Raw genomic sequence first — 132408 nt, forward strand, 5'->3', positions numbered from 1 at the left:
GGTTAAAAATAAAATGTCAGAGTCTTACACATTGCTAAACTTCACTGTCATATACTTATATGATTCACAGAAGTGCATTTGATAAACTGTAGACTTTATGGTACATTCCTCCTGGTCCAATCAGGACAGTGTCTGGTTGACAGAGGGGCAGGACTCACTGGCCCTTACACCTGATTGGCCACAAGCCTCGTTTCCTGTGAAAAAAATATTTCTCTCATATTATTTCTGTACATCATAATATTTCTGTATGACGTCTCACCTCAAACAACCAAATAAATGAAGCGATGGGCGAGCACTTCACGACCCACCATGCTCACACTATTTGAGAACTCTTTGGCCAGGTTTGTCTAGCGAGGTTTGTGTTATGTTGTTTCTGGAAGGAACTTAATGCTGCTGTAAGCTACACGTTGTAGAAAATGCTGCTTTTTGAAGTGTAGAGAATGAGGGGCCAGCAGGGCTCTGAGGCAGTCAGCCAGAGAGGAAGCTTCTCCTCTCAGCAGGACCGAGGACAGTCGCTTAAACAACACGCCTGACGCTTCCTATCTTTAAGCAGTCCAAGCTATGGCCATTTTTCTGATTCGATTAAACCACTTTCTCCAGTCCCTGCATGGAAGTCATTTATGAGTCAAAGTAAATCATAATGGAACATAAACACTTTATTGCCACAATCTTCATTCTGCGGTTTATTTAAAACAGACAGGGCAAATTGGTAAACATGAAAAACCGTTTGAACTGACGCCTGATTGACAGTGTTAGGCCTCCACCTCCACAGAACCATCAGGGTTGGACACCCCGTGGGGAGGTGCAGGGGCAGAGGGACCACGGCCCCCCAAGGTGAGAGGGTAACTGGGAGTCTAACGCTATGACCCTGACAGGAGATGACGGAAATGTCGGGAGAAGAGGATGACTTAAGAGGCTCTCTGTTGCCATCACATGCCACAGCTTTTTGTCAAATAAAGCTATCTCTAGTCTAAAGTACTTCAGAACAAAAATGTACTAATGTCCAAGTAGCTGTGGTTCAGGAAAACAGAATTCATATGATTTGACCTGAAAGATAAAGGTATCTCTACAAATAGTCTGGGCCTGTCGTATCAGTGGACTACATGAAAAAAGCTGTGTTACGTAATATTAGATTTTTAAAAAGATCATTTGTAAAATGTCGCATGGCTTAGGGGTTAGCCACAGGGCTTTTGCTTTGAAAGTTTCTGAGGGTTTTTTCCTATTTCTTCTTTTATTTAATCAAAATGAACTGAAGCCTTACGCTACCCTGAAGTCGCTCTGAGTGTCGAGGTCCAAACTATTGACGCTGAACCACAAGCCCAGTAAATGGGATCATAATGAATTATTTAACACAACAGGACTCCGTCACATTCATCCCGCTTATTAAAGCAGCAATGTCTACACGAAGAATTAACTCCAATGTCCGATGACCACGGGTAGATATCTTAACAATAATTTAATATAAATGAGTATAAAAGAGACTCCAACGTGTCGTGCTCGTTTGCCGCAGTAACAGGACGCAGTTAACGAGCTGCTTTATTAACCTTTAACTTAACTTTATAGCCACGAACGTACATGAGTTTTGACCGTCGTCTTACTGAGCTCATTGACTCTATGCATGTGGTGGTTTTCGTTTGGGTTGAGCTGTTCCACATCGGGTCTGCGTGTTTTATCTGTTTTTTATTCGTATGTCTTAGAAAGAAAACAAAATGAAACAGAACATTCGCAAATATTATTCACGAAACGCTAAACAAAATCCCTCAGTAGGGAGTAGCCTACACCGTTAATAAGACAACGTTCACTGTACAGCCCATCTCAGGGCTTTAACGTTTTTAACGAAACTTAATCCAAATTCGCTAATGGCAACAGCGCCATCAAGTGGACAAGAACACAAAATACACAAAAAAGATAGTTACTTTGCAGCACAAAATCAAAGGAGGAAAAAAAGAAAGAAGATAGATAGATGCATAATTAAATATAATTTAAAAAATTAAATATAAGTTTAAAAATCTCACGACGGCATGTGGTATTAACACTAGTAACCGATACGAAGCAACCAGCAGAGGACGCTAATTCACCAGTACTGGTAAAAATACGTTGGCAGTGTCCCAATACTCGTATGTCCCCGCTGTATTACACACATGAATGAAATAGAAAGTATGGAGATGCAATTTTAAAATGTTTTTTCGGTTCTGCACCTCAGGGAGGCCCATAGGTAGCATTTCTGTCCTACATGGGGTGGGGGCAGAAAACTTCACAAAGGGCCCCGTTATTTCATTACTGCTCCATTAGTCACCGTGTCTTACACTGTAGGTTCATACACCTGTCTATGGTTCTTCCAGTGGGGTGTGGGGGTCGGGTGAGCTTGAGAGAGATTAACACGCCCACCCTGTGCTAAACCAGCAGTCTGCTGACAGTCACTCAGGCACTGGGACTCTGTCTGCACATGGTGGTGGAGGGAGAGAGAGAGAGAAAGAGAGAGAAAGAGAGAGAGAGAGAGAGAGAGAGAGAGAGAGAGAGAGAGAGAGAGAGAGAGAGAGGGCGGGAGAGGGAGACAGAGAGAGAGAGAGAGAGCGAGAGAGAGGGTGGTTGCTTTACAATGAACCTCTTCTGCTTCAGGAAGGTCCTTTGTGGTTTAAGCTGTGTGTCTTGGTTCCTATGTCTTCAGTAGGAGGTCCAGGTGAAGAAGACACCTCCTCAGACAGCAGAAGTGAGCTCAGGTGACAGGTGATGTCTGGGCTAGAAAGTGGCCCAGGCTGGTTGACTTTAAGTGGGGTTTGGCTTTTTCTTTTTTTCACCATCTCCTAACTGACCTGCAGTCTGATTCCTGAACTTGCTCAGCTGTCAGAGCTGAGCTGTACTGTAGGAGGTGCCGTGCTATAAGAGCTGTGTGGGAGATCCAGGCCTGCTGGGTGATGCTAGTGCAAGAAGTGTCCTGTACATGAAGCAGGAAGTATACAGTCACTGCGCACCTGCTCAGTGGTGTCCAGACCGTTGATTATATCACAGCTGATATCACAAGACAGAAGCGTCATAGGGATCTGTGGTGTGGAGACCCCTGCATCAGTTGTGTCAGGCGTTGAAGGTGCATTGTGAGGAGTGTGATGGATGTTCTCTGCTGGGACGTCATGTTCAAAACAGCTCTGGATGTTCAAACCATCTCCTAGGTGCTTGCATGGAATCGTCTAGGTAGAAGCATGCAAAAAAGATGTAAAATACATTTTGAGTATGTGAACATCAATTTAAACAAGCACGTGCCAGTGATTAGCATGTGGCAGGGAGGGGTTCTGTGCCACATTCATCAGGAAAAACTACTGGATCCTGACATTCATTGAGCAATTTAGTGTTACACTGAGCAGTAAGTGTTACATTTAAAGGCAGAACAAGATCAGGAAAAAACACTTGTGTCCCATCCTTCAGGAGACAACCAGACTCCCACAAAGACAAAGAAAGTGATCTACTGCGTCCACCAGACTGTTACAGCCGCGTCACGCCAAGTCGAGTGAACTCACTGACCTGAGATCAGAGGGATGTCAAGTTCAGATAACCTGTGGAGCTAATTCTTTAGGTAGACACTTTCATTCAGGTACAAAGTAACAACATCTGCCTGAGAGTATGTGTGTGTGTGTGTGTGTGTGTGTGTGTGTGGGAGTGTGGTGCAACCACAGTGTAAGCTCGGGAAGCTGTGGTATGTGCAGCTCTTCTGCAGGTGCAGGTATGTGCTGTGGGCCCAGATTAAGCTCTTTAAGAAATTATACTTTAATCATTATTGCATGTAATCCAGTGACTCAAGAGCAAACTCTTCAGTGCATTAACTCCCAACCATGTACTAAAGCCCACATTACAAGTCACTATTAGCTCTAGTTTTACTGGCAAAAAAATAAATAAATAAAATGAGCAGTTTTATCAACACTCATCTGCTGTAGTCCAGATATTCTATTTTGTACTTTGTGATTTACAGGCTAGATGCACATTTACATTTTTTTTTTTTTTTTTTAACAATTTACAATAAACAAGGCAATTTACACAAGACAGCTTTGAGTTGTTTAAAACCTTGTTTTAATTCTCTGTGTTTTTTTTTCTTTTACCCTCATTGTAATGTCTTCAAGGTTTCAATTGGTTCAGCACAAACTCTCATGACTCGTGACATTGATGGTTGTTTCATTTCTAACGATCCACTGCTCTATTTCTCATGCACTGCTGATCTCACTGGTTCTCAACACAGCGGATATTAGATCCTCATCATTCACCCGCATTTATGAGCAAGCAAGTCAGAGCAAAAGATCAGAGTTATATTACTTGTGACAAGGATCGGGACAAAATCATCTGACTGATCCATATCAAGCAGACTGTCAGAAAGATGTGTGCTGAATTATAACCTGCAGAGACAGTGTGGAGTAACAGGTCAACATAAGACGAAACTGCATTTTGGGATAAATCTATTCATTTCGTATTACAATTAGAAGGTTTTGCAAATTGCAAGAGCTGCTATTTGAATTATACATTATTATTGTCTTTCTCAACATTGTTATTTCATTAACCCATCTATACCATTTTTTAATACATAATGACAAATGCAAATGTTGGTCTTAAACAACATGTTTGCTACTTATGTATCATAAAATATTGGTCAGGATAATACAGGAAATATATTCCTAATTCTTTTGTTTGATGTAATTTGATGTAACAGAGTGCACACAGCAATTTCTGCATCTGAACGTTGTAAGCTGAGTCTAATCTTGTGATTTTATAGTGATTATAACTAGTGTTCTCTTCCACATGTAACATAAGATATGAAATGTATATTTGACACATATGCTAAAGTAATCTTACATTAATCAAGCTACATTTTAATTGCCTGGTATGTTCCATTGTCTAACATGGAAAAGTTAGACAAGTAGTTCCTTTATTCAGTTACTGGCTTTTAAATCAAGCAGCAGTCTCATCACTACACACCACTGCCCTGTTGTAGACAGGACAGCATTCTGCAGTGTTTACTGGACACCAAATAAAGGTAAACAGTGTGTCAGGGTATTGGTGTGTGTGTGTGTGTGTGTGTGTGTGTGTGTGTGTGTGTGTGTGTGTGTGTGTGTGTGTGTGTGTGTGTGTGTGTGATGATGATGATGATCTAGAAATTTAAGTGCCTTACGGTCTTATTAGGTCAATGGATGGATCTATGGCAAACCTGTAATATCTTCATTTGGCAGTATTGTCCAAAAAATGTAGTGACTAGGAGGAGGAGGAGGAAGAGGATGAGGAAGAGGAGGATGGCTGTACACACCTGGTGTTGGGTTAAATTAACCAAAGGAACACGTCTGTCTTACATTCACCAGAGGAACACGTCTGTCTTACATTCACCAGAGGAACACGTCTGTCTTACATTCACCAGAGGAACTACATTCACCAGAGGAACACGTCTGTCTTACATTCACCAGAAGAACACGTCTGTCTTACATTCACCACAGGAACAAGTCTGTCTTACATTCACCAGAAGAACACGTCTGTCTTACATTCACCAAAGGAACACGTCTGTCTTACATTAACCAGAGGAACACGTCTGTCTTACATTCACCAGAAGAACACGTCTGTCTTACATTCACCAGAAGAACACGTCTGTCTTACATTCACCAGAGGAACACGTCTGTCTTACATTCACCAGAGGAACACGTCTGTCTTACATTAACCAGAAGAACACGTCTATCTTACATTCACCAGAGGTCTTACATTCACCAGAAGAACACATCTGTCTTACATTCACCAAAGGAACACGTCTGTCTTACATTCACCAGAGGAACACGTCTGTCTTACATTCACCAATGGAACACGTCTGTCTTACATTCACCAAAGGAACACATCTGTCTTACATTCACCAAAGGAACACGTCTGTCTTACATTCACCAGAGGAACACGTCTGTCTTACATTCACCAGAAGAACACGTCTGTCTTACATTCACCAGAAGAACACGTCTGTCTTACATTCACCAGAGGAACACGTCTGTCTTACATTAACCAGAAGAACACGTCTATCTTACATTCACCAGAGGTCTTACATTCACCAGAAGAACACATCTGTCTTACATTCACCAAAGGAACACGTCTGTCTTACATTCACCAGAGGAACACGTCTGTCTTACATTCACCAATGGAACACGTCTGTCTTACATTCACCAAAGGAACACATCTGTCTTACATTCACCAAAGGAACACGTCTGTCTTACATTCACCAGAGGAACACGTCTGTCTTACATTCACCAGAGGAACACGTCTGTCTTACATTCACCAAAGGAACACGTCTGTCTTACATTCACCAGAAGAACACGTCTGTCTTACATTCACCAGAAGAACACGTCTGTCTTACATTCACCAGAAGAACACGTCTGTCTTACATTCACCAGAAGAACACGTCTGTCTTACATTCACCAAAGGAACACGTCTGTCTTACATTCACCAAAGGAACACGTCTGTCTTACATTCACCAAAGGAACACGTCTGTCTTACATTCACCAGAGGAACACGTCTGTCTTACATTCACCAATGGAACACGTGTGTCTTACATTAACCAGAGGAACACGTGTGTCTTACATTAACCAAAGGAACACGTCTGTCTTACATTAACCAGAGGAACACGTCTGTCTTACATTCACCAGAGTATGCGTCTCTTGTCTGTGTTGGTCTCACTCTTCTCTTACTCATTTACACACTCTTGCATCACTGCACCAAATTCTACTCTTTTTCTCTGCTGTGAGTGGTAACGCTGTGTCAGACATTAGACAAATGAGAGGGCCCATCAGAGAGTGTGTCACTGCATGCTATAATCTTTTCGCGATTAAAATCTCCATCTGCTTAATGTGGTCCATTCTGGTGAGTGTAATTCCTCTGTGTTAGCCATCCTTCAGTGTCAGAAAAGTCACCTCTATTCTAAAAAGACACCCCCGCAACCAACCATATGCTTTTCATTAACTTATGTTTATTAATTTGCAGTTGCTACTAAATTCACTAGGGTCTTTTACTCCAAACACCTTGAACCTTTTGCTCCACAGTATTAGAGAATGCTCAGAAATCTAGCAGCAAGACCTGGTCAGCCCTCTCAAAGGGCCTGGACGGGTTCACGCCACTGGACTGACTGGATTATTCAGTTCACATCATGTTGCCTTCTGCTGGCACTCGTGGGCCATGTGTTCTTCTGGTGAACCGGTAACAAACTCCAAATGGGTCCCCGGCATCTGCTCTCGTGCTTCTTGAAAACCACGTACGCTCAGCAGCTCGACGGGGAATGACTACTTAGCACAAATGATCACTGTTAGCAGCTTAAGCACAGATGGCTCCGAGTGGTCTGGGCCTGTCCCGCACACGTCGGGAAGGTTGTTCTGCTAAGGAACAGAGGCCCAGCCACTGCCTACTCTGCTATGCCCGCTCACGTCTGCACCAGACGGACGTCCTCACGGCCGTGAAGGGGCAGTCGGCCCCCGTGTTTCTTCCTCTGGCACATTTCCACAAAGGCGCGATTCTAGTGCTTGAGGCAGGTTTTGCAGTTGGTCCCTGGGTGCTCAGCCCTCTAGCCGGAGCAGAGATGTTTAATTCGGGTTTCCCTGGTCTTCCACTTTGGCTCATCTAATTTCATTCTATAGCTCTTGATAACGTGGCAGATGTGTGTTTGGAGCTGGACCAGAAGAAAAATAGTGAACTGGCCGGAGGTCTACAAGGACTGAACTAGAAACCTTAACCCTGGGGGGGGGGGGGGGGGGGGGGGGGGGGGGGGGGGGGGGGGGGGAACCTTGACCTCTGTGGAGCTCCACAGTACCGGCCTGTTCCCGAATCACAAGAGGGGCTGGACAGAGCAGAGAGAGCAGACAAGAGAGAGCAGCAGGCGAGGACAAGGCATGAAACAGAGGACACAGAGGACGCATGAAGAAGAGTCCATAACAGAGTTTCTGCAGTCTATCTCCAGCCACTGGGACACCACGGATGGCCTGCCGGCGTGGGCAGGTCCTGGCAGCATGTGCCACAGGGTTGGCGCGAGATGGCCGGTGTGAGACCGACTTCACCCTCCCTCGTAGCTCTGACCGCTACGAGGAGCAGCTCACCTGGCCACACTAGTGCACCTTGTGCTGAAAGAAACGGGATTAGCATGACCTCATTTAAATCATGCTAACAGGGGTAAACAGGAGGGTTGCCACATGTCCCGGTTTTCCCAGGACTGTCCCGGTTTTCCCAGGACTGTCCCGGTTTTCCTTCTTTTTAATATTTGTTCCTGGCAAAAAAAATTCATTTCATGTCCCAGTTTTCACTAGGTTAGTTCAAACGACTATTTAGACTGTTTCTGCACACTTCTCACTGTGTCCATTTTACACCCCCCGGTAACATTTTACGTTTGCCAACCCCCCAGTCAACAATTTACGTTCGCCACCCCCCCCCTTCAGCAATTTACACTCCCCCCCCCACCCTGTGTCAGTATGACAGTGTTCTTGTTTTTTGTCAGACCTAGGTGGCAACCCTAGTAAACAGTTATATCAGAAATAATGATCTCATTTGAATTATACTAACTGGGGCCAGCAGTTAGACCAGTTACAATGATCTCACTTGCAGTTAGACCAGTTAACCTGGTGTCCTTTAAGGTTATGCTAATTACACCAACTAGTTGTCCTCTGATTGGTTTTAGATGCAACTGTCAGCTAAATGGTTTAATTTCCTAAAACCTCTAAGTAAATATGACAAAGATAACTAGAAGATATCACTTTCAATTTGTGTACCACAGGGGAGACTCACTGTAGCTTGAATACTAAATTATATTAATTCATGTAGGTAACATAGATGATGTAATTTATGAATATAAATATGAAAGAAAGAGGCCTAGCAGTTACAATGACGTAATAAAACAGACACACACATGCTTGGTCAATCGTTGTCCTGTGCATTTGTGCAAAACTACTTCCTGAATGTTACTTCAACAGACCAGACCAGTTACAGAACAATGATGGACACACTCACAGTCATAACGGAAATGTGGCTCTTGGCCTGAAGCTGAGCTACTTGACTAGGTGTGAGTGGCACTATTCACATCCTGTGAGCAGATGAGGAAGTAAATACTCGGCCCTGGGTGTGTGCGTGTGTGTGTGTATGGGTGTGTGTGTGTGTGGCTGCTTGTATTCTGTGAGATGCTTCAGAACTGGATGTGGTACGATCGTTCATGCACTAGAAAGTTTTTCTCTAATGAAAAGCGAGAACCATGCTTCAGAGGAGAGCTTCAAATGTTTCGGACAAACCCAAGACCAAACCAAAGGTAAAAAACATAAGAACATATTGTGTGTTTGCGTAATTACTGTTATTACAGTATCTGCAATCTCTAGTCAGCCTTCACTGCAACGCTGGACAGAAAGACTACAGAACCCTTTGAGTTTCTGTGGCAATAATGTTCCACATAGCAAAGACTGCATGAGAGCTAAATAAACATAATCAAGAGTGATTTCTGTTCTCCAGCGTTCCACCAGCTTTGGGAGGTTTGATGCTTCCAAACCCCAGTCACCACAAGCCAACGCAGAAGTGCACCAAGGCTCTCCGGTAAATGGTTCAGGGTTAGATGTAGCAGTCTGGGTCAGCTCAACGGTTTGTTCTAGCAACAACACTGATGGCTCTGTGTGTGCAGGGAACCAAGGGGGAACCACCTGAGGGCCAACAGCACAAGGGAGGAATAGGGAAAAAGATGAAAGCCATGTCCATGACGATGCGTAAGAAGATGGGGAGAAAATACGTTAAAGCTTTATCAGAGGAAATGGTGAGTGGCTGATGGTGAACGCGATGCTCCCCCCCCCCCCCCCCCCCCCCCCCCCTTTCCTGCAGCGTCTGCTGTTTTTGTGCCGTTTCGTGTTAACCTATCACTGAAAAACATCTCAACATCTCAACTTTCCAACCACCGACACAAACTGTTTTACAATACAAACATACAGTGTGTGGTCGCTGTTGAGAATAACAATTTATTATTTACACAAAACTTAAAACGAATGCAGAACTTTGTAGTGCCAAAAGCTATATTTGTTTTTCATTCAAGACTGATCCTTTTTAAAGTAAAATATATATATCAGTGGCGCATATGTTCTAAAGGCACTGCTGGAGTCCTACATTTAGCCAGGTGTTCAGGACTCCAATCTATGGCAGTGTGTTTTACATGAGGACCCATCACTCGTTACTACAAACAGTTCTTCAGACACACACAGATGGGTTACACACTCCTGCTATGCTAGTTAAATCTGACAAGACAGTACTTGCAGATTAAAGACTTTGCTTGGAAGAGTCGAGTGACGTGAACCATCATACTGAGCTGCTTTGGTGCGTCACGGTGAAGCTGAGTTCAGTGCTACAGGTCCTCGTCTTCCTGACAGTGAAGTAATCTTCACTAGTGGAACTGTATGAGCAGAACTCTGGCAATCCTGTTCACGCAGGGAGAGGACGTGGGGAGAGACCACGGAGAGGAAGGAGAGGCTCACCTGAGTGATGCTGTTGCCAGCAGCCACCCAAAGACCAGCAACTCCATGGAAAGTATTCACAGCGAGCAGAGGTGCTCTGGTAAGCCCCCCGAGTCCTGAGGAGCCCCTGAAGGCTGCAGCCAGCCAGTCCTCAAACTGGGCTGCAATATTTACATTTGATACTGTGAGATTTCCCTCCTTCCTTCACTATCGATGATGTCAGGAATGAAACAGCTGTATGTTAAACCACACTGAGAATATAGGCAGTGGGCTTTAGTACTCAGGATGTTGAAGAGAAACAGCCTGTTTTGTAAAGGATCGAGACTGAATGGTCTAGGTGACCCTGACTGTTCCTAACCAGTAGGTGGCGTCACCAGCGGCTCTGTGCCCTCTGGTTCTGGACAGAGGCTGGAGGAAGATCACGGTTTTACAGGCCAGTTCTGTGGCAGGGCAAAAGTCCACACCAACTTCCTGCCTAGTCCATACGACACTGGGTCCCTCAAACTCAAGGTAGCCATCGCACAAGAACCAACCAAGTAAGTAGTTAGTAGCCAATTCAGAAACTCATCCTGCTGAATGTTCTGTCATCAGGCGGGAGACATCATCGACATCATCAGTAAGACGCCCATGGGAATATGGACTGGAATGCTGAATGGTAAAGTGGGCAACTTTAAGTTCATCTACGTGGACGTCCTGTCAGAAGAACCTGTGCTGGTTCACAGGTCACATGACCACAGGAGGAGCAAGAGGCCTCGGCCCAAAACCCTCCACGAGCTACTGGAGAAACTCAACCTTGAGGTGCAGTTTAATAGGGAAATGTCACTGTTTGTCAAACATGGCCTTCAGGTAGGGAAAGAAAGCAAAATAAAATAAAAATTCAAAGAGAGAGAATATTTACTTAATAGTTTTGAAATGAATCTCATAGTATAGGGTGTGTTCTATGGCATATAGTATATAAATTGTATAGGATAGGTTCTTTGTACTAGATGCGTCTTGACATGTCTGATGAATTACAAGCAAGTAGGTATTTTGTCCTAGTAAACACTACACAGTATAAGTGACACCAGATTAAGAAAAAATGTCTGTTATTGAAATTTGAAGGGAAACTGCGGACGTCCTATTTTAACTAATTAATGTGATAGCAGCACTTGATGCTGTAAACTGTCTGTGAAATCCTTCCTTGCCCTCATTACTGTGGATAACCCAACACTGTTAGGTAACATCACGTGTGGATAACCCAACACTGTTAGGTAACATCACGTGTGGATAACCCAACACTGTTAGGTAACATCACGTGTGGATAACCCAACACTGTTAGGTAACATCACGTGTGGATAACCCAACACTGTCAGGTAACATCACGTGTGGATAACCCATCACGTGTCTCCCTTCAGGAGCTGGAGTGCTCTCTGCTGTTAAACGGGTATCAGACAGTGGAAGACCTGAAATACCTGAAGGAACAACACCTGATAGAGCTGAATGTGACTGACCCGCAGCATAGACTCACACTGCTGGCCTTCACGCAGTCTCTGCAGGACTCAGAACGTGAGTGAAGGGACACACACACACACACACACACTCACCAAACACACATTCACAAACAACAACCACCAAACACACACACACACACCAAACACCACACACACGCTCACAAACACCACACACATGCATACACCAACCACCACACACACCACACACTCACCAAACACACACTCACAAACAACCACCACACACACACTAAACACCACACAAACCCACCACCACACACACACATGCACATGTGTGCAAAAAACAAACAAAAATAAAGTTTGAAAAAATGTCCCTTAAAAAGTTCCCAAACTTCCAGACTTAAATTTTGTTATAATTATTGTATAATTTAGTATTATGTTCATATTCAGCATAGCACTGAGTTAGTAACATAATATCCAAGAGGAAAAGACAGAAGAGTATAGCAGTGTAATTAAATTCACAGTGGCGTGACCTAACCACAGCACGTGGTACAGACTGAAGAGTATCTGGTCACATCCGGCCCTGTGGGCCCACACCAGTGCACTAGTATGCAAAAACAAACAGTGGTTTCAGATAGCCAAACCACTGCAGACTACTCTAACAAAGTCGTAATGAAAGGACAAAACAATGGCAAAATTAAAAAGAGTAAACACTCACACAAATAAATGCCCTACTTAATGTGAACACATATTCCCAAACTGAATTTCAGTCATAGTGATTTCAAGTTTTTCAATTTTATGTCCAGTCCTGAGTTTTAGGCTAATAAGTTAAACCTTGGGTTCAGTTCAGTTCAGTTCACTTGGGTTCAAACTTAGGAGTTCTCTCAGGAATCCTCCTTCATAATACATAATATAATATAACTCCTTCATAATACATCAACCCTGGGACTCAAACTCTGATTCTAGAGAAATGCAGTTTAGAGTTAATGGGGACACACAGGCCATGATGAAAACCTGTTTCTGACAGGAAATGAACTTACTGGTGAGTTTGCTGTGGTTTACATACAGATCTGTCACCTTCTTTCACCAAGATTGTAAAGAGAACTTCAAACCTGCTGCCAAAAACAGTGGCTGTGCTAGTAGCCTTCTGTAGTTCTCCTTTAAACACTTTAATACCTGCCAGCTGGCCACTGAAATATTGTTTTTATTGTTTCAGACAATAACCAGAAAGAGGACGATGAGGCGCGAGGTTGTCCCAGCGAGGTAGCGGAGGTGGCTCAGAGCGACTGCCCCAGAGACTCGGGCTGCTACGCGGCCTCGGACAGCTCCGACAACAGCAGAGAGGACACAGAGAGCCACGTGGCTGCGTGTGCTCACTCTTCTCCCCCAGACACCTAATCCTGCCCCACTGAGGATGGGTGGGTGTGGCCAGGACTCTGGGAACTGATGAGGCAGTTTTACCTTTCGCCATTTCAGCCTGTGGACATTCTGCTCCTCTTCAAACTGTCAGTGAACTCCTGAACTGAGATTCCATCGGCAAATTAATTTCAGTGTATATGTATAGTAGTGTGCTGTGGTACACATGAACAGTAATACTTGAAAATTTGAAAATCACCAAATACCATGTAAATATCATGTAAATAATGTGAATGTACTCAATAATCTTAGTTTATTTTCTGCAATAAAACAATTATTATTATTATGTATCTCATGCTTCTTTGAGGGGGTGGGGAACTACACACTATTTTGTCTTTTTGAGGTGAAGCTTACAAAATCATTTTCATGAAGAGCACATGTTTTATATCTAAAGAAAGAATAAACAGACCGATAAATTTAAGGACATACAGTACGTCTAATGTCCGACACTTCCGACAATGCTGACATCTGCTGGCCAAGAAATGCAAAATTGACTCAAAGTTCACTGTGGCGAAGACATGAAACTAGTCTGGGTGAATACAGTAGGCTATAGCAACAGCATGAAGAGGACCACACACCGTAGGACCAAAGTTACAAAAGGAAATTATAATCTGGTTATTTAAATTACACAATTATATATATATATATATATTTATAATTATGTATTAAACCATGCAGTAAATGGTGGTACAATGAAGTAACACTTTGAGCTAATGGATTAAGCATACACATATATACATATATACACTGCTCAAAAAAATAAAGGGAATACTTAAACAACACAATGTAACTCCAAGTCAACCACACTTAAACCAACCTGTTCAGTTAGGAAGCAACACTGATTGTGAATCAATTTCACCTGCTGTTGTATGGAACAGACAACAGAAATGAGAGGCAATTATCAAGACACCCCCTATAAAGTAGAGGTTCTGCAGGTGGTGACCAGAGACCTTTTCTCTGTTCTCATCCTTTCTGGCTGATGTTTTGGTCACCAAAGAGGGAGCATGATGTGGTGTCTAAAACCCACAGAAGTTGCTCAGGTAGTGCAGCTCATCCAGGATAACTGGAGCACCCTAGGCCACTAACATCCATGTTTCTGCTCAAACTGTCAGAAACAGACTCCATGAGGGTGGTGTGAGGGCCCAACGTCCACAAGTGGGGCTTGTGCTTACAGCTCAACACCGTGCAGGGTGACTGGCATTTGCCAGAGAACAACAAGATTGCCAGATTCACCATTGGTGCCTTGTGCTCTTCACAGATGAGAGCAGGTTCATACTGAGCACGTGAGTCTGGGGTCTGGAGACACTGTGGAGAACATTCTGCTGCCTACAACATCCTCCAGCATGACCGGTTTGGCAGTGGGTCAGTAATGGTGTGGGGAGACATTTCTTTGGAGGGCCACACACACCTCCATGTGCTAGTCAGAGGTATCATGACTGCCATTAGATCCATTGTGAGACACTGATGCTATGGACTGGCCTGCCCGTTCCCCAGACCTGAAAACAATCGAACACACCTGGGACATCATGTCTCACTACATCCACCAACACCACATTGCACCACAGACTGTCCAGGAGTTGACTGACCCTTTAATCCAGGTCTGGGAGGAGATTCCTCATTTTAACTTGTCTTGAGGAATTTCCACTGAAGTTGGATCAGCCCTTGATTTGATTTTCAGTATGATAAATCCAGACCTCCATGGGATAATAATTTTGATTTACATTAATAATTTTTTTAATTCTCCACCATGTAATAAAGATTTTCAACTGGAAATCTAGGATATGTTATTATTGAGAGATCTAGGATATGTTATTATTATTATTATATGTTATTTTAGTGTTCCCTTTATTTTTTGAGCAGTGTACAAACCTGTCTAAAAACCTATTGGCAATTTGTCGCCCTCTAGTGTTGAAATCCACAAACTGGTTTTTAAAGACCCAGGAAACCTACATCTATTTTCTTGGATCTTGCTTTTATGGGAACACAGTATGCTAGGAACAAAGTGTCCTGCGAATCCAACTTCAAATTAAATTACTAATTTATTTTGGCAGCTTTTCTTCCCCTTCACTGTAAAATGGGCTGTCCTTATGTTGTGTAAAGCTCATGTAAATTTTACACTCCAGTTGTAAAGCTGTAGTTTCTCTCACATACTCTTTGCTGCTTTTTCAACTTCCTTTGAATGTGAGCAAATGTACAGATTGCTGTTCAACATCCATAAAAGAGGCTTAACTGACAACCTGACCAATCAGACTGCTGGACAACCTGACAAATCAGACTGCACATGGCACACAAGTTAATTAAAAACGTGGTTTTAAATAGCTCATTTACATTATCCAGCCACCTGCAATAACAGCAGTGATACAGACACTGATTAACATCATGAAGCACTTTTAATTATTAGCTACTAATCTTAATCTTAAGGAATGTACTTTATTAACAACTGTGAATTATTCAATAGCATTGAGGCCTATACAAGTTTAATAGCAGTCTGGGCTTAGGTCCTTAGAGTGTAAAAGATTAAAAAACTACTGGTGACATTTCATGTAATTCAGTGTCAAATAAATGATCATCCCTTAAAGAGGGAAATCATCAGTCTATATGGTTTTGCCTTCAGATCGTACCTCATGGGGTGGAGTCATGACCTTCTGGTGATCACGTCTGTTGTCTTCAAATGCTGTGGAGCAGGAAGCAGCTTCACATGGACAAACATGGCGTGTAATGGCCTATGCATCTACATGGAAGGGTCCCTATGCAGCTTACGCGTTAGTATAATGCTGTTCACATTCCAGATTTTCGGATGTGGGGGATCTGTTACAAGCCCCCATGCTGGAGCAGGTGTTTCGACGCAAATCCGACACATTTGCACAGTGAAACTGGAGACCACAGTGCAATTTTATATTTATTTCCCTTTTGTCCTGTAACGCAGTAAATCATCTCTTTTGTAAAATTACCCCATTAATTCCCATAAAGAAGAAGAAGAAAAACAACAGTACAGTACATTCATGTCACAGAGAAACTTCCTTCCACATGGATTACAAATCAGAACGAGTTACATAACATGTGCACTACCTGGTAACTAGGGTTAGGTAACTAGGTGTTTCACTACCTGGTAACTAGGTGTTTCACTGTCAACTCCTGTAACTTTCAGCACAACTCATCAGTACATTAGCACAATGTAGTAAAAAAATATCTACCCACAGTACAAATATATTCCTAAGTACAAATAATCCTCAGACATCCTTTATTTTAGATTGGACTTAAAACCCCTATGAGCCTGAATCCACAGATATACTGTAGGTGAATAATAATTCACTAATATTTAAATACTAATATTTCTCCCCAAAAGGAAATTATTTCTTCTCAAGCTATACACACTACCGCTGTAGCAATACTTCATGTCATATACAGTTTAATACATAACAAAATATAAGGCAGTGTATTGAGGGCCCATTACATAAATAGTCAATACAAATGTAGTAAGCAAACTCACTGCAGGAGGTGAGACAGTGAGACACTGGAAGAGTTCAGTGCTATGCGCTATTCTCAGAACACACACACACACACACACACACACACACACACACACACACACACACACACACAGCACCGATGTGGCTGCAACTATCTCGGAAGTCTTTAAAAAGACGAACTTGCCATGTGCCTGTCAAACAACCATAAGTTCACTTGCGCACCATGACCAGTAAAGTCCTTCATTGGTCTTTAGGAAAACCAGCAAACCTGATGTGCAGAGTGGCAGCTGCAAGACCCTCAGCACAGAAGACTGAACAGAAACCAAACAAAGAACATCTGGTCTTCACCAGAGCAGCAGATGGAGATGGGAGACAGGCTGGTCAACAGGAAATGACATCGTGACTGCATCCTCCTTAGCTGTGGTCGACATACATGGACAGCTCTTCTGTGCTACCGTGGCCGTTGTTTATTTCTAAACGTTGGAGGGAGTGAAACAATAGATTTAGCATTAGCACAGCAAGAGGGCAACGTCAGCTCGGAGCTGTTAATGAGTCGTCTCAGCTGTGGAGAGAACGAGAAACAGATTGAGTGAGGAAGGGAATGAGACAGGAAGAGAGTGAGAGTGAGGAAGAGAGTGAGACAGGAACAGAGTGAGGAAGAGAGTGAGATGGAGATTGAGTCTGCTGCAGTTTGCCACCTGGCTCGCTGTGCAACACGTTTTGATGACTGCACAAATTTCAGCATTTTTACTGCAGTAATTAGATTCAGCTGCGGCAGCACCATAGCAGTGAGGCTGGTGGGTTAATGTGGCCCCAGTGTCACCTGAGAAAAGCAGTTTCTCCCTCATGATGCTGACATGGCGGCCGGGTCTGTGCGCCACAGCGCTCAGCACGATCTGCTCCGGGTTGTAGCTCCTCATCCCACTCATCCTCCACCTGTAGAGCACCACCAGACACATACAAGCCCCCGTAAAGGCCACTCCCACTGCTGCCAGGCTCCTCCCCCAGGCAAATAAGCCCCGTAAAGGCCACTCCCACTACTGCAAGGCTCCTTCCCCCCAGGCAAACAAGCCCACATTAAGGCCACTCCCACCACAGACACTGCACGCGGTACCACCCACCGTAGTACCGTATAGTCTAAACATAGGCTATAAGAAAAGATGAAGACAATATGATTTTGAGGGAGCATTGTTAAATATGTAAGAAATGTCGGGTAGAGGAAGAAAGGGGAAAAACACAAACACAGAGGAATTGGGTGGCAGGGTTGGGAATGGCCCTCTGGTGTTACTCTGGTTACCTGATCATGTGACAGCTGAGACATTGCAGCAAGCAGCGGAGACAGAAGACATGCAGAGAGAACAGAAGATAGACAGAAAGAGAGTTAGGGAGTGAGAGATGGAGAGCGAGAGAGAGAGAAAAGGAGAAAGAGTGAGGGAGAGAGAGGGAGGGATGGAGAGAGTGAGAGAGAGAGGGAGTGAGAGAGAGAGATAGCGAGAGTAGGACAGTGGAAAGAAGGAAAACAGATCATTGCAGTCAGTTCAGAAGCCGTTTAGAAGCAGCTATTGCTGTAGCTGAGAAAAAGCAAAGCAGACACAAACCTCTGAACACACCTGTGCCTATGTTAACAGGTTAGAAAACATTACGCTTCAGTTATGTAGTTATAACCCAGACAAAGATACTTACTTTTGCAATATGAATATTCCTATAACAATTGCTGCGGATATAAGATCGGACGTGATCCATATCAAGCAGTATTCATCCGGACTCTGAAACACAAGGTCTACTGTTATCACATTGTGTCACCACTAGATGGCGGTACAAAGCCCGTTCCCGACCCTGAGGTGCGACACGTGGGGGGCGTGGTCAGCAGTCTCTCACCATAAGCCAGATGGGTTGAGACACTTGGCGGAGGACTTGGGGGGCGTCAGATGTGACGTATTCCACACCGCTGCACCACAACACTGAGTAGAGCCAGGGCTCATTCACTGGGTACACGTTCAGACTGATGTTGCTGCCTCTGAAACGGCTGCTCACACACACACACACACACACACACACACACACACACACACACACACACACACACACACACACACACACACACACACACACACACACACACACACACACACACACACACACACACACACACGATGTCTGTCTCACATCACTTCAAGTTCGCTATGGTGTACATGAGGTATTGTGTGCTAATAATGCCATAAGCCCTTCTTCAAAATTATGAGAGGGGAGAGGGTCCAGATCCCTTCAAAACACCACCAGATACCACCAGATACCACCAGATACCACCATATACCACCATATACCACCATATACCACCAGATGGGGCAGCAAGTCACATGCACAGACATGATCCCTGCAGCCAGACTAACAAGGAGTTTTGATTAGAATCATTCTCAGAAACATGACCAAGAACATAAAGAACCTGATATGAATTTGTTAATGTTAATTTTACTTTATTCAGAATTTATCATTTCCCCACCTTCACTTTCTGGTTAAAAGGACCTGATACCTTAAAAGGGGCATGCTGAGTGTGTGTGTGTGTGTGTGTGTGTGTGTGTGTGTGTGTGTGTGTGGGTGACTGAACTGAAGGAATGCAGACATAGTCATTTTAGAAGGAACTTACTGTGTGTGTGTGTGTGTGTGCGTGTGTGTGTGTGTGTGTGTGTGTGTGTGTGTGTGTGTGTGTAAATGTGAGTGAAGACCTGATCACAGATCCACATGTTCTTGTGGAGGCAGACATGATTAATAATGCAGTTTCACACAACCTGAACATTGGTAGTCACAGGCATGATATACTGGAATCAGTTACATCACCGCCAACACTTCAGCGGCCTACGACTGCAGGACACTTGCCTGCTTGTCATGTGCAAACAATGTGGTATTGCATCTTAAAAAATGCAGTGATCGATGAATAAACAATTGTGTTTGTGATTAACTGATTACGTGTCCCTCTAAATCCCTTCACAACATGGAGCGTGTTGTTGACTGCATAGCAATCAGGAAAAATTCAGAGCATGTTATGAAGGAACACCCTGCTGTGAAAGGGACGCGAGAGCCCTGAAGATCTCACTGCAGAGCTGCTCATATATGTAATGCTGCAGCCCGGAGCCCCGGTGGGCGTGGGTAAAGGGCGGAGCATGTGTCAATCATTTTCGAATGCAGCCAATCAGATACTAGACTTTTGTTGTCAATCATTTTTTATTAAGCCAATTATCAGCCAGAGTTAGCTGTCAATCATTTTTTACTGCAGCCAATCATCTTAACAGATCTGCCAAAAGAAGGCGGAAACTGCACGGAGAAGCTCTTTAAACAGAAGTATATGCCATTCTTGTGTGTGTGTGCGCATGTGCGCATGAATGTGCGTGTGTGTGTGTGTGTGTACCTGATCTCAGCCTCCGTGGCCTGGCTGTAGTGCAGACTGAGAGTGTGAACTGTCCTCTCTTTCAGTGAATCCACAGGGGTCGTCTCCTCCTGCTGTGAAGGCAAAGGTACAGCAGCTCGGACATTGTACCTGTACGAGTCTGGCATCCACATCACCTGCGCACACACACACACACACACACACACACACACACACACACACACACACACACACACACACACACACACACACACACACACACACACACACACACACACACACACACACACACACACACACACGGAGAATGCTTAGCAATGACACCTAATAGAGAATGACACCGAACTCCTGGTAACTTCATTATCTGCATCCCAAGTTACTAGTCAGAGGTGTGTGTGTGTGTGTATCAGAGGTGTGTGTGTGTGTGCATGCGAGGTGTGTGTGCGCGCATCAGAGGTGTGTGTGTTCATCAACAACCCCCATTTACTTGACACAACGGAGATGTTGATATGGAAAACAGCCTCAGACTCAAGTCTGCTGTCCCATCCAGCAGGTGCAATAGTGGCACAACAAACAGGACAACAACTATTTACCCAAGATCTTCAGCATCTAAATACCATCACTGCTATCACTACCACTACTGCTACAACTAGTACTATTACTACTACTACAACTACCACTACTACTACTTCTACTACTATTACCACTACTACTACTACTTCTTCTAGAATTAGTACTACTACTACTTCTATTAGTACTTCTACTACTATTACTTCTACAATTACTACTACTACTATTACTACTACTACCACTACGACTACTACTTCTACAATTAGTAATACTACTACTGCTACTACTTCTATTAGTTCTTCTACTATTACTACTACTACCACCACTACTAACACTACTATTACTACAACTACTATTACCACTACTTCTACTACTACTACTACTACTATAACTACTTCTACAATTAGTACTACCACCACCACTACTACTACTACTACTACTATTACTACTACTAAAACTAATATTACTACTCTTACTACTACAACAACTAATATTACTACTATTACTACTACTAGTATAACTATTACTATTACTACTAGTACTACTATTACTACCACTACTACAATTACTACTACTACGATTATCACAATTACTACTGCTACTACTACTACTACTTCTACTATTACTACTACTACTACTACTACTATGTCTACTACTACAACTACTATAATTACAACTATTACTACTACTATTACTACTACATCATACTACATCTCACCTGTTCTGACCGAATTCCTGAGCTCTCAGCAGCCTTTAGCACGTCACTGATCCAGAGCTTGTGGCGGGGGTGTCCAGGGGGGGGTCTGCGCAGGCTGAATATAACGGAGCAGTTCCACGTGGCAGCCAGGTGAAGCAGCTCCATCAAGCTGCACACCGTCTGGTTAGCCGCACGGCTGTAGTCTTTTGTGGAAATTAACTTGACAGTCCAGTAAGGATCATCCTGGGACACAATATATATAAAATAAAATAAAGTTCTCTGGGCCAGCTACAAGTAGGTTTGCAGTCTCATTATCCATTAGATTCCCATTACCAATATCTGCTACCTTCTCTACGTGGGAAGCTAGAACCACACAAGATCATAACCCAGAAGGTGGTGGGGTAAAACACTGCCAAAAACACCACCATCAACACCGCCATAAAACACCACCATCAACACTGCCATAAAACACACACCATAAAACACCACCATCAACACTGCCATAAAACACACACCATAAAACACCACCATCAACACTGCCATCAAACACACACCATCAAACACCGCCATAAAACAACACCATAGAACAACACCATAGAACACCACCATAGAACACCACCATAGAACACCACCATCAACACTGCCATAAAACACCATAAAACAACACCATAAAACACCACCATCAACACTGCCATAAAATACTGCCATAAAACACACACCATAAAACACCACCATCAACACTGCCATAAAACACCTCCATAAAACACCACCACCATCACTCACATAAAATACCACCATCAACACTGCCATAAACAACACCATAAAACACCACCAACACTGCCGTAAAATACTGACATACAACACACACCATAAAACACCACCATCCACACTGCCATAACACTGCCATAAAACAACACCATAAAACACTGACATCAACACTGCAATAAAACAGTTCCACAAATACAGCCATAAAACACCTCCGTAAAACACCACCATATTACACTACAGCTGGATGCTAAGCTAAGGAGTGTGGGATACATGGCCCTACAGGGTGCATGCTCTTACCCTCAGGAACCACACACCGGCATTTAGAGAACGGATCTCAGTCCAATTGAAGAGTGAGGCATCGTCATGCTGGCGGCTGGGAAAGTGTCTTGCCACATCGGTGGTGCGGCGGAGGGTGTGGTCCCGCATCAGGAAGGGCACTCCGTCAGTGCTGCAAAGGGAGGAGGAGCAGTCAGTCCCCTTAGGGAGGAGAGGATCACTAGGATGAAGGGCCTTGGGTTTCCACACGCAGCTGCCACAAATCAACTGTAATCGACCTCACAAGGCAAACGGGCCGTGTGGAGAGGTTTTACTCCCCTTTGTTCAGACGCCCAACCTTGCACACGTCAAGCATGTCAAGTGGCCAAGAATTTCAGGAAGCGTTTGACACGCAGCATCTGAAGCAAACAGCAGGAGGAGAGAGACACAGATACAGCTGTAGGATGCCAGAGGGCACAGGGGTCACAGGGGTCACAGGCGGCAGGCAGGTTGATTGCAAGGCCTCTTAATACAGCGAGTAGCTGAAAGCTCAGTGGCTGAGTCAGACCCCACCCCTCTTACCACCGCCTCTCTTCATTGGTCGAGTCAACAGCGGGTCACCTGAAATGCCCTCGACCTCACAGCCCGCAGTGACAGATAAAGACGTTAGCCGAAAAAGAATGCAGGGCGCTGAAACAATGCCGGAACGGTTCCGTGAGCGGTGCAGTCAAACGCAAACAGACTTGTTTTGCTTTTTGTATTTGCAAAAAGAAGAAGCAAGATCATGATGTTTCTTTCATCTCAGATATGAAGGGAAATGGCGAGAGAAGACTTACCTGATGGTGACATCAGCCTCAAACGCAATCACTTTCTGCTGCAAGGCTTTGTGGAAAGACATCAGAGTGTTCTCCGGAGCGAGCTAACGGACAGAGAAACAGAGTCCAGCGTTAATATGACTGGCCGGGTAGAAAGAGGATTCTACTAGAGCAGAACAGGAATGTAACAGTAGTAACACTAACGGAACAGAAGTCACTGATGTCCACCTGCACTACTCAGAAGGACCTCATCAGAGACCCTGACCTCAGATGGGTCACCTGGGTGAGAGCATCTGATGCTGAAAGACCTGCGACCACATGTGTCATCATGGATGATGATCTCTCTTGCAAAACATCAGAAGTTCTTTCATCACAGAGAAGGACAGAACAATACATTGATCTTTCCACTGTTTCTATTGGCTCCATTTGGTACACAGCCAATCCTATGACCCCTTGGGAGGGCAGGTAGTCCAGAAACAGCACTGATTTGGAGAGGGTGTGTCCAAGCAGGTTCAGGGATCCAAAACCCCAAAATGCCCCACACGGAAGAACTGCCCCTTTGGGTTCCAAGTAAAACTGTATTTTCAACTAATGCAAACTTCAAAGAACAGGCAGTTACATACCGTAACTGTAGTTAACGGTTAAATTGACAAGTGTTAAGGATTATTTTTTTTATTCTGTTGTCATGTTTTTTTCCCCAGCAGATACAACGTACTGTGGTTGTAGCAATGCGTGGGCCACAGACCACCACAACATTCCCATTACCGTATGAGACAGGTCTTGTTTTTTATCTCTATGCTATTAATAAAGCTTGTTCACTTTCTTGGAACAGAGGAGTGTCTTGGTTTTTCCTTTTATTTAAGATAAAACAACAATTTTTTTTACGACCACTCCAAATATACCAGCTATCCTATCAAATATACGCCCTATCCAGCTAACACCAACACAGCACATGCATCAATCACAGCATTAGTCCACACCCACTTACCTCAGGGATGGTACAACTGAAATTACCTGCTTCTGTTTATTTAGCCTATTCCTTTTTAACTGTGTTGTGCAAAATACATGTTTTGTGTTTTGCACTCATGTTTTGCTCCTGCCTCCAAAAATGTCTCGAAACACTTGAAACTTCTTCAGGATACCTGTGTCTACATACATTCTGACTGAGACAGAGGTACTTAGTACAGAAAAGTAGTGTCTGCTCTCTGTAACTGATGACATACAGATGTCACACACAAACAGCTGTGTGTTAAGAGAACACGCTGAGTCACCATGGGAGCGCCTCTGTGCCCGATGATGGCGGGCCGGGTCTTCAGTCTGGACCGAGGCATGATGCAGGGAGAGGAGATGGTGAGGGGAACCACGTAGAGGCCCAGAAGGACACACACGTACACCAGGAGCAGCACTACCTGCTGACCTACACACACACACACACACACACACACACACACACACAAACACACACACAAACGCACGCACGTGCGCACACACACACAAGTAAACATGATACAAATACATACCTTTGCATTTTAATAAAGTCCCACACTGAAATTATGAATATTTAAATTAAAATGCAAACATACTTTATTCTACATCTAATTATTATTATTAATTATTAATTGATCTACATGTAATTATTGGTTGTTTTTTATTGTTATTCTATTACACCTCCTCATGGTGCTATTTCACAGTGTAATAAACCCACAGCGCAGGAGTTTAATGGCACCCGCTGTGGATATGAATATGTGGAGGTGTTGAGTTCTTTGTGTCCGTGCGTCTGTAAGATCATAAGCCGCCCTGCCTGTAGGCACCACGGTAATCGCTCATATTGTCTGTCACACTGAAAGATGTTGGCCACACAATCAAACTCACTCTTTCTGTCTCTACGCATGACCTGCCCGGCGACCAGCCATCCCAACATCGTCACTACAGAAACGGCTCCTATGTGCAGAAACGGACCCGTCGACTAGACACGGGAAAAAATGTTTTAGTTCCACCCACATCTTTCCACCAGCCATAATATGGTCTGCAATTTTGCTTTAATGCAGTGTGAAGCAATCTTTAATGAGCCTGAATGATTGGGATGAGGGAATGTGTTGCAACCTGCAAGGAGATGAGAACAACAGACCATTCGTCTCTCCATAAGTCATGGATGGACACCACACCTGCGATTGTGGTGCTGAGAGCTGCCAAAACTCCAATCTGAGCAGAAGGAAACACAGACCAGTGTCTAACTGTTTAATGTAGCTATGTATATATTTAAATTCATGACTATAATCATTTTTATTATGTGGCAATGTGAATGAATATTTATTTAGTACTAATGGCCATTATGGGGTTACCTTATGAATCCAGTATAGGTTAAGCTGCTGTCCCAATGCAATATGGCACAGGCCCAGGACCTTAAAGAGATCAGGCAGAAAGGAACAGATGAACTGGCAGTTATGCTACTGTTTCCCTGTGGAGAATGAGTAATTACTGTAAATCTGACTCAAAGCCAAGGCTAGTGTCTGACTGTAGCCAAAATAAATATAAAATAAAGACGGTATATGGTGTGTGTGTGTGTGTGTGTGTGTGTGCGCCCATGCGTGCATGTGTGTAACACTTACCAATAAAAACGTGATGTAGGAGAGTCCCACAAGGCTGGTTGCTATTATGGGGACTGTGCTGTCACTCCACTCCCCTGAGCGGTTATAAAGAAGCCTGGGGAAGAGACTGAACTCAGCACGGTGGCCTCACGGAGGCAACAGCCCAGCAGAAACACTGCACCCTCACTGCAAGTCTACTCCTATGGAGACAACTACGGTGGCCGAGAAAATCCAGCGCACTGCAAAAGAAAAACACGCTGCATATACACTAAGCACATTCATCAAAATGACAACACATATGCTACATTTAGGAAACACTGTGCATTCAGAAACACTGCAAATTCAGAAACATTGCACATTCACTCAACACAACGGAAGTGTTTCTGGACTAATTATTTTACGCAGAGCTTCTGTAGGTAAACAAACATAACATAATCTGGTAAGACAAAGGGAATAACACCATAGGTTTTTAACTAGAAAAAAAAGAGTTGTCTTATACAGTATCTTATTACATAGAACAGGGCTGAATTAGTAAAGCTCTTAAAATGTAACTAGCTACATAAAAGTGTTTTAAGCCTTAGTTTTCGTCTAAATACATAGCTAGCTAGCAACAGATTTACTCATTCAGACCTGTTCAACCTAATGAGATACTCTTGTTTCTGGCTAAAAACCTACAGATTGTTATTCACAAGAGTTGATATACAGTGTAAAGGTTTTGATATCGTCTCTACATATAGATCACAGCCAGCATGCTTCATAAACAGTATTATAAATTCTAGCCTGTTCAGCCCGCTGTGTGTTAAGTAGCTGGCGCCAGGAGAACAGATTCACCAACACACGGGTGTCAGGGAAGAGTTTAAAAGTTTAAGAATAAGAGAGAGAAAGAAAAGTTGTAACTCAGGGGCAGACACACAGATTAGATAATGAATAAAATGTCAGAGTTGATTCACAGACAGTGAATCAAAAATGTCATTACGGTGAACGGGACTGAATTAGTAAAGGTAGCTAGATAGCTAGCTAAATATTTAGACGAAATCTAAGGCTTAAAAACTTTTCAAGGTAGCTAGGTATTTAGACAAAAACTAAAAACGTTTTAAGGCTTAAATACCTAGCTAACTACCTATAAAAAGCTTTACTAATTCACTCCCATTCAATGTAATAAGATACTGTATGACTCAACTCTTTTTTCTGGCTAAGTCCCTGCTTAAAATAATTAGTTTAGAAACACTTCCATTGTGTTGTGACTAGATTTGCAGCATTTCTGAATTTGCAGCTTGTTTCTGAAATGTAGTGTACACATTGTCATATTGATGAATTAGCTTTGTGTATTTGCAGCGAGATGGGTTTTCTCGGCCACTGTAGACAACAGCCCTGTAGACAAACACTGCACCCTCACCAGTTCAGCTCATTGTAGTCGTTCTGGGCCTCCCACCAAAAGTAGGACCAGATGAGGAGGAGGAGGAAGGAGGAGCACAGGAGGAAGAACCACACGCACTCCCACTGTGAAGAAGACCAGGGACACGGTGAGCTTGAGACCTGCCCTGCACTCAGCATGTTATGTACATGTGTAGGGAAATGTACAACAAAACTAGCTAAATGAAATGTACAACAAAACAAGCTAGTTCTTGAGCTAATCTGAAGGCCACATGAAGTTTGGATGTCTGTAGTGATTGACTCTGCAAAAAGTTGGCGACCTCTTCACACTATGCTCTTCAGCATCCTCGAACCCCACTGACTCCTGTCAGTTTACATGGCCTACCACTGCATGGCTGAGTTGCTGTCGTTCCCAAACACTTCCATTTTATTATAATACAGATGACAGTTGACTGTGGAATATTTAGGAGTGAGGAAATTTAACGACTGGATTTGTTGCACACGTGGCATCCTATCACAGTTCCACACTGGAATTCACTGGAGCTCCTGAGAGTGACCCATTCTTTCACTAATGTTTGTAAAAACAGTCTGCATGCCTAGGTGCTTAATTTTATACACATGTTTGCCATTTTGCCATGGAAGTGATTGGAACACTTGATTCTGAGTAAATACTTTTGGCAATATTATATATAAACATGTGGATTTTGAATGGATTTGAACCCTAACCCTGTTGTACTGAAACATGTCATGAAGTGGGATCCTAAACATATTAACATATTTTTGGAGGACCCGAGTGTAAATGGTGAACCTTTAAAGATGGAAGTCTCAAGTTTAATGAAATTCCTTTTCCATAGAAACCTCAGCACCCAATGCTACACAGCACATTAATTGTGAAATACTGCACAGAATGCCCTAACCTTAGAGTTGTGAGGACAGTGGTCCTTTTGTCTGAGACAAATAAATAAATAAATCGATAAATCACCAGGTGTGTCATCAGGTCACCATAGAAACTGGAAGGGAGGTGCGTGACCATGAACCATAACCATGGCTTTTATATCACGCTTTTATAAAAAAAAAAGACTTCAGGAAGTTCAGAATGAAAAAGATCACACACCAAATCATCCAAATGTCTCTCATGTTCACGCGGCCAGTGAGCTTTTCTTCAATTTGTCATATTGAGATTCTAATCTGTGTAGTACAAAATGTACTTTTGGACAACATACTATGGAGGGGAGGGTTGAGAAATGCATTATAAAGCTGGTTCGTAAGGCAGCTCACAGACCTTCATTATAAATCAGCAGTTTATAAATAGAGGGATAAAAAAGGATCAAGGTTAATTCACTTAAGTATCACTGTAAAGACTCTGAACACACAGCACAACTGCAGCTGGGCTCTCTGCTCTCAATATACGCTCCACACACGTCCTAAACTACAGGGAACATCTTACGTAGCAAGAACTAATGAAAACCGTAAAAGGGTCTCTCCAGAAACAGCTTCCTGCAGTTCTGGAAACACCAGAATGCTTGATACAGTCTCTACCTCAAACATTAAGAGGTGTTGCACTACAAGACAACCCAAACCTCACTGAGCTATTCAGACTCGGAGCGCGGCTGATTGGTGCTGAACTGGTAATCTAATCTGATTCTCCCGTCACACATAAGCACCCTGGCCGGCACTGACCGCCTCCGTCATTCCAGTAATAACAACCTGCAGGACTAACACTCTCCCAAAAGCCAACCAGTGCATGTGAGATGGTTATATGGTGTTATACGGTGGTTATGAGACATTATACAGTGATGTTATGAGGCGTTATATGGTGATTTTATAGGTTACGTTGAGCAGCAGTTTTTTGTATAGTGGTGCTACAGGCACAATGGAGAGATCTGACTAGTTGTATCAGAGTAAGACAGACAGAGTGCGAGACAGAAAGAGACAGACAGAGATTTAGAGAGTGATTGCAGGGTGTCTGAGCACCAGAAAAAGTTGTTACACAAAAGCAACCACACTGAACATGCAAAAGAAACTAGGTAAAATGCCAGAAATTGGCACATCTGAACAGAAACACAACCATCTATACATACATACATACATACATACACATGTATGTACTATAAAGTTGGAGTTAAAATACTGCTTTATATAAACAGCTTTTCTTCTGCACATAGTCGTGTATTCGCTGTCCTCTCCTCTCCTCCCCTCCTCTCCTCCCCTCCTCTCTCCTCCTCTCCTTCCCTCTCACCCACCCACCTGTGATCAGAATTTTATTAACGTACACTGAACACATTCCAAAAGTCATTTAATTTGAGCCCTGCGGACCAGTATAGTATGAGCAGGGGAGGAACACAGGAACACGGAGGAACACGGAGGAACACGGGGGTGGGGGGGCAGACGTCACACTAACTACTGCTTCCTCCCCCAACCTAAGCGCTCAAAGAAAGACATCCACTTAAGCAGGACTCGTAATCCAAGATGCAATTGACATGTAAACACCAGTGTTTATATCCTGCATGTTTAATAGTAAAGGTAAATGACCTCTAATAGAAGGCTGGTAAACATGCTCATTAGAGTTGGTGTACATTTGCATTTTGTGGCTTTCATTTGAGGTCAAATTTGCATTTGTTTTGTTACAGTAATTTATCACTTCCGTTAAATGACACTGTTTGTTTGCCTATTGTATTAAATTAATTCATCCTGTGATTTTTAGATGCATTCACCTATTAAAAAATGTGCCATTAAGACAACAAGAATTCCTTTGATCCTGCCTTTTAATCCTACAAAAAAACAAAACAGTGGCTAATATTATACTTAAACACTTTAAAATCTTCCAGGATGACGCAAAGGATCATTTTAAAGGATCCTCCACTAATGTCCCACAGACAAGACAAAAACACCAAATAAATCCTCTAGATGTGCTACATGTGCATTCATCCAATAGCAAGAAAAGGACCAATCATCTCCAGCCATTCCTCCTCATGCATTACTGCAGCTACTGTATAACCTGCATGTGATGTAACCAGATAAGACCAGAAAAACCAAACATGTGCTGAAGGTCTATCAGTTTACAATGTCTTGTTTCCAGTGGCAAGACATTTGAATACGTAGATGGCATACATGTTTACATTGCCAGTTCTTAGGAAACACACACACAAAAAAATACAACTGATTTACACTGTTGAAACTTGAAAACCCTATGGAATGAATGTTATAATTTAAACATCTAATTTTTACAGTATAAACTGGATCAAATCTCATGATGCACCTGTCTGAAATGCCCTGTTCCTCTGTACCTTAGTGTACTTACGTATATGCATGTATTATCTCGTCATGTATATGTATGTATTATCTCGTTATGTCTATATTGTATGAAAGAAGAGTGCAGGTGAGTAACTGTGGTTTATCTACATTGTGAAAACAGAATTAGCTGTGTAAGCAGTGTGTGTGTGTTGTGTCTGTGTGTGTATTATATATATATATATATATATATATATATATACATACACATATATTTATATATATATATATTGCTTGCACAGCTTATCCTATTTCTTTGGAAACTTTGTATATATATATATAGCTTCATCCATTTAAGTCAACATGCATGATCACCCAATTCACAAGGGTGCATATCCTGTTAAGCCACCAGTTTAACATTACTGGCTGACTAAATGAGCTAGACAATATTGGCACGTGTGTCTCTGTCCCCAGACCAGAACAGAAAGGACAGGTCAGCTGAGAGCAGTCCTCTGTGTGCTGTGTTCAGATGGGATTGACCTGAAACATCCCTTTCAGGATAACCTGAAACCTCGGCTCAAGTTTCTCTCAACCCAACACGTACAGATTGATGCCCTGTTAGAAAGGAGAACTTTAATGCAGACAAACACACACACACACACACACACACACACACCCACACACAGCTAGATGAAAACATACGCCGTAAAAAGGCTTCACTTTTTAATCAGCATCATCAAAGAAGCGTCCGAGTGCTTCCTCCAGGTGTGTTTGAGTGGACAATGATGCCACGTAGCTGAACCATCTGGGTTATTGTCCCAACATCACACGGCCTCATCCGCAACACCACATGGCTAAACAACAAAACCACAGCACACGGCAACGCAGCTTCCTACCTTGGAGCTGTTGTCGTGGGAACGCTGGTAGCGTTTCCAGCGGCACCCGTAGATTCCGGTCAGGCAGGACAAGCACAGCTGTCTCTCGTAGACCTGCAAGGGCTGATGCTTCATGCTCCTGCAGCACTTACATCCCACTCCACACCACCAAGCCTGGGAGAACAAGAACATGAAGATGGAACGCTTCGCTGGGCCTCAGGGCCACCATCCACACCCCGGGAGCAGATTTAGCGCTTCAGAGTCTAATGAATGTAAATGAACCAACACTAACCCTAATCCCAGAGGCTTCCTGGATTGTGTTGATTCCACTCATTTTACCTGGATTGCACTAATTAGAAAATCTAGCAAGCTTGAGCAAAATCCTGGTGAGGACTTTGACTTTCTGAACCTGGATTATACAGTGGGGAAAATAAGTATTTAGTCAGTCACCAATTGTGCAAGTTCTCCCACTTAAAAAGATGAGAGAGGCCGGTAATTGACATCATAGGTAGACCTCAACTATGAGAGACAAAATGTGAAAAAAAATTGAGAAAATCATTTTGTCTGACTTTTTTAAAGAATTTATTTGCAAATAATGGTGGAAAATAAGTATTTGGTCAATAACAAAAGTTCATCTCAATACTTTGTTGTATATCCTCTGTTGGCAATGACAGAGGTCAAACGTTTTCTGTAAGTCTTCACAAGGTTGGCACACACTGTTGCTGGTATGTTGGCCCATTCCTCCATGCAGATCTCCTCAAGTTTCATCTTCATTGCCCTTGCTGATGGAAGGAGGTTTGCACCCAAAATCTCACAATACATGGCCCCATTCATTCTTTCATGTACAGGGACCAGTCGTCCTGGTCCCTTTGCAGAGAAACAGCCCCAAAGCATGATGTTGCCACCCCCATGCTTGACAGTTGGTATGGTGTTCTTTGGATGCAACTCAGCATTCACTGTACTCCAAACACGACAAGTTGTGTTTTTACCAAATAGTTCTACTTTGGTTTCATCTGACCATATGACATTCTCCCAATACTCTTCTGGAACATCCAAATGCTCTCTAGCAAACTTCAGACGTGCCTGGATATGGACTGGCTTAAGCAGGGGGACACGTCTGGCACTGCAAGATCTGAGTCCCTGGCGTCGTAGTGTGTTGCTGATGGTAGCCTTTGTAACGTTGGTCCCAGCTTTCTGCAGGTCATTCACTAGATCCCCCCTTGTGGTTCTGGGATTTTTCCTCACCGTTCTTGTGATCATTTTGACCCCACGGGCTGAGATCTTGCGTGGAGCCCCAGATCGAGGGAGATTAGTAGTGGTCTTGTAGGTCTTCCATTTTCTGATTATTGCTCCCACAGTAGATTTCCTCACACCAAGCTGCTTGCCTATTGCAGATTCAGTCTTCCCAGCCTACAATTCGGTTTCTGGTGTCCTCCGACAGCTCTTTCGTCTTCACCATAGTGGAGTTTGGAGTGTGACTGTTTGAGGTTGTGGGCAGGTGTCTTTTATACTGTTAACGACTTCAAATAGGTGCCATTAATACAGGTAATGAGTGGGGGAAAGAGGAGCCTCTTAAAAAAGAAGTTACAGGTCTGTGACAGCCAGAAATCTTGCTTGTTTGTAGGTGACCAAATACTTATTTTCCACCATTATTTGCAAATAAATTCTTTAAAAGTCAGACAAAATGATTCTCAATTTTTTTTTCACATTTTGTCTCTTATAGTTGAGGTCTACCTATGATGTCAATTACCGGCCTCTCTCATCTTTTTAAGTGGGAGAACTTGCACAATTGGTGACTGACTAAATACTTATTTTCCCCACTGTACACCTCTGCTTAATCCTAACTCTAACCCTGGGGGGAACACTCAATCACACTAACACTAACCCTAATGCTAATCCCAGATCAGTGGTAGATCCAAATCTGAGATGAATACAATCTAATGTAAATCAAGCATAAATACAAGATAATACAGGTCAAACACTTCAAAAACACAATCATGCATTATAGATTATACGTTAAATCACATGTCACAAAATAATCATAAATTACAAGAACAGGAATCCATGAACTGCTAAATGTGGAAAAATAATTACTATCAATGAGTAACTGGGGGCAACTTAATTTAAGTGACGTCAAAGACAGAAGAGAAAAACAAAAGCACATTCCTCTAGTGGCTGTAATGCCTCTGATGGTGAACATTGTGAGGCAGTGTGAGTGAAATGCAAGCACAGACATGGACTTCATCTGTTTAACGGAATGTGCCTGTCAGTCTTGTTTCCCTCATGGTCATGTCACGCAAACACAAGGGCTCTGGACTACACCAGTCCTCCCAGTTCACAGCGTCAAGGGCTCCGGACTACACCAGTCCTCCCAGTTCACAGCGTCCTCACTCAAGGCCGCCGGACTAAACCAGTACTCCCAGTTCACTGTTCACCTTCCCCAAGCCCCAGAAGCAGAAGCATCTAGCAGCCCAACATTTTTGCCAGTCTGACACTGGGACACTGGGATGGTCAATTCTATTATCTGTAATATTCTGGTCTGGCACATAAAAGTGTATAGTCATGCCAAAAATTGTTCTTTGTAAAATGGAAATCTGTTAATATTCCAAACATTGTTGCCTGTTGCTTTAGTAGACAGTTCACTCCAAATAGGAATGTGGAGTCCATGAAAGTAGCTGCACTCAGCTGTACCACTGACATTTCAAAACTGACATCAGGTCCTACTCTGCATCGGCCATGTCCCTTACAGATGACCTCATCAGGCACCGGCATCCAGCTGTGGTGACAGGAGGTCAATGCAAGCATTCATTAGCATGATAAATACACACACACACACACACACACACACACACACACACACACACACACACACACACACACGTCTTGCTTAGTCATTTTCTGTCATTAGTCAGTTCCTGTCATTAGGGTTGATTAGGGGAGTGTGAAGAGGTCATAGGGGAGTGTGAAGAGGTCATTGGGATCCCAAAGTGTGCTGTTGAAGGAGTCTTCCACCAGCAATGAGTCCAGGAATCCTCCAACAGAAATGTGTCCTCTATTCCTGCACCACGAGCTCACAGCCTCTGGCCTCTTCACCCGCCACTGTCAAAATGAGCTGGTATCAGTAGTACCTCTTTCAGTTACTGGCAGAGATGACATGGGTCCTCATGGACAACCTCAGGTCCCAGTGATAGAATGTTTTTTTTTGATCTCACACATTTTGCAGATGCTTTTATGCAGAATGACTTCACGCAATAATTTACAGACGCATAATAATAAAGTTACAGACGCAGGCAAATGTGTCATCAGGAGCCCAAGGACTGTTTCAGGTATGGCATTATGGCATAGAGCCTAGAGTGGGTTCTGAACTCTGGTTCCCCAAGCATCAAACAGCATTATTACCCACTATCCAATTATAACCACATCTTACACAACATTCTTACATGACATCCTTCTACTTTGAGTCAGAGGTAAACAGTTCAGGAAATGAACAAAAGATGATATTTTGTCTACTGTAGCAGTGTGTTGTGAGATGCTCTGCTTCAAGGCAAGGTACACCTTGTTCTGCTGTATGTTATCAGACCTAACCAAAAGGCTGTGATGAGTTTGCCATGGAACGTGCGTCCCCAGCAACAGATCAGAGAGCAAAACTGTGGCTCAACGCCTTTTCAGCACAATGAATTATTCAGCTCACGACAGCTGAAATATCGGTTGTCTTGGGAACATAAATGATCTTGGCCAGAAGAAGATCCCCCACAGGTGGTTATGCTGATTGTGACACTCACCACTCCACTGTGACACTTCAAAAAATGTATAGTAACACATTTGGTTCTTCAAACAATGGCGACATACACGTTTTCCTCATTATTAATACAAGAGTACTCGTAGGCGCGGTGTAGGCCTTCATGTGGAGAACAGCGCATACGTAACGCTCAAAACGAGAGGAGCAGGATTGGCTGTGCTATGGCACGGAGTTATTAGCCTTGTTAATAATAGAATAATGAATTGGCCAGCCAGCGGGACGAGAATGTTAATGAATCATTAGCACGTTTGGGGCTCTGAGGAGCTGAGGATATCCTCATCGTTCAGCCTCTGAGGAGCCGATAACCTCATCGTTCAGCCTCTGAGGAGCCGATAACCTCATCGTTCAGCCTCTGAGGAGCCGATAACCTCATCGTTCAGCCTCTGAGGAGCCGATAACCTCATCGTTCAGCCTCTGAGGAGCCGATATCCTCATCGTTCAGCCTCTGAGGAGCCGATATCCTCATCGTTCAGCCTCTGAGGAGCCGATATCCTCATCGTTCAGCCTCTGAGGAGCCGATATCCTCATCGTTCAGCCTCTGAGGAGCCGATATCCTCATCGTTCAGCCTCTGAGGAGCCGATATCCTCATCGTTCAGCCTCTGAGGAGCCGATAACCTCATCGTTCAGCCTCTGAGGAGCAGATATCCTCATCGTTCAGCCTCTGAGGAGCCGATATCCTCATAGTTCAGCCTCTGAGGAGCCGATAACCTCATCGTTCAGCCTCTGAGGAGCTGATATCCTCATCGTTCAGCCTCTGAGGCTCTTCAGGTGTGACTATCGCTTGCATGACACAATCTCCATCACCGTCTGTTTATCACACGTTTCATGATTTATGTGTTACCAGATTGGCCATCCTGACCCAAACATGAGATTTTTAATAAATTTCTTTTAAGCCAGTCTAATAACCCACTGGGTTGTTCATACTGAACGGTGATGTATGCGTTCCACTAGAGTCTAACAAAGGAAGCCCAGATTTGTGCCTTTATCTGCCCAGAACATGCCTGCCTGTTTTGGCCTCACACCTTGTAGACAAATGCCCCTGTGTGGGGGAGATAACACTGGCCATCTGCCCCAGTGGAAGGCTGAACATGCACACGTTTAAAATAAACAAGCAATGACAAAAAACAAAACATCCTCTTTATAGCAAACACAGACCAAACTGCATTGGTAGTGAAATGACAGGGACGTATACATTGCATGAAAAGCACTAGACAGACATATTCAAATGAGCTGAAGTTAAAATTCACAAATTTCCTTAGAAACATCAACTGAGCAAGAGGAGCAAAGCAACTCACATCCAAAAGGTTGTGAACCTGCAACTTGAAAATGGTTTCAGCCTAAATTCAGACTACACATTTATGTAAGAATCTAGTGTTTAAGACACACATCTGTCTATCTGCAGATGACTCCTCAAGCAAATCGCCCAAAACACAATTTCTTAAAGCTCATGTTAATTTAAGAAAAACAAAACTCTCTATATAACATTTTAGCTTACCTGACAATTCCTTCAAACTGGAAGTTACGCAGGTCAGAACCTGTATGACAATTGTCAAACATCAGATGGAAATTCTGAAGCATCTACATACTGCGAAGGACGAAGTTAAAGGCTGCCGGACGTGTGAGTCACCCAGACACAATAAACAGAAACGGCTCCATGTTTTGCATACAGCACCTCAGGAACAACACAGCACCTTCCACTGTGCCAGACACTCACATTTGGTCAGTCCTGGTGTTCGAAGTGGGAGTGGAACAACACACGGGCGAGCAAATGAGTGAGTGTGTGTGTGACTGTGTACAAGTGAGTGTGTGTGCGTTCGGCAGCTGTGTGTTCCCTCGGCTGGGTTTGTGGACGGCTGTCCGATCCTGCTGGTTTCCATGACACTGGAGTCTGAAGGTTTTTTTTTTTTAAGTTTAGCAAAATGCGAGTGTGCTGCTCGTAGGTCCGTGTGTCAGACAGCGCTGGTTTCATTACACCATGACCCTTGACACTTGCCACAGACTGTACCCTTCAGCCTCTCTTTCAGGAACTTCTATTGCAGACATGTACCTTGCAAATCAAGGTAGGCATAGAGCACAGTGGAGATCATTTAATCCCTGAACACACGTCACATCAATGTGTGTGAGGGGATCACATCAGAATCAGTTTCAACCTCTCACGTGATGGCAGGTATGCGTTTCTAATCATCATTAACCTAAAGCTCCACTATTCACCAAACACACCCGACCTTCAAAAACAGAGTCGGCTTGCACAGCTCCGTAAGCCAATTCATTGTTTCACCCTGACGGCAACTCGTGAGGCTATCGGATAGATTTCAGTGAGATTTCAGGTTTGGAACTCTTCTGCTGTCCAGTGCAGCGGCACAGCCCGTGTCTGAGAGAGAGGGCGGTGTGAGCAGGTCTCCTGCGGACCAGAGGAGCTTTATAAGGACTCGGCCAACCTTCACTCCCTCTGATTTCACCCAGATGACAAGACCAAGAAAAATGAGGCACAGTCAAATGCACACAGGCATACGGAGGACACGGATCATTCATTTTGGCGGAAGAGTACCTGCTTGGAAACAGGACGCCGAAAACGGCTCCCACCAGCCAGTGAAATGTGACACTTGCTGTTCTGATAACGTGCAGGAAGGAGACAACGGACTCCAAGGTCGTTGAAGTTATCAAAGCACCTATGTGTAGGAGACCTCAGAACGTGTTTGACCAAACAAAAAAAAAAACAAAAAACAAAAACAAAGGCTCTTTCATCTTGACCATGAGATTATATATGAAGTAAGATTAGTACCCACTACACCACACTGGCACACACAGACTAGGACAATATTACCACAGTCTAGGAACATATCTTACAACACACACATGACTGTATGGGCTACCGCTCACAGATATATTATAACTTCAGAAGTGACTTCGGAAGCTTTTCATTGCCATCAAAGTTAAACCGGTTATGCTGGGAATTGGTGGTGTGAGCGGACAATGTTGTGATGGATAAATTGAGCTTCCTTCTGTTCCTGTGTGTTGTAGAACAAGGACAGACTGGACTACAGAACATGTACCTCATCTGTGCTAAACCTGCACATGACCACAACAGTGCTGCCAGACACCAAGAAACAGACAGACGAACACTCAGGAAGAAACTAAACGGGACGGTGAGAGAGACAGTCTGTCATGAATCCATCGATGGCAGCAGAGTAGTGACAAAGCCTTGTTCATTTATTTTATCTCAGTGCTGTGCAATAATACATCACACTTACTAACGGCAGAACATTTAAAAATTACGTTTTTAAAAATTGATATGTTTCTATTCATGCAGTCATTCATGATGCAAGCAGCCAAAAATAAGGGGCATGACTAATAATGCATTACATAAGTACCCTAAAACTCCTGACAGTGGTATATTATCAGAGACTTTCAGAGGGATCTTATCTCTGCCTTACAGCAATGTGTTTAATCTTTGATTCTTTCACACATCCTGTGAGGGGAAAGGAGACATTGAAACACCACAAAGAAAACAATTATTTAGAATTTCCTTTCAGGGTGATAAATAAATCTAAGACAACTGATTGGGGGAATCACAGACAGGAACTTATCAGGAGGACACAGGGTAACAGCATAAACGTGACTAAGGGGGAAGACTATGGGGAAGCCATTACGCAAACCCAGTGGAGCCAAAAATCCTCTTTCTTTTACTCTGACAAATGGGGTCTTTGTTTTAGGTATCACCTCTGTGGAGGTCTTTTCTCAATGTAGATGACAGGGTAAACATCATCTGTCTGTCTGCCTGATATTCTGTCTACTCTGGCTTTCGTCTGTGTGCCCTGCAGCTCGAGCACAGCCAGAATTCGCGACTAGCAAGACACTGATGGGTCTGAGTCTTGTGCAGGGGACACAGGTTTGCACTGCACGAGCCCACTGGGCCCAGTTTGACAGGATCATGGCTGGGTGCTGGAAACACACGTGCTTATAACGTGGTACCAGGATTATTTACTTATTTACTTTACATTTTTATTCTAAACCAAAATGCAAATCCTATGACCTCAGTAATGAAAATAACAGTTCACAAGAGCTTTATAGCAAAAGGATCACTGTGCCATTACTTAAACGTACTTATTTAAAACCTTTCACACAACTACGAATTACATTAATCGGTGCAAAAGCAAAATCAGTTATATGCACACTAACTGGGTGAGCGTCAGCTAGTATACCGGGGTACCGCAATCGCAGGATTGTTGGTATTAACAACAGAATCCCACCTACAGGAAACCGAGCCGCACAGTCGATCCCGGCGAAGTTCGTAGAGCGCGTTTTGAACCTTTGAAAACTGCGAGGTGAAAGTTAATCCGAACCCCCGTAAATTTACCTGTACGACTGTTAATCCACGTCCTCTCTCCCTCTCCCTCCCACACGGATAACGACTGGTAGTTTACGCTACTCCACCTCCAACATCTTCACTTACATTTGATTTGTTTGTCCGTCCGAAGTAAACAGAAGTTTTTTTCGGTGGTCGTTTAACAGTTTACTTGCTACTGCTGTGCGGTGTATCAGATCGGAGATATTGAAAAGCAACTTCAGAAAAATGAAAGTGGCATCAGTGGAAACTCCGATATCACTAATCACTAATATCACTAATGTCCGTGTGTGATGAGCCCGTTGAGTTTACAGGTTTCCCCCGCAGGTCTTGTGTATTTTCCAGGCGTGTTGAAGGTCTCTGATTCAGCGAAGGCATTCGGCTCAGAGCGGTCGTGTAATCCATTCGAACACACGTGGGCGGAGCCGACAGCACATGGGCGGTTCCGACCGCACATGGGCGGAGCCGACCGCACGTGGGCGGAGTCGCGGTTCCCTTTACAAACAGACCCAGGCGTTTGATGTAGTACATCACGCACAAACAAATTAACTGCGCTGCTACAAAAATACACACTTTGTAAATATACTGTACTTTGACTTTTTTGGGGACAAAATCAATCAGGATACAAAGGATATAATTGTTTTTGAGTAATGTAAACGCTGATTTCAGCACATAAGCCTGACAAGGGTGCCAGAAAGCATACATGGCCACCAAAAACCTGCTAAATCTAATATCAAAACTCAAAAGTTTTATGACAAACATATGCCTAACATATACAAGTTTCATGTTGATCTGAATAAAAATTTTCAATTGCAATTTACTATGGAATCAATAGGGAATTAATTCCTGTACTGCTTTAAGAAGAGTCTCAAAACCTTCCTGTTTAGATTTGCTTTTAGTTAGGAAACTCTAATGGTAAATCATTTTATTACTTTATCACATTATTTTACTTAATTACATTTTGTCCTACTTATTTTAGGTTTTTCATCATATTTACTTTATTACATTATTTTATTTTGTTACATATGTCTGTTCTAATTATTTTAATAGTTTTGCCATCTTATTTACTTTATTACATTATTTTGTATATATACTATACAAATAAAGATTATTATTATTAGTGTTATCTGTTATCACATTTTCTCATCTTCTCATCTTATACGTCCATTTAAGTAAGACAATACAAGCTCTGTGATTTTATGCCCACAATGTAGAACCAACCTATGCAGGCAATGTCATACTAGCATAACATGTATGTTAACATGTATGAGAGCTTCATGGAATGGGTTTCCATGGTCGAGCAGCTGCATCCAAGCTATACATCACCAAGTACAATGCAAAGCGTCAGATGCAGTGGTGTAAAGCACGCCACCACTGGACTCTAGAGCAGTGGAGGTGCGTTCTCTGGAGTGAGAAATCACACTTCTCTATCTGGCAATCTGATGAACAGTACTTGTCTGACGGTATTGTGCCAAGTGTAAAGTTTGATGGAGGGGGATTATGGTGTGGGGTTGTTTTTCAGGAGCTGGGCTTGGCCCCTTAGTTCCAGTGAAAGATACTCTGAATGCTTCAGCATACCAAGACTGTGTGGGAACAGTTTGGAGCTGGCTCCTTCCTCTTCCAACATGACTGTGCACCAGTGCACAAAGCAAGGTCCATAAAGACATGGATGGCAGTCTGGTGTGGATGAACTTGAGTGGCATACAGAATCCTGACCTCAACCCGATCTAACACCTTTGGGATGAATTAGAGCAGAGACTGAGAGCCAGGCCTTCTCAGTATATGACCTCACAAATGTGCTTCTGGAAGAATAGTCATAAATCCCCATAAACACTCTCCTAAACTCCAACAAACTTTACACTTGGCACAATGCACTCAGACAAGTACCATTCTCCTGGCAACCGCCAAACACAGACTCACCCATCAGATTGCCAGATGGAGAAGTTTGATTTGTCACTCCAGAGAATGCTCTAGAGTCCAGTGGTGGCGTGCTTTACACCACTGCATCTGACGCTCGATGTCTGTAGTCATTGACTCTGTATAAAGTTGCCGACCTCTTCGCACTATGCACTTCAGCATCTGTTGAGTCCGTTCCGGCAGTTTACGGCTGAGTTGTTGTCATTCCCAAACACTTTCATTTTCTTGTAATATAGCTGACACTTGACTGTGGAATATTTAGGAGTGAGGAAATTTAACGACTGGATTTGTTGCACAGGTGGCATCCTATCACAGTCCCACACTGGAATTCACTGAGCTCCTGAGAGTGACCCATTCTTTCACAAATGTTTGTAAAAACAGTCTGTATGCTTAGGTGCTTAATTTTATACATCTGTGGCCATGGCAGTGATTGGAACACCTGATTCCGATACTTTGGAAGGGTGAACGAATAATTTTGTTAATGTATCATGTGTATGAAAGTATGGTAGTGAACTGGTGACCAGAGGGTTTGATTCCCAGGCCTGAGGCCATGACTGAGGTGCTCTTAAGCAAGGCACCTAACCCCAACTGCTCCCTGGGTGCTGGGCTGAGCTAGGGCTGCACACCTTCACAACTGCTGCAACGTTTGGAATACATTAATTATCAATAAAACACTTGCCTTATTTCTTTGTTTTTATTTGATCAAACTACCAATCAAATGTAGTACAATGCTTAGTACACTTAGTACAAAACAGGTACGCTCAGTTTAATTAGAATTTTTTATTCGAATTAATCAAAGTCATTTAGGCGGGAGTAGAAATGGCTTAAGGTGAATTTTCCAGATGTCCACTAGAGGTCTCCATTGTTGCTCTCGGTCAAGGATGGTTTCTCCAGACCTGGGAGCAATGTAAACAGCTCCAAATTAAACTCAGTAGCTCATTTGCTCTGTGTGTGTGTGTGCGTGCGCAGGCATTATTGCTACAGAAAACAAAGGTAAACAGTAAATATTTGGAAAGTTTTCTCACAAAACATTTGGGACTGCTTTAAATATGTGTGAGAGGGAACTACACTGGTCGTATTCCAGTGTCTGAGCATTCATTCATTTGTTCAGTCAAGCTGCTTCCCATGTTATAATGAATAAATTCATTTTATTCCCTTTGCTTTCCTCTGTTTATGTTTCATTATGCTGGTGTTACATTAATTTAATACTATCTTTACAAATGTTCAAATTCTGCCCAAATTGTACGGTGACATTGTCTTTGCAGTCACAAAAAGAGCTTGTGTGAATGTGAAATTTTGCAGGGTTTCCTCTCCAGGAATTGCAAGACAAATGTAGTTTTACATCATGCAGAGACCATGCAGCGTTCCTCTGGAGGGGGTGGGAAGAGTTGTGTGTCTCCGTCTACACGCTGTCCTCTGGGGGTGAGGGTTTCACCGGAAGTCAGATGTGCACTTATTTAGACCCAACAGTGATACATATTTACAGATCTCTGATTGTGCCTTTGCAGTGTTTTTCACTACCGTCCTCTGACCCACTTGAGAGTCCACAGCTGCTCTGTCTGAGTTCCCAACACATTCGCTTAAAGCAAAAACATGGTCCTCAAGCGCTGGCCTGAGAAACATTTGCTTAGTTCAGTAACTATATTTTGTTTAGTAGCTGTATTGTTCGTGTCAGTTTGACATATGTGATTTTAGGCTAAGCCACAGTAAATATATTGGATGGCCTATAGCAATCTTTTTAAATTGAAAGTTTCCCCGACTTGCTGTGAAGTGCTGTCTGTTTGGTCAGGTTTTGAAGACAAAACAAAAGACAACATCTTTAGAATGTGCAAATCTGATTTTATCCTCCTCTCATTCAGCTGTGATGGGGCAAGTTACCACAAGTCTCATTCACAGGGTAACACATGCCTGACCAACATGGGGTCTTCAGCCAGAGCTCCAACCTGAAACACCAGAGGGTATGGCCTGGTGTTGAGTATGACATGGTGTTGGGTTTGGCCTGGTGTTGGGTGTGGCCTGGTGTTGGGTATGACGTGGTGTTGGATACTACATGGTGTTGGGTACGACATGGTGTTGGTATAGCCTGGTGTTGGGTATGACATGGTGTTGGGTACGACATGGTGTTGGTATAGCCTGGTGTTGGGTACAACATGGTGTTGGTATAGCCTGGTGTTGGGTATGACATGGTGTTGGGTACGACATGGTGTTGGTATAGCCTAGTGTTGGGTGTGACATGGTGTTGGGTTTGGCCTGGTTTAATTGAGGTTGTGGGAGTTTGACCAAGGAGCATGTTTTGTTTTTTAGGGTGAGCTGACAAACTGATGCTCTCCCTGTACGTTACATTGGGTGGAAGTTTAACTCGTGCTCTTCCATCACTGTTCTTTGAGCGGTCTGTGTTAATGAGTGTAAGTCAGAGTTGAGGGTTGTGAACTCTCACAGCTGGCTGGGGTCTCTCACCTAGGGTTAGGGTTAGGGTTAGGCCGGGGTCTCTCGCCTATTAAGGAACATGTCAAAACTTTATATTCAGCACTCAGAAGTTTCTCAGTCAGTACTGCAGTACAGACGCCAGCATTCTGTAAAGTTCAGTAAAGGCAGAGTGGGGCAGGGCAGTTAGGAACTGAATACACATCCCCCAGCGTGCATCCTGCACCCCCGCTCAGAGTCTGGCCTGTCTCTGACGTGGCAGTGGGCTGGGAGGAGCAGGGAGGGGGGGTCAGCCGTAAGGCCCAGAGGTCTCTTATATGGTCCTTTTTGTTCTCATAGCACATATAAAGTCAGACAGGAAATTATTTGTTCTATCTTTATAAAATGTGTTGCAGTGTATTCATTTTGATCTTAATATGAGGTCTAAAATATTAGTGTAGAATGGGTTTTAATGTGGAATGCATTCACTTTTCTTGTGATTGTAATTTGAGAAGAGTACTAAACCATTCAATAGAATGAATTGCACTAATTTTTTTAGCTATAAGAAAATATATCAGTATGTCCATGTTGACCTTTCAGTTGTGACTTAAAGTTTTATGGTATGTACGTAATGTAAGTCATAGGTTGGTTTCTCATGGTTCTAGGATCAGGAAGTCTGAACCCCCTTCCCACAGTAGCTCTGATGGCAGTAATCGGATCTGGGGGGAGGTGACTGTTCTCTCTGAGACTGCAATCAGAGCTCCTCATTTTAATAGTCCTTTCCCAACTTCCAGAAGATTCCTTTCAGCGGTATGAACTTTGCTAGACGGATTTGACTCCGTGGATGCCGACTGGTGTGGGAGAAAGAGAGGAAGGTGTTCTGTAAGGTAAGCAAACGTTATGAAACTACTGGATCACAGATGAGATCGTGTGGCAGGCAGCAAAACAACACGTCTCCATTTTAGTGGAGCAAGAAAAATATTTGCTGCACTAGTGAAGAAAACTTACATTGCCGACAAAGTCAAGAGGAACTTTCTGTAACCTTCAAAACCATCTATGAGGGTTAAAGTTCTGTTAACTTGTCTGTCTGTTTGTGAAGATTGTGCTAAATGTTTGTGATTGGTTGATATGAAGTATTGTAGTCACCAACCACTTTGCAGGACATTTCATTGTGTCTTATCACACCAATGGCCGAGCAGCTGTGTGTGTGCGCGCTGCCGGCTTGTACCCTCCTCCTTGTTTCTGACATATTTTAGCAGCTTACAGGTTCAGCTATGTAAGCTCAACAGCTGCATGAAATGTGGCTTAGCATGGTGTGGGATACACTTACTCGGACCTGTGTAGTATCAGGGCTTAGCCAAGCCAAGAGGAGACTTCATGCCACTGTGGCAGAGCTAACTGGGCGTGATTTGTCCTGCACAAAACCTCTATCTAGCCAATGATATGTCAGGACAAGCTATGTGCCACTGCAAATGGCTTATATGGGAAGAGGAGAGAGAGAGAGAGAGAGAGAGAGAGAGAGAGATTCACAGAGAGGGAAGAAGAAAGGAAATAAATCTAAAGGTTTTCGCTATATAAAAAAACAACAAAAAACTGATGGTTATTCGTGTCCCATGATGACATCAGCAGGTTTTCATGTGGAAGAAAATGCACCAACTAACATGGCATCTTGAATATCCTGTGTGTGAAAAAGCATGTATTAAAAGAAAGATAGTACATGTGCTTGCGTTTGGATGAACGTGGCATGACGTGGCAGCAGATCCCTGGATTAGTTTAGCAAGCCTGTCATTACAGGACTGTGGGCATTTTGAATAGAGCTAATCTCAACTCCGCCTCAGTGGTCAGTCTTTAAAGTCACAGACGCACTGAGAAACAACATGACGTAGTCTGCTCAAGTATGCTTCTCAGGATGGTGGGTGCTTGCAGTGGTGGACTAATCTGTGGTTGTGGTGTGTTTCTTCCAGGGAAGTGCACTCTGTTTATCTCTGAAACCATGTGGTTGAACAGCCTGGTAGCTCTGTGCCTGCTGCTCAGTGCTTCAGCAGACAAGAAGCTCAGTAACCATGCCACGATCCTGGCTGACAGCAGCACCAATCTAGCCTTCAACCTGTACCACAGCATGGCCAAGGACAAGGGTGTGGAGAACATCCTCATCTCCCCTGTGGTGGTGGCCTCCTCCGTGGGGCTGGTAGCTCTTGGGGGAAAGTCCTCCACTGCCTCCCAGGCGACTGCGGTGCTCAGTGCCAACAAAGTGAAGGACGAGAAACTCCACGCGGGTCTGGCTGAGCTCCTGACGGAAGTGAGCAACTCCACCGCCCGCAACGTCACTTGGAAGATCAGCAACAGGCTCTACGGCCCCAGCTCCGTCAGCTTCGCAGAGGGCTTTGTGAAGAACAGCAAGAAGCACTACAACTACGAGCACGCCAAGATCAACTTCCGGGACAAGCGGAGTGCCGTCAGCTCCATCAACGAGTGGGCCTCCAAGTCCACTGATGGCAAACTGCCAGAGGTCACCAAGGACGTGGAGAAGACCGATGGAGCTATGATAATCAACGCCATGTTCTACAAACGTAAGCTGTGTTCTTTCACATTCAATTAACCAAACGTGAAGAGAATACACAGTGATTTTGCAATTACATTTTCCCCTCATGTTTTCTTAAAAGCTCACTGGGATGAACAGTTTCATCACAAGATGGTTGACAACCGTGGGTTCTTGGTGCATCGCTCAAACACAGTATCATTACCCATGATGCACCGCACAGGTGAAACACACAGCTCCGGAGACACCACTAGGGTTGAACCACCCTGAAGCATTTTATGACGCTTCCAAATGTTTAATAATGGGAAATTTGCAAAATGCACATACAGTGCAGATGTTATTACTGAACAATATATATTGGAATATTGAAATTGAAAAGAAAAAACACATGGTCCTGATCATGTATTTTTCTTTTCAATTTCAATTTCCCCAGTATATATATTGGGTCCCACTAACGAGTCATTTATCTCAACCTTGTTTTTCTGAAGGCATCTATGGTTATCTTGATGACACCACCAACAAGCTGTTTGTGCTGGAGATGCCACTGGCTCATAAGATGTCGTCGCTGGTGTTCATCATGCCCCACCATGTCGAGTCCCTGGAGAGGGTGGAGAAGCTGCTCAGCCGTACGCAGCTGGACACCTGGCTGTCCAAGCTGGAGCAGCGGGCTGTGGCCGTCTCTCTGCCCAAGGTCAGCATGGAGGTCAGCCATGACCTGCAGGTAAGTCCATGCTCACAACCGGCTGACTGGCTCTTCCCATAAAAAACAGCCCTTTACAATGAGTCATATATCGTAAGCCAGGAAAACCACTTGATCCTGTCCACACTGGAAATAACTGATTTTGAATTAAAGGTGCAGTCAGTGAGTTTGACAGATGTTTGGCTTAAGCAAGACTTGTCAGCTTTGGGGAGCACATTGAAAGGAGGGCTGTAATTGTAGCTGCTAACATAATTAGGATTATTATTAAACATATCCTCTTGTCCTGATTGGGTCAATGTTGGTGGTCTTCACCCCAATCAGAGCCTGGGGCAACCACGATGGGTCAGAATTTGTTTTTCCTCCGTGGTGAGAATTTCACCAAACATTACATAAGATGTTCTCAGATCAAATCGTACCTTTAACATAACTCTTCATTAGAAACACCTCGGAGAGCTTGGCTTGACGGAAGCAGTGGACAAGACAAAGGCGGACCTGTCCAACATCTCGGGAAAGAAAGACCTCTATCTGTCCAGTGTCTTCCACGCCTCGGCCATGGAGTGGGACACAATGGGCAACCCCCCGGACACCAGCATCTTTGGCACGGACAAAGTGAAAGATCCTAAACTCTTTTACGCCGACCATCCCTTCATCTTCCTGGTGAAAGACAAGAAAACCAGCTCCATTCTATTCATTGGCAGGCTAGTCCGGCCAAAAGGCGACATAATGAGGGATGAATTATAAATTGTAGCTATGCTGTAATTCTAGAGCATTTGTACTAAGTCGGACGTGTGTATGTGTGTGAATGAGAGAGAGAGAGAGAGAGAAAGAAAGAGACAGCTAAACAAAGAAAAAGAGAAAGTTCATTTTTGATTGAATTACAAGAGGATTAAGTTACAGTAGTTCTGCCTGATACCTCAACAGGACATTCCAAGATCTGTGGACCCCCATGTAGATGCATCATCTTGTCTCAACACGTATACTGTGTCTAAGAAATGATGCACAGTGGTACGTCTATTCAGACAGAGCAGTACAACTCAGCCAAAAGTGTTCATTCAAGTGACTGTCACTCACTGACACAACACTTACCTGAATGACACAGACTATGAGATTATGAGAAGGATAACATGCTTATATTAAGTATGACCCCTGAGGTTTGTCCATACATTAACAGCATTCTTCTCAGGTAATTGTAAAATTATATTTTGAATTGCCTTGCTGAGTTAAACACTTTGTCAAATTCTTTGTATGTGAAAATTGTGTTTCTTTAATGTTTAAGGATTTTAGCACAAGTGTTTTGAATTGTGTACATAGTTTAAAAGTTCCCTATAAGCCACACAGAGAACATTCCTCTCCAACATGAAACACACACACTTGTCATGGCTCCAGCCCGCACTGAACACCTACACAGAAAAAGTCAAGGAACTGTACTCATACTTAATTTGTAGACTTCTGTTTGACATGCTTGTTCAATTCAGGCCTAAATGTTGATCAAATATGAAAACTGTGTCCTCTTTTTCACAATAAAACCAGCACCACTGAACCCTTGTGGAGTGAGAATCATGTTCATCTGCACATGTGTTTCCTATCAGATCTGCTGGTGTTGCTGCTGACATGTACGGGAAGTGTGTCAGAGTGAACAGCTGAATTCACACAATTCTGTTTCCAATGTCTGGATCCATCACCATAGCTTACCACATTTAAGCATTTACAAAATTTGAATTGAAGTTCTAATTATAGCATAGAAAACTGGGACATCATGCCATATAGGTCTACTGTAGATCACCCTGAAACACACACATCTGAGCAAAATTGACCCTGGTGTAATATAAGATAGGATCATTCGAATTAAATCGAGTTAATGCCACGGAGCTGCTGTAGAGGCACCAACAAAATTAATATGAACTCTAACCTGTATGCATGACATGATGTTACGTCTCCTAGATGGTATTTTGCATTTCTGATGTCAATCGGCAGGAGGCGCTGACAGGAATTCTAAAAAAGAAAATGATATAATTTCCTGTTATGCATCCTTATGTAAAAATACATTGTAAAACAATAGAGGGATGTGACAAAAGGGAGACGCAGCTACGGGCGTGTACGCCATATTGTGAGAAACTAATTTAAGACCTGGGTTAGAATCACAGTGTTAAATGAAATATAGCTGCAAATGGCTATAATGACACCGATACTGATTATTAGCCTAATCATCATTAACGTAGTATAATTTAGTATACATTTAGAACTTTGTCACGCCACTTAAAGTCTTGAACATTTTAGTTAACAACGAGAAATCTCGATTGAATGGAAACCTAGTCGTGGAGCGTGCTCTGATGCCACCTAGTGGACACCTTAACGAACAACACAAATGAAGCCAGAGGAGCCTTTTAATTCAGATTCGGTGACGTGACATGAATTACAGTTTCATTTGGGCATGTTAATTGAGGATGGCCAGGGATTCGTTTGGCATTATAAAACATATAGAGCCTATATAATTATAAGCTATATAATTTCTTTTTCAACAATTGACATACAATTTACAAGATACGTGGCTACCATGTACTTAAAAACCAGTAAGATATTGCTTTTCCTATTTTAGATAGGTCACGTATTATTTTTTCATTGATTTTTATTAATTTACATTAACATCCTGGTTTCACCGTATGTTACCAAATCCAACGTATTTTTTCAAAAAGTTGCAGCAGTGAAATGGGCGGCGCACTAACAGCGTTGCGTAAGTGAAAACTGCTGCTAGTCGGCAAATGGAGATTTTTGAAAATGGACCCGAATGTCCGGACAAGCTGCTGAAGATGCTCTAAACAACTTATTCAAAATGCCCTCGTGGTGACTGAAACGACGGGTAACTCCTGAAAGAGGTAAGTTCTCCACAAGACCCTTTAATTCATAGGCAGATGCCATATTTGAGTAACAGTTTACAGCTACGGCGAGAGCCTGCAGCCATCCTTGAAGTGATTACAAGCAAAATATTTCGATCTAATCAAATATAACAGTCGCTTACACGGACGAAATGTAAGAATTGCTGCGTTTTCTGTTACTGTGTTGCCACTGTGTTCTCCGGGTTAGATTGGGTCGATTTAGTTTTTGAGGCATTGTCCGAAATATCTGTGCAGTGACATGACAACAAACTTAGCAGGCTGTTGTGATGGTAAATAGGACGTGTTAATCATCAAAAGTTGTTTCTTGGCATGGATATCCTAAAATGAGGCACAGGAAACCCATCTGTGGAGTAAGTAGCGAATCACAGCGATAGCTGCTTGTGCAGTTTTAAATTTACACTGATAAGAGGCGGTGTCAGAGTGACGTGTTAAATTTAACACGTGGACCCATCTACTTCAGTCGAGTCTATTGTTCTCATGTATATTTAAATGCCATTAAATCCAGTCTCTTCTTTCAGGACAGAACAATGCCCAGCACCTTGGGAGTAGCAGTTGTTGCGCTGCTTATTGTCCACTCAACTGAGGTGCAGACCCAGACCTGGTGCCACCCAGGCTGCCGGTGTCAGGTTGAGACCTTTGGGCTGTTTAACAGCTTCAGCCTGACTACGGTGGACTGCAGTGGTGTGGGGCCTGGCATGGTCCCGGTGTCCATTCCCCTGGACACGTCTTCTCTGGATCTGTCCTCCAACAGCATCCGCTCCATGGACAGTTCAGTGTTCTCTGGGCCTGGCTATACCACACTCACCAGCCTTGACTTGAGCGATAACCTGATCTCCACGGTGAACGGGAGTACATTCTCCAAACTGCGCTACCTTGAGACACTAGATTTGAGCAGGAACTCGGTGGAAAACCTCCCAGAGGGCTGTTTCTCTGGCCTGCCCCTTACCGAAGTTGATCTGAGCAGCAACCGGATTTGTGTAATTAATCTGAATGTGTTTGCAGTCAGGGACCACGGAAGGCCTCTTAGCGTGGACCTGTCACATAACTTGATAACAGCTGTTACGAGAAATCCACGCTTGTGGCTTCCCACAATTCAGAGTCTCAATTTGGCAGGAAATCAGCTGAACTCGGTGCCAGCACTCCAGAACATCTCACTCAGGTCTCTGAATCTGGCTTGTAACCCCATCCCTGTTGTTGACCAGCAGAGTTTTGCTGGTCTGAGGGATCTAGTCCACCTCTCTCTAAGTGAGATGCCCAATTTACATACTATAGAACCTCAGAGTTTAAAAGATCTCCAAAACCTCCAAATACTTGACTTGTCATGTAACAACAAACTGAAGTCTTTGAATGAAGAGGTTTTCAGCGGCCTTGGACTACTACAAGAGCTCAATTTGTCCAAATCTGGGGTTGTGTCTCTGCCAACCAATATACTGCACCTCCTCCCGAGCATTACAAATATTGTTCTGAGGGACAGAGTTAACTGCTGGAGAGTGCACAAACAAGAACCTCTTCACAGAAGCTTTAGGCAGAGTGAACCCGAGGAAGCCCTTACTTGTGATGTGGCTGGACTCGTGTTATGACCTCACATGTTATGACCTGAAATCTAATTAAACATGATACATTTTCATGCAAATGGCCATTTTCTTGGAGCATGTGTGTTCACTGCGGAATGGCCTGTGTGGCTTGATCTTGCCTTGGCTCGAGCGTGGCTTGTTCAGCGTGCTTCATACGAACACACGGCAGCTGCAGTGTAGCACGAATGTTGGTAGTGGTCCAGCTGAACAACACGTTGAACATGTAGCACCACAACGCTGCTACGGTTGCATAACATGATTTAGGGTTAAGAATGTGATCAGTGGTGGTGGCCCCTAGCAGAGCCTGCAGAGTAAGCAGGATTGGCTAAAGCTTTTTAATCTCCACGCGTCTGGAGTGATCAATACACAGACCGAACCCTTCATGCGTTAGCCTGGTACCACATCACATTAGGTTTAAGACTGTATTACCAAGCTTTGTGCGCAAGTTTGTTTTCTTATTTCGAGTTCAACTATGCAACACCCCCATTTATTTCTTTTTGAGCATTATTTTAATATTGTTTTCAGATAAATATTTGATTTAAAAAAGAAAAGAAGAATAATCAGGCCAGGGCTCTTCTGCAGGCAGAAGTTTTTTAATGGTGTTCAGTACAGTGTGTAAAGTTTTTGCTAAACCACCTTATTGCTGTAACCCCTTTTAGAGAAGAAACATTCTTATGGTTAATCAACTATAGCTAATGGTACCTAGTATTAAATAATTTTGACTGTACATTTTGTTTGGATGTTGGTGCTAAAAATAGCATTATCCTGTACTGAAATAAAGTGTGATGTAAATAACACAGCCAGTGTTATTCTGTCTTTGTACATTTGTTTGCAAAATTCAGTTTCTCAAGATGTTCACTCCCTTGCTGCATCTGAACTTTGGCATATAGATTCATGAAACTTCTTTTAATGGAACAGCAATGATACGAAGTCATGTCATACATTTAGCAAGGTTTAGCTAATTTAATCATATGTCTGGGGATTAAAGGACCCTACGTTTATCATTCTCATTATAATATATATATATACGTTAAGAGCAGAACATATATACACACACACACACACACACATTATATATATATATATTTGTGTGTGTGTGTATATATGTTCTGCTCTTAACGTTTTCGCTGTTTTTTCCTTATCCCACAATGTGTTAAGCGGTGTCAGTGGATGGGAAACGGTCATCACTGATTGACTTAACCGGTTTGTTTTGTCTTTCTGACTTGCGTATAATATTTCTTTTAATAATAGGCTTAGATAAGGCAGTGCTACTGTCGTATAAAACGAACCTCGCCTTAATGACGAGTCCATAGAGCAGGTGCGACTGAACTGTAACCTCACCTGTACAAAGATCGCTGCTCTCTGATTGGTCGGAGCCCGAGCCCGTTATTACGGTACGGAACCCCTCCCTTTCGCACGCGCACCGCCCGCCCTCTTCCATCATGGCACCTTCGGTGAACCGGCAGGGTTATTGGGGAAGACCGACATCGACGTTGGACTGGTGTGAAGAAAATTATGTCGTCTCGTTTTACATGGCAGAGTTCTGTAAGTATGAGAGATGATCGGCTGCTCGTCAGACGCGTCCTGGATGTTTATTAGATGTATTGATACGGTTCGGCCGCGGGAGACCGTCCAGCACCACGAGATCGTAACGTGGATTTATAACGTTACCGTACGACCTGCGCCCTAAAACTACAACCTGATACCGTCTACAGAACACGAGTGATGTGCGTCCCCGTGGGTGGTGTCTGTGCGCCCCGGGTGCGGGGATTATAGTCGCGCAAGGTGCGCTATGTACATTTAAACAGCATCCATGTATATTGGACGTGTTCGGTTATTCTTACATTGACCGGCCGTAAACGTCCCAGTTACCGACCGTTCACGTACATTGGACAGGGAGGATCCGTTGGGCTGTGGTACTGTAAACTAACACACATACTCGGTATTACTAAACGGGGCGCAGAAGGGCACAAAATCGTGTTAAATGAATTCCGGTATTAATTGCAGAAAAGGATCGTATCGCCGTGGTAGCCTCGCAGTCTACACTGTATGCGTTAGACAAACCTTAAATATCCCAGTCCCAGCCTTGGGTCAACATGATAACACTACATCATTAACACAACACTGGCTTTATGTGTTTACTCAGCCAAGAGGCACAGTAGCCAGTTGAGCTTTGGTGGGCTTGTTAAGCCACACAATCCATTTCTTAAATGCAGTTCACCTCCAGTAAAGGTGGATCTATATTTCACAGTTTATTTGTAGCTAGCAAACTTTCACATAGTTGAAAGTAATGTATGTACATGTAAAATGCAGGTGCAGACACAGTGCAGGATGAATCAAAACCCTTTGGGTCACCATGAAAAGTCTTTTGTTCAGTATAGTGGATCTGCAGTTTGTGACTGAAATAGGCGTCATTGTCGGGTAGATACAATCCACTCACACCTCTGATAGTATTGTGCTCTGTACTCTGTAGGGAACACGGTCAGTAACCTGATCATGATCCTCCCTCCTATTTGTGGAGCTCTGCAGACATTTAAGGATGGTCTTGAAGTCCGCTATGTGTGGTCATTTTTAGGACTTGCAGGTAAGCACGTGTGTGGTCTTCTGAAGGATGTGTTGATGGAGGTGTGTGAGCAGTTGCCTGAACTCACGTGCATGTCTGAGTACTGAGTGGCATGACTGTTGTTATTATTATTATTATTATTATTATTATTGTTGTTGTTGTCGTTTTCCTGATTTAGCTGTTGGCACTGGTTCTTGGTGCTTCCACATGACACTACAATACGAAATGCAGGTGAGACCATCTCCCCCTTGTACCTCTGCATAATTAGCACCTAAATGCAGTTTTGCCGACTAAAGGCCTTTTGATGTTTTTCTAGCACATCTCCCGAGGGCTCACAGAATCACTTTTAACAACAGCTGTGTGACTTTTCCCTCACTTCCTGTTGTGTGTTTCCCCTCCCGTCGTATTTGTATAGTTGCTTGACGAGTTGCCAATGATCTACAGCTGCTGCATCTTCGTTTACTGTTTGTAAGTGAATCTCTTTATGAACTACAGAAGGTACATGTGCACCTGGACCGTATAGATGCCTTAAATCATCTACAGCAATATGAGAGTAAACCAGTGGTGAAAATGCGTTCTGGGAAAATCAGAGCCCTGTTCAGGTTGCTTACGTTCCCTGTGTGAACATCCCCGATCCAGCACAAGAGGAGCTTCATGGAGTGATTTAGAACTGTTGCTAAGGTCAAAGCTAAAGCTACTGACCTCCATGAGTTCAGTATGGCATGTGTATGCATACAGTGCCTTTTATGAACTGTTAATATAAACTACTAGAAGACCATTTATCAATCATTAGCACTGTCCATTGATATTTCCAAACATTCACTTATTTCCCACGTTTTTTTGCATATTTATCAGCCTTCTCATTCTTCATGTCATGGTACGCTAAGCCATTGTTACTATAAATTGAACCACTGCATTTTTACTGTTCCAGATATGAATGCTTCAAACAAGAAAATGTCATGAACTATTTCCCAATCACACTTCTTCTTTTCTTCAGTATTATCGTGACTGGGGTAAGACCGCCATTCTTTATCTGCGTCTCTGTGTTACACACCTTATCCTGCCCTACCTAACACTGTGTGTTCGTGTTCACCCTCCTTCCATTAGCCTCGCTCTTTCACCTTCATGCTAGTATTTCCTGTTTGTGAATGGACCTGCCCAGATAACCAGATTATGCACCTCATACATTTTTACTGTTATCTCATGTACAGGTGTACCTGCTGTGGAAAGAGCCAGTATTTCATCAGGTATGTCACACATCCATTAAAATGCAGCGAATGGCTCAGTGTCGTTCTCTCTGAGTCCATGTGGGCAGAGCTCCGCCCCCCACGTTCCCACTCACTGTGATGGGTTCATGAGGGCAGAGCCCTGCCCCCAATGCTCCCACTCACTGTGATTGGTTTATGAGGGCAGAGTCCCGCCCCCCATGCTCCCACTCATCGTGATAGGTTCATGAGGGCAGAGCTCCGCCCCCCACGTTCCCACTCACTGTGATGGGTTCATGAGGGCAGAGATCCACCCCCCATGCTCCCTCTCACTGTGAAGGGGAGATATCTGAGCCTGTGACACCACAATCGCTTTGTTGTTAGTTAATCGCTTTTGTTTTGGATTGACATAGAGACAGTTAAATCTACACAAACACTCCTAGGTGACGTGCATATTTCTTGTCCTCTATTCAGACAATACTGTGTTGAATACCTCAGGAGTTGATGTGTTGGTGTGTCTTATTTCCAGGTCATGTATGGGGTGCTGGTAGCTTGCTTAGTGATTCGTTCAGTATTCATAGTTACATGGTAAGTGAATGGACAGTTATTGTTTTTATTATTTTACCAAAAAAATTGTGTTACTGCAAAGGATCTACTGCTTGCTAAAATGTTGTTTCTGAGATGAATTAGGTTTAAAGTGGGCCGTGTCTGAACTGTGATCTCCATTTTGTAGGGTGTATCCGCGGATGAGGCCACTCTGCTATGCGTCATTAGGCATCTTCCTTTTAGGGTTTGTTTTATGGAACATCGATAATGTATTCTGTGACTCTTTAAGGTGAGATGTGGCCCTGTAGAGCAGTAAATCCTGAACCTTCTACAGTCTTGTAATCCTTTTTTTTATATGAAAGAAGTAAAAACAACCAAGACTAAAGATGTGTTGCTTTCTCAGAGCCGCACGACAGCGGCTGCCGCCCGTGGTCGGAGCGGTCACCCAACTCCACGCATGGTGGCACATCTTAACAGGCCTGGGTTCATACCTTCACATTCTTCTCAGGTGCGTACTGGGTTCATACCTTCACATTCTTCTCTGGTGGAACCAGAGGCCACTTGTTCATATTAACTGAATACTCTCATCACGTTTCTCTCCCCTCATAGCCTCCAGATTCGGTCAACATACCTCAGGTACAGACCTGAAGTTAAGGTGGGTGTTGCCTGTTTATTCCTTCATGTCACGCTAACGTGTTGGCCACGCAGAGCGGTTTCTAACGTCATTTCAATCGGCCACAGTTTGTATGTGGCATTTGGCCCATGCTGCGCGTTGAGTGTCAGAAGGCGAGCTGAGAGCGCCCGCGGTGGAACGACGGTGGTGGCCAATCGCAGATGTCCGAGCGCACCAATCACCTCCAGTGGACCCTGGAAGTGAAAAGCAGCTGGATGTTTGCACCTCCCACCCCAACTTTTCCCCTGTGTAAGGTCACTGAGCTTGGACAGTAGTGCGGCAGGCCTCTCGTTTGTTTATTCCTCAGTAGATCACAGCGTTATGAGGGTCGTGAGAGGAGGTCATTTGTTTTGCACACAGTAGGTCTACATTAACATCCATTGCCATAAGCATTTATAAGGAACTAAATGGTTCATGAATATGGTATAATGGAGAGGTGATTTTATTTTCTCTACTTAGAGATGTAAAATTGTGACATACTGATGCATTATTATATATTATCTAACCATATCTACCAATTATAAGCCTAGTCAAAAATGTTAGCTACGTTATTTATTAACGTGTATTTCAACTACATTACACTGTTATGTGCTGTCTGTTGTCATATTTTACAGTGCGTAAAATGTAAATTTTCACTAGGATTGTCTCAATAATTTAGCTTGTTTCCATATGGAACCATTTTGCTTTTAAAAGAACATAAAGGGTGATTTAGTGAAAGTCATAGGAAATGAAATTTGGGGGAGAACTGGGGAATGGAATCGTATCAGGTTAGATGTTTGGTAGGGAGCTGCTTTTATGGTGAAATGTTTAGGCAAATCTGGCCTAGTCTGTTTCTTCTGTGGACTCCTCATGTTGTGAGGAACTGACTGAATATTTCAGAAGAGCACTGAAGGAACGTTGACTCTGCTCCTGTGAGGAAGATATAAAGGCTTTTAGTTTATGAAGTTTTGCTGTGTTTCTAATATGTAATTATTGCTAATATGTAATTTTATTTATGATCAAAAGTGTATTTTTAAAGAAAAGTTAATTCTCATAAGGAAGTGTTCTCATGAAGGATCTTAAGTGCCAATGAATAATAGATTATCTGCATTATCGTATTCAGTGCTAGCATTGGCCAGTGGCGTTAAAGGGGTATCAAACTAAACTGTACTGAGAGACAGACCAGGGACGTATTTAGAAAAGCTGCCCTAGGTCTTCGATAAAGTCCCCATATCATCAGACTTTCCACTATATAAAGATGTTTCACATGTCCAGGTTTTGCCTGGTTCTGTGTTCACTTTTCGCATAACCACAGGACAGGATACAATATCACATGACGTTGTTGCTGTTTTCTTTCTGTTTGCCGTTTTCATGGTCTCAGACTCCCTGGCTGACTGAAGCAGAGTGCATGCAGAGTGCATGTGTGTTCTATCGTCGTAGGGAATCGTCATGGTTCACGTGTTTTCCCCGCACAACTTGCTCATGGTGAATAGCACATTTAGAAGCACTGCCCAGTGTTGTTTCTGATTCAAGACTGCTTCCGTTACCCTAGGGTTAACCCTAACCCTCTTTGTCGTGTGTGCAGGCTTTTGATTGGTCTGTTTGCTTGTGCAATGACTTATGAGTTACATTATGCATTGAATGTCTCTAGTATATTTGTCTGTACATGAAACTTTACATGTGAATCAAGGTTCTTAATGAGGCAAAGGGTTCTCAAACTAGCGGAAGTGAATTGTAGATCATATGCCAACTTAATTGCTGCTTTGATTACAGTGGGTTTTACTTCAATTGATATTGATGGTGCCTTAGTTTTATTTGTGGCGGTATATTCCATGTTGCCTTGATGTCTCTTTCATACATGTTTTCTTCATCATCTGAACATGAGGTGTTAGCTTCAGGTGAGGGAACACTGTATTGGTTGAAAAAGAACAAACAAGGAACTACTGCCAAAACCATCATTTGTGTGTGTGTGTGTGTGTGTGTGCGCGCACAGACGCGTGGATTCTTTTGTGAAATAGCAGGTTTCATTAAACATCAGGCAGAAACTGCTTGTGAAACACGGTCATCTCCTACTGCTACAGACTGATGAAACCACAAACTGTATTGAACTGTCATGTATTTTGTTTAACTACTGTATGTTCGGTCATCTAATTGTTTTGGGAAATTAAAGTTTGTGCGATTTGTAATTGTTTTTAAGTCTGTTGTTTTAATGTAAATTAGAACTGTTACTTTTATGACCTTTGTGATTTAAAAAGCAATATAATTAAATAATGCCATGTGATGATGGCAGCGACATTCAAATTCTAATAAATCTTGGTTCTGATATAATGAGTAAGCACTGGCATTTTTCTCTGTTTAAAAGTCTAACGTCTCACATTAGTGATGACTCTGTGTTGGGGACAAAGGTAGACAGAAATGTTTCTGCACAGCCCACGTGGGCTTGCATTATTTCTATTATATAACTTTATATAACATATATAAAGTTGAAAAGAACAAATAAATGAAGGTCATGTGAATGCAGGATGTGTGAAGTATTTGGACATTTCTACATAACCCACATATCACAGCTGCAGTATTTCTGGATGCAGTTGTGGGTCAGAACAGCAGAGGTTGCAATAATGTGGGAAGGCTGTAGTGTTCACAAGCGTTGCCAATACACCTATGACATAAATGAGTCACTTCCCTCCTGCCAGACAAGAGCTTTCCAATCACTCCCAGACAGCTTACAGCTCTGTGTCATCTATTAAGGTGTGGGGAATGTTTACTCACTCCATTATACTCCGAGATATTTTGAAATTATTCATACTACTTACATGAAAATACTTACAAAGAGACCTCCGGCCAACCTGTTTCATATATTTAATGATTAAAAGCTGAAACCATCTTCTCTTTGAATAGCTCCCCTGGTACAGCAGGCAGAGCCCAAAAATGACAAGGTCATGGTTCCCAGGAAGTATGTGGACACCATCATGGAGACAAATACATGCAAGTTGCTCTGGATAACAGTATCTACCAAAAGCTGAAAATGTATAATGAAATGAAAATGAACCAGTCGTTTAACGCCACAGTCCTGCTGTACAATCAGACACAATCACTGTTTCTTCACACTGTTTCTTCACACTTCTTCCCAGGCCACCATGCTGTCATTGCTGCCGTCACCCATATTAATCAATTATTTTGTTCAGATTTTACAGGCTGTAAGAATATTATGTGTGACTTTACATATACTGCATCAGATCCTGTTCTTTTCCAGTGAAGTGTTGTCTTGAGCAAATATATTTCATACGTATTGAATATGATGGTTTCATGTGGTTTTCATGTGGTTTCAGTTCCTTATTTCAGAGTCAGCACAGAAACGAGTGAGAAATGAATAGAGCTAATCTGGCTTGTTCTTCCCTCATAAAACCAACAGATCAACAAAAACTACAGAATCCTACATCACTGTGGATATGAGTGTCAGGACGACATTGTTTTGTTTTGGATGACAACTTCATTTTTATATGATATACAGCAGATTCATGTTCAGAAAGCAATAAAACCATTTACACGAGACTCAGTGGCATATTCACTGTAATATTTGTCTATAATGAAGTCTGACCCTGACTAAGTGAACTTTGAAATCATGCCATTCCTTGAGATACAAGGCCGCATGGAGGGGGTTACTTAAAAATTATACTCACACAACCATAGTTATCGGCTTAATTCATTTCAACATGTACATTCAAGCCTGCCAGACTGAATAATTGTGTGAATGTAAGTCTGTTCTCACTCCTGTGCTCCCCAGTGGCCAGTGATGCAATGTTTTGGCTCCATATCCTTTCATGCAAATTGCCTTATATGATTGAGTGCTACTGGGTGTCAGTAAAACACACATTTATACCGTATTTTTAAGATCCTTTGATAAGAATGGAAAAGAATGCATTGAGGAAAAAAATGAACACACAAAAAAACTGACATCAGTTTTGACTTCAAGGCACATGTAATTAGTGCAGAATTCCAGGTGGTCCTTGTTGTGCACTGGTAGCACTAGGTAACCGAGGGCTCGTCTAAAGGAGGAACATTCACGGCTGCTGCAGGGATGCCCTGGTCAAGTCTGCTCGTCCTGGCTCTAGCGGTCATGGTGTGGACCTTCCCGGTACCCAGACCCAGTGATGCTGACGTGAAGTTTGCAAAGGTATGTGACCTAATACACCCAGCATGTATATAAAATTATCACAGCAAGGCACTAGGGGTAGGGTTAGAGTTAGGGTTAGGGTTAGAGTTAGGGTTAGGGTTAGAGTTAGGGTTAGGGTTAGAGTTAGAGTTAGGGTTAGGTGCACCTAAACTGAATTCTCTTTTTTTTCCTTCCCTTTCGTATGTCCAGTTTAAAGTGCTTATACTGCCTGTTTTCTTATCAAAACTGGTCAAATTGGAGTTTGATGACAGCTGATATAGTGCATGCATGTTTATACGCAAGATTTTAGATGCTGGACTATAAGAATACATAACTGCATTAGTTCTATCTTTCACAAAGAGACTTTATAAAACATTATATCAATGCAGTAATTCTATTAAAGTTATTAAGGTTATCTGCATTTGTAAGTTTTAATTTCTTTGAGACCTTGGGTCAGATATGAGAAATATACAGTATCTCCAGAGAATGAATGTAACAAACTCTCAGTATGAACCTGGTTAAAGGTCATGTATAATAAAATTTCATTATTATTTTTGAGATTTAGTATTCTAAAAAGTAAACATTACAGTAATAGTACTAGCTTTTTTAACTTCATTTTGTTCAACTTGAAATTTTTCATATGGGAGGTTCCCTTTAAACAATATTGCTCAAAGGTTAACCCTAACCCTAACCCTAACTCTAATCCTAACCATAAAATAAATAAGCCATCCAAATAATCAAATCATTCCAGCATAAACCAAATCTATTTCACAAGATGTTTCTGTCACACTACAAAAACATCTGTAATTGACGACATCTATGTGCTGATGAATTTAGAGTAATCATGCTGTGTTGTGCAAACTGTTAGGAAACAATTTGTGGTTTGCATCATCACTTGGCCGTTCTAATGGTCCATGCAGTTATGTTTGTATATAGTGGCTTACAATTCATAGCACAAGTGGTTAGAAACTGATTTGAAACCACTGGAGTACTACATATATACAAGCTGATGCGTTGCAAAAAAATAACACTGGAAAATAATTCTTAATGATACTCACTGTAAAAGATTTTGCGAGTACAATAGCAGATGTGGTTCTTAGACAAATTAAGTCTGTCCAGTAGATTTATGTCTGTGTTTTTCCTTACCTGTCATAGCCACCCCCTCCAAAGTTGTAGCTTGGGGCTAGATTCTGGAATTTTAACAGGAAAAATATAATAAGCAGTCTTTGTCCTAAGGTAAATAATAAAAACGTATAGTAAAGCGGACAGCTGTCTCACGATGGTAGCAGGTCACGATGGTTTGGAATGAAGTTTAAATGTTTTCTGTTGCCCTAGGCTAGGGCAAAAAGATACACAGCTCTCCTGTTTTCTTTCCTAGAAGAAATTCTAAAAACACCTAAACCATTTGTTTTAAGTCATGTGAAATTCATTTGCATACTGATTAAAAGTTCATCCAAGCAGCTAAAGTTGAAATGGTGGATTTGTAAAACCTTAATAATTCATATGATCTCAGGGCTATCTGGAGAAATTTTATGGGTTTAGGCCGTTAGCGGGTCGGCCGAGGCGGCAGGTGGAGTTCGGTGCCAAAGGCTTCAGAGCCAAAGTGAAGGAGATGCAGAGATTCTTTGGACTGTCTGTGAGTGGCGAGCTGGACCAGCAGACCCTGGCTGCCATGAGCAGGAGTCGCTGTGGCCTCGCAGACACTGAGCAGTTCGGGGACACTACACGCTGGAGGACCCACAGACTCAGCTACAGGTGAGGCCTGCTATACTGGGGCCACGCTGGGGCCACGCTGGGGCCACGTTGGGGCCATTCTGGAGCCAGGCTGGGGCTATTCTGGGGCCATGCATGACCCAAGTGTTTCTGTGTTCCTCAGTATCTCCAGATATGGCACCAAGATGAAGCCCTCTCAAATCCGTAAAGTGTTCAGAGTAGCATGGAGAATGTGGGCTCGAGCAACACCCTTGAAATTCAAAAGGACAAGAACAGAGGCAGACATCATGATCTCCTTCAACACCAGAGGTGTGTGTGACAGACATCATGATCTCCTTCAACACCAGAGGTGTGTGTGACAGACATCATGATCTCCTTCAACACCACAGGTGTGTGTGACAGACATTATGATCTACTTCAACACCACAGGTGTGTGACAGATATCATGATCTCCTTCAACACCACAGGTGTGTGTGACAGATATCACGATCTCCTTCAACACTACAGATGTGTGTGACAGATATCATGATCTCCGTCTATTAATATCTACCATAATTCGCCCTATGTGATGCCATTTTTTGTTTCGTACTTTGTACTTTCGTACAAAACTATTTGCTTCTTGCTCTTTTTTCAAGTACACAATAACATGTTGTAAACAAAGCTTGATTTTGTTAATGCTAAATGCAGATCACGAGGATGGTTCTCCATTTGACGGTCCAGGAGGGACACTGGCCCACGCGTTTCTCCCTGGCCCTCATCTTGGAGGGGACGTGCACTTTGATGCTGAGGAGAACTGGACAAGTACCATCTCAGGTGGCAAAGAAGGGCTGAAATGCCTCTGTACATATCTTACATCCTATGATGAAGACAGGAGACTTTTGTAGCGCAGCACCGTGAGCATACATAGCTGATTCATTTTTAAAAGCTTTTAAACTTCATTTTTAAAAACAATATTTTCTGATCTGACATCTGATGAGACACTGTGACAACACTTGTCTCCAAGGCTATAATCTTGTTGCGGTTGCTGTTCATGAGTTTGGCCACGCCCTTGGACTCGCTCACTCACCTGACCCTGGGGCAGTTATGTTCCCAGCCTACCAGTTTGACCCCCATACTGATCTGCAGCTGTCCTTCCAGGACGTCCAAGACATCCAACAACTCTATGGTATGTAAGTCGGAGTATAACGCAACATGCTGCTTCATTAAAATCTGATACTGTAGTTGACTACTGCCACAAACCAGATGCTTCTTAAATAGGTAAGAGCCCAGTTGAACCTGACAAACCACCTCCGAAAACACCTGATAAATGTGACCCTGAACTTTCATTTGATGCAGTAACAGGATTTCAAGAAGAGCTCATCTTTTTTAAAGATAGGTAACCTGACCTAAAGACTGTAGCTGTTATGTTTTTTGTACATCAGTTAAGTATTTAAAGAGAAAAATAATGAAACCCTAAAATGACGATACCCATTGATACAGAATGAAATCGTGTCCATCACAGGTTCATGTGGAGATCCCATCCGACCTTTGAAGAAATAAGGATCACATTGATAACAAGCTTGTGGTCTGATATACCAACGTACATGGATGCTGCTTACGAGAACAATGGCACCATTGTCATTTTTAAAGGTGACAATGCCATGGTGCAAGCTGACAGTTTTAGAACATTTCTGCCTGCAAGTGTGAGTAAACTGTTGTGTCCATGCATGTGTGTTCTAGACTCTCAGTACTGGGAGGTGAGTGGTCTGGATGTGAAGGACGGCTTCCCAAGAGACATTTCTGATTTCGGTTTTCCAGACAAGATTAGGTCTGTTGACGCAGCCCTTCATTTTCGGGAAACGCAGGTTACTGTCTTCTTCACTGGAGAGGAGTGCTGGAGGCAGGTTGTCTAATCTTTCAATACCATAGACCTAGCATGGCTAAAAACCATGTTCTGTTGGTGAGGTTAGAATTTATACAGTTTACCAAGCACTGAGCAGCAAATTGTCTGGAGTAACTGTTCCTTCTGCGTTTAGATATGATGAAGAACAGAAGCGAATGACTGATGGTTATCCAAAAATGATGATGCGTGAGTGGGCCACGGTCCCCTGGCCAGTGGACACAGCAGTAGAGTATCAGGGTAAGTGCTGTACACAGATGTGAAATAAACTCTTCCATGCTTTAGAACACTCTCACTTTACTGACATATGAAAGATGGGAAAGGAACTGCATCTGGGAGTTAGAGTAACACATATCAGTTGATTTTGTTGTGTAGGTCTTGTTTATTTCTTCATTGGGAATCTGCAGCTGGAATTTGACCCTGAACTCCAACGCGTCACAAACACAAGACCTGCAAACACATGGCTGCGGTGTGCAGACACCCATCATCAACATGGCCATAGGAAACAGCTCCTGGAGTTACTTTGAAATCTCCTGAACTGTTGGGTTTTAACAGGGAATGAAACAGAACAGCAGTGATGCTACAGTTCAGCCGCCGAGATCCTGAATTATTTTTGTCACTGAAAACTCTTTGTGATTGGACATTTTGACACTAACTACCTCATTGCTGTTGTGCGGTCCAGCTTCTAGAAGTGACAGACAAGATGTGTCCACACAGGACGAGGATGAGGACACAGCATAATCTGAATGTTGAAGAAAGATTACACTTTCTTTAGTATCTTCAGGATAGTATCTTAGGAATATTGTACACCGTCAAAGTGTGTCCAGTATTGGTATCATTTGCTGTCGTCTTGGCACCATGATGTCTCACAGGTTGTAAATCATGTAAATGTGTATGAGTCAGTCCAAAACTGCATAGGTGAGCAGGTTTATTGAAGCACCATGACAACAGCACCAACCACACCTGCTTCCTTAATGAAATGAATCACAGATACAATGAAACGTAATGGACAATGTAATGTGTGCATCATTAAAACATCATTGGTCCAAAATATTATTAGAATTAATGCAGTAAAAGTCCCTCAGTACATTGTGTATGAATCTGATCAAGTGAATTCTCTCTAAACTCCTCATCCATCCATCGGTGCTACACACACTTCGCATTTGGTTCTTGTTCAGGCATTTTTTAAGTTTCTATCTCCCTCTACTATGATGCCCATACTGGAAAATCAGACATTACTGATATGGCATTTAGGATGTGACACAAAAGTCCTCCTGTGATTTTTACAAAGACGGTACCGTCTGTTTCTTTACCTGGTCTGCAGATTTTGCTATATGTTGTGTCCCCGCAGTCAGCCTCAGTCAGATATCCCGACCTTCACTTCATCTCTGGCAAGATGCCGCATTATTTTATTATGGAAACCCACGAAACCACCCACAGGTTCAACGTGTCTTCGATTTGGCAGTCATGGCCTGGTGGTTAGGGAACTGGTCTTGTGACCGGAGGGTTGTGGGTTTGATCCCCAGACCTGAGGCCATGACTGAGGTGCCCCTGAGCAAGGCCCTTAACCCTCAATTGCTCACTTGTATAAAAAATGAGATAAAAATGTAAGTTGCTCTGTATAAGGGCGTCTGCCAAATGCCATAAATGTAATGTAAATGTGTCTTTGATTTGTTATGTACTACCTCAGATTAAACATCGTATTCACGTTAAATGGCAATACCACTGCATTTTAAACCAAGTGGAATTCCTTTCTTCTGTTTTTTGCTTACTACTATCAATGGCGGGTGACTAATCAGACCCCCCCCCCCCCCTGTCTTCATTTGGGGGTGTGTATGCATGCATGAATACGACTTATGTTTGGGGTTAAAACAGGGTTGTTCTGATTTCCATATCTATAAATTATTCCTTTATGATACTGTTATGATTCTGAGGTACCACTCAGAATTTCGTTGTATCATGTACAATGACAATAGATCTCTACTCTCTACTCTCTGTTGATTTATTTTTTGATTAAGGCTTTGAGCAGGACTTGTTTACTGCCTTGACATTTTTTTTTTCATTTCACTTCTTCCATCAATTGTTCTGTCAAACTCCTCAATAAAAAGAAGGAAAAAAATACAAAAGCAACTAATTGGTCATAATACATGACAAATGCTTCCAGTAGGAACACCTGGTGTTGAGCAGAGGAGAACAGGTTCACTTTGTGAGTCTTGGTTCCTCTGAAGGCTCCTCTGGCCATACCACGGTTACCTTTGGCTTGCTCATTGGAGGTCTGGACTCATACTCTCTGAGTCAGGGGATGTACCATGGGACAGAAAGACAAAGGACAGAAGTAGACATTGTGACATTTCCTTCAGGACCAAAGGTGTGTGTAAGGCACGCTGCCAGGTAGATTGACCTCTGAGAGGCCTGACTGATATATTAGTCATTAGGGCCAGCACTAAGAGGGTGCTAGGGGGAGAATTGCCCCCCTAAATCAATCCCAAACCTTCCCCCCGGAAACACTCCCACCACCACCCTATTGCACCCCACATACACATTGGCTTTCAAAATATGACGTGTGTCCTTCCATCATTAACACAGTCAAAATATGATGTATCACCCCCCCGTCAATACAGTCTATAATGGGGCCTGTTAGTCATACAAAACTTGTTAAATACTTCTGGTGAAATAACGCAACGTCATTTATGAAATAGGACATGTAATGAGTCTGTACAGTGGAATGAACTATAACTCATTTACTAAACAAGTGATCATAAAGAAGTGATCCTTTCCCACCCAGTCAATCCCAGTACTGCTACTTCACTAAATGGAATATTTGTAGGTCGTGCAAATTATAACCTGATGCCTACACAATGTGCAGTATGTGGTTCTACTGTGTGTTTCAACACATTTTTTAAAACACTGCTTAATATGCTAAATAATCCAAATATGCTTGTCAGAATTATGTATATCATAATATAGAGAACAGGAAAGTGCAAAGTGTTATCAGGTAAAGTACATTTTAAATCTTTGAGTAACAGGTATTTAAGTCTTCAATGTCCACTTGTTTCTTATCACATACTGGTTAAGATGATTCTTAAAATGTACAATCTTGGTCCTAATTGTCCATCGTATCTGTTGTGTTAATACATCACATGCCATGTACTCAACCTCTAGGTCCCTAGTTTTAAACTGATCATTGTCATTTATTGTGGTCACTCCTAAATTATGGAACTCACTTCCAAAGTCTGTTTGGGTTGCTCACTGTCACTGTTTCACTTAAAACCCTGTTACTCATCTGTTCTCTCTGTTATCAGTGATCCACTGTTGTAATATAATTTGTCATGTATATGTTTTCCCTGTCTTCTGTGTTTGGTGTATTCTATCTCTATATAAAGAGATGATGATGTTAAATAATGTGTGGTAATGGTTAAATGAAATGTCCATGTCTTGCAGGTTATTTTCAGGGGAATTCACAGTACACAGTCATCCAAATGTTGTTCCTCATCTTTCATTGCTTTATGATTCATGGTGTTGCTCAATAATTCATCCTTTATGTTATAAAAACAAGCAGCTAAACCTACACAGCATACGTGTCTTGTCAGAGAAGAAACATGAAGGTTTACTACCAGCTTTGCATTTTAATTGGCCTGGTGATCAGTGTTCACACTGGTCCAGTACCAGCACCTATTGGCGAGGATGAGGAGATTTTGGCAAAGGTAAGGACGACATTCCACTCTGCATCTTAACATTGTTTTGTAGAGCCGATATTCAGTTCAGGTGTCTAACTGTAAATGATGCCCGTTTTACCAGACATATCTGGAGAAGCTGTATGACCTGAAAGAGGAGAAAAAGATGCCCTACAGGCGCAGTGTCAGTGAGATGAGTCAGAAGCTCAGCGAGATGCAGGAGTTTTTCAGGCTGAACGTGACAGGAGTTCTGGACAGGGAGACGTTGGAAGTGATGACACAGCCCCGCTGTGCAGTTCCAGACGTGGCTGCATACGTCTTGTCACCTGGGCAGTACAAATGGCCTTCGAACCAGCTGACTTACAAGTACGTGAACGGGTTTTACCTTCTGCTCTTACTTACTGCTTACAGACCGAGTCAAACATGTTCAGTAAGTTAAGCTTTAAACTTTGGGCCCTCTACCCACACCACAGGATTGAGAACTACACTCCTGACATGACTCAGGCTGAAGTGGATGATTCCATCCAGAGAGCGCTGCAGGTCTGGGCCCATGTTACTCCTCTGAAGTTCACCCGCATCTACAGTGGCACAGCCGACATTATGATCTCCTTCGGTGTGAGAGGTGAGGCTCCTGCTTCATATAGTCATCCTCATTTTAGTGTTGACTGTAGAAAGTGACATTAGTACTGCTTCCTGAGAGATGTTCTCTTTGGGGTACCACAAAACATCTCACATCTTCTTCATAGGGTAGATTTGAAAATGGAAAGCCTTAGTACAAAATATATCAAATATATCACGGCTTTTGTGGTCTTTTAAAATACTTCCATTGTTTCTTTTTACCAGATCATGGTGATGGTTACCCATTTGATGGACCCAATGGCTTCTTGGCTCATGCCTTTTTCCCCAGTCCTGGCATTGGTGGAGATACCCATTTTGATGATGATGAGACCTTTACTTTCTCATCCCCTCAAGGTTAGAATGGCAACATTTAGCTGAGCCTGAATCTTGTGCCTTGTGATATCACACATGATAAACAGCACACAATGTCACATTATATACGTCTGTTGCAGGATACAACTTGTTCCTGGTCGCTGCCCATGAATTTGGACATGCACTGGGCCTTAACCATTCTAAAGATCCTGGTGCTCTGATGCATCCAATATACAGCTACAGGAAGAATTTCATTCTGCCCCAAGATGATGTCAATGGAATTCAGGCTCTCTATGGTAGGCTGTATAAATCAGAAGCCAATTATTGTATTGCCTGCCATGTAACAATGTAAGTCCTGTCCAATATGCATTTAATGAGGGAAAATGTATTCAACAGGACCAAATCCTGACTCCGTTGACCCTGCTATCCACCCGGTCACCCCTGATGCCTGTGACCCTAAGCTGGTGCTGGATGCAGTTACTTTACTGCGAGGGGAGATGATGTTCTTCAAGAAAAAGTAAGCTCCCCCAAAAGAATCTTGAAAGAAGTCACCTTAAGGTCTCTAATTTCAGAAGTTCTCTAAGTCATCTCATACTGAACTGTGTTGTTCAGCTTGTTCTGGCGCCGTGGCCCACTGAGTCCTGAGACTGAGCAACATCTGATCACGAGCTTCTGGCCTGACGCCCCAAATAACATAGATGCAGCTTACGAGGATCCATCAGAAGATATAGTGTACCTCTTTAAAGGTACGTGCACCCACCAAACAGGAATCCACACTTTTACTGAACCAGAGTCAACTTCCAAATCATGTTGTAACTCATATGAAACCAAAATCTGTAGTTTTATTAAGAAATTAATACTTTTACTTTTTTACTTTTACTTTTACTGAATGATATATAGAGTGCACAGTCTCTATCTGCGAATGGCATTAAATATTTGTATGGATTTGTTACCACAAACCTCAGGTCAGAAGATATGGGCTGTAGATGGTTATAACATTGCACAGGGCTATCCCAAGAGCCTCAGAAGTGTAAGCCTGCCCCCTAATGTCAAGAAGATCACGGCTGCGCTTTATAACTCTGATACGGGCAAAACTTTGTTCTTTGTTGGCAAATTATATTACAGGTAGGTTATGAAATATATCAAGATAAACAAACACAAAAAATGGATGAAATATTCAGATGGTCATACTTTTTAAATCATGTTTCTAACAAAACATTTTCTCAAATTGTAGCTATGACCACAGAAATAAGAAGATGGACAAGGGTTACCCTAAACCGGTAGAAGACGGATTCCCAGGAATGACAGCAAAAATCACTGCAGCTTTACAATACCGTGGTTAGTATTTAATGAATACAATTTTAGATAATCTCAGATATATCACTGGATTAAAATTATCTAGTCACTTTCTCATTCTGACACTTCCCACTGTTTTCTGTTTCCAGGTTTCATCTACCTGTTCAGTGGACCACGCATGTTTGAATTCACCTCTGATGGTCAAAGACTAATGCGGGTGCTGAACAACAGCTATTTTTTGCCGTGTTAGTGACTCACATCTAATTGCCATGCAGGTAGTGGCATAACAGAACCATACATCTATTAACTTATCCTATTTGTTATCTTATATTATCTATACTACTTATATTATTATTATTTTTTTATCAGTACTCAGTGTTATCAGAATTATCATCTTATTATTATTCATGTTCATTTGTCTAATTTGCAGTCACTTGCAGTTATTGGTTTTTTTTTATAAATGTTTCCTAATGTTTCACAACCTAGACCTGCTGTTGTTCTATTAGACACATGTTCAAACATTTAGCAATATTAATAGAAAATAAAGGCAAAGAATACTGTTTTAATATTATGTGTTATATGTTGTTCTGTGTTGTTCGCTGAATCTGAATCTGTGTAATTTGCACGATTTCATAGTCAAATTGACGGACTTTCCCCTATCCCTTTAGGTTTAACCCTAAACCTAACCCTAACTCTTTAGGGTTAACCCTAACCCTAAACTATTCCATGATCAGGGGTGTAGTGGGGGGGGGGTGTTGCGTGGGGTGTTGTCCCCCCACTTATTTTAACCAGTGGTGTAGTGGTAGTGTGTAGCTTATTTTAACTGGATGTTGCTCTTGCTGAGACTGTTACGTCAAACGTTAGGTTAATACATGATGCGTTAGTAATTTGCCAACTCCTGGCGATCGATCGCCCCCCCCCCCCCCTCAACAATTTAGAATTGCTACACCGCCACACCAAAAACGACCCCCCACTTATTTTTTTAGGACTACACCACTGTCCATGATATTCCAGATAGTTTTCCAGAACCAATGGAAACCTGTTGAGTGGAGAGCAGTGGTTTACATTTCCGTGTCCACAGCATAGGCCTACCGAGTGTTTGTTTCTTTATCATTCCCCTTTCTTTGCATTTTGGTTTCTGGCTTCTTTATGCAAACAAATTCCTGTCAGTGTAAACTGAAAAAGTTAACGATAAGGAATACATTCAGTTGTCCAAATATTGACATCTTTATTTTAAAGGAGTAGGCCTATTATTGTTTAAGTAAATGTATGTATGCCTAATTTATAACTTTCATATTAGTAGTACAAATTCCTACAAGAATTCCAAACATCAGTTTATCAATTTATGTCCATTTATTGTCTAATGGATGTAACTTTGCCGCACGCATGTATAAAAGCCGCACGGATTTTAGATTTACCCTAGTAGGTTTTATGCGTCCATATGTGTCATTCACATCAAGGCTTGGACATGGCCCACCTCTTTCTGAAATGCCCGATATTTCAGAAATCAGCTATTACACCATTTTAATGTGTACTGTGAAAATAATAGTGTTTCACCAACAAGCTTTGGTTACTTCATTTATTAAATAATGATTTAAATCATAAGAACAGAATCAGAAAACGCTGTCACGCATGTAGGATTTGGTCACTATGCTGAGATAATAAATACGGTGTGACTTGCGTAGGAGGCAGGCATGACGAACAAAACAACGGTGCAGCATACAACTTTAATTGACAAATAATGTGAAGCTCTGTGCGGCAGCGCAAGAACTTACAACAGACACTTACTCAGGCACAAACTTTAGACAAAGACAAGCACGAGACATTGCGCGAACACACATTAAATAGGTGCTGAACACATTCCTCAGTGATCACGAGACAAGGCACAGGTGAGACTAACGAACACGCTCACAAACGACCCACACCCACGGAACTATAAACATGAACATACCTGCACGCAGACAACATAACAACATGCCAACAAGGAGGGGTCCGGAGCTGTCACCGTGACAGGGGAAAATACATTAAACACGGGCACAGTTACAAACACACACACAGGCACGTTCAACATAAAGGGCACAAGAGGGAAAGGGGGTTTGGGAGAAACATTGGGATGGACAAACAGACAGGCACAGGCAGCCATGGAATCATTCAGCGTTAGCGGTGGCGCGACCCCTCCTGGGCTCGCAGGCGAGACAGGCAGCGGAGGCCCTCCGGTCTTCGGGACTGAGCTCCCAGCGTGTGCTGCGCTGCTCGGTGCCCCTGAAGATCGTGCGCACCGTTGCTTCCCTCGGGGCACTTCAGTCGCCTTTCGAGGCGCTACCGGGGGGCTTGCTTTATGCCGCTCGCTGGCTACTGTCCGCGGCGCCTCCACGGGTACCCCTAACCCCCACGTCGGGCCACGGTTTGGGCCAACGCCCACTCGCGCTCCCTGGGACAGCGCTGGCTCGCCCCTCGAGGTCTCCATCTCTTCCTCCTCCTCGGAGCCACCCCGACCTAGAGACATTGGCTCCTCGGTCGTACAGTGTGAACAGTCCATACTGCTCCCCTCCGAGGGGGCACGAGGAATGTCCACTCCACTCGGGAACCCCTTCTCAGACTGGACTGTCACCTCAGAGTACCCAGAGGCGCTGTCCTCCTCCTCGCTCTCGCTGTTGTGCTCAGAGGGCGGTGTGCAAACGGACGGAGGGGGACTGACGTCATCCTCCTGCTCACCGTAATACTCGGTGGACTCCGACTATATGGATGGAGTAGGGCTGATTTCTTCTTCCCTGTAATACTCAGTAGGGATCGAGTAAACGGATGAAGGGGGGCTGACGTCTTCCTCCTCCTCACTGTAATACTCTGTAGGGGCAGAGTAAACAGAAGGAGGAGGGCTGATTTCCTCTTCCTCCGCACTGTGGTGCTCGGTGGGGGTCGAGTGGTCGAGCTGGCCTCCTCTTCGCCTTCCCTGTAATACACCGTTGGCACCGAGCACAATGACGATGGGGGGCTGACCTCCTCTTCCGATATCCGAGAAGCTGCAGACACGGGGGGAAGCCGCTAGCCTCGCCCTCACTCTCCTCTTCTGAGTACACGGAGGGGGGGGGACTCTCCTCCTCTCCGGACTCTCCGCTCTTGAACTCGTACTCGGGGGGGGTCAGGGCAAAGGCACCTGTACCCACCACTATGGGCGCGCTGGATTCCTCCTCATGGTACGCCAAGGGGATGTCCTCTCTCATAAATGCGTGGTAACCCTCTCTCCACGCCACCTCGAAGAACGGCTCTGCGTCCTTATCCCGCACGTTACACCGGGGCAGAGGAAGACGCGTGACGGCGCTTGGCCTTCTTCTTCCCCTTCTTCCCGCGGGACGTGTATCCTGGCATTTTGGTGGCTCGTCTTTCTGTGATGTGCGGAGGAGGCAGGCACGATGAACTAAACGGTGCAACATACAACTTTAATCAACGAATAATGTGAAGCTCTGTGCGGCAGCGCAAGCACTTACAACACACACTTACTCAGGCAGGAACTTTACACAAAGACAAGCACGAGACATTGCGCGAACGCACATTAAATAGGTGCTGAACACATTCCCCAGTGATCACGATATAAGGCACAGGTGAGACTAACGAACAGTGATGTCAGTAACGCGTTACTTAGTAACGCGTTACTCTAATCTTACCACTTTTTTCGATAACGAGTAATATAACGCGCTACTATTTCCAGTCCAGTAATCAGATTAAAGTTACTTTTCCAAATAACTGTGTGTTACTATTTATATTTTCCCTAGTAAAATATATATTTTTGCTTTCTTCTTGGCTCAGTTCTACTTTTGCGTCTGACTGTAGCGCTCGACTCCGCACGCTGCGCGCGACCCTGTGAGAGCGCGAGCACGTTTTACAAGTCATTCTTTGCTGTGTCCTCCCGTAACGATATGTAGTAGTATAAAGAAACACCCCTCAAAAACAGGGGAAGGAACATTTACCTGATGAATTTTAATGTTGCTTTGTGTTCCACGTTTGAAAAGTGCTGGAATTTTGACTAACGTGCTTGAAATTGTAATGGTATTTCGTTTCACAAGCTGTCTGACTGAACTGGGGTGGGTTTCCCGAAACGCTCGTAGCTTCATACGAGGTTACGAAGTACTTGGCGCTACGAACGTTTCGGGAAACCCACCCCAGTTCGCTTGTATTACGTTTACAAATAAATTTACAAATAATACCGCGCAGCTACACAAACGTAATGTCAGGAGATACTGTAGCGACTCCTACTCCTCACGGCGAGTCTTGCCCTTTAAGTGACACTGGGGGGCGGAGCCTGCGCGCGCCAGGGTTGCGTTATCAATAAAGTTTCCCTCCTCGGGATTTTTTGGATTAAGCAGTTTCTGCCTCGGTTACCGAACCTGCTTCAATACATTGTTACTGTTAAAAATGCACTTCCAATAAAGTGAGTATTGGAAAAATGTATTTTGCTGCTGAATGTAACTACTAAAGTAACTTGTAATCTAACGTAGTTACTTTTAAAATCAAGTAATATGTAATGTAACTAAGTTACTTTTAAAAGGAGTAATCAGTAATCAGTAATCGGATTACTTTCTCAAGGTAATTTAGCCATCACTGCTAACGAACACGCTCACAAACGACCCACACCCATGGAACTACAAACATGGACATAACTGCATGCAGACAACATAACAACACGCCCACAAGGAGGGGTCCGGAGCTGTCACCGTGACATATGGCATAATTTGTATGTATTTGTATGTAATATTTCCAAATCAAATGCTCGTAAACTCAAACGTCTTGTAAACATGTTTATAAAATTGTTCAATGATCTTGCTTGATTTCTTGAAGGGAACCGAATTTGAGGAGCAGCTCAGGACAAACAAAGCCACGACTACCCAAATAGTTTATACAGACTTCTGAATCTGTGGTGTTGATGTCAGCCAGAAAATGAGTTGAAATTGTCCCTTCCCGAAATGTTAACGCCCTTGTACATTACCATCAGACTAACATTTAATGGTCAATGATGGATTAGCTGCTGTTTTATAGCCTACATTTTAGTTCATTTGTGTAGTCGTTATCAAAGTTTGCTTTATGTCTGTATGCAGTGATTTAGGCATACCTTTAATGAAAATTTAATCATTCATTTTGAGTTCTGATATAAAAAAAATGAACATCAATTTAATTGAATGTGCTTTTATTGAAATTATATCCTTAATATGAAATCTTGTAATAATTTGTATTCCAGAGAATGTTTGGAGCCAACATGCTGTGAAAGTGATGAAGTAGGCTACATACATTTACTAAAATAACAATACTCAGGTATTTAAAAGTGAGATGTAAATACAATTGAATGTTGTATTTTTGTGTTGTTTTGTATTTACTAGTTGCAGTCCTTAAACAATGGTACAGTAGCATTTACATTAATTTGTTTCAATAAAACAGAATCTGCATTTTCTAAAAAGCAAAACAGCCAACATCAAAGGGGAACATGCGACAAGTGAACTAGGGTGTGGCACGAGGGCGAGGCACGAGGGCGTGACACAGAAACCAAAATACAAAGAAAGTGTAATGAAAAAGAAACAAGCTAAAGTCGTGCTGCTGACACGCCGTCAGGAGTGATGTCGAGACTCCAACTGTTAAACAGTCACCCAGTCATGGTGACATAGGGCAATCATAGTCTGGTGGTTAGGGACGTGGTCTTGTTCCCGGAGGGTCGTGGGTTTGATTCCCAGGTCTGAGGCCATGACCGAGTTGCCTTTGGGCAAGTCACCTAACCCCAACTGGGTGCCGGGCTAGGGCTGCCCACTGCTCTGGGCATGTGTGCACCACAGCTCTCTAGTAATCACTAGTGTGTGTGTTTTCTAATTGCACAGATGGGTAAAATGTGGAGGACAAATTTTGATTGCGGTGAAAAATCACAATTGACAAAAATATGGCACATTTACATTTACCCACCTGGGTACTTTTGCTTACTTTTTAATGCCTACTATGTATTCGGCCCACCATTATATCACATAGCTTGTTCAATAGAAATGACCAAAGCTGTTCACTTCAACATCAGGCTAGCACGAAGGTTTGTCCAAACACATATTGCTTTAGTAACTGAGTGAGACTTAAGATTAGCTTCTTTCTTCTAGCCGAAACTGAATAAGTAATGAAAAAATAATGAGCCTGGTATTGAGAGGGCTTATTCCCCCCAGACAAAACAAAAACATGCACATGGAGCTCCATGGGAACCCGACACCAGAAAGGGAAACCGTGAGTGTTTCTTAATATTTCATATTTTGAATGTTTTAAATTTCTTAATATTTCAAATTTCAAATTACACAAATGACGCTTTCTGTGATGCTGGATAGATGACAAAGGCGTTCAGTAAATGAGGCTCGAGCACACACACACAGTCCAGTCCAGGGGTATTCCAAGTCAATTAAAGCAAATTAAATCATGCAACAGTACCAAAGAATCAAAGTATCAAACAAACCAGGTTGAACCATAAATCACTAAATATAAACACTCAATATGCTTATCTAGAAAGTGTGGGCAATACTTCACACTGAACACTTGGTGTAGCTAGACTTCTATAGTTCTGTATAACGAGAAACAGGTGGTTTAGTAATCAGGAGAGGAGGATCTGTGTCATCTGTGTATAGCCTGCTGGGAAGTGAAGTCTCCGGGGCCAAGGGGCGTGACACTTAATATATATGTGAATAACACATAATATACAATACATTATGGGTATTCTTTGGTATTCTGAAAGGCGCTATATAAATTGAACATTTATTTCATTCATTCATTTATAACACATAATGTGTGCATCACACATTTCATATATTGCATTTATATCTTTTTGATGTAAGTTGAAAGTTTCTGTGCTTTGGCTTATTTAGTACCTACATTGTCTATTACAGTTTTTGACGACTGCTAACATGCGTTTCCCAATACTTGTGATACATTGTCAAAACTCTAAACACAGCAACACATTGACCTCACACAAATAGCCAAATAGTTAATATCGTGTTCAAAAGCGCATTTTCTTAACGAACTAACAACTCTGCATTTCACAACGCAGTTTTCTCTTTATACACCAACTTTGTTAAAACACAGCAAACCTGGTTCATTATCCAATCATTCTTTCAAACACTAGCACAGATTCTCTATTCGAGATGAACATAGTCAATCACTGTACAACCACTGTAAAAAAACTAATATTTGATGGCAGTACAAAAACACCATTACATGTAATATTTTACTCTCTCCCAGCAAACAACAGATATTTTAGAGTAACATTTGTTGTTTTCTTAGTCAGTTCATTTTTACTGTAATCCGCTTCATTTGGACTTTTTTTTTCAAATGTGTGCATTTTTGGCAACATACTGTCTACACAATGAGTGATATTTACTGTTAGGTACTATATGGAATGTAGATTAGACAAAAATGGAGTCAGTAACAGTTTTGCAGTAAAGGTAATATTTTACTGTATTAGGAACATTACTGTAAATTGTGGCCTAACCCAAAAAATAATTACCGTAATTGTAAACATAATTAGCCATGGTCCCATATGTGTAAAAATACACATATACAAAAAAGCCACACAAGGGGGAAAAACAGGATACAAAACTGAACAGTCTTGTTATGTGTAATGTAAGTGGTCTTCAGCAGTTGGCCACATGTTTTCATCCTAATTACATCTGATGTTGACCCTTGCCATGCACCTGAGATAGAAGAGCTTGGTATGCCTTATTCACCCCTGGCAATCTTCAGCTGAAATGTCTCTGCAGCCAGCATCCATTGCATCCGGGACATTTGGTCATGGGGCCGATGATCATACACCTTCCACCTCCAGACTGAAAAAAGTTCCTTAGTGGGGTTGAGGAAAGTCGAGATGGGCGGGAGGAAAAGGGACATCACTCTTGGATGGTCTATAAACCAGTGTGTGACAAATGACAAAATGCTACATTGTCCCATCACAAATGTTCTCGTGTTTCCTCCCAACTGTTCCATTTCTGCTTCTGGAACCTGGAATCTGCTTCTGGCATTTGTGAAGGACCAAACCAGAACTTGAGATTGCAGGACTAATTGTTATATTTGCTCCTCTCTGACCCAGTACATTACTGTATTTCATTTTATTTCATTGATCTATATGTGCAAAAAATGTGAACAACAGTAATAACTTTTCAGCTGCCTTTGTTTTTGCAGAACTTGGCATTTTATACGATATTTAAGGTTTTGAATCTTAGGTTTTCATTTTTGGCATGCTGTGTACAAGCAATTGTAAATAAGACAAAAACTATCCAGAATTTTGTTATTGGATAACGTTGTGTGTATAGAAAATGTAAGCATTATAAAAACATATAAAATGACTGCATTTTGTGCCATAACAACATGAATTGAACTAATAGTATAGCCACTGAAGACTGATGTTGTGTTCAATGTGTTTAGAGTTTTGAAAGTGTGACTACAGATTGGACAAACGCACGTTAGCAGTCGTCAAAAACTGTAATATAGCAAAAGGTGTAAACATATGTTAAATAGAGAATTCTTATAGCAGGCTTGGATTATTTATGAAACATTTATTTAAAAAAAACAACAAAAATTTGCAAATGACTGCAAATTAGACTAAGAAAACCAACACGAATGATAATACTTTTAAAACTAAGTACTGATTTTAAATTAGTAATAATAAATTTAGATTTATAGTCCTGTTATGCCACTACCTGCATGGCAATTAGATGTGAGTCCCTAACACGGCAAAAAATAGCTGTTGTTCAGCACCCGCATTAGTCTTTGACCATCAGAGGTGAATTCAAACATGCGTGGTCCACTGAACAGGTAGATGAAACCTGGAAACAGAAAACAGTGGGAAGTGTCAGAATGAGAAAGTGACTAGATAATTTTAATCCAGTGATATATCTGAGATTATCTAAAATTGTATTCATTAAATACTAACCACGGTATTGTAAAGCTGCAGTGATTTTTGCTGTCATTCCTGGGAATCCCTCTTCTACCGGTTTAGGGTAACCCTTGTCCATCTTCTTATTTCTGTGGTCATAGCTACAATTTGAGAAAATGTTTTGTTAGAAACATGATTTAAAATGTATAACTATCTGAATATTTCATCCATTTTTTGTGTTTGTTTATCTTGATATATTTCATAACCTACCTGTAGTATAATTTGCCAACAAAGAACAAAGTTTTGCCCGTATCAGAGTTATAAAGCGCAGCCGTGATCTTCTTGACATTAGGGGGCAGGCTTACACTTCTGAGGCTCTTGGGATAGCCCTGTGCAATGTTATAACCATCTACAGCCCATATCTTCTGACCTGAGGTTTGTGGTAACAAATCCATACAAATATTTAATGCCATTCGCAGATAGAGACTGTGCACTCTATATATCATTTCAGTAAAAGTGTGGATTCCTGTTTGGTTGGTGCACGTACCTTTAAAGAGGTACACTGTATCTTCTGATGGATCCTCGTAAGCTGCATCTATGTTATTTGGGGCGTCAGGCCAGAAGCTCGTGATCAGATGTTGCTCAGTCTCAGGACTCAGTGGGCCACGGCGCCAGAACAAGCTGAACAACACAGTTCAGTATGAGATGACTTAGAGAACTTCTGAGATTAGAAACCTTAAGGTGACTTCTTTCAAGATTCTTTTGGGGGAGCTTACTTTTTCTTGAAGAACATCATCTCCCCTCGCAGTAAAGTAACTGCATCCAGCACCAGCTTAGGGTCACAGGCATCAGGGGTGACCGGGTGGATAGCAGGGTCAACGGAGTCAGGATTTGGTCCTGTTGAATACATTTTCCCTCATTAAATGCATATTGGACAGGACTTACATTGTTACATGGCAGGCAATACAATAATTGGCTTCTGATTCATACAGCCTACCATAGAGAGCCTGAATTCCATTGACATCATCTTGGGGCAGAATGAAATTATTCCTGTAGCTGTATATTGGATGCATCAGAGCACCAGGATCTTTAGAATGGTCAAGGCCCAGTGCATGTCCAAATTCATGGGCAGCGACCAGGAACAAGTTGTATCCTGCAACAGACGTATATAATGTGACATTGTGTGCTGTTTATCATGTGTGATATCACAAGGCATGAGATTCAGGCTCAGCTAAATGTTGCCATTCTAACCTTGAGGGGATGAGAAAGTAAAGGTCTCATCATCATCAAAATGGGTATCTCCACCAATGCCAGGACTGGGGAAAAAGGCATGAGCCAAGAAGCCATTGGGTCCATCAAATGGGTAACCATCACCATGATCTGATAAAAAAGAAACCATGGAAGTATTTTAAAAGACCACAAAAGCCGTGATATATTTGATATATTTTGTACTAAGGCTTTCCATTTTCAAATCTACCCTATGAAGAAGATGTGAGATGTTTTGTGGTACCCCAAAGAGAACATCTCTCAGGAAGCAGTACTAATGTCACTTTCTACAGTCAACACTAAAATGAGGATGACTAGATGAAGCAGGAGCCTCACCTCTCACACCGAAGGAGATCATGATGTCGGCTGTGCCACTGTAGATGCGGGTGAACTTCAGAGGAGTAACATGGGCCCAGACCTGCAGCGCTCTCTGGATGGAATCATCCACTTCAGCCTGAGTCATGTCAGGAGTGTAGTTCTCAATCCTGTGGTGTGGGTAGAGGGCCCAAAGCTTAAAGCTTAACTTACTGAACATGTTTGACTCTGTCTGTAAGCAGTAAGTAAGAGCAGAAGGTAAAACCCGTTCATGTACCTGTAAGTCAGCTGGTTCGAAGGCCATTTGTACTGCCCAGGAGACAAGACGTATGCAGCCACGTCTGGAACTGCACAGCGGGGCTGTGTCATCACTTCCAACGTCTCCCTGTCCAGAACTCCTGTCACGTTCAGCTTGAAAAACTCCTGCATCTCGCTGAGCTTCTGACTCATCTCACTGACACTGCGCCCATAGGGCGTCTTTTTCTCCTCTTTCAGGTCATACAGTTTCTCCAGATATGTCTGGTAAAACGGGCATCATTTACAGTTAGACACCTGAACTGAATATCGGCTCTACAAAACAATGTTAAGATGCAGAGTGGAATGTCATCCTTACCTTTGCCAAAATCTCCTCATCCTCGCCAATAGGTGCTGGTACTGGACCAGTGTGAACACTGATCATCAGGCCAATTAAAATGCAAAGCTGGTAGTAAACCTTCATGTTTCTTCTCTGACAAGACACGTATGCTGTGTAGGTTTAGCTGCTTGTTTTTATAACATAAAGGATGAATTATTGAGCAATACCATGAATCATAAAGCAATCAAAGATGAGGAAGAACATTTGGATGACTGTGTACTGTGAATTCCCCTGAAAATAACCTGCAGAACATGGATAACACATTCAACCATTACCACATATTATTTTATATCTTTCTCTCTATCACACACACACACACACACACACACACACACACACACACACACACACACACACACACACACACACACACACACACACACACACACACACACACACTCTCTCTCTCTCTCTATTGATATATTGATATAGATTAAGAACTCACTAAACTGATAACAGAGAGAACAGATGAGTAACAGGGTTTTAAGTGAAACAGTGACAGTGAGCATCCCAAACAGACTTTGGAAGTGAGTTCCATAATTTAGGAGTGACCACAATAAATGACTGACCACCCACAGTAGTCAGGTTAACATTCCTCTAGTGTAACAGTTCTGGCCGACCCGTTTGTAGGTTTTAAATGCATGAAAGTACTACACACATTTGTTTATTGCTGCAACAATAAACATAAAATAAATGTAGTTTTAAAATTAAATTATAATATGCTCTTGTTAAAATAATTACATTTCTGTTGTTAGGGTCAGTTTTGACCCAGGTGTAATTAGAAAACTATAATAATTGTAATAATAATTGCCAAAACTAAAATCATAAACACACTATATACCAACTGGCCACAGAAGCTCTTCTTCCAGATGATTTTCAGTTAGGAGCTTCTGTCTTTGCCTTTTTCACAAAACAAGCAAAGCCATACATTTCCATTTGTTTTTATGGTATCTAATGGCTGATTTGAGTCACAGGTAAAAACCGACCCGTTAAGAGATAGTAACAGAAAACCAACACAAGAGGAAATTTGGAATTTGGATTCAGCATGTGAAAACTTATTTTCAATGGGAAATAATCTTATGTGACTTCAAATATCTTCCTTTTCCTGGAGAAGTTGTATTGGAACTGATTGGATGGGAAAGGATCTTTCAGACATAATGTACAGAAGAAATGTTATTGTATTATTTAATTCTAATAAAATTTTTGACCAGTAGTCATCCGCTGTGTTTTTACTTTGTGTTTTATTGTCCATTAGTTTCCTGTTCCACTTATTTGTGTTTCATTTCATGGAGGAAGTTTGTGGTTTTTGTTAATCTTACGAAATGCTGTTGTTGCAGGTGCTTCAATTAGCCTGTGCTAATACAAGTTTGAACTGGCTCATACCCAGAAGTACTTGATCTACAGACTGATTATATGAAAGTTAAAATGAGATGTAGTTAGTAAGGAAACTGTAATCTTATATTTCTTCAACATCCAGATTGTGAAGTGTGGCGAGATCTGGAAGAGTAGAGACCAGAGAATGTGGACACATCCGCCCGAATAGCCATGAGGCAATTAGTGTCAAAATGTCCAATTACAAATGTTTTTAATGACAAAATGAAAAACTTCCCTGTTAAGACCCAACACTTCAGGAGATTTCAAAGTAACTCCAGGAGCTGTTTCCTATGGCCATGTTGATGACGGGTGTCTGCACACCGCAGCCATGTGTTTGCAGGTCTTGTGTTTGTGACGCGTTGGAGTTCAGGGTCGAATTCCAGCTGCAGATTCCCAATGAAGAAATAAACAAGACCTACACAACAAAATCAACTCCCAATTACTCCAACTCCCAGATGCACTTCCTTTTCCTTTCTTCATATGTCAGTAAAGTGAGAGTGTTCTAAAGCATGGAAGAGTTTATTTCACATCTGTGTACAGCACTTACCCTGATACTCTACTGCTGTGTCCACTGGCCAGGGGACCGTGGCCCACTCACGCATCATCATTTTTGGATAACCATCAGTCATTCGCTTCTGTTCTTCATCATATCTAAACGCAGAAGGAACAGTTATTCCAGACAATTTGCTGCTCAGTGCTTGGTAAACTGTATAAATTCCAACCTCACCAAACCTGGTTTTTGAAATGTGCCATATTTTTAGCCATGCTATGTCTATGGTATTGAAAGATTAAACAACCTGCCTCCAGCACTCCTCTCCAGTGAAGAAGACAGTAACCTGCGTTTCCAGAAAATGAAGGGCTGCGTCAACAGACCTAATCTTGTCTGGAAAGCCGAATTCGGAAATGTCCTTTGGGAAGACGTCCTTCACATCCAGACCACTCACCTCCCAGTACTGAGAGTCTGGAGCACACATGCATGGACACAACAGTTTACTCACACTTGCAGGCAGAAATGTTCTAAAACTGTCAGCTTGCACCATGGCATCGTCACCTTTAAAAATGACAATGGTGCCATTGTTCTCGTAAGCAGCATCCATGTACGTTGGTATATCAGACCACAAGCTTGTTATCAATGTGATACTTATTTCTTCAAAGGTTGGATGGGTTCTCCACATGAACCTGTGATGGACACGATTTCATTCTGTATCAATGGGTATCGTCATTTTAGGGTTTCATTATTTTTCTCTTTAAATACTTAACTGATGTACAAAAAACATAACAGCTACAGTCTTTAGGTCAGGTTACCTATCTTTAAAAAAGATGAGCTCTTCTTGAAATCCTGTTACTGCATCAAATGAAAGTTCAGGGTCACATTTATCAGGTGTTTTCGGAGGTGGTTTGTCAGGTTCAACTGGGCTCTTACCTATTTAAGAAGCATCTGGTTTGTGGCAGTAGTCAACTACAGTATCAGATTTTAATGAATCAGCATGTTGCGTTATACTCCGACTTATGTACCAGTTGTTGGATGTCTTGGACATCCTGGAAGGACAGCTGCAGATCAGTATGGGGGTCAAACTGGTAGGCTGGGAACATAACTGCCCCAGGGTCAGGTGAATGAGCGAGTCCAAGGGCGTGGCCAAACTCATGAACAGCAACCGCAACAAGATTATAGCCTTGGAGACAAGTGTTGTCACAGTGTCTCATCAGACGTCAGATCAGAAAATATTGTTTTTAAAAATGAAGTTTAAAAACTTTTAAAAATGAATCAGCTATGTATGCTCACGGTGCTGCGCTACAAAAGTCTCCTGTCTTCACCATAGGTTGTAAGATATGTACAGAGGAATTTCAGCCCTTCTTTGCCACCTGAGATGGTACTTGTCCAGTTCTCCTCAGCATCAAAGTGCACGTCCCCTCCAAGATGAGGGACAGGGAGAAACGCGTGGGCCAGTGTCCCTCCTGGACCGTCAAATGGAGAACCATCCTCGTGATCTGCCTTTAGCATTAACAGGATATTCAAGGCTAATTGCATTGCATTGTGTGTCCCCTATTTTTCCAGATATCCCTGAGATCACATGAGTTATTAAGATTTTACAAACCCAACGTTTAAACTTTGTTGCTTGGATGAACTTTCACCAGTATGCATAAATTGATTTCTTATAACAGTTAAAAAAAATCTTCTCAAAAGGAAAATCCATTCAGAGGAAGAGCTGTGTGGATTTTTACCCTAGACTAGGGCAACAGTCTGAAAACATTTAAACTTCATTCCAGATATTCTGCTACCAGATATTCTGCTCTTTTTATTATGCTTCTCATTCTCCAGACTGTGTATTATATTTTTACTGTTAAAATGCCAGAATCAGCCTTGAGCTACAACTTGGAGGGGCTTGCTAGGACAGGAAATAGGAAAAACACACATACCTCTGCGGGACAAGCTTCATTTTTCTCACAACCACTTCTGCTCCTGCATTTGCAAAATCTCTTTTACAGTGCCACACAAACCACAAATTGTTTCCTAACAGTTTGCACAACACAGTATGATTAAGCCACACTGACCAGCAAATAGATGTCATCAAGGCCTGATGTGAAATATTCTTTTGTAGTGCAACAGAAACAGCTTGTGAACCAGATTTGTTTTATGTTGGAATGATTTGCTAACATTTCAGAGATTACATGCATGGTTTAATTATTTATTTGTGGTATAATAATTATTTCATTATTGTGATCTTAAACTCCTGTGTATTTACTTGACTAAATTTAATGGACCTTGAATAAAGGGTGTGTTGCATATTTATTGATTCTACATGTTACTAGAGTAATGAAAGTAATGAAATAATTATCATCTAAAGGGAACTTCTAATTAAAATTATTACACGTAACCTCCCATCTGAAATTTTTCAACCTGAAAAAGATGAAATGAAGGAATGCTAACATGTTTACTTCTCAGAGCCCTTATCACAGTTGCCCCACCCCAGTTGCCCCGCCCCAGTTGCCCCGCCCCAGCTCCTTTGTCCCTGTGACTTCCTGTCTCGTGGCTTTGTTTTGCTTCCTGGTTTTCTTGCATGTGCTTGTATGCACATGTATCTGCCTTGTGATCGCTCCACACTACAGCTCTAAAAGAATTCTGCAGTTTAATTGTACTTCATGAGAAGTTTGGCCTTCATCTGTTCCTACTGAGAGTTTGTTGCATTCATTCTCTTTCTCTGGTCTATTGATAAAATCTGATCCAAGATCACAAAGGAATGAAAACTTGCAATTACACCCTTAATAAAGATAATTGATAATTGATTTTTTTTTGTTTTGATAATGTTTTACCAACACTCTTTGTGAAATAAAAAAAGAATGTAATAATGAGAATAAGGGTCACCTGGAAATTATATGTGCCTTTAAGTCAAAACTGATGACAGTTTTGTGTGTGTGGTCTTTTTTCTTGATGCATTCTTTTCCATTCTTATCAAATGATCTTCAGAATATAATATAATTGTGTGATTTACTCATATTCAGCAATATCCATTGCAACAGTGTCTTGGTGGTTAGCACATTTGCCTCTCAGCACTGTCTTGGGTTCAAGTCCCTATCTGAGTGGAGTTTCCATGCTCTCCTCGTGTATGTGTGGTTTCCCTCTAGGGTCTCTTGATTTACTCTCTCAGTCCAAAAACATAGAGGTTAGGTAAATTGGCAGTCCCTGACAATTTCTCACTGAATGTGTGAGTATGTGTCTCTTCATGTCCAATAAAAACAGTGTCTGTGCAGGAATGTGTCTCCCCTTCCTGCACCCCATTCAGTCCCCCAGGGGGCTGTGGATCCTGGTAGAGAGGACGCTGTGTGTGATTGGCTGTTGCTTCTCCACGGTGTGTGATCGGTTGTATAAGACTTGTACCTGTGTTAAAATTGTAAAGGTGCAAAATAAATTGAAGATTCATTTATTAGTTCAGTACTTCTCCTCCAGTGGAATTCTACATAACAACCTGATGTGTCTTTCCGCTTCCAGCACGGCTCTGTTCTCTTGTGATTGAAGCTGCTAGGAACTGTATCAGGGCACCGCTCTTCTGACACACTCCCATTAATGTGTTGATATAGGTGGCTTCAGGATGTGTGTGTGGGAGGAGAAATTTCCCACATGCTCATGACTAGTTTCTTTAATTGATCACTATAGCCGTGTGAGGTTTGAAAATAGCGTCTGACAGGCCAGTGAGGACATTCAGGCTGGATAAAAGCAAAATCTTGTGGGCACATTCATCAGAGCCCCCTGACCACTATTCTCATTAAATGTTATTACAGCCATTTAAATATACTACACTACTGACATGCTCAAACTCACTTCATTTAAATATACTACACTACTGACATGCTGCAACTCCCTTCAGATTTCTCATTCTTCCTGAGTTCTCAGATAACATGACTCTCAAACGAAAGGTTTCACCAGTTGTAACAAACAAGGAAATGGTCTTGTTTTCTGGTTAAAGGCAACAAATACAGTACAGTACAGGCCAAATGTTTGGACACGCCTTCTGTGTTTTCCTTATTTTCATGACTCTATATTTACATTGTAGATTCTCACTAAAGGCACCAGAACTATGAATGAACACATGTGGAGTTATGTAACAAAAAAGGTGAAATAACTGAAAACATGTTTTATATTCTAGTTTCTTCAAAATAGCCACCCTTTGCTCTGATTACTGCTTTGCACACTCTTGACATTCTTTCAATGAGCGATTGAGAGACCCTGATAAGGCAAACCTGAAGTGAGAGAATTCCATAAGTGTTTTGATGCCTTCAGTGAATCTACAATGTAAATTGTCATGAAAATAAAGAAAATGCATTGAATGAGAAGGTGTGTCCAAACTTTTGGCCTGTAGCCTACTGTATATTCCATTTTATGTAAGAAATATGAACAAATCAGAAATGTCTGAACAAATCAGAAATGTCTCAGAAATGTCTAAGGCTTATAATGGAGTGAGTAAACATTCCCCACACCTTAATAGATGACACAGAGCTGTAAGCTGTCTGGGAGTGATTGGAAAGCTCTTGTCTGGCAGGAGGGAAGTGACTCATTTATGTCATAGGTGTATTGGCAACGCTTGTGAACACTACAGCCTTCCCACATTATTGCAACCTCTGCTGTTCTGACCCACAACTGCATCCAGAAATACTGCAGCTGTGATATGTGGGTTATGTAGAAATGTCCAAACACTTCACACATCCTGAATTCACATGACCTTCATTTATTTGTTCTTTTCAACTTTATATATGTTATATAAAGTTATATAATAAAAGAAATAATGCAAGCACACGTGGGCTGTGCAGAAACATTTCTGTCTACCTCTGTCCCCAACGCTAAGTCATCACTACACTAATGTGAGACACGTTAGACTTTTAAACAGGGAAAAATGCCAGTGCTTACTCATTATATCAGAACCAACATTTATTATAATTTGAATGTTGCTGCCATCATCACATGGCATTATTTTATTATATTGCTTTTTAAATCACAAAGAAGGTCATAAATGTAATTGTAAATGAAGTGCTTACTCTTCGTATTTTCATAAGATGGACATTTGCACATCTAGCCCCGCCTCCTGCTGTTTCTGTTCTGTCCATGATATCACAGTAGCTAATAATAAAAATTATTAAACAACAGACTTAAAGGACAATCCAAAATCACACAAACTTTAATTTCACAAAATAGGAGATGACCGAACATACAGTAGTTAAACAAAATGCATGACAGTTTCATCAGTCTGTATCAGTAGGAGATGATAGTGTTTCTGCCTGATATTTAATGTTACGTACCAGAAAGAAAAAGCAACAATGTCAAGTGACTCGTCACTCGTCATTTTGCCACTAACTGGCCAATAGTAGCACATAATACAATGATGTAGATAATCTATTATGCATTGGCCTTTAAGAAAAGAAAACACTTCCTCATATAAAACAGAAAACATCACGACTCATCAATTTTTAAGCATTAAGAAAAGGAGCCACTTCAATAATAATAAATAAAATCAATTACATATTAGCAAAAGCATTACATATTAGAAATACAGCAAAACTTCATTGATTAAACTAAAAGCCTTTATATCTTACTCAAAGGAGACCAGCAAAGGAGCTTAATAGGTGGTAATAGTCCTTTACCATTGGATACATAAGTAGGATGTGAGGAAAGGTCAAAGGTCAAGGCCCAATGCACACAGGTTGTAACCAAAACCTCAGTGGGGATAGAATACGCCCATGTGTACTACTGATTATGTATAGGCTTGCATCCTGATTAATGCCACTCAGAATATGGTCTGCAGGGGATTTAACGTTTATGCTTCAGAACTTAAAATACTTAAAATAGCAAAATGAATGATGATGATCCAATAACGAGTTGTATTTTTAAATGATTAAAGCATAAACTTTCAATCCTGTGCAGACCAGTTTGTATCGTTGGTGTAAACATCCTAATGCGCACAGACCAGACCCGAGGTTTATTTCAAGCTATATTTTACTTGCACTGTTAAATACTGTTAATTACAAACAATGAACAAATTCTTATCCCGTATAAAATTTAATGTTAAGGTCTCTAAACTTTCGTTAGCGAGATCCACCATGACGTTTTAAACAATGAGCGAACCTACAAAAATACAAAAGAACCGAAACCTGCGGGAAAAGTGCTGAAATAAAATACTTCTGTAAACAAAGTATGTTGTTCAATGCCAGAAAAATAAATAAACCAACAAATGAATCAGGGACGCCAGGGGAAGTAGCTGGCTCTCTGACCGTAACAAAAAAACCTTCCCAAAACAACCAAAAATCCAATAGAGAAACAAACAGCAAAGGAAAACTTGAGAATGGCCAAAGAAATGCGCAGGAGTGAGAACACTTGAGATAGTAGGGACAGGGATTAGGGTTTGGGACAGGGGTTAGGGTTAGGGTTTAGGACAGGGGTTAGGGTTTGGGATAGGGGTTAGGATTTGGGACAGAGGAACATCTCCAAACGGAGAAATTAGAAACGGGATCATCACTGTGATCTTGCTGCAAGGAGCTGGCTCATGGTCTCCCCCCAGTGGCGGCAGGTGTAACGATCCTGGAGACAGCCCTGACACTAAGTCTGACCATCTCATACTGAATTGTATTGGTCAGATGATTTTAAAGGTAAAATCACCAACCATTTTTATTGAATGATATATAATGTGCACAGTCCCATCAAGCAGTAATAGATGATCTAGACACAGATCATAGCAAACCACAGTACAGCCTCTGCACCTTTTGAGAATCACTAAATGAGGCCGGAAGGTCTGATCATATCTGAACACCAGCCAAGCCTCATTGTCATGTTTAATATCTCCAAATTTAGAGCTCCTGTTACTGCTAGAAAATGTCCAAAACATTATGAAATTCAAACCTCAAACAAAATAATGAACACATGTGCCATACCATACAATAATCAGTAATGATGCCTGTAAACAAGAAACACAGCAGTGCAATTCAGGATATTTCAAGACATTTCAACAAGTGCAGGATTAGTAATCATTCATATGCTGCATAAATAAAGGAGTCTTCAGAAATCATTTCTGCACAGGACTTCCTCTTTTATGTACTACTGTAATTTTGTAGTGCTGTTTTGACTATATACATGATTCCACTAATACTGCAGATTATGAACATTTGTATTTTTGTTTTATTTAAAAGGAACATTTTGCTGTTGCTGGAAATACACTATATTGCCAAATGTATTCACTCACTCATCCAAATGATCAGAATCGGGTGTTCCAATCACTGCCATGGCCACAGATGTATAAAATTAAGCACCTAAGCATGCAGACTGTTTTTACAAACATTTGTGAAAGAATGGGTCGCTCTTAGGAGCTCAGTGAATTCCAGCATGGACCTGTGATAGGATGCCACCTGTGAAAGAAATCCGTCCTGAAATTTCCTCGCTCCTAAATATTCCAGTCAACTGTTAGCTGTATTATAATAAAATGGAAGTGTTTGGGAACAACAACAACTTAGCCATGTAGTGGTAGGCCAGGTAAACTGACGGAGTGGGGTCAGCAGATGCTGAAGTGCATAGTGTTTCAAATTAGCTCAAGAACAGTGTGCAGAGAGCTTCATGGAATGGGTTTTCATGGTCAAACAGCTGCATCCAAGTAATACATCAGCAAGTGCAATGCAATGCATTGGATGCAATGGTGTAAAGCATGCCACCACTGGACTCTAGAGCGATTCTCTAGAGCGACGAATCATGCTTCATCATCTGGCAATCTGATGGACGAGTCTGGGTTTGGTGGTTGCCAGGAGAACAGTACTTGTCTGACTGTATTGTGCCAAGTGTAAAGTTTGATGGAGGGGGCATTATGGTGTAGGGTTGTTTTTCAGGAGCTGGGCTTGGTCCTTTAGCTCTAGTGAAAGGAACTCTGATTGCTTCAGCATACCAAGACATTTTGGACAATTTTAGGCTCCCAACTTTGTGGGAACAGTTTGGAGCTGGTCCCTTCCTCTTCCAACATGACTGTGCACCAGTGCACAAAGCAAGGTCCATAAAGACATGGATGGCCGAGTCTGGTTTGGATGAACTTGACTGGCCTGCACAGAGTCCTGACCTCAACCCGATAGAACACCTTTGGGATGAATTAGAGTGGAGACTGAGAGCCAGGCCTTCTCGACCAACATCAGTATGTGACCTCACAAATGTGCTTCTGGAAGAATGGTCAAAGATCTCCATAAACACACTCCTAAAACCTTGTGGACAGCCTTCCCAGAAGAGTTGAAGCTGTTCTAGCTACAACGGGTGGACCAACATCATATTGAACACTATGGATTAGGAATGGGATGTCACTTAAGCTCATGTGTGAGTCAAGGAAGGTGAGCAAATATTTTACAATACAATATAGTGTATGTTGTTTGGACAGTTGCTTCCTGTTTCACTGTTGCTTCCACTCCCCGTTTTGAGATTATGCTTATACTGTTTTGGTCCAATTGTCAGTCACAAAACTTTGCACATGCTCTGATGTTGTGCCCCTGGTTTCTTGTGTTTGTCTTGCCCTGGTTTCTGATCTATGTTCCTAGTCTTTGATTTGATTCTTTTTCTGTTTCTGTGTTTCTATATATAAGAAAACATTGTGAACCAGCATCACAATGTCTATGAACACAAAACCACAAATGAATGACAACCATTGTATTGCATTTTTTATATTCAGTGCTTGCTGACAAGCAAAGATCTGTACTTTTTAGTAATAAAGGTTTGGAGTATAAGACGCAGTCCCTCAACAGACATCAATCAGTATGTGGTTATTTTTTTAGGAATAGTTTTCTTCACCAGGTCATTGCAACAGCTAATTTCTTACAACAGAAAAAGAGGAACTATATACAGGAACAATTAGCAATGCAGGAAGTAGTTGTTAATAAGTGTATGCAAGACCTTGTTGCTTGAGGAGCTGAACTCAAACAAGAGATGTATATAACCTGTAACGCAGTTTAGATGTCAGGATTAACACGTCAACATTCCCATTACCACCATTACCAAATACCAGGACTCCCTTTCCATTGCCCTCCTGCTACAGGAATAACTGTAATAATTAAGCAGTTATATTTTTCTGCATCCATTAGAAAATATTCAGGTTTCAAATATCCAGTTTCTCTCTGCATTATGAATAGTTACATTATTACTGTAAATGCACATTTTGTACACTTTTGTTTTTCCTTTGGAGAGGCACGTTATGCAGATTGAGAGTTTACACACCACAGCAGCTGCAGCTCTGTGAAACGCCTCCTAGATGCTGAGGAGACACAGGGCGCAGAGTAAAGAAAAAGGAGAGAAAAAACTGAAGAACTGCAAACACACAGGACAGATTTGGATGCTGGGACACTGCAGCAGACATGAGGGATCAAGGAGCAAACCCAACCAGGCAGGACGCGTCTACAGGTGCTGCTCAGCCTTATTGTTTATTGGAACACTCCAGAAGAAGAGCATACATTCTGTGCCCTCACAGAAGCAAAATACCCAACACGCTCACCATCTCACAACTCTGAATTTGTCTATCCTTTTTACAAAATATAACTCTTTACACCCTGTGCTAATTTCCAGAAATGTACAATTATATCCTCCTACCTGTTATTATTTGTAGTAGTCATTTTTTGTGTATTTTGTAGTACAATGCTCACATGAAAAACAAGCCACATGTTTCTGTGTGATCATTTAAACATATAAAGATTTTATTTAATTGTTGTGGTTTCACATTATTGTTTTGATTGCATAACATTTTGTAAATGTCACAGATTAACATCTGGTCTCTGGCTTTGCCTCTGGTTACATTGCAGTCCAGGCATGCCCTGCTGACTGTCAAAACCATTATTACAGACAGTAAAAATAGATAACAGATAATCTCCACACTGAGTCTGAGCACAAACGCTCCTATGGAATGTATCCTTATCCGACTCCCTATTCATGCATGAACTCCAACACTCCCCCAAATCCAACGATGATGTCCCACAGGGCCTCATCACAGAAGAGTCACGAGAGACAAGATCAGAGTGTGGCCTGAGTGATGTGATGACACCATCCTGCTCTTCAACATCAATAACACAAAGGGGATGCTTGTGAACTACAGGAAACTGCAGACACTCCCTTACATATGTGTGGGGCTGCTGTAGTGTTATGATTCACACAGTGCCCCTCACTGAATTACAACACCTGCTCATCAGCAACTCGACTTTTTGCAATTGCTGACCTACGCCCTAATATGCTCAGAGAGCCATCTGTCATGGCTGCATAACTGTATGGTGTGACAACTGCTCTACCTGCAACCATAAGGTCTTTCAGAGAGCAGTGAGAATAGGTGAACTCATCCTAGACAACATGCTCACAGCATTACAGTCTATCAGTCCCAATACCTGAGGAAGATCCACAAAATCACTACACACTGCAGCCACACTGTTCACCAAGCTGTACCAAGACTGTTTGTTGTCTGGGAAAAACATTTTTGAAAAATAATAGCATTTTTGAAAATCATCCATGTGTCTTCCTGTGCTTAACCAGTGAGTTTCAAAGCAAATATGTGGTTTTTTTAATGACTTCAAATTACAAATAAAGTTGCCTTATTTTGGCTTGTTCAGATTCCATGACTGTATTATTCATCAACATCAATGTCCAATAAAATGTTACTCATTCCTTTGCACTGAGCAAGGATTTGCAGTCTATGGTTCAAATTTAACTACACATGAGCCAGTTCAAACCAGCAGAAACAAACAGAAGGAGACAGTTACGCACGATGGATGTGACATCAATTGCATTGCTTAATGCCACAAAACACTGCGTTGCCAAACTCAAGACATAAAATGATTTATAAATGCAACTCTATAGAACTATATTGAAGTGTTTTGGACTAAATCATGCAGATCATAGATCATAACAGTTAATAAATTATATTTTTACACGTGATTTTTTTGTAGGCTATGCAGATGTTTTTCCCCTGACAAGCTGACATTTTACTGGGAAAAATATTTCCGTACATAATCTTCCATGTTTATCATTAATCTGTGTGTTGCGTGGCACACAGCCAAAACATCTATTCACTTTTATAGTTATATTATTTTGAAGAGTATGAAGATGAATATGATTCTTAAATGCAGAGATCGGCAGTTCCCCAGCAGGCGGCACAGTATTTACACATACATCTTAGTGTTTTCACCCTGTTTTTCTACTCCAGTGGCAGATCTAGGATTTTTTAAATGAGTAAGGGCCATCACATGGCCCCAATATTCATAACGGGGCCAATTACAACAATTTGTCCAACATCCCCTGAGGGGAAACATGGTGTAGTATAGTGTAACATTGTAACATGATTTACATTTGAATAGTCAGATTGGTAGAGACCACATCAGCTGCATGGAGATACTGATAATGAAGGAGGTGAAAACTGTCCTTCATTTAAGCTGTGCCTAATATAAATGGCTCAAATGGTCTTGAAGACCAATTCAGGTCCAATAGGAAGCAAAAATTATTTTTCATGTCCTCCTGTGGCTTATTAGAGCAACTCCTTTCTTTCTGAAGCTTCACTTCCAGTGCTGTCTCTATACAATACACTCTTTGGATACACAAAGCAAAATTCTCTAAATCAAGTACCAAGCCATCGATTAAGACTTATTTTGGTTTTCCCCTAAAGCTCTGACCATGTGTAATGTTGTCAGGCTGAAAATGTGTTAGTTTCAAGGATGTTAGCTTCAAGCTCCTGAGTGGAAACATAGTCTAGTATAGTATTAGCTTCAAGGATGTCCCTTGTGAGTGAAATCGTAATGATACAGTAAAGTTTCTTGATGATAAATGCCTTAGCATGAATGGGTGGCACTAAAAATTTCAGTAGTCCAGAATGCAACGGATAATCAGTGAGTTATTTCCTTAAAGATACTGTCCTAACATGCATCAGCTAGAATGCAGGGCTTTAACATTTAAAAAAAGAAAAAAAAACATTTACAAAATATTACAACATGAACCAAAGCCATCACTTTGTTCAATAATTTTGGATGTTACTTTCTTTTGCCTTTTTTAGTTATGGAAGTAATCAATAAGTTGAATCTAAAATTCATAATAGTTACAGACTAACAGACTGAAATGTTTAGGCTTGGTTTATTTATGTAAAATACACATCTCCTCACTCACCACACTGGAATTAGATCAGTTTGAGTACAATGTATTCATGTTCAAGAAACCAGTTTGAGAAGATTTGAGCTTTGAGACATGACAGGTTATTCTGTTGAAAGTATAGGCCTACTGTAGTCATAAAGGAGCAGACATGGTCAACCAGACTCTCATAGGCTGTGTTGTTATTTAAATACTCAATTGGTATTAAGGGCCTTAGAGTAGGCCAAGAAAATATCCTCACACCATTACACCAGGGTAAGGGTAAGCTTTCATTGAGACTAATCAGAACAGGCAACATTTTTCCAATCTTTTATTGTGCAATCTTGGTGAGCACTTCTTAGCTAAAGGGAATGGTACTAAGGAAGATCTCCTGCTGTTGTAGTCCATCTGCTTCAAGGTTCAAAGTGTTGTGTGTTCAGAAATGCTCCTCTGGATAGCTCAGAGTGGTTATTTGAAATACTGTTGGTGTCTATCAGCTGCAATCAGCCTGACTATTCTCCTCTGACCTCTAGAATTAGCAAGGCAGTTTAGCCAAGAGGAAGATTAGATAAGTTAATCCTTTAATAGTCCCACACTGGGGGAGTTCACAAGAGAACTGAACAACAGAGAACTGAACACAAGAGACTCACTGAAATGTAGGTGTTACTTCATTTGGATGTTTTACCAAACATATTTTAGATTTGTGACAAAAATGTGGCAAAAAAGGAGAAACCTTTATAAACCTTACCATTTTATTAAAATATCTTGTTCTTATAGGAAAATGACAATAAAATACATCTTTAAGCAGAAATAAAACTCAGGGGAGATAGTCACCAAAGCAGTTTGTTTTTATTCGCACGGTTATTTAACACAACATTCAAATTCTTTAGTTTTAGGGGTAAAATATGTAATATCACAGAACAATGTTAGCATTTAAAACATCATTTTAACAATAAATAAAAATCCTAAATGTGCAGAATGTAAAAATTAATAAAGACAAGTAAACAGCATTATAAACATTTCTTTACACACCATTTACAGAGTGCAAAAGTAGTAATCATCAAAGAAATCCAGATGTGTCTTGAACTAAACACTCACATGATGACTAAATCTATTGCACAACATGTCTGTGTATGGTGTATTTAAGCCTCCATCCCTCTGTGTGCAATCTAAAGAGTAGATTCTCGAGGACGAGGCAACATGAAGACTCACTTCAAGTTCTGCATCCTCATCGGCCTGATGATGACCGTTCATTCAGGTCCAATATCACGTCAAAATGAGGACAATGATGCTTTTGTAAAGGTGATGTAAAACTTATAGAACGAGAAATAATTATTGATACTCATGAATAAGATACAATAATTTATGTTACCATTTTGTAGAGGTTCACATTGTTAGAAACTGTTCATACTAATCAGACTTTCACTGTTTTGTGTAGAACTATCTGAAGAAATTCTACAACCTGACCGAGCAAACTGGACCTTCTTCCAACGGGAGGTTTAGTCAGATGAGTCTCAAAATAGCAGATATGCAGAAGTTCTTTGGACTTACAGTGACAGGAACTATGGACTCAGAGACGTTAAAGGTGATGCAGAAACCTCGCTGTGGAGTTCCAGATGTTGCTCAGTATTCTACTTTTGGTGAGGGTCTCAAGTGGAAGACCAGCGACTTAACATACAGGTACACACAGGAGCTGCTGCTGGAGATAACTGCACTGCCACAAGCCTGTAAAACCTTTAACACACTCTGTAATTCCCACAGGATTGAGAACTACACTCCTGACATGACTCAGGCTGAAGTGGATGATTCCATCCAGAGAGCGCTGCAGGTCTGGGCCCATGTTACTCCTCTGAAGTTCACCCGCATCTACAGTGGCACAGCAGACATCATGATCTCCTTCGGTGGAGGATGTAAGTCAACACTTAAAGCAGCCACCATGTGTGTGCGCGTATGTGTGTGTGTGTATAAATCTGAAGAAGATTCAAATTAAGTAACTGCAGTGCACTTATTTAAGACACTTAAGAGATCTATAACTGTAGTACCAGGACATTTTGGTCAGATGTCCTTCATCAGCCGTGCAGGCAAAGTGAAAAATCTGATTTAAACATCTGCGTTTTCATATATGAAAACGCAGATGTTTAAATCAGATTTTTCACTTTATATATATATACATAAATATATATACATATATATACTGGCTCTTCCTCCTATTAATTCAGAAGCACTTTGCTTGCACAGCTGATGAAGGATTGTGCAATGCTCGTTAAAAACAACGTAAACTGTCTAGATTATGAAGTCTTCCAATATTAAAGCCCCTTCCTTATTTGTAGCCCACGGTGATCAATACCCCTTTGATGGACCACACGGCACACTGGCTCATGCTTTTGCTCCCTCTGCTGGCATTGGAGGAGACGCACACTTTGATGAGGACGAACAATTCAGCTTCCGTTCAACTAATGGTGAGGCTTGCAAATCACCACTGAACCTAGAAAACTATGAAAATCATATAAACTCTGATAGGCTGATCATTTATTCTTTTTAGGTTACATTCTGTTCCTGGTTGCTGCTCACGAGTTTGGCCACTCACTGGGTCTGTCCCACTCCAGTGACCCGGGTGCGCTCATGTACCCAATGTACAGTTATAGGGATCCAAACTCATTTGTTCTGCCCAGAGATGATGTCAATGGAATTCAGTCCCTCTATGGTAAGCACAATGTGAAGTGAAATTTAAGTGAACCATGAAAAATTCTGTAGTAGTTTTCTTCAGAGTCTGTTAAATAATATTAACAATTCTCATCTAATTTCTGACAATTTAATCACAGGTTCAAATACTCACGTGATCCCAGACAAGCCTGACCCCATCCCTCCTGTTACTCCTGACGCCTGCGACCGCAATCTTGTCCTGGATGCTGTTGCTACCTTGCGAGGAGAGAGGATCTTCTTCAAGAATAGGTGGAATTGGACAAAGAGGCTTTGCTGAATTACCTTAATCATATATGAGATGTAATTCAAAGGGATTGACCATCTAACACTGAATTCTGTTGTTCAGCCTCTTCTGGCGTGTTTCAACAAACAACAAAGCTGAACAACATCTGATTCAGAGTTTTTGGCCTGATGTTCCAGAGAATATTGATGCTGCTTATGAGAACACGGCACAAGACCAACTGTTCCTCTTCAAAGGTAAACAATAATGTACAATAAACATTTCCAGTAACACCAGTCATCATGCACTGTGAGATAAACATCCAATCTTGATTTCATGATCTTCAGATCAGAAGGTCTGGGCTCTCTACGGTTATGACATTGTGCAGGGGTATCCCAAGAGCCTCAGCAGCATGGGGCTTCCTTCTACAGTGAAGCAAATCAGCGCAGCCCTTTATGACCCGGACACTGAAAAGACCCTGTTCTTTACTGACAACTATTACTACAGGTAGGACATAAATGACATTGTTTTTCTTTAATTACCAGAATTATTTCTCTGCATACAGCTAACAAATGTAATTACTTTGCAGTTATGATGAAAGCAGGAAGGTGATGGACAAGGGTTACCCTAAACTGGTGAAAAAGGGATTCCCAGGAATCAATGGAAAAATTACTGCAGCTTTCCAGTACCGGGGTACGTAATATAAACACCTTTAATGTTTAAGACAGTCAAACCATCCTAGGACTAAGTAGCTGTGTGATAACCCTACATGTAAACTGTGTGTTACAGGTTATACCTACCTCTTCAGTGGAACACACATGTTTGAGTTCAGCTCCTCAAGCAAGAAGGTCTTACGTACGCTTAATAACAACTACTTCCTGCCATGCTAAATGTTCCTGTCTGTATTGTACATTTTTAACTTTTGCAATAGTATTCACTTTATCTTTAAAGTCTCTTGAGTGATGTGTGTCGTAATATGGTTTCCAATTTGAAAACTATATGTAATATTGAATTTGCCTCTGATTACTTTATAACCAAATAAAAAAATTGTCAGTCAGTCACTTAAGCAATTTTTGACCACGTACACCACTGTATATGGTAAATCATTTACGAAACTGCACTGTTCTAACTGGAATAGCTTTGAATTGGTTCCAGTCATTTCTCACCAGTTATGAGTACTCTTGGTGAAAGTAACTTCCATGTGCTTTCCCCACCACATTTTGATGAGTCTGCTGTTGACATGCAGATGACACTTATATTTATTCCTATCCCCAATTATATTTGTCCCTAGCCACTGACACCAGGGGTTCCATTTAGTTGAAATCTAACTGTCATAAAGACATCAGGATGGATGTGTCAGAATGTGCTGCAACTAAATGATATGTGACATAATTGACACAGAAAGGCACAATAAACTGGGCAGGATCCGATGTGTGGGTGAAACTACACACAAACCTAGTTGCTCAATAAATCCAAACACAAACTTTATGGTATTGGTTGCACTGGTAGTTATACCAATAACACACATTTTCTTCTCTTTATTCCAATGTTCAAGTCAAGTCAAATGTATTTATATAGCGCTTTTTACAACACGTTGTCACAAATGAATGAATGAATGAATGTTCGATTTATATAACGCCTTTCCGAATTCCCAAGGCGGTTCACAATTTAACACAGGTACAAGTCACAGACAACCAATCACACACACACCGGTGTCAGCAGTGAATCAGCCACAGCAGTGAATCAGCCACAGCTGTCTCTCCACCTACTTAAGGGAGAGAGTTGTAGCAGTTCACTGCTGAATCGTTTTGGTCCCCATGCCTTATGTCTCTCAGCATGCGTTCTCTTGTCAGTCGTGTTGTGTTTGTTGGTGTTTTGCCACTATCTCTCTCTAATCTCCTTTTGTTCCCTGTCACTTTTTGAGTACTTACCTCCTGCGTCGCTATGAGCTTATGAGGGAGGTGAATGCCTTTGTTACGCGGTGGTATGTGAACCCATACAACGCGTGAAATATTTAACAGGAGAAGAACCCAAACGCCAATCACAAAAAGAAACAGTGAACTGAAACTTCTCCCAAAAGGAATGCGGGAAAAGCACAAAAAAGGAAAAGCAATGACCGCGTCATTTTGTCAGTAACGGGATAATATAATGAATTACTTTTCCTGTCGTTACAACGCCGTTGACGTTACTGGTCATTAAAAGCGGTGCGTTACTATATATTGATATACTAACAGTAATGCGAGCGGACCGCTGCCCAGGCTAGTGAGGAGTAACAGATCTCGATAGGTCACCATTCTTGATGTAACACCTGTTTAACTTAACAAGTCAGTAAGCGATTGGCTAAGGCAGCGTTATGGTAGCCAATCAGATCCAGTGTTTTTACACGTGCGCCGAAACACGCCAGTGACCGACACAAATGGAGAAGAGGCGGAAATGGCGAGTCAGGAGCAAGCCGAAGAACAATTTGCATTTTCAAGGTGGCGATATAAACATTATTTAAGAAAATACAAGTTCCTGAATGTCTACCAGACTGGGAATTTGATTTATTTAATTAAGAATAGAGGTTTTATTGTTAAGTTTACTTCTGTTGGGAACAAACCAGTTGTCTCAGGTTGAGAGAATTTAATTTAATTTGATAGATGTAAATGCACTTTATATAGTGTAACTGTTTACTTTTGCTTTTTTTTACAAAGATTTGGGATTTTAAAGGACTTTATCCTTCACTGGTCTGTGGATGTGCAATAAATATCAAAAGTTAAACGCCTTTCTGATCTACTCATTTCAACTGACTGTGAAAACTGCTTTTTCAAAAAAATCCTTATTCATTGGCATATAACTTTTTTTTTACTGTAACGCAAATAGTTACTTTGCCTGGTAACGAGTTACTTTTATTATAGAGTAATTCAGTTACTAACTCAGTTACTTTTTTGAACAAGTAGTGAGTAACTATAACTAATTACTTATTTAATGTAACGTTCCCAACACTGCTGGTTATCTAAAAACTGCTTGCCTTACATTGTGCACTAAATGGGCTCATTCTGTTCTTCTCAAGGCCACTGTGGCCTCCCCACTTCTGCTCTCCCACAGTCTTCCAAGAAAACATTAAGTTTAGTTTCACCTTTAAGTTTTTTTTTTCCTACACACTTCGGTTTGATGAATGCGCCCGCTGTCTTCCAGCGATTCATCAATGAAGTTCTTCACGAGCCATTGGACTGTTACGCCTTCATCTACTTGGATGATATTTTAATCTATAGTCGTGTGAGGTGGAGTATGCGCAGCATGTGAGGAGGATTCTCAAACTTAATCCCAGACAGGCTAGGTGGTCCATGTTCTTCGGGCGATTTGATTTTGTACTCTCCTACTGCCCAGGAACTAAAAATACCAAGCCGGATGCCCACTCCCACCAATGGGAGTCACCACCTGAGCAATCGTCACCCAGCACCATTATCCCCGCGGCCAAGATTGTTGCCCCCATTCAATGGGATGTTGAGGCCGCGGTGCAGCAGTCCTTGGCCACTAATCCAGGTCCAGGTGGTGAAGCATCTGGGCGGTTGTTTGTGCATCCGCACTTGTGTAAATAAGTAATGGAGTGGGGTCACGACTCACTCACACATGTGTCCATGGATATCATTACTGGGTTGCCTCCCTCTCATGGTAATAGTTGACCATTTTTCGAAGGCCGCCAAATTCGTGGCATTACCCAAACTCCCCTGCGCCAGTGAGACTGCGTCCCTATTTCTGCGCCATGTTGTTCCCTCTAGACGTGGTTTCCGATAGAGGTCCGTAATTCACCAGCCGTTTCTGGGGTGCTTTACTGGGATCTCTGGGACTAAGGTCAGCCTGTCCTCTGGGTTCCACCCCCAGACTATTGGCCAAATGGAGAATGTTAACCAGGACCTGGAGCAAACCCTTAGTTGCCTGGCCTCATCTAACACCTCCTCCAACGGGTCTGGCTGTCGGCCAAGGATCTACCGGTTCGTGGTGATACTCGCTACCTGGTGCCGATCAAAATTATACAGCACATTAATCCAGTGCGCTTCCTCTGTCGCTCAGGTTTCATTTGCTGTTTCACGTCTCACATCTCGGATCTTCCTGCTCCCCGTATTATCCATGGGGCCCCAACTTACACCGTCTGTCACCTACTTACATTTTACATTTACATTTTCTGCATTTAGCAGATGCTTTTATCCAAAGCGACTTACATAAGTGATATCCGCCGGGTCCGTGGGCATGACCAGTACCTCGTGGACAGGGTGGGATATGGCCCCAAGGAACGGTTTTGGGTTCTGGCCTAATTTAATTTTGAATGATGAATGAATCAATGAACATAATCATAAACCTCAACATCTTGTTTATTTTTCCACCAGTCTTCTACACAGTCCAATAGATGAGTGCAGAAAACAGAGCAAACAGTTTTCAGAACACTGGAAATTGACCAAAAATTTGTTTTGCTCAGGATATTGGAAGAATAAGAAGAACTGAAGTAAATCAGATGTTTTTTAATATCATTTTAGATGGTAGACTTTCTTTAATTTCCCTGGCCTCTGCCACAGACATCTCCATAGTGCCTAGAAGTGGTCTTCTGCATGCTCAAATCAAATGACTGGATCTTCCACTCATCATCTATACCAAGGATGGGCAACGTCCATGATAAAGAGGGCCAAAATTTTTTCAGCACTATTATTGGAGGGCCACATGACCACATACTTATGAAAGACACTCAAATTATTCTCAATATGAACACATTTTAAATGAATTCAGATCTGTATGTTTATTGCATCAACATACATCTATTTTCTGCCTATAAATGCATTAACTTAATAAGTAACAAAGACAAAACATTTGCTTAATATAAAAGTGCAAAAAGGAATTTGAACTCCTTCATATCAAAGAACTGTAACGCGTAGCGCGCTTCGGAGCGAGGAGGCGGACACAAACGCTGAGAAGAGCGAGATTTAATAAGGGGAATTCCATAGGCGAAGTCGTTTGTACAGGCACGGGTCAAAACGGGAGAGCTGTCCAAGTGGTCAACAGGACAGGCAGGAGTCGTAACAGGAGAGCCATTCACAACGGAGAAACACAATGGAGACGGAAAATACCAGAACAGAGATGACAGAGATAATCCACAAAACTGAACAAACCACAAATAACCGACAACGGGCGAAACACAGAGATACAAGTACACAGGACTAAACTAGACATAGCTGAACACAATGACGACACAGGCGTGGCAGACAGAGGGAAACCAGGGCAACAGACACGCAGAGCGGGATAACCGGGCAAGGAACAACATCGACACAGGAGAGGGGGGCGTAGCCCTACGTGACAAGAACAGAAAAGTCCTGCTCTATTGTTTTTTTTCTTTTAATTATTAAATTATTATCGATCTATTTGCGGGCCGCCAGTTGCCCATCCCTGATCTATACTATGAGCTGTCACACCAAGATAATTCTTGTTGCTAACAGAGGTCCAGTGATCCCCAGTCAAAGCCACATTAGTGGCGCTCTTCACAATAACCTGTTTTACTTCCCTTTCCTCATCATACAGCTGCTGGATTTTCTTCGACATTTTCTTTCTGGACAGCAGTTCGTAACTTGCATCAGCTGACACAATATGTAGCACTTCTTGTAAAGCCTGGATTATACTTGCCGCATCTTAATTAAGCCTTCGACAACAGAGAGTGGTCTACAGTTCACAGCAATCCATCTCGCCACTGAATTGGTCAATTTGACGTGGACTTTGACATTTTGTTTCTAAATTTGAACCCCGACATGTGGTCGAGTGTTGACTGGCGACACTACTAGGAATACATTTAGCAGCTAAGTTATCATTACTGACTTGTGCGTTAGCCCCAACATGTTTTGCGTTGAGGTGGTAACGAAGGGTGGAAGTGCTCCTGTGATAAGCGAACTCCTTCCTACATAAAGTGCAAATAACATTATTTTTGTTTGTACTTCCACCTGGATTAAATTTAAAATTCCCATCCACCACCTTCAGTCATCTCCATCATGCTCATCTTATTGTGCGTCCATATTATCTGTATGCCTGGAACTCGTGCACTGAGAAACATTCCATGGTGCAAAAGTGTCTCATGGGTTAAATGCGTTAAAATGCGTGTTTTTAGTTCGTTATTTTCCCTGTAATTAATTAATCGAAATTAACGCGTTAAAGTCCCACTACTATTTTTTATGGATTGAGTTCTTCTGTGTCTTTTCAGTTTGCATCTTTATTTCTCCCGCACGTTTGTGACAGTATTTCTTTTCTTACTCGTTGTATTTATTCCACGTAATTTAAGTTGGAGTTTTTCCCGTTTCCCTGTGTCTGCCTGCGTCTCTTGCTTTTCAGCGTATATTGTGGTTACTCGTTGTGCGAGCTGGCACTTGGATCCACCTTATCTCAGTATTTTCACATCGTGGTTTTGTTTACTGTAACTCACGTTCTCTTTTCTTTATACCAATAACATACATGTTATTGGTATAAAGAGAAGGGAACAACAACTAAAAATCAACCCATGTCCCTCTGAGCTGCCATATGCTTCTGTGTTTTCTGCATGAATCCTCAATGCCAGTAACTGCTTCTAGATGCAGTTAGAAGCAGTTAGAAGCAGTTTTGTTATCTTGTGGGTAAACAAAAGTGAGGTTTCATTCAGAAATTGTGCAGGGTGTCACGTTTCACATCCAGACTAACTCATGGGTGATGTGCTGAGGCGGAAATGTGAAAGTCTCTATGACGTCTCTCAGTTCGTAAAATCCAAACAGCAAAGCAACACAACCATAATGACAAATGCTTTACCACGTCTTTATGTTGTGTAAGAAACATTCCAGGTATGGTGTTATGTAAAACACCAGCAGGACTCAGTGACTCATATCCTTACGCTGTCCTGACATGTGTGAACACGTCTGTAGGGGTTTCCATGTTACAATGGGAGCATCACACTTTCTATAAGACATATTCTCTATGCTAGACCTGCTATAACACAGGACAACACAGCTCTGACGTTTCTATTTTATGCCATTACTCTTAATGTTAGATATCTTTTATAAACTTGCTTATATATTTTGAAATATTTTAATTCAGTGTTTCATCAGTTGATTCAATTGAAAAATTATAAAATTCTACAAATTGTAGACATACTCCAGATATACCTTACAATTTAATTAAAGAAACTTCATTTATTTCATTAGTAAATAAAAAATTTAAAGTGCAGTGCTGAAAATGAAGCAATTAACATAAATCACAGCAAATAAACCTGAACTGTCATGCTTCTCTGCTAATGTCATGATTCCCTGGGTAACTGATCTTGTGTCTGTTTTGCCTTCTTTACTGGATTAGTTCCTTGTTCCTGTGTCTTCTTCATTGTTCTAGCCTCTGTCGCGATAATTGTTCTAGCCTCTGTTGTGTTCCTTGTGTCGTGTTTATAGACTGATATCAGGTGTATTTCCGTTTCGTACTCCTAGTTTCCTTTTGTTTTTGTGTTTAGGTTTCTGTTTTTTTTATCATGCATTCTGGTTTTGTTTTTCTTTGTTCCTGTAGTCTGATAAATACATCTCTCTCTTCTCAGTGTAGTTGTCCATCTCCATATCAGTCTACATTACATGTACACAACAATGAAAAGTTCTTAACCACAATTTTCTTTTAAGCAATCAGGCACATGTATATGTGTGTGCGTACATTTCAAAATGTCAACTCAATTAGATCTTATTCCAAAAAAGGAACACATTCATGGGAACATTTCCTTATCCATCACTGTGTGGGTGTAACCATGCCCATCAATTGTTGTGTTTCCCGACTGCCAAAGACAATGACTAACTCTGTTGCTCAACTTGTACTGAGGTGTATTTAAGATCCATCTATCCGAGTGCAATCCAAGCAGGTGTAGATCCCTGAGGACGAGGCAACATGAAGACTCACTACAAGTTCTGCATCCTCATGGGCCTGATGATAACCATTCAGTCAGGTCCAATAACACGGCAAACTGAGAACGAAGATGCCTTTGTAGAGGTGATGTAAAATTTATAAGGAAAAGAAAAAAGGATGTAATAATTGCTGTTACTATTCACAATGTTAGAAACTATTCATGTTAACATTTATTTCATTGTTTTGTGTAGAATTATTTGAAGAAATTCTACAACCTGACCGAGCAAACTGGACCTTCTTCCAAAGGGAGGTTTAGTCAGATGAGTCTCAAAATAGCAGATATGCAGAAGTTCTTTGGACTTACAGTGACAGGAACTATGGACTCAGAGACGTTAAACGTGATGCAGAAACCTCGCTGTGGAGTTCCAGATGTTGCTCAGTATTCTACTTTTGGTGAGGGTCTCAAGTGGAAGACCAACGACCTAACATACAGGTACAAACAGGAGCCGCTGCTGGAGACATAGTCTATTAACTGCACTGCCACAAGCCTGTAAAACCTTTAACACACTCTCTAATTCCCACAGGATTGAGAACTACACTCCTGACATGACTGAGGCTGAAGTGGATGATTCCATCCAGAAAGCACTGCAGGTCTGGGCCCATGTTACTCCTTTGAGGTTCACCCGCCTCTACAGTGGCACAGCCGACATCATGATCTCCTTCGGTAGAGGATGTAAGTTCACACCAATAGTAACATTGCATGGTTAAGGAAGGTTAAATGTACAATTTTACATTTAATTAAATCCACACCTAAAGCAACCACTGTGAGTATAGAACCATTTGCAAACCATTCAAGTTAATTCTAATTCTATTCAGATTAAGGATTATTAAATATATTAAGTCTCAATGAAGATGTTTGTAAAGTATTCCAGTAGAGAATTGAAGAGTAGGACTGGGAAATTATACAAGTGACTGGAGAAACAAAGTAAACTGTCTAGATTATGAAGTCTTCCAATATTAAGACTTCAGACTTCCCTTCCTTATTTGTAGCCCATGGTGATTTCTACCCCTTTGATGGACCTGGTGGCACACTGGCTCATGCTTTTGCTCCCTCTGCTGGCATTGGAGGAGACGCACACTTTGATGAGGACGAACATTTCACCTTCCGTTCAACTAATGGTGAGGCTTGCAAATCACCACTGAACCAAGAAAACTATGAAAATCATATAAACTCTGATAGGCTGAACATTTATTCTTTTCAGGTTACATTCTGTTCCTGGTTGCTGCTCACGAGTTTGGCCACTCACTGGGTCTGTCCCACTCCAGTGACCTGGGTGCGCTCATGTACCCAATGTACATCTATAGGGATCCAAATTCATTTGTTCTGCCCAAAGATGATGTCAATGGAATTCAGTCCCTTTATGGTAAGCACAATATGAAGTGGAATTTAAGTGAACAATGAAAAATCCTGCATTGGTTTCTGTTACAGGGTATTAAATTATTTGAACATATCTTTGAACTTGTCATATCTGATTAGGTTCAAACACTAAAGTGATCCGGAACAAGCCTGACCCTTCTGTTACTCCTGACGCCTGCAAACCTAATCTTGTCCTGGATGCTGTTACTACACTGCGAGGAGAGAGGATCTTCTTCAAGAATAGGTAGAATTGGACAAAGAGGCTTTGCTGAATTACCTTAATTGTGTATGAGATGTAATTCAAAGGGATTGACCATCTAACACTGAATTCTGTTGTTCAGCCTCTTCTGGCGTGTTTCAACAAACAACAAAGCTGAACAACATCTGATTCAGAGTTTTTGGCCTGATGTTCCAGAGAATATTGATGCTGCTTATGAGAACACGGCACAAGACCAACTGTTCCTCTTCAAAGGTAAACAATAATGTACAATAAACATTTCCAGTAACACCAGTCATCCTGCACTGTGAGATAAACATCCAATCTTGATTTCATGATCCTCAGATCAGAAGGTCTGGGCTCTCTACGGTTATGACGTTGTGCAGGGGTATCCCAAGAGCCTCAGCAGCATGGGGCTTCCCTCCACAGTGAAGAAAATCAGCGCAGCCCTTTATGACCCGGACACTGGAAAGACCCTGTTCTTTACTGACAACTATTACTACAGGTAGGACATAAATGACATTGTTTTTCTTTAATTACCAGAATTATTTCTCTGCATACAGCTAACAAATGTAATTACTTTGCAGTTATGATGAAAGCAGGAAGGTGATGGACAAGGGTTACCCTAAACTGGTGAAAAAGGGATTCCCAGGAATCACTGGAAAAATTACTGCAGCTTTCCAGTACAGGGGTACGTAATATAAACACCTTTAATGTTTAAGACAGTCAAACCATCCTAGGACTAAGTAGCTGTGTGATAACCCTACATGTAAACTGTGTGTTACAGGTAATACCTACCTCTTCAGTGGAACACACATGTTTGAATTCAGCTCCTCAAGCAAGAAGGTCTTACGTACGCTTAATAACAACTACTTCCTGCCATGCTAAATGTTCCTATGTGTATGTCACTGAGAAAGTATAGCATTAATTATATTTATTAATACTATTTATTTTTAAATGTGTCATCATTTGTAAACTGTTTTTTTGTTTTGTTTTGTTTCTTGCAACCTGCAATGTTTTTTGCAGGTTGGATTACAAATAACTACCTCCGATTATACAATTAATGTATTCATCATGCAAAATTAATTATAAATACAATAATGTTTATATCACTGGTTGAAATTACTAAACATTCTCTTGGGATCAGCAAGCTGTATTGTGTTTTGACTCTAAACTAGCTTTCTCATGTTCTAAGTAATCAACTGTACAGAGGGTTACTGCAAAATAAATAACCAAACCTTGCATATGTGCTGTTTCTGACACCAAAAATGCTTGTTATTCAAAACTATGGAGCTTTGCCTGCAAACAATGATTATAAAATATAATTTAACTTATATTATTCATTATATCACTAAAACACTGGCTGAGGACAAAGGACACTGTGCAATTTTTTTGGGCAGTCATGGCCTGGTGGTTAGGGAACTGGTCTTGTGACCGGAGGGTCGTGGGTTCAATTCCCAGACCTGAGGCCATGACTGAGGTGCCCTTGAGCAAGGCACCTAACCCCAACTGCTCCCCGGGCGCCGGGCTAGGGCTGCCCACAGCTCTGGGCACGTGTGATCCACAGCCCCCTAGTAATCACTAGTGTGTGTGTGTGTGTTCTGACTGCACAGATGGGTTAAAAGCGGAGGACAAATTTTGATTGGGGTGTAAAAATCGCAATTGACAAAATACTACACATTTACAATAGGGAGCTGGGGCCTCATGTACAAAGCGTGGATTTCTTACTAAAAATTGCCGTATGTACAAATCCAGAAAATGGCGTACGCATTTAAAAAAAAAAACATTTGGTGAAAGTGGAGACGCTCCTGAATGAGGTAGAGGCATGGAAAAAATGTTTGTTTGGCACGTTGTGGCATTACGGCAAAGCGCAAAAGTTCTGAGTGGGACAGCGTGTGTGAAGTTTTAAATGTTGTGGGGTCAGAACAATGCACACTGGCAGAATAATATAGTTCACCTAAAAATAAATAAAATAAATTCTCAATAAAAGAATTGGTTAAAAATTGAATGCTGTCACTTACCTTTTTATATTTTAGCTATGATTTGTTGCCTTGCTTGTATGGCACCTGGGTTAGTCTGCGCAGGACCCCACATGCCCTCACAATACGACACACCTTCTCTGGCCGATACACGAGCATCCCCCAGTCCTGTCCAGGCAGTGCCACCGGCTTTCCAGCTGCCCAATCCCCCTCTCCACGACTGACCGGGTGTGGGGATGGGTGAGAATTGTATCTCCGCTTCCGGTCAGTCTGTGAATTACAAAGGGTCATCAGCCACATCTTAAGCGCCTAGCCGCTGTTTCCTAAGTAATTGAACAATTACCCATGTTTTAAATTACCCATGCTTTAAATTTGATGCTTACCAAGAAACCACCCATCACGCACTCTGCTAACTTGTAATCTTATCCCAACCATGCTGGATGTATGAATCATTGGGTTGATCCAGGCCAATGTGCCACTAGGCACATTTTTGCATCACATATTATTTGCACGTTTATGGAATTAAAGTGCTTTCTATTCACATAAGCAAATTTCTCCTCAGATGATGCCTTTATAGAAATGTGTGTGCAGTCGATCGCTCTGATTACATTAGGGAAACCGGGTATCGCTGCAAATTGCGTTTTAATGTTTGCCTGGTCAACCGCTTCATATGGGAACTTTATATAGGCTAAATAGCTGACATGCAGATGATCCCATCCAAAATAGCTGGCATGGCCCGGCTCAAAGATGACTGGGATCTCCCGGACCGGTCTGCCAGTTCTCTTTGAAACGAGCCAGTTGCCAGGAAGCCGAGCGTTGTCAGCACCTGTAAAGGAACTGGCAATGTGCGACTCCTCGCGTTTCTCTCTCCAAAACTGGACCCAACTCAGCGCAAGAGGACAGTTCTTGGAAATCTGAAACGTCTTATAAGCCAGTCATCATCATGGGCCAAAAAAATTATAATGGTCATGGAAAACGCGCTCTCGGCGAATTCGGCCATTAGCAATATCTTCCATCTCCCAAGAACTCCAGCGCAACATTTAATGCATGTTTATATAATCTAGGCTAAGTAGAAATGATTATTTCAGTAAGGCAATGGAATTGTCTGATTAATTTACTGATTAATTTTCTGACTAATTTACTTTATTTTACACAAAACAGGCTTTATTACAATGTGTGCATGAATGGTATCTTAATAGTTGTAATTTCAATGCATCACCTCCAAGTGTCGCTAATTGACAAAAACACATTAGAAACATGCGTACGCCTGAATTGAAAGTGTCGTGGGTGTACGCACTTTCTCACGTTCAAATCACATTTAGTAGGGGAGAGTGGTATGGAGATAATTCTGTAGCAAAACTTTTAGTTTACAGGTTCTCGCATCAAAAATACAAGTGCAAATTTTAGTTTACAAGTTCTCAAATTAAAAATACACGTACAGAATTGGTTTTACAAGTTCTCAAATCGGGTCCTTCACGCTCTCAAGTTTTGCTACAGATTTATCTCCATAGTGTGGGGACAGTTGCAATGTGTGGCAGTTGCAACACTGCAGATTTATCAAATCAGAAACAACCTAGAGTGTTGACAGTCATACTGCACATGTTCAGTTGGACCCTCCTTCTTTCTGCAAGATTGCAGCCGCTTTTGAACATCTCTTCTGGGTGAACAAAAAAACATGGTAGAAAAGTAAATAATTTTATGAACAGAATTTGTCTCATAGTGTCTAATCTGTTTGCATCGTGTCTAAACTCAAAGCATCTTTTATTTTCCGAGCTCATCTGGCGTACCACCGCGGGGTGCTCTGCGTACCACCAGTGGTACGCGTACCACAGTTTGAGCACCACTGTGCTAAGCTATTTCACTTGTTGAAATTGTGACAGATGTGGGTTTAATGTATTAAAAAATTGTCTTTCTATTGCAAATGGTCTCTGAGATACTGAAGGAAATACATAAAGTGTTGCAACTGTCCCCACTCTCCCCTACATCTGACCGCTTGCGTGAAGCAATGTTTTTGTGCGTATGCACCGTTCGTACATGAGGCCCCAGGTTTGGTTGTTAGAGAAGACTACTGTCAATTACTGTCAGTATTGTCAATGTCTTTTAAATTGATCGTGATGACACGGAGGGCACGATCACGACGAGACATAACCAAGAGACAAGACAGACTAACAGAGAGAGTAAACAAAACACATGATTACAGACACAAACCGAAACCAAAAGAAAAACTGAAATAACTGAAAAAACTGAATAACGGAAATTTCAGAAAACCAACTAGGAAGGACAAAGACACAACAGAAAACAATAATCTGACTCGCAACCCTACATTGAAACTGAAATATATACTAAATGATCAAACAAACTAGAAACAGGTTATTTCAATGACAAAGGGGTGGAGTAACAGAGTAGAGGTCTGCGCGGGACTGCTTTTTTTCATCCTGCTCCTGCCCGCTCCCGCTTGTTTTAGACCCGCTCCCGCCCGCACCTGCTTGTTTTAATCCCGCTCCCGCCCGCACCGGCCAAAAAATCGCTTGTTTTAATCCCGCACCCGCCCACCACGTACACATTTCTGTCGCCCCCGCCCGCAATCCTAATATGAATTGAATTAATTAGATTTAGTACTTGAAATTTTCTTATGTATTTATTAAAACAGCAATATAGCGATTGATCGCGCTGTCCCATTTCTTATCACAGTCCAAACACATCCCGTTAGGTGACGTACACCAACACTTTCTGACATGTATCACAACAAGCCGATTTCCATCTCCATTAATTACAATGGAATATGACTTCCATACATCAGACTTTCCTGTAGTTGGCTTAATTGTGGTGTATTCGCCTGTTATAATAGAATTTTCCACAGCTGAAACTGGTTGACCGTCTACAGCAGGGGTCGGCAACCTATGGCACGCGTGCCACCATTGGCACACCGAGGCATAGTCACTGGCACGCGACACGCTGGACCAGCATCAGCAAAAATATATATTTTAATACAAATTATTATATTAATGGATTATACTTTCGCGAGTGACCGTAGCCGCACTCCGCACGCACAACTCGCGCGAACGGCGGAGGCGTTTAAACTTGGCGATCGATCGCGATATAATACTTTTAGTGTCGATTTACACCTCCCCCCCTCCTCGGTCAACAATTTAAACTCGCCGCCATAGTGGCACACTCATTGACTGGACATGTTAAAGTTGGCACTCCATGTCTCAAAGGTTGCCGACCCCTGGTCTACAGTCTCTGCCATTTCTGTATCAAAATGACAAAATGACACACTTCATGTTCACGTGATCAGTTGCTTAGCCAATATTTTGAATTAGTTTATTGCTTACTTACTGAATGATTAGTTGTTTTCGTCCTGTTCCTTATGCATGGAAATCATTGCGTTGTTATTATTACAATTTTCTAGACTATTGAATGAATGAATGAATGTTTCAGTTTATATAGCGCCTTATCTAGATACAGACAACCAATGACACACCGGCGAGAAGCGGCAGCCAATTGCGCACAGCGTACTCTCTACCGGGATCCACAGCCCTCTGGGGGACTGAATGGGGTGCAGGAAGGGGAGAGAGGACAGACCCTAGTGGCAGAGCACCATCCACCACTGGGCACACAAGCACACACACATTCATGCACACACACTCAGACAACATTTTAATTATTAATTTGCGGGATTTTTCTACATGTATATGTGGTCCCGCTCCCGCATCGCCTGGACTAATTCAACTCCCGCTCCCGCCAATAACAATTAAATTCTGTCCCGCGCCGCAAGATATTCTGTCGGGTCCCGCGGGACCCGCGGGATTACCGCGGGAGTGCAGACCTCTATAACAGAGCCCAAAACAGAGCAAGGGCTAAACAGGAGACAAGTCTGACAGGAGGGGGCGGGGCTAAACCTCACAGCAAAGGACAAAGTCAGAGCATGTGCAAGGTGTTGCGAGTGCTAATATGCAGTGGTGGACGAAGTACACAAACCATATACTTAAGTAAAAGTACAGATACCCAAGGTAAAACAAGTACAAGTAGAAGTACGCCCATTAGACTTTAAGTGAGTTAAAGTACAAAAGTATTGGCCTTCAAATGTACTTAAGTACTGAAAGTAACGTTCCATCAGTTAGGCTCTATAAATAAGGCTTTAATATCCTGTTATCCCTATACCATGACTCTTGCATTATCAACTCATTTATGTGGACAGGCTCGACTCTTTGAACACAAATATTTTAATATTATTAATTATATGTTTATAGAGTTAGGTTTTTTTGTTTATTAAAATTATCATAAGCAGAAAACACAGAAGGCATATAATTTCTATTTTGATAGCAGTGGCTATGAAGTAACTTCTTGCAAACAAGCAATATTTTGGTTAGATATATTTGCAATTGCACATCCAGATATCAATCTCCTTCTATTTGATGAATAAAAGAAACATTTCCTGTATTTTACTGCACCATAAAACATAGGATACAGAATAGTTTAGTTATTGCAAAATACTGCAAAAGCACAAACTTTAAGACAAAATATAAACTAGCAGCTACCTGCTAACGGTTTTAGGTCTCTAATGTGTAGAGCAAATCTAGTTCAGTTTCACAGTGAAAACTCAAAAAGTTGCAATTTTACAATTATTTACTGTAACATTATACCATACATTGCTGTGAAAGCCTTTTATGATAGGTAAATTAATATTATATGACTGTAACGGGAGGATGGAGGTGCAGGAGGTGAAGGCAGCAGCACAGCTTTAATGTCCATTATGAAAACACCTTAGAACAAAGATCAGTAGGTGCTAGCTAACAAACTCAGAAACATCCTGTAGCAACCACAAACAATAACGAAGGCAAACGCTGTGAGTGAAGAGGCCAGATGAGAAGCAGCCTGTGAATGAAGAGGCCAGGTGAGAAGCAGCCTGTGAGTGAAGAGGCCAGGTGAGAAGCAGCCTGTGAGTGAAGAGGCCAGGTGAGAAGCAGCCTGTGAATGAAGAGGCCAGGTGAGAAGCAGCCTGTGAATGAAGAGGCCAGGTGAGAAGCAGCCTATGAATGAAGAGGCCAGGTGAGAAGCAGCCTGTGAGTGAAGAGGCCAGGTGAGAAGCAGCCTGTGAGTGAAGAGGCCAGGTGAGTAGCAGCCTGTGAGTGAAGAGGCCTGGTGAGTAGCAGCCTGTGAGTGAAGAGGCCAGGTGAGTAGTAGCCTGTGAATGAAGAGGCCAGGTGAGTAGCAGCCTGTGAGTGAAGAGGCCAGGTGAGTAGCAGCCTGTGAATGAAGAGGCCAGGTGAGAAGCAGCCTGTGAATGAAGAGGCCAGGTGAGTAGCAGCCTGTGAGTGAAGAGGCCAGGTGAGAAGCAGCCTGTGAGTGAAGAGGCCAGGTGAGAAGCAGCCTGTGAATGAAGAGGCCAGGTGAGAAGCAGCCTGTGAGTGAAGAGGCCAGGTGAGAAGCAGCCTGTGAGTGAAGAGGCCAGGTGAGTAGCAGCCTGTGAATGAAGAGGCCAGGTGAGAAGCAGCCTGTGAATGAAGAGGCCAGGTGAGTAGCAGCCTGTGAGTGAAGAGGCCAGGTGAGAAGCAGCCTGTGAGTGAAGAGGCCAGGTGAGTAGCAGCCTGTGAGTGAAGAGGCCAGGTGAGTAGCAGCCTATGAATGAAGAGGCCAGGTGAGAAGCAGCCTGTGAGTGAAGAGGCCAGGTGAGAAGCAGCCTGTGAGTGAAGAGGCCAGGTGAGTAGCAGCCTGTGAGTGAAGAGGCCAGGTGAGTAGCAGCCTGTGAGTGAAGAGGCCAGGTGAGTAGTAGCCTGTGAATGAAGAGGCCAGGTGAGTAGCAGCCTGTGAGTGAAGAGGCCAGGTGAGTAGCAGCCTGTGAATGAAGAGGCCAGGTGAGAAGCAGCCTGTGAATGAAGAGGCCAGGTGAGTAGCAGCCTGTGAGTGAAGAGGCCAGGTGAGTAGCAGCCTGTGAATGAAGAGGCCAGGTGAGAAGCAGCCTGTGAATGAAGAGGCCAGGTGAGTAGCAGCCTGTGAGTGAAGAGGCCAGGTGAGTAGCAGCCTGTGAGTGAAGAGGCCAGGTGAGTAGCAGCCTGTGAGTGAAGAGGCTAGGTGAGAAGCAGCCTGTGAGTGAAGAGGCCAGGTGAGAAGCAACTCGGCCAGTGCTGCTGAACTGGGACTGTCAGGTTAAACAGTGACAGAAAACAAAGGGCCCACTGTGACAATAATATATTTCATATCAAAGAATCTGGCATTAAAATTGTTCTAAAAAGTCCCTAATTTCATTGTTTCCTGTCTAAAATAATGATGGTGCCTTAACTCACAACCATGAGGGCGAATTTCCTAATCCCTCTTTTAGTTTGATAAATTGTTACATTCACATACTGTATGTGTCTTAGGGAGTGAATTTGCATAGAGGCCAATGAATATAAAATAACACTGTACAACATTCTAGTACAGCAATACCCCCACCCCATCACCCACACCTCCTAACTCTGTCTATCACTCCTCTCTCTCTCTCTCTCTCTCTCTCTCTCTCTCTCTCTCTCTCTCTCTCTCTCTCTCTCTCTCTCTCTCTCTCTGTCCTGATCGATCACTCCTCCTCTCTCTCTTTCTCTGTCCTGATCCATCACTGCTACTCTCTCTCTCTATGTTGTGATCCATGTCTTAGTCACTGTCCCTGTTTTAGTCATCTTATCGTTCTGCCATTTGTCAGGACACGGTGGCTGTAACAGTGCCCCCCCACACCCATAAATGACCATATATGACATTACATGCTCAGACAGACAATGATGATATTAATCCAGTTCACACATTCACCATTAAAGCCAATCATTACACTCATGACACTTCATGCACTTTTTTTCTGTAACAAAAAACACTGATGCAATCCATATATGGTGTTGTGTAAAACAACAGTGTGTGAGGTCTTTGCTTGCATGGCTGATTCTGGACTCATCCAAAACGTGTGTGTGTGTGTGTGTGTGTGTGTGTGTGTGTGTGTGTGTGAGTGAGTCATCCATAAAGTTGCGGATGTGGCATGTGTAGACAAGTGTGGGATTTCCACATGATACAATGAGAAAAACATACATTCTTCATGAAAATTAAGTAAATACACTGAAGGAAAATAATTCTTTTCAATTTGATATTTATCTTATTCATGCATTTATTTGTCTTTGTATTTATATTGGAAGATTTCCTATATTTTTCATAGTGATTATTTCATGATTTAAAACAAATCAAAATGTCAAATGTACGCTATGATCATTACATTTTTCTTCTTATTTACTAAGCAATGATCTTCAAAAAGTACAGATTGAAAATGAGGAAATTAAGACAAGAATTTATCCAGACATGAACCATGACGACATTTCCTTGACATCGTGTGGGTGAAACCATACCCAGAAATAATGATGTTCCATGACTGACAGAGAAAGATGACAAAGACTGCTGCTTACCATGTCTGTGTGAGGGGTATTTAAGCCCTCTGAACCCTCCAAGCTAAAGTGGATCCCTGAGGACGAGGCAACATGAAGACTCACTACAAGTTCTGCATCCTCATGGGCCTGATGATAACCGTTCATTCAGGTCCAATAACACGGCAAACTGAGAACGAAGATGCCTTTGTAGAGGTGATGTAAAATTTATGTGTTCATTATTAGTTGATACTCAGGAAAAGGATGTAATAATTGCTGTTACTATTCACAATGTTAGAAACTATTCATGTTAACATGTATTTCATTGTTTTGTGTAGAATTATTTAAAGAAATTCTACAACCTGACCGAGCAAACTGGACCTTCTTCCAAAGGGAGGTTTAATCAGATGAGTCTCAAAATAGCAGATATGCAGAAGTTCTTTGGACTTACAGTGACAGGAACTATGGACTCAGAGACATTAAACGTGATGCAGAAACCTCGCTGTGGAGTTCCAGATGTTGCTCAGTATTCTACTTTTGGTGAGGGTCTCAAGTGGAAGACCAACGACCTAACATACAGGTACAAACAGGAGCCGCTGCTGGAGACATAGTCTATTAACTGCACTGCCACAAGCCTGTAAAACCTTTAACACATTCTGTAATTCCCACAGGATTGAGAACTACACTCCTGACATGACTCAGGCTGAAGTGGATGATTCCATCCAGAGAGCGCTGCAGGTCTGGGCCCATGTTACTCCTCTGAAGTTCACCCGCATCTACAGTGGCACAGCAGACATCATGATCTCCTTCGGTAGAGGATGTAAGTTCACATTGCAACAATGGGAAAGTTATATGTACAATTTTACAGTCAATTATAAGAAAATTAAATTTTAAGTATAAACAATTCTCATTTCATGATTGCTGGGAGATCAGGTAGAATATATACCTAGAGCTGTTTCTGGTTGAATTTAACAGACACCCTGATTTTCTACATTTTTACTCATCTGAGAAGTAGTGGCAGCATTTGTCTCCTACCTGATACTTCGATGTGGCACATTCCTTTAGATTTGCAGAACTGCTGGGTGTTATTAGACAGGCAATTCTGGCTCCATTTCAGTGAACTGAATCTTTTCTTATATGACTAGATTGTGCCATTAGACAAAAATGACAAAAAAAGTAAACTGTCTAGATTATGAAGTCTTCCTTCCTTATTTGTAGCCCATGGTGATTTCTACCCCTTTGATGGACCTGGTGGCACACTGGCTCATGCTTTTGCTCCCTCTGCTGGCATTGGAGGAGACGCACACTTTGATGAGGACGAACATTTCACCTTCCGTTCAACTAATGGTGAGGCTTGCAAATCACCACTGAACCTAGAAAACTATGAAAATCATATAAACTCTGATAGGCTGATCATTTATTCTTTTCAGGTTACATTCTGTTCCTGGTTGCTGCTCACGAGTTTGGCCACTCACTGGGTCTGTCCCACTCCAGTGACCCGGGTGCGCTCATGTACCCAATGTACATCTATAGGGATCCAAACTCATTTGTTCTGCCCAAAGATGATGTCAATGGAATTCAGTCTCTTTATGGTAAGCACAATATGAAGTGAAATTTAAGTGAACAATGAAAAATTCTGTAGTCGGTTCATTTACAGTCCATCAACCAATTTTAATAATTTTAACAGTTTTCTGACAATTAAACCACAGGTCCAAACTTAAAAGTGGATCCTGAGAAGCCTCGCCCCACACCTGGAGTCACCCCTAATGCCTGTAACCGCGGTCTAGTCCTGGATGCTGTTACAACACTGCGAGGAGAGACATTCTTCTTCAAGAACAGGTACAAATGGATGAAACGATGTAGCTGAATTAGTTAAATCTGAGGTATAATAAATTGGCATTGGCCATCTGATTGATCATCTGACCATCTGATTGATCTTCTGTTATTCAGCATTTTCTGGCGTATTTTTGCAAACAACGAAACTAAACAAAATCCGATCCAGAGCTTCTGGCCAGATGTTAAAGATAATATTGATGCCGCTTATGAGAATACAGCACAAGACAAAATATTCTTCTTCAAAGGTAAATAGTAAATAACCTTCAAAAATATAAAATATAATGTTTCCATTAACAATGCAGTGTGAGATAAACATCCAACCTTGTCATGATCCTCAGGTGAGAAAGTCTGGGCTTTCAGGGCTACTGCCACTGTGCCAGGATACCCAAAACCCCTCAGCAGCATGGGGCTTCCCTCCACAGTGAAGAAAATCAGCGCTGCCCTTTATGACCCGGACACTGGAAAGACCCTGTTCTTTACTGACAACTATTACTACAGGTAGGACATAAATGACATTGTTTTTCTTTAATTACCAGAATTTTTCTCTGCATACAGCTAACAAATGTAATTACTTTGCAGTTATGATGAAAGCAGGAAGGTGATGGACAAGGGTTACCCTAAATTGGTGAAAAAGGGATTCCCAGGAATCAATGGAAAAATTACTGCAGCTTTCCAGTACAGGGGTACGTAATATAAACACCTTTAATAATTAAGACAGTCAAACCATCCTAGGACTAAGTAGCTGTGTGATAACCCTACATGTAAACTGTGTGTTACAGGTTATACCTACCTCGTCAGTGGAACACGCATATTTCAGTTCAGCTCCTCAAGCAAGAAGGTCTTACGTACGCTTAATAACAACTACTTCCTGCCATGCTAAATGTTCCTGTCTGTGTACTACTGAATTACAGATATAGCAAAAAATGAAATGTATATAATAATATACAATATCAATAATAATATAGGGTGGTTCAAAGCTTTTTGAGTGTTTCATCTTTAATTTAAATGTGTTTTAAAAACATTTTAAATTTATTTTTCAGTAACACATTTGATTATTTATGGATGGTTGGTTTATAACCAATAAATGGAATGTTTTTATTTGCATCTGATCATTTTACAGTTTTTTATGACTGCTAACATGCATTTCCCAATACTTGAGATACATTTTCAAAACTCTAAACACAGCAACACATTTATACATTTATACTCATACAAATATCCTGTTCAAAGGCACAAGTTTCCTCTATATACACCAACTTTGTTAAAACACAGCAAACCTTGTTCATTCTTTCAAACCCTAGCACAGATTCTTTATTTGAGATGAACATAGTCAATCACTGTGAAAAAATTTACAGTTGATGGCAATACAGAAACAGTATTACATGTAATATTTTACTCTCTCACAGCAAACAACAGACATAACAGACATTATACAGTAACATCTGTTGTTTTCTTATGTCAGTTCAATTTTACTGTAATCCGCTTCATTTGGACTTTTTTTCAAATGTGTGCATTTAAAACATTTTAAATAAAGCACATTTTAAAATCTTAAATATTACAAATTGTCCAAGAATTAAAGACTGCAATCACAACAGGATATGTTCACAGACACAACAACCATGTGTGGCAACACCTGTTTATGAGCACTAAAGTTTTCAGTAATAAATATAAACTCATCTAAACAAGACCAAGACACAGATCATCATCACTGACAACAGCATGCGGCATCCACTCTGTTTTGACTACAGTGCAAGACCTAAAACCAGAGACACTAACACACTGACTACACGAAAACGTTAGACGGCCAGCCAAAAAACACCTAATAACGGAATGCCAACCTCATAATTATCTTCCTCATTACCCTCAACCTAAACGATTGTTGCTGTTCAGTAAGGTGGAGGGTAATGATAAGGACAATGATGCCCTCAAACTCCATTATCACTGTGTGTAGTACAGACTCAATCAGTCTGATTCTCTAGTTCCGCTTACACAACTGCTTCATCAGATTTTATGACTCACTCCCTTGGATGACCAAAGAGAGATGAATTACGTCTGTTAAGTCATAAGGTTGGTTGGAGAGGTGAGTCGTCTGGTGAGGTCAAAGCTACTAGGGGTTCTACAGCTTTCTATCTGAAGTTTGTGCCCCTCTCAGACAGGATCTCCCTCCTCTGGCTCCAAGATTTCTCGATGCCATCAGGAATACATCTGTGTGCTATTCCTTGTTAAACTATTGTCAAATCTCCTGTTGGAAGGTAGATAGTGTCACGGTAGGCCCGTCTTGGGGTTCAGGGGAGACACCCATGACCCAACAATCCACCTCTCGCACACTCCCTCATTCAGTCACCTGCCTACTGACACTCTCTCTGCTACACACCTGTTCCTGATTTATTCTCTCCTTTAAAAGCTCTGCAGGTCCTGTCATTCAGTGCTGTGTATTCCTCCAGCTCACAAAGGGAGGTCCTGCACCTGCACGACCGAGACAACTCTGAGTTTCCTTCGCCTGCCAGTTGGCACACTTAAAAACCGTAACTGGAGTGAGTGAGTGAGTGAGTGAGTGAGTGAGTGCTTCGGGATGGCCGTGATGCGGGGAGCTGCTCCAACTATCGGGGGATCACACTCCTCAGCCTCAGTTTATGCAGGGGTTCTGGAGAAGAGAGTCCAGTCGATATTCAAATCTCAGTTACAGGAAGAACAATGTGGGTTCCGTCCTACTCGTGGAACACTGGACCAGCTTTTTACCCTTGTGAGTTTTTACCCCTCGGGTGCATGGGAGTTCACTCAACCAGTCCACATGTGTTTTGTGGATTTGGAGAAGGCATTCAACCGTGTTCCTCTGGGATTCCTCTAGGGGGGTGTGCCCTCTCTGGGCTGGGAGCGAGTCCTTGCCTCAAGTGGACAAGTTCAAGTATCTCGGGTTCTTGTTCACAAGTAAAGGAAGGATGGAATGGGAGACTGACAGGCGGAGGTGAGCCAAAAGGCAAAGCTATCGATTTACTGGTCAATCTACTTTCTGACTCTTACCTATGGTCATGAGCTCTGGATAGTGACCGAAAGAAGGAGATCACGAATATAAGCGGCTGAAATGAGTTTTCTCCACAGGGTGTCTGAGCTCTGCCTTAGAGATAAGGTACGGAGCGCGGTCATCCGGGAGAGGCTTGGAGTAGAGTTGCTGCTCCTCCATGTAGAGAGGAGCCAGTTGAGGTGGTTCGGACATCTGGTCAGGATGTCACCTGGGTCCGGGCATGTCCAACTGGGAGGAGACCCCAGGGAAGACCCAGAACACGCTGGATAGATTATATATATTAGCTGTCCTGGGAATGTCTCTGTATCCCCCCAGAAGAGCTAGAAGAGGTGGCTGGGGAGAGGGAAACCTGGGCCTCTTTGCTTAGGCTACTGCTCCCGTGACCTGGATAAGCAGTAAAGAATGGATGGATGAATGGATTGAAATTAACTTCAGTATTTCTGCATATACCCTGTTGTATTTTACTTATATTTGTAAATAGCTGACTCGCTACCTTCCGCCATTTCTTCTCTGCTCTGAAAGCCTCCACTGCTCCTGTTGAATTATGGAATAGGACGGGGTGCCAAAATCGCATACTTCAAAATGGCGCCCAATTCAGTAGGCCATCCAGGTACTTTTCACTTATATTGTGTATTCGGACACACTAGCCTTTACTGCTTTGGCGTACTGAATAGGAGGGAAGTATGGCATTTTGGATGGAGTCTGAAATGAAAGGAAAGTGAGGAATGATTGACAGGGGGTGGGGCAACGCATTACAGTCTTGTCATTGAACAGGTAGAGGTGAGCACCTTCTAGCCCAGTGACTGAAAAGGCGACTTTCGTGACAACCAATAATGAAAGTGTTGACTGTTTATTTATTTTTATATGTGCACTTTTGGTCTCCTCTTCTACTGAGCCTGAGGATACAAATTGCCCTTTGGGCCCTCTGGGCACCTTAAAAATCAATCTCTATTGGCGCATATGCAAGTCATGTGTTCTGGTTGGCCACATGTCCAACAGTATATTTGCTGCTGGTATTCTTTGGTCAATTTGTATTGTGTGGTGTTCTGGTAAACAATTTAACCACTGAAACAGGTCCCTACACTTTGCAACAGTGTAGATTATACTTTCCACAATCAACTAGCAATGGTCAGTTGACAGTGGTCATGACTACCCGTTCTCACTCAGTTTGAGAGAAGTCTCAGACCTCCAGTGCCAAAGTAATTAAAAGCATCTAAAAACCTTTAATTCCCACAGGATTGAGAACTACACTCCTGACATGACTCAGGTTGAAGTGGATGATTCCATCCAGAGAGCGCTGCAGGTCTGGGCCCATGTTACTCCTTTGAAGTTCACCCGCATCTACAGTGGCACGGCAGACATCATGATCTCCTTCGGTGGAGGATAAGAGGATTTAGAGTAAGCATAGCTGAGATAAAACACTATAATTACATCACAGCGTTTATGTTGAAAAGATGTTGCCCACACACTATCAAAATATAACAGGGGATTCCTGCAGAAGTCTGACATGCACATGACTCTGCAATAGCAGAGATGCTGAAATGTTTGCTGTTCTTCATAAGGACATGAGTTTACACTTATCACACACTGAAATGAACTGCAGATAAACTTCCGCTGGAATCCCCTATTTGGTTTTCATAGTATGTGGGTGATTTCCTTTCAACTTCAAACACACACAAATATACTTTATACATCTTCAGCTTACATTTCTCTGTGTAGAATTTTGGATCGAGTGCCTTATCTCTACATTAAATTACAGTCTAATGTATTCTTATGTATAAACAATTCAAATTTCTACTGTGTTTTTTCTTCAAGTAGAACAGATATAACGTAAATATTTTGTGTTTGCTCTAGCTGCTCTGGATTTAACTGATGCTCTAGTGCTCTACGTTTTCACTAGAAAGAGGTGTTGGGTGAAACCACAGCTCAGTGGTTAGAAGTGTGACCTCATTCTTTTACTCAGCAAAGGCTCAAGCTTGGGCACAGAAAGGCACATTTAAATAACACAAATAATGTGGGGGGACACATGGGGGGCCAATCAGACTCAAGGAGTGGCTGAGCCCCACCTCCTTCCTCCTTGCTGCCACATCAGTCCCTCATAAATTCTGAAATGAAGTTTTAATCTGCTCTGGTGTATCAGACTGAAAAGACACTAAAGGTCTTAGCTGTCCACTGTGATGGCCGCAGTGAGGGTTCATAAGATAAGGGTTGCATTGAATAATCTTTATTATTGAATACAAACAGATACACGAATACACGATTACAAACAGAAAATCAAAAGCTAACATTTCAGCAAATGCTTGAATAAGAAGAACCGGGAAGTGCTAGTCATAGAAGGTCTAGTATATCCTCTGGTTGGCACATCAATAGTGCAAAGTCCCAGAGTCCCAGACTTCCTCAGTCCCTGCCAGATTGGCTCAATGTGCATTGTGGATGGCAGGAACATGCGGGCTTATAAGACAAACAAACAAGAAACAACAAACTAAAACACTGACGATTATGGGAGTGGGAGTGGCTGTGTGTGACTGGGAGTAGGGCACCCTAGTGGTTGGGAGAGGTGCAACAATACACCTACGTGTTAAGGCTCATAGTGGGCTTGGTTTGTTTATGTTTTCAGGTCTGTGAGGTGATAGTAGTGAAAGAAGAAAGAAAGTAAATTGTCTAGAATCTGAAATCCTTCACTCTACACTCTAGTTCTTATTTGTAGCCCACGGTGATCAATATCCCTTTGATGGACAAGATGGCACACTGGCTCATGCTTTTGCTCCCTCTGCTGGCATTGGAGGAGACGCACACTTTGATGAGGACAAACATTTCACCTTCCGTTCAACTAATGGTGAGGCTTGTAAATCACCACTGAACCAAGAAAACTATGAAAATCATATAAACTCTGATAGGCTGATCATTTATTCTTTTCAGGTTACATTCTGTTCCTGGTTGCTGCTCACGAGTTTGGCCACCCACTGGGTCTGTCCCACTCCAGTGACCCGGGTGCGCTCATGTACCTATCTATAGGGATCCAAATTCATTTGTTCTGCCCAAAGATGATGTCAATGGAATTCAGTCTCTCTATGGTAAGCACAATGTGATGTGAAATTTAAGTGAACAATGAAAAATTCTGAAGTGGCTTCAAAGTCAGACATTTAAATTATTTTCTTCTGATTTGTCATGGTGTAAATGTACAACCCGGATTCAAAAAAAGTTGGGACACTAAACAAATTGTGAATAAAAACTGAATGCAATGTTTAGAATAGAACAAATATCACAGATCAAAAGTAAATTGAGAGACTATCATGGAAAAATATGTTGTTTCAAAATTTCTTGGCATCAACAAATCCCAAAAAAGTTGGGACAAGGCCATTTTTACCACTGTGTGGCATCCCCCCTTCTTACAACACTCGGACATCTGGGGACAGAGGAGACCAGTTTCTAAAGTTTAGAAATAGGAATGCTCTCCCATTCATGTCTAATACAGGCCTCTAACTATTCAATCGTCTTGGGCCTTCTTTGTCACACCTTCCACTTGGAAAGGACTACGGCGACACCCAGTCTGTCACGCCATCACGTGGATGCTGAGCGTGGAGAGGGCATGTGGGGGGAGAGACTAATATGTAGTTGTCAAATCAGTGTTAATTATGTCATGTATTGTCCAATCACAGTTAGTTAATCACCTCATGTTCACCTCGTGGACACCATGTGCATTTATGATTAAAAGTATAAAAGATGAGAGTTCGGAGTGGGGAATTAGCTCTCTGCAACAGACACCTTTTGTGTGTGTAACTGAGATCTCTGGATTAATCCATGCGTTGTTAAAATAAATCATTGTACTTTATTATCTAACCCAACTGCTTCTGACTTGTATTGTGCTCACCATTTAAGGGTTTCAGAATTTCTAACACACTCTACAGTATGGTACAGTCACTCACCTGGAATTATTATTGTATTATATTGTCCTGATGTTATTCTGGTCAATACTCAAGACTCTGTGTACACTAATGATCTAATTGAATTACTTAAAGGGACACATACTTTCTTTTTGCACTATTCTCTCTAAAACATAAACTCAAATGCATTTTGATTGATTTGATCATGATCAGGAATTTGGTCATGAACAAGTTACTTCAGTAATGTCAGTGCAGTGATGGGTCCCTTTTTCAAACCTGAGTACAAATATGTCTTATCAAAATGACCTATCTAATCTGGGCCTAATTTAAGATGTTCTAAAATGCCATGAAAAGATCACACACAAAGCCTTTAGTCAAAACATTTGGTGAATTTGGGCCATCAAATCACTTGATGTGGTTGCTGAGAGATTCATTGAGGCATTATGTATTAAAGCATGGTAGGCCAGTTGGTTGATGCCAAAGAAGGCACATGAAGCCTGTTTCAAAAGAACAATATCAGGAAGCCCTGGGAAGTGATAGGAATTCTACAAATACCTATGCTGACAATCAGATATAGGTCAAGCTGTGAAAAAACATTTTACATTTACTAACAATATGATTCTGAGGAATTTGTTTGATTCTGAAGAATGTTGTTCCTTTGGTATGGTGGCTATGCTGGTAGCTTGGTGATGAGGTTATATAACCTATTATGCATGCTGTAAAACTTTGAATTTTAGTTAACCTGCAAAGTTTAACTGAAATTTTGCCACACTCCATTTTAAATGACCCCTGGCCCAGCGCAAACATCTCAGCTTGTGGAACTTGCTTAGAAATGGTTTCCTGTCTGCACTGTAGAGTTTCAGCTGGCAACGGCAGATGGCACGGAGGATTGTGTTCACTGACAATGCTTTCTGGAAGTATTCCCATTCTGTTATTTCCTTGACTGTGGCATTCCTGTTTGAGGTGCAGTGAGGTTGAAGGGCCCGAGATCACGAGCATCCAGTAGAGTTTTACGGCCTTGACCCTTATGCACAGCGATTGCTCCAGATTCTCGGAATCTTTTGATGATGTTATACACGGTTGATGGTGATAACTTAAAAGTCTTTGCTATTTTATGCTGGGTAACACCATTCTGGTATTGTTGCACTATCTTTATGTGCAACAATGGTGGAATCGATGATCTTCTTACCATCTTGGCTTCAGAGAGCCACTGACACTCTGAGAAGCTCTTTTTATACCCAATCATGTTGTCAATTGACCTAATTAGAGTTAATTGGTCTTCCAGCTGTTCGTTATATGCTCACTTTCCTTTTTCCAACCACTTATTGCTACTTGTCCCAACTTTTTTGGGATTTGTTGACACTGAAATTTTGAATCAACATATTTTTCCTTTAAAATATTACATTTACTCATATTAAACTTTTGATCTGTCATCTATTTTCGTTCTGTTACGAAAAAAATATTGACATTTGCCATCTCCGCATCACTGCATTCAGTTTTTATTCACTATTTGTTTAGTGTCCCAACTGTTTTGCAATCTGGTTTGAAAATGTTAAAGGAGAACTTTATCATTTTATACAAAAAAGTAGCACAAAATAATATATTTGTTACTATGCTACTATTTCTCTACTATTGTTAAAAGTTTTTTTTTATTATTATTTAAAACAAAATATACCCACACAAACACACACATGCATACACACACATACATACCCCCACACCCACCCACACACACACACACACACACACACACACACACACACACACACACACACACACACACACATACACACACCCACACCAACACACACACGTTTTGGACGAGTCCAGAATCAACCATGCAAGCAAAGGCCTCTGTCTGAACATACTGTTTCTCTTGAAACTCTCTGTGCACTTCACAATGATTCTGAATATATCTCTATCTCTCTCTTGTGATGGAAATTTGATGATTTCCTTTTATGTCAGGCTTTCTTAGTATACATTAAACACATTAGATATAGGTGTTAGAGATCTTTTTACATATACGTGTGTTAATCATGGCACTGAAGCCATCCGTGACTTCAGTAGGCCTCAGATGTGTTTGTGTGCTCTCTGGACGGCCTCAGCTCAGTCCTAATCTGATGTTCCTCTGGTGTTCTTAAACTGACCTCGTTGGAGACGCCTAATCTCCACTTGGAAAGGACTACGGCGACACCCAGTTTGTCACGCCATCACGTGGATGCTGAGCGTGGAGAGGGCATGTGGGGGGAGAGGCTAATATGTAGTTGTCAAATCAGTGTTAATTATGTCGTGTATTGTCCAATCACAGTTAGTTAATCACCTCATGTTCACCTCGTGGACACCGTGTGTATTGATGATTAAAAGTATAAAAGATGAGAGTTCGGAGTGGGGAATTAGCTCTCTGCAACAGACACCTTTTGTGTGTGTAACTGAGATCTCTGGATTAATCCATGCGTTGTTAAAATAAATCATTGTACTTTATTATCTAACCCAACTGCTTCTGACTTGTATTGTGCTCACCATTTAAGGGTTTCAGAATTTCTAACACACTCTACAGTATGGTACAGTCACTCACCTGGAATTATTACTGTATTATATTGTCCTGATGTTATTCTTATGTTAACACCCCTTTGTGTAATAGCGTAGATTCCTTGTTAAGTAACCAATTCAAGTTATCTAGCTAAAATAAAGCAGAGTGGCTCATTTCTGTAGTCAAATCTCTTCCAGATCATTCACATGGGTTCTTATATGCACCAAATATATTACATGTGGTTGGCCAGTTAATAGTACGATGTCTGTACGCTGCAACATGTGTCCAAAATGAAAACTTAATGAAACTGAAAAGTTTCTGTTGTATTTAAATTACTTTTAATTTATATTTAATATTTACATTAAGCATGTGTGTCACACACAGTTGGCACACAACCAAACACACCTGCACACACAGATTCTTTTTTTACATTGTTTACATGAATTTGAATAAAGCTTAATAAAGCTATTTTTTGTGTTCTGTCTCTATGAATAGCTTTCCTAGATTGCCCAACTCAGAATCTGATGCGATCATTAGTGTGACTAAATTTGCCCCAGATTACTTCTCTGGGGTGGGTTTCCCGATAACGAACGATCTTAGAAAGTTACGAACAACTTTAAGAACGACGTAACTTTAAGAACGCCAAATCTACGAGTGTTTCCCAAAAGCCTTCGTAGTCTCCAAATTTACGAACGAGTTCTAAGTAGTTCTTAGTTGACTCCGCCTATGCAGCTGCGCTGGAAAATCTCCGCTAGTCGAAAACCGAACCACCGATTTACATACATTTATTCATAATTACGCCGCAAAAGTATCATTGGCAAAATGACAATCATAAAAACTAACAACTAATAAGTGTAGAAATGTCAAGTATAAGAAAAAAATGAGAAGAACTCTAAAATTATTACCTTTGCAAATTTGACCGATCGTATATCAAAGGTATAAATAGGGCACACAATTAACCTTTCACCCTTCATTCACCATGGCTAGCAAACAGAGGAAGCGGAATTTTCTGGCGACAGAGCTGAGCCAAATGGTGGACGAAGTGGAAAAAAACAAACGCGTTTTGTTTTCTAAAGCGCGAGGAAGTTCCTCGAATTCAGAAAAGAAAAAAAAATGGGAAGATATTGCTAAGAATATCTGTGCCGTTAGTGGCATAAAAAGATCGGGTGAGGAGATCAGGAAGAAGTGGCGTGACTTCTCCAGTCAAGCCAAAAAAAGGGGGGCAGAACTCAGAAAGGAGAGGTCTAAGACTGGTGGGGGTCAAATGTCCACAAGTGTCCTTACAGTTGAGGAGGAAAGGACACTTGGGATACTGGGCCCCACAGCCACTGAAGGGATACCAGGGGGTATTGATGTATGTCTGGGTGAGATTCCCTCTACCCCACCTGAACCTGCATACCCAGGATGTATCAGCAGTCCTGAGGCCTCTCCAGGGCCTTCCTGTGCCCAGGCCAGAGAGGGAGATCCACCAGCAACGACTCTAAATACCTGTGGGTGCAGTGTGGAGCTTGTTGCATTAGAAAGAGAAAGGCTGCAGCTCAAAAGGGAAAAGCTCCTCCAAAAGGAGAAGCAACATGAAGAGCAGATGCAGCAGAGAGAGAGGCATCATCAGGAGCTGCTGGAACTGAAGAGGGCCAAACTTGACCTCATGGCAAAGCAACTGGCAGTAGCGGAGTACCAGATGAGCAGGCCCTCAATATCTGTTCCAATTATATTGCCCTCTGAAGAAGGTGAGATACTTAACCAATTAACAATAGTAAATGTTAATATACTTTATTGAATTTTCACTAAAACATCTATGAAATAACTCCCATTTTGTGGCACTGACATTAATACATTTTCCTTCCAGATCCCAGTACTAGTACCAACACTGGGTAGGTTTTAGGGAAGATGGAAGACCTTTTTGTTAATTTTTTATTTATATTTTTTTGCACATGGTGTTTATTGAAAATAAAACTTGAACCACAACAAATGCCTCCGAGTGTATGTTTATAACAAAAATTGATCACCCACAGATCACTTATCCAAAGTCTTTTATTTTTTGGTGCATCTAGGCAAAAACATTTCTTATAATTTGCCTTCGGTTGTCCAGGCCAGCCTGGTAAAGTCCTTCTCTCCTTTCTCCTGCTAACTCTACCAGAATATTTATTTCCTCTGTCTCCTCATCATCCTCATCATCTTCCTCTTCTTGCACATGTATGCCAGCTTGCACTGCAATGTTGTGCAGCATAGCACACACAACAATTACAGCACAGCTGCGTTCTGGAGAAAACCGAAGGCCACCAGATGATTTGTGGAGGCACCGAAAACGCATTTTCCACATGCCCAAAGCTCTCTCGATCACACATTGTGTTCTGCTGTGTGCCATGTTGTATCTTTCCTCAGCCTCAGTCTGGGGATTTGATACAGGAGTGAGTATGTAGCTTCGGAGAGGATACCCACTGTCTGCTATTAAATGTCCACCATCAAATGCACCATCCTTAGCCATCTGACACACTCCAGAATTGGCCCAGATGAAGGAGTCATGAGTACTCCCAGGACACTTTGCCACAATGTCCGTAAAGAGGCCTTGGTGGTTGCATATTACTTGGACATTCAAAGCAGAGAAGCCCTTACGGCAGGTGTAGATTGGGCTCAAGAGGCTGGGTGTGAGTATGGGGATCAGAGTGCCGTCCACTGCACCAATAACTCCAGGAATATTAGCAATTGAATGAAAACCAATTTTATCTTCATGTAATGCATCCCTAGTCCTTGGAAATGTGATGTAGGTTGCTGCATGGCGAATCAATGCTTTAGTAACAGCATGCACACATTTAGATACTGCAGCTTTGCTTAGTCCGTGTGCATCACCAACAGTCTGCAGAAACCCTCCTGTGGCATAAAATCGGAGGGCTGCCAGTAACTGCACCGTGGGGCTAAGGGCAAAGTTTCTCCTCGTTCCTCTAGCCAGCTCCTCCTGCACAAGTTCAAGGAGACCCATGATCTCACCCCTACGCAGCCGGTATCTGTCACACAGCACATCGTCAGGAAGATCTAGGGGGTTCATATTCAAACGCTGTGCGGCATTCTGGCGAACTGCATGGCTTCGTGGATTACGACGTCGTCGTCGTCTTAAATGTCTCTGATTCAAATCCAAAATCCTTTGAAGTGCTGCCATGTTCATCACACAAGCACAATTGCTAGCCTTATTCCAGGTTACTTATATGTGCTACTGATTAATCGGCCAATTTGATTGGTTAAGTTAAAACAAACTTAATAGGCCAACTTGTAGCCATTTATTTGCGAAGCATACATTAATTGGGAAAGTCTGAATAACTACACGATGATGAACGGAGATATTTAATTAAATATTGGGAACATATCAGCTAATGCTAAATAATTCAAAGTAGTACATGTGATTTTTGTTGACACTTAATGTTGTATATGCGATGTAATTACTTAAAAAAAAATACTGATGCACATAAACACAAACGTTGTATTGCCGTGCTTAAAATCAGCGCGAGTGAAATTAGCGCCTCTATCCTTTTTGAGGTAGAACTGCACGTGAGCTTCAAGTTAAGAAGAACTTAGTGAGTTACGAATGGGTCCGGAGATTCTTAACTTACGAACGACTATAAGAACGACGTAAGTTACGAAGAGTTTCGGGAAACACTCATAAATTTAAGAATATTCGTAAGTACGAGGTTACGAAGTACTTAGAGTTACGAACGTTTCGGGAAACCCACCCCTGGTCAATACTCTGTGACTCTGTGTACACTAATGATCTAATTGAATTACTTAAAGGGACACTGTACAGGACTTAAGACTTAAACACTTAAATACTTTCTTTCTGCACTATTCTCTCTAAAACATAAACTCAAATGCATTTTGATTGATTTGATCATGATCAGGAATTTGGTCATGAACAAGTTACTTCAGTAATGTCAGTGCAGTGATGGGTCCCTTTTTCAAACCTGAGTACAAATATGTCTTATCAAAATGACCTATCTAATCTGGGCCTAATTTAAGATGTTCTAAAATGCCATGAAAAGATCACACACAAAGCCTTTAGTCAAAACATTTGGTGAATTTGGGCCATCAAATCACTTGATGTGGTTGCTGAGAGATTCATTGAGGCATTATGTATTAAAGCATGGTAGGCCAGTTGGTTGATGCCAAAGAAGGCACATG

General features: G+C 41.9%; 12 protein-coding genes and 2 long non-coding RNA genes across 21 annotated transcripts; 9 read left to right on the forward strand and 5 right to left on the reverse strand.

Moving 5' to 3' along the window:
- The first annotated feature begins 9101 nt into the window (after positions 1-9101).
- Positions 9102-13607, forward strand: samsn1b (SAM domain, SH3 domain and nuclear localisation signals 1b). Of its 2 annotated transcripts, none has more exons than XM_077019238.1 (8): positions 9102-9280; positions 9478-9558; positions 9644-9772; positions 10437-10560; positions 10825-10970; positions 11052-11258; positions 11855-12005; positions 13125-13607. In XM_077019238.1, the coding sequence occupies exons 1-8, from the start codon at positions 9227-9229 to the stop codon at positions 13304-13306; spliced, it is 1074 nt and encodes a 357-aa protein (XP_076875353.1). In that variant the 5' UTR covers positions 9102-9226; the 3' UTR covers positions 13307-13607. The 2 variants fall into 2 exon arrangements, with proteins under 2 accessions (XP_076875353.1, XP_076875352.1); XM_077019237.1 differs by having other exon boundaries at positions 9103-9280; positions 10822-10970.
- A 2181-nt stretch (positions 13608-15788) lies between these two features.
- gdpd5a (glycerophosphodiester phosphodiesterase domain containing 5a) lies at positions 15789-39895 on the reverse strand. 7 transcript variants are annotated; one of them, XM_077019244.1, is made up of 17 exons: positions 39603-39893; positions 31371-31523; positions 27266-27369; positions 25891-25984; positions 25624-25683; positions 25385-25483; positions 25154-25247; positions 24553-24698; positions 23303-23385; positions 22509-22659; positions 21465-21686; positions 20198-20352; positions 18673-18820; positions 18478-18560; positions 18092-18106; positions 17618-17730; positions 15793-17267 (listed from the first exon to the last, which is right to left on the reverse strand). In XM_077019244.1, exons 2-17 carry the CDS (start codon positions 31482-31484, stop codon positions 17209-17211), a joined length of 1740 nt encoding a protein of 579 aa, XP_076875359.1. In that variant the 5' UTR covers positions 31485-31523; positions 39603-39893; the 3' UTR covers positions 15793-17208. The 7 variants fall into 7 exon arrangements, with proteins under 7 accessions (XP_076875356.1, XP_076875357.1, XP_076875355.1 ...); XM_077019241.1 differs by having other exon boundaries at positions 15789-17730; positions 39507-39895; XM_077019242.1 differs by lacking the exon at positions 39603-39893 and adding an exon at positions 36645-36847 and having other exon boundaries at positions 15789-17730.
- Positions 39896-42171: 2276 nt separating this feature from the next.
- LOC143525381 (uncharacterized) lies at positions 42172-50448 on the reverse strand. The gene is made up of 3 exons (XR_013133630.1): positions 50070-50448; positions 48963-49045; positions 42172-42307 (listed from the first exon to the last, which is right to left on the reverse strand). It is a non-coding gene; the product is annotated as an uncharacterized LOC143525381 (long non-coding RNA).
- Positions 44527-48593, forward strand: serpinh1a (serpin peptidase inhibitor, clade H (heat shock protein 47), member 1a). Its single transcript, XM_077019247.1, has 5 exons — positions 44527-44701; positions 45779-46384; positions 46478-46576; positions 46842-47074; positions 47492-48593. Exons 2-5 carry the CDS (start codon positions 45808-45810, stop codon positions 47792-47794), a joined length of 1212 nt encoding a protein of 403 aa, XP_076875362.1. The 5' UTR covers positions 44527-44701; positions 45779-45807; the 3' UTR covers positions 47795-48593.
- Positions 49756-51580, forward strand: LOC143525378 (tsukushi-like). Its single transcript, XM_077019248.1, has 2 exons — positions 49756-49926; positions 50466-51580. The coding sequence occupies exon 2, from the start codon at positions 50475-50477 to the stop codon at positions 51525-51527; it is 1053 nt and encodes a 350-aa protein (XP_076875363.1). The 5' UTR covers positions 49756-49926; positions 50466-50474; the 3' UTR covers positions 51528-51580.
- Positions 51581-52907: 1327 nt separating this feature from the next.
- Positions 52908-58804, forward strand: acer3 (alkaline ceramidase 3). Its single transcript, XM_077019249.1, has 11 exons — positions 52908-53066; positions 53995-54105; positions 54263-54315; positions 54500-54552; positions 55016-55097; positions 55296-55331; positions 55819-55877; positions 56023-56124; positions 56239-56343; positions 56445-56490; positions 56577-58804. The coding sequence occupies exons 1-11, from the start codon at positions 52964-52966 to the stop codon at positions 56628-56630; spliced, it is 804 nt and encodes a 267-aa protein (XP_076875364.1). The 5' UTR covers positions 52908-52963; the 3' UTR covers positions 56631-58804.
- Positions 58805-60565: 1761 nt separating this feature from the next.
- On the forward strand, positions 60566-64759 carry LOC143526128 (collagenase 3). The gene is made up of 10 exons (XM_077020783.1): positions 60566-60661; positions 62154-62395; positions 62517-62662; positions 63041-63166; positions 63357-63518; positions 63611-63728; positions 63855-63982; positions 64073-64232; positions 64369-64472; positions 64608-64759. Exons 1-10 carry the CDS (start codon positions 60566-60568, stop codon positions 64757-64759), a joined length of 1434 nt encoding a protein of 477 aa, XP_076876898.1.
- A 3043-nt stretch (positions 64760-67802) lies between these two features.
- Positions 67803-70581, forward strand: LOC143525387 (collagenase 3-like). The gene is made up of 10 exons (XM_077019257.1): positions 67803-67936; positions 68031-68272; positions 68380-68528; positions 68750-68878; positions 68977-69132; positions 69233-69353; positions 69449-69582; positions 69802-69961; positions 70071-70174; positions 70282-70581. Exons 1-10 carry the CDS (start codon positions 67832-67834, stop codon positions 70380-70382), a joined length of 1401 nt encoding a protein of 466 aa, XP_076875372.1. The 5' UTR covers positions 67803-67831; the 3' UTR covers positions 70383-70581.
- Positions 70582-78686: 8105 nt separating this feature from the next.
- On the reverse strand, positions 78687-81499 carry LOC143525386 (collagenase 3-like). The gene is made up of 10 exons (XM_077019256.1): positions 81202-81499; positions 80866-81107; positions 80610-80758; positions 80259-80387; positions 80005-80160; positions 79784-79904; positions 79555-79688; positions 79278-79437; positions 79065-79168; positions 78687-78957 (listed from the first exon to the last, which is right to left on the reverse strand). Exons 1-10 carry the CDS (start codon positions 81304-81306, stop codon positions 78857-78859), a joined length of 1401 nt encoding a protein of 466 aa, XP_076875371.1. The 5' UTR covers positions 81307-81499; the 3' UTR covers positions 78687-78856.
- A 171-nt stretch (positions 81500-81670) lies between these two features.
- LOC143526129 (matrix metalloproteinase-18-like) lies at positions 81671-84133 on the reverse strand (the record flags this gene model as incomplete). The annotated part of the gene is made up of 6 exons (XM_077020784.1): positions 81671-83011; positions 83144-83247; positions 83398-83557; positions 83648-83775; positions 83902-84019; positions 84112-84133. Coding segments are annotated over 6 exons (684 nt in total), but the record flags the coding sequence as incomplete, so codon positions are not given.
- Positions 84134-84137: 4 nt separating this feature from the next.
- On the reverse strand, positions 84138-85104 carry LOC143525388 (uncharacterized). Its single transcript, XR_013133631.1, has 3 exons — positions 85015-85104; positions 84380-84589; positions 84138-84269 (listed from the first exon to the last, which is right to left on the reverse strand). It is a non-coding gene; the product is annotated as an uncharacterized LOC143525388 (long non-coding RNA).
- Positions 85105-96346: 11242 nt separating this feature from the next.
- On the forward strand, positions 96347-99174 carry LOC143525383 (collagenase 3-like). The gene is made up of 10 exons (XM_077019253.1): positions 96347-96496; positions 96633-96874; positions 96956-97104; positions 97525-97653; positions 97737-97898; positions 98017-98146; positions 98244-98374; positions 98465-98624; positions 98707-98810; positions 98907-99174. The coding sequence occupies exons 1-10, from the start codon at positions 96395-96397 to the stop codon at positions 99005-99007; spliced, it is 1410 nt and encodes a 469-aa protein (XP_076875368.1). The 5' UTR covers positions 96347-96394; the 3' UTR covers positions 99008-99174.
- A 6807-nt stretch (positions 99175-105981) lies between these two features.
- LOC143525385 (collagenase 3-like) lies at positions 105982-108854 on the forward strand. Its single transcript, XM_077019255.1, has 10 exons — positions 105982-106118; positions 106226-106467; positions 106559-106707; positions 107025-107153; positions 107237-107398; positions 107512-107635; positions 107733-107863; positions 107954-108113; positions 108196-108299; positions 108396-108854. The coding sequence occupies exons 1-10, from the start codon at positions 106017-106019 to the stop codon at positions 108494-108496; spliced, it is 1404 nt and encodes a 467-aa protein (XP_076875370.1). The 5' UTR covers positions 105982-106016; the 3' UTR covers positions 108497-108854.
- An 8120-nt stretch (positions 108855-116974) lies between these two features.
- Positions 116975-120274, forward strand: LOC143525384 (collagenase 3-like). Its single transcript, XM_077019254.1, has 10 exons — positions 116975-117182; positions 117305-117546; positions 117638-117786; positions 118185-118313; positions 118397-118558; positions 118676-118805; positions 118917-119047; positions 119141-119300; positions 119382-119485; positions 119582-120274. The coding sequence occupies exons 1-10, from the start codon at positions 117081-117083 to the stop codon at positions 119680-119682; spliced, it is 1410 nt and encodes a 469-aa protein (XP_076875369.1). The 5' UTR covers positions 116975-117080; the 3' UTR covers positions 119683-120274.
- The last annotated feature ends 12134 nt before the right edge of the window (positions 120275-132408 follow it).

This window comes from Brachyhypopomus gauderio, chromosome 10 (assembly GCF_052324685.1).
Source record: "Brachyhypopomus gauderio isolate BG-103 chromosome 10, BGAUD_0.2, whole genome shotgun sequence".
Taxonomy (NCBI): Eukaryota; Metazoa; Chordata; class Actinopteri; order Gymnotiformes; family Hypopomidae; genus Brachyhypopomus; species Brachyhypopomus gauderio.

Excerpts from the sequence above, each read along its gene's own strand:
- LOC143525385 (XM_077019255.1), top strand. The coding sequence starts at position 106,017 with ATGAAGACTCACTACAAGTTCTGCATCCTCATGGGCCTGATGATAACC. Across the intron at positions 107,399-107,511 it reads TGGAATTCAGTCCCTTTATG|GTTCAAACACTAAAGTGATC; the intron begins GTAAGCACAATA and ends ATATCTGATTAG. Across the intron at positions 108,300-108,395 it reads TGCAGCTTTCCAGTACAGGG|GTAATACCTACCTCTTCAGT; the intron begins GTACGTAATATA and ends TGTGTGTTACAG.
- gdpd5a (XM_077019241.1), bottom strand. The coding sequence starts at position 31,484 with ATGAAGCATCAGCCCTTGCAGGTCTACGAGAGACAGCTGTGCTTGTCC. Across the intron at positions 25,248-25,384 it reads TTGTTCTCATCTCCTTGCAG|TCGACGGGTCCGTTTCTGCA; the intron begins GTTGCAACACAT and ends TCCCGTGTCTAG. Across the intron at positions 24,699-25,153 it reads CATGCGTAGAGACAGAAAGA|GTCAGCAGGTAGTGCTGCTC; the intron begins GTGAGTTTGATT and ends GTGTGTGTGTAG.
- samsn1b (XM_077019237.1), top strand. The coding sequence starts at position 9,227 with ATGCTTCAGAGGAGAGCTTCAAATGTTTCGGACAAACCCAAGACCAAA. Across the intron at positions 9,281-9,477 it reads AACCCAAGACCAAACCAAAG|CGTTCCACCAGCTTTGGGAG; the intron begins GTAAAAAACATA and ends TCTGTTCTCCAG. Across the intron at positions 9,559-9,643 it reads AAGTGCACCAAGGCTCTCCG|GGAACCAAGGGGGAACCACC; the intron begins GTAAATGGTTCA and ends CTGTGTGTGCAG.
- LOC143525384 (XM_077019254.1), top strand. The coding sequence starts at position 117,081 with ATGAAGACTCACTACAAGTTCTGCATCCTCATGGGCCTGATGATAACC. Across the intron at positions 117,547-117,637 it reads ACCAACGACCTAACATACAG|GATTGAGAACTACACTCCTG; the intron begins GTACAAACAGGA and ends TAATTCCCACAG. Across the intron at positions 119,486-119,581 it reads TGCAGCTTTCCAGTACAGGG|GTTATACCTACCTCGTCAGT; the intron begins GTACGTAATATA and ends TGTGTGTTACAG.
- LOC143525386 (XM_077019256.1), bottom strand. The coding sequence starts at position 81,306 with ATGAAGGTTTACTACCAGCTTTGCATTTTAATTGGCCTGATGATCAGT. Across the intron at positions 81,108-81,201 it reads ATGAGGAGATTTTGGCAAAG|ACATATCTGGAGAAACTGTA; the intron begins GTAAGGATGACA and ends CCGTTTTACCAG. Across the intron at positions 79,905-80,004 it reads TGGAATTCAGGCTCTCTATG|GACCAAATCCTGACTCCGTT; the intron begins GTAGGCTGTATG and ends TGTATTCAACAG.
- LOC143525383 (XM_077019253.1), top strand. The coding sequence starts at position 96,395 with ATGAAGACTCACTTCAAGTTCTGCATCCTCATCGGCCTGATGATGACC. Across the intron at positions 97,654-97,736 it reads CAGCTTCCGTTCAACTAATG|GTTACATTCTGTTCCTGGTT; the intron begins GTGAGGCTTGCA and ends TATTCTTTTTAG. Across the intron at positions 98,375-98,464 it reads CCAACTGTTCCTCTTCAAAG|ATCAGAAGGTCTGGGCTCTC; the intron begins GTAAACAATAAT and ends CATGATCTTCAG.
- acer3 (XM_077019249.1), top strand. The coding sequence starts at position 52,964 with ATGGCACCTTCGGTGAACCGGCAGGGTTATTGGGGAAGACCGACATCG. Across the intron at positions 55,878-56,022 it reads TCAGTATTCATAGTTACATG|GGTGTATCCGCGGATGAGGC; the intron begins GTAAGTGAATGG and ends TCCATTTTGTAG. Across the intron at positions 56,491-56,576 it reads GGTACAGACCTGAAGTTAAG|TTTGTATGTGGCATTTGGCC; the intron begins GTGGGTGTTGCC and ends AATCGGCCACAG.
- LOC143525378 (XM_077019248.1), top strand. The coding sequence starts at position 50,475 with ATGCCCAGCACCTTGGGAGTAGCAGTTGTTGCGCTGCTTATTGTCCAC.
- serpinh1a (XM_077019247.1), top strand. The coding sequence starts at position 45,808 with ATGTGGTTGAACAGCCTGGTAGCTCTGTGCCTGCTGCTCAGTGCTTCA. Across the intron at positions 46,385-46,477 it reads CAACGCCATGTTCTACAAAC|CTCACTGGGATGAACAGTTT; the intron begins GTAAGCTGTGTT and ends TTTTCTTAAAAG. Across the intron at positions 46,577-46,841 it reads ACCCATGATGCACCGCACAG|GCATCTATGGTTATCTTGAT; the intron begins GTGAAACACACA and ends GTTTTTCTGAAG.
- LOC143525387 (XM_077019257.1), top strand. The coding sequence starts at position 67,832 with ATGAAGGTTTACTACCAGCTTTGCATTTTAATTGGCCTGGTGATCAGT. Across the intron at positions 68,529-68,749 it reads GATCTCCTTCGGTGTGAGAG|ATCATGGTGATGGTTACCCA; the intron begins GTGAGGCTCCTG and ends TCTTTTTACCAG. Across the intron at positions 69,354-69,448 it reads ATGATGTTCTTCAAGAAAAA|CTTGTTCTGGCGCCGTGGCC; the intron begins GTAAGCTCCCCC and ends TGTGTTGTTCAG.
- LOC143526128 (XM_077020783.1), top strand. The coding sequence starts at position 60,566 with ATGCCCTGGTCAAGTCTGCTCGTCCTGGCTCTAGCGGTCATGGTGTGG. Across the intron at positions 60,662-62,153 it reads CTGACGTGAAGTTTGCAAAG|GGCTATCTGGAGAAATTTTA; the intron begins GTATGTGACCTA and ends ATATGATCTCAG. Across the intron at positions 63,729-63,854 it reads CTCATCTTTTTTAAAGATAG|GTTCATGTGGAGATCCCATC; the intron begins GTAACCTGACCT and ends TGTCCATCACAG.